At 32.4% G+C, this 125,015-nt stretch overlaps 5 protein-coding genes and 2 long non-coding RNA genes across 12 annotated transcripts; 4 read left to right on the forward strand and 3 right to left on the reverse strand.

Annotated features, from left to right (window-relative positions):
* Positions 1-3,983: 3,983 nt before the first annotated feature.
* Positions 3,984-5,915, forward strand: LOC139513369 (uncharacterized). Its single transcript, XR_011662437.1, has 3 exons — positions 3,984-4,044; positions 4,701-4,818; positions 5,341-5,915. It is a non-coding gene; the product is annotated as an uncharacterized lncRNA (long non-coding RNA).
* A 2,559-nt stretch (positions 5,916-8,474) lies between these two features.
* Positions 8,475-25,785, forward strand: LOC139513371 (citrate synthase, mitochondrial-like). The gene is made up of 9 exons (XM_071301784.1): positions 8,475-8,622; positions 15,313-15,363; positions 17,791-17,898; positions 18,432-18,653; positions 19,128-19,298; positions 20,336-20,535; positions 22,416-22,545; positions 23,148-23,459; positions 24,890-25,785. The coding sequence occupies exons 1-9, from the start codon at positions 8,575-8,577 to the stop codon at positions 25,055-25,057; spliced, it is 1,410 nt and encodes a 469-aa protein (XP_071157885.1). The 5' UTR covers positions 8,475-8,574; the 3' UTR covers positions 25,058-25,785.
* A 3,963-nt stretch (positions 25,786-29,748) lies between these two features.
* LOC139513372 (kinetochore protein Spc25-like) lies at positions 29,749-39,958 on the reverse strand. Of its 3 annotated transcripts, none has more exons than XM_071301785.1 (7): positions 39,856-39,958; positions 35,336-35,493; positions 34,101-34,166; positions 33,279-33,425; positions 32,647-32,751; positions 30,748-30,849; positions 29,749-30,343 (listed from the first exon to the last, which is right to left on the reverse strand). In XM_071301785.1, the coding sequence occupies exons 2-7, from the start codon at positions 35,481-35,483 to the stop codon at positions 30,216-30,218; spliced, it is 696 nt and encodes a 231-aa protein (XP_071157886.1). In that variant the 5' UTR covers positions 35,484-35,493; positions 39,856-39,958; the 3' UTR covers positions 29,749-30,215. The 3 variants fall into 3 exon arrangements, with proteins under 3 accessions (XP_071157886.1, XP_071157887.1, XP_071157888.1); XM_071301786.1 differs by lacking the exon at positions 39,856-39,958 and adding an exon at positions 39,745-39,840 and having other exon boundaries at positions 30,192-30,343; XM_071301787.1 differs by lacking the exon at positions 39,856-39,958 and adding an exon at positions 39,777-39,838 and having other exon boundaries at positions 30,192-30,343.
* Positions 35,214-54,671, forward strand: LOC139513373 (ras-related protein Rab-18A-like). Of its 2 annotated transcripts, none has more exons than XM_071301789.1 (7): positions 35,214-35,951; positions 44,338-44,432; positions 45,719-45,780; positions 46,559-46,631; positions 46,869-46,987; positions 51,024-51,149; positions 51,939-54,671. In XM_071301789.1, exons 2-7 carry the CDS (start codon positions 44,357-44,359, stop codon positions 52,044-52,046), a joined length of 564 nt encoding a protein of 187 aa, XP_071157890.1. In that variant the 5' UTR covers positions 35,214-35,951; positions 44,338-44,356; the 3' UTR covers positions 52,047-54,671. The 2 variants fall into 2 exon arrangements, with proteins under 2 accessions (XP_071157890.1, XP_071157889.1); XM_071301788.1 differs by lacking the exon at positions 35,214-35,951 and adding an exon at positions 42,501-42,712 and having other exon boundaries at positions 44,377-44,432.
* A 4,035-nt stretch (positions 54,672-58,706) lies between these two features.
* LOC139513375 (ORM1-like protein 1) lies at positions 58,707-94,376 on the reverse strand. Of its 3 annotated transcripts, none has more exons than XM_071301794.1 (4): positions 94,309-94,376; positions 66,528-66,711; positions 63,380-63,531; positions 58,707-62,346 (listed from the first exon to the last, which is right to left on the reverse strand). In XM_071301794.1, the coding sequence occupies exons 2-4, from the start codon at positions 66,699-66,701 to the stop codon at positions 62,211-62,213; spliced, it is 462 nt and encodes a 153-aa protein (XP_071157895.1). In that variant the 5' UTR covers positions 66,702-66,711; positions 94,309-94,376; the 3' UTR covers positions 58,707-62,210. The 3 variants fall into 3 exon arrangements, with proteins under 3 accessions (XP_071157895.1, XP_071157893.1, XP_071157894.1); XM_071301792.1 differs by lacking the exon at positions 94,309-94,376 and adding an exon at positions 85,174-85,291; XM_071301793.1 differs by lacking the exon at positions 94,309-94,376 and adding an exon at positions 68,511-68,623.
* LOC139513374 (PMS1 protein homolog 1-like) lies at positions 85,407-116,754 on the forward strand. The gene is made up of 16 exons (XM_071301790.1): positions 85,407-85,547; positions 88,600-88,759; positions 89,815-89,940; positions 94,322-94,602; positions 95,020-95,142; positions 98,611-98,751; positions 99,472-100,677; positions 102,448-102,537; positions 105,387-105,486; positions 106,894-107,017; positions 108,462-108,543; positions 112,435-112,559; positions 112,889-113,083; positions 113,291-113,418; positions 113,902-114,056; positions 116,554-116,754. The coding sequence occupies exons 1-16, from the start codon at positions 85,407-85,409 to the stop codon at positions 116,737-116,739; spliced, it is 3,363 nt and encodes a 1,120-aa protein (XP_071157891.1). The 3' UTR covers positions 116,740-116,754.
* On the reverse strand, positions 109,302-111,119 carry LOC139513376 (uncharacterized). Its single transcript, XR_011662438.1, has 3 exons — positions 110,979-111,119; positions 110,159-110,227; positions 109,302-109,395 (listed from the first exon to the last, which is right to left on the reverse strand). It is a non-coding gene; the product is annotated as an uncharacterized lncRNA (long non-coding RNA).
* Positions 116,755-125,015: the final 8,261 nt, after the last annotated feature.

Here is a 125,015-nt window from a genome sequence, read left to right on the forward strand (position 1 = left end):
ATTTTTTGTTTTGTTTTATACGAACATAAATATACTACACTAGAACACACCCGTGATATCACGGGTCCGTGACTAAATTAAAGTATATAACTATGCGCAAGCCTTATTTTAGTATTAGTATTGTCATCTGATAAAGTCATGCCGATTATAAGATACACAGTTTTTCTCTGCTTTCAAGTCTTTCTGTTTGAACCCGTCGAACTGAAACAATAATATTAATTATTTGGAAAAAAAAGGTCCTGAATTGGAGTATTTTTTAATCAACAGCATTGTCCTATATAAGTTATAAATAAAGTTGAATTCTTTGCTTCGCTGTTTTACGTCATGCCCACTAACAAATTGAAAACTGTACCTATACGCCTTATTTTTAGTCCAGATTTTTAGTATTCGTATTGTTATCTTAGAAAGTCTTACTGATTAAAATACTACAATAGGTAACAATTTGACAATTTAGTAGTGTCAACCCTGTGGTTATGACCCGTGTATACATATAGCATATTAATCCTGAATACAACGTTTGGTGGTGCGCCTGTCAGATGCGGAACGTACAGATAAGGTAATAGGTAACAGGTGAATATACTATTGGTATCGGTAGCGGACTCGACCCGGAAGTTCTTAATTATTGGCAATATTAATTACGTGGAAAACAAAAGGGCCTGGAGTGGTGTAATTTTTAATCTACACCTTTGTACTATATTAGTTATATATAAAGTTGAATTCTGTGATTCGTCGTTTTTACGTGATGACGGCTGACAAATTGGACCTCGTAATTTTAGTATTATAGATATAACTCGTATATAGTTTACTATTACCTATCAGATCCAAGCTGATATAGATTCCTGTAAGTTCCAGATTCTTTAATATGCAATTTTTGCTTCAGTTCTTCCGAAACAGATGTGGGCAGCTAGGATTTTGTGAAAATAAACTCCAGCGTTTTGGTGCAATCAGTAAAAAAAATGTTTCATATTGTTGCTTTGAGCAATTTGTTCGCGTACCAATGTTTCAATTACTTCGCACACAATTGAAGTTAGGCTCACATGTTTATAGGTACCAGCAATACTAGTTTGCCCTTTTTAAAAATAGCGCCAATCTGTGCTTCTTTCCAACTACATGTAAGTACTAGTTTTAATTGATTGGTTGAAAATTAGGCATAATGGTGCTGATATTCAGAGTATTCTGGGATGTATCCTATCTGCTCCCGAAGATTTATCCACCTTCAGTCCCTTGAGTATCTTAACTTTTTCTTCTTCTATATATTCATTTGTATAGCATTTTTTTTTTAGTTTCTCTTATTGGTAAGGTGGGAACTTCTCCTTCTGGTTCTTTTGCAGAAACACTGTTAAAAGAACGTGGTTAAAATTTCAGTCTTCTTTTCAGTGTATTTGTCATCGCCTTTACATGATGACTTACTATATTGTATTAAAATCTTATACTTTAAATCTTTAGTTGTTATATTGATTACCTACAGAGAGATACGTTTTGTCTCATTTTTTCTAAAAAAAATCATATAAAATTCACTCTTTCTTTTAGTTGAAGATTTTATTTTCTCTACAGGGATATAAAGCTTATTCATCTCTTATATATAGAATATCACCAAAATTGTTACACTATGTTGAACATGAAGTTACGAAACCATCTTATCTAGTAAATTTGTCATTGTCTACCTCATGCAGTCTTTTCAGACTCACTTAAAATAACCCAGGTGACACCGATTCATTAAAAAAACAGTACATGTACTTGAAAAGGGTAATTACAGACCAGCAAGTTTGTTTCCTTCAATGACCTAAATGTTAAAGACAGCCATCGAGACGCAACTTTCGGAACATTTCAAAAATAGTTTTAATTCATGTCTTGCCGCATTTAGAGCAGGTTTGGGCTGTCGGTCCTCTTTAATACGGATACTTGAGGACTGGAAGAAAGCCTTAAACAATGAAAATTGCCTAGCAGCAATTTTAATGGACCTTTGTATTAATAATTTAAGTGTTCGACTGATTATCTCATGACTGGTTACTCATTAAGTTGAAACACTACGGTCTAAATGAATCTGCCCTCAATTTACTAGATAGTTACCCGACTCGTAGAAAACAATGTGTCAAAGTATTAGTCAAATGCTTAATTCACATCATATATAAAGGTGTACCACAGGGCTCTATACTAGGCCCAGTTAATATTTTTATAAACGATATTTTTCTCTTTGGAAAAAAAATGTAACTTGTTTAATTATGCAGATGACAATATCCTTTTTAATCGATTATCTGATTCTTCTTTGGCATTAGTTATTTAATCCTGGGAGGAAAGACAGTGGTTCACTAATTTCATGGTTCTCACAAAATAAAATACAGGCTAATCCAGATTTTTTAGCCATAGCGATTGGTAGTGAAACACATAAAAACAACATAGTATTCAAATTAAATGGTAACAACATCAAATGCGATTATCGGATAATAAAAAAAAAATACTTTGAGTTACCATTGATTTTAAGCTCGACTTTAACTAACACATATATAACATCTGCATAAGCAGTCAGGCAGTTATATGTTCTGAAAAGAAATTGGATCACACTTGAACAAACTGGGAAAATGACAATTTACCATTCTTTCATCATGTCAAACCTAAGTTACTGTCAACTCACATGGCATTTTTGTAGCGAGCGCAACACAAACAATTTTTGAAAAACTGCAAGAACGATATACAATGACTACAATAACTCAAATGAACAACAACTCGAACAATCTTACCTACCAACACTTATTTGTTACGTTCATAGGCTGACGAGTTTTTCAACAGACTGTCGACATTCCAATTGGAACCAATTGTGCCTCTCTTTTTGTCGACTTGTTTCTTTATTATTATGAGGCTGACTTCATACAGGAACTTCTTAGGAAGAAAGATACGAAGTTAGCAATATCCTTTAACTGTACTTTCCGCTATATAGATGACGTTTTTTTACTAAATAATTCAAAATTTGGTGACTATGTTGAACGCATCTATCCCATCGAACAAGGGATAAAAGGATACAACAAATACAGTTAAGTCGGCCTCATATCTTGACTTACATCAAGAAATTGACAATGAGGGTCAGTTGAAAACTAAACTTTACGACAAAAGAGATTAGTTCAGCTTTCCAATTGTGATCTTTCCATTTCTAAGTAGCAACATTCCAGCCGCACCTGCATACGGGGTATATATCTCCTAATTGATACGATTTTCCCGTGCTTTCATTTCCTATCATGATTTTCTTGATAGAGGGTTGCTGCTCACAAGGAAGCTATTATACCTAGAGTTCCAAATGGTGAATTTGAAATCATCCCTTCGTAAATGTTACGGACGCCGTGACACGAGTTGGTTGACCGTTATCATGGTTATAGAATAACCCTTACACAAATGATACACTGCAAATATTGCAGACGCCTGACGCGTCTGGACGCGTTCCAATTTTAAACACAATATGTTCAGTTATTAACATTAGTGTTCCACATTGAACGCCAGCGTTAAAGAATATAACACATTGTGTTCAGTCTTTTAACGCACATATTCAAGACAAGTGTTCTAAATTGAACACTAAAAATGTTCTTAAATTGTAATGGGGAGTGAAATTTTTTTTCATCATTTCAGAGTCAAACAGACGATGAATAAGGGTGATTCGTACTATGATTTGACGATAAATGTATTTTAGCTGTATCGGCATATAAGCAAATTATAGTTTGGTAAAAAAAAAAATGAAACATTTTAAAAGAGCGTATTTATAAGCGTGCAAATGATTGATTTTTAATATGAATCTTTTTCTAAACGACTTAAGTTCTTGAGGTATTTTTTTTAACAATGTAAATGCGTAAATGCTCATGAAAACGTTGCTCTTGTAAAAGCGTTCTGGTGTCGAACATGATGTGTTCAAATTTACCATTTTTCCTGAACGCCATGTGTTCCAAACATATCCGCGTACATAACAGCGCGTGACGTATTTATGTACCGGAAGTTTGGTTTTTTTATCGTGATTGAAGAAGCTTCACTGAAGAAAATTAACAACAAAACTTGATATAATAGGTATGTTTATCTATATTCATCTACACATGACGAACATAAAAAATATTTTTTTAGTCATGAAATCAACAAATATCTACTTGGACAGGACACACTGAAGTATAAATGGAAGAACATTTTGTTCGAACATAAAACTGCCCCCTCCACTTCCACTTAACTGTGCTGTCATAATTCGATTAAAAAAGTAGCGGTTCTTTACATTCAAATTATCATGTTTAAAAAAAAAATTAACCTCTGTAAATTTATTCGTAAATGTTAAATGATATCGTTGCTATGCTATTGTAAATGTGTTCTGGTCTCGAACATGATGCGTTCAAGCTAATCGTTTTCTCCGAACGCCATGTATTCCTAACACGACTCAAACATTGTGTATAGAAAGCATTAAGAAGATCAAACGATCATCTACACTTTTGAGGATGTACATTTTTTAATTAAATAAAACCAATGCATAAGGATTTGTTCACAAATGCAAAAACTGTCATGACATTGCAATGTCAAGACAGAAGTTTGTAAACAAAGGCATACTGCAACACTAATTTTAAATTTCTCATGTATATGTTATTTATAATAGCTTTGTAAATAGTAATTCATTTTAGCAAATGTCCACCCTTGTGCACTGCATTCATGTATTGTAATGTATTCCTATGTTACTTTTATAGGGTACAAACCCAACTATACTGTACTTAAGGGTAATTGTTCGTGCATACCTCGAGAATAAAGAGAACATGTTGCAGTTCAAGAGATGACTACTTATCCTGCACCATAAAAGTACTATATGTAAGTTTAAGAATTTTGAATAGGAGTGCATGTCCATTGACTTCTTACAAGTGTTGTTATTGCAGATTTATCAATAAAATGTGCACCATTCACTTGTTTACATTAATCAGAAAGCTATTTGAGCTAAATTTGATGCAATTACATCATCCGTCAATTATCCGTATACAGATCATAAGTGAAAAAAATTACTAAATATCTTTCAAAATAAAGGCAAATGGTAATTAGTTTCTTGATATGTTAGCAGTTAATTTAGTGACAAGTCTAAGTTCACGATAAAGTTTTGCCTAAAAAACATAATAGCACTTGCTGGACACTTTCTATCATTTTTTTTTTTAAAAAGATATAGAACACGAGAGCACATTTGACCACTCAATTACCACTTATTGGCAAATGCATCTTATCTTATAATGCTGACAAGTATAATGGAATTACAAAAACGAAATAAGATTTTCTAATATTCTTAAGGAATGTCGACATGATGAATAATTTGTTTACTCATACACTTCATATTTCACATTTTAGAACTTACGGTTGATGGATAACAAGGTTAAAGAATGATTATAACCCAAGGAGACGAATCCTCTAAAAATGGAAGCTCAAAATCAGTTGTAAACGACTCAAATCATGTTTAAAAGTGTCCAAGGAAGCAGTGTTACATGAACACCGACTCGACTACTAGCATAATATACACAGGGTATTTTATGTTTGATATTGACTATCTGAGTGCTATGCAGCCAGTGGATTATGGAACATTTTGGTGATAAAAGAGTCAGTGGCATCAGTATTTTGTAAAGAAATTCAGAACAGTTCTTGACTTAGGAAGTTGCAAACGATGAGTTAAACATAAGACACTTGACTTTGTTGTAACATAATAATTTTAAATATATGACGAACATTTTGTTTATGAGTAAATATTTGGACACATTTTGCAAATTACAAATGTTATATTTCTAACTTGTCTAACTTGTCATTTTAAAGTTGCTTCAATATTTCACATTTTATTGTACTTTTTTTTTTAAATGTTGCCTTTTTTAATCAATTAAAGACGTTTTTAATCAATTAAAATATTTGTTTTACAAGACCACAATAATGTTTCAGAGAATATAACACTTTTTCTGGAACATGTAAAATTGTGTTCCAGTAATATACACTATGTGTTCTGGATATTAACACATATTTCTGGAACACAGTCCGAGCGTTCCAGAAGTGTTACAAGGCTTAGAACGCGTAACGGCATACAATTTTGCTCACAAGGACATGTTCCAGATTCAAACACTAGGCGTTCAAGAAGTACACGCTATCCGTTCAAGAATAACACATAGCGTTCGAAAGATGCACACATGATGTTAAAAACTGGAACACGAAAGTTAATATCTAGAACACTGTTACGCGTTCCAGATTCAAACACTAGGTGTTCAAGGAGTACACACTATCCGTTCAAAAATAACACACATAGCGTTCGAAAGATGCACACATAATGTTAAAAACTGGAACACCAATGTTAATATTGAGAACACCGTTACGCGTTCCAGAAGTGTTACAAAAGGGCGTTCAAAAAGTGTTCAGATTCTTAACACTTTTATTTACAGTGTATCGGATATGTTCCTTACGTCGTAACTACAATCCCCTTCCCTTCATGAATGTGATCTACTGAATTAGACTATCTACCGGATTTGTTATAACATAAGCAACACGACGGGTGCCACATGTGGTGCAGGATCTGCTTCCCCTTCCGGAGCACCTGAGATCACCCCTAGTTTTTGGTGGGGTTCGTGTTGCATATAATATTCTTTAGTTTTCTATGTTATGTTATGTGTTCTATTGTTTGTCTGTTTGTCTTCTTTCCTTTTTAGCCAGGCTTTGTCAGTTTATTTTCGATTTATGAGTTTGACTATCCCTCTGGTATCTTTCGTCCCTCTTTTAAATTCATACGCATGAGAACCATGGCATTAGAAATTAATAATATTGTGACAAAATCCAGTCCAGAGTTTTCAAGTTTTTAATTTTCTGTTACAATTATATTGAAATTGCATGTATCACAACCTTTGGTGGACAGTACCTCACTAGATGCTTTCAAGCAGGGGGTACTGAGCTGCAGTATCCCTTAATCGCACCATCAGACTGTTTTTAACTTGCACCTGTAAATATTTTCTTGCACCTTTGTTGTCACACCTAGCATGGGCAATAGTGCGATAATACTCAACTAGAGGACTGCACTGTATTGGAAAAAGAAGAAGAAGATCACACAATGATCACGTTTCTCCAGTGGACTGAGGTACTTAATACAGCTTACGGCCATGTTTTCTTCATTTGTAAATATTAATATAATACTATTCTTTTTTTTTAATTCTATTCTACCATATAGTGACCGCCTTCAACAAATTGAAGATTATGTCACAGGAGGAAACTTACAACAAGACATAGATTGAAAAAATGTACAATTTTTAAAAATACGAATAAATTAAAAAATATAAATTGTTTTGTATAATAAAGTAGGATGTTGTAATTGAGTTAATATTGATGCTTTGAAATTGAAGATTTGAAAGAGTCTACTGAAGTGCAATTTACAATGTTATCTGGTAGTTTGTTCCATTCGGTAATAGTTCTTGGAAAATATGATTCTTTTCTGTACTGTGTTTTGCAGGATGGAATTTGGAAACTGTTCGAATTAGAATGTCTTGTTTGTCTTTTTTGTGGAATTAATTTGTTATTTTTAGGAATTGCAACCTTTTCGTGTTCAATTTTGTAAAGCATTACCAATCTGGAGTCTTTTCTTCTGTCAGAGAGACTGCGCCATTCAAGATGTTGTAACATGTTACCAACGCTTGAGGTGTTTCTGTATTTGTTGGTAACAAAACGCGCAGCCCTCCTTTGAACTTTTTCAATGCTATCTATGTCTTGTTGTAAGTATGGATCCCAAACAGAGCAAGCATACTCTAGTGATGGTCTTACTAGGGACTTATATGCTTGCTCTTTAATGGATGTTGAACTTATGTTCAGGTTCCTCCTTAGAAAGCCTAGTGTGCTATTAGCTTTCTTGCATATGTTGTTAATATGCACATCCCATTTAAGGTTGGAACTGATGGTGACTATTTTCTATAGTAAAAGTTTTAAATATATTATACGTCTTTTGGTGAACTCGAATTTTGTAATACTATAGGTTGGAGTAACTGAGGATATTCCGAGTACACGTCAAGTTTCATAAAATTAACTGAAGATTAGTGCACTTATTTTAGCTTCAAAGGTTATCAAATAGCAGGGTTTTTTGAAGGCCTATCAGTTACAAAACTTTAAGTGTCCTTGGTATCTGATATAAGTATTTCATATTTTTGTAACACACGAACACCCATCAAAGATATTCAATATCGTGTATTATGTAACTACCGGGAACATTTTGCTTATTGTTTGCTTTCTTTTCATTTTTTCTTCGATTTTATCAAGGATTTGTACAGTAAATCCAAACAAAAAAATATTTCTTGATATAAAAAAAATTATATTTTAACTTCAAAATTCAAATTTCTAATATCAGAAGTTTATACGACTTTATGATATTAATTTTTTCTTTAGAAAATCATTTTTTGATATCAGAAAATAAGGACTACGTAATAAACGTGATAAACGGCACCTCAAACGGATCGGGCGTACAGGTTATAGTATAACCCTAAATCCATTTCCTATTTGTGACGTCACTCTACTGACCTTGGTTGCCGGTGTGCTTACAACTTTCTTTTTGACGAGGAGACACTTATATTCACTATGTCTATAATAAGAACTGTAGCCTCATCAGCTTTACAACAAAGCAAGGTATGAGGTTATCATGTCACATCAAAATAAAAGGAGAAATTACACTCGGAGGCATGTCATCAAGACAGCGTAGTTAGTTGATAAAATTAAATTATGACCTCCCATATTTGCCTATCGCGTTACGATTACGAAATCGAAATCGTCAGAGTGATATCTGTTTTCTTGAATATTATTCAGAGTAGCATGTACTGATAAAATTTAAAAGACATAGTATAAAACAGTTTGGGACTTGTTTCTCAAAAGGGTTAAATCAATTGATATTTATGACATGTCCTTTTCAGTAGACAAATTTAGGCCATAGACTATGTCCAAATAATTCTTGAAAGGCTATTTTAAATTTTTGCTTTGACGCCATCCTGTCGATGTAAAAGGTCAAAGAAAAAAAATATATTACCCTTTCAAGATGTTATAATTATTTGGATACACCTTATCGCTATTTGTCCGCCATTACTGGACATCACACAAGTTCCCGTAAAATTTTGACGTCATAAAAGAAAATATCTGACGCCACAATGGAAAAGAGATTGTTGTATGACGTCAAAAGTTCAAGCGGGACAGATTCTCGGGTCAAGCGGGAATAGCGATAAGGTGTATTATAGGCCATTCAGACATTTTGTTAGTCCAAATAATTATGACGTCTTGAAAGGCTATTATAATTTTTTTCTTTGACGCCTTACTTCGACGTCATAATGCTGAAGCCGCCATTTTCGGTTGGACTTTGAGAGCATATTTTGCTCTCAACTTTAAGACCCAATTTAGCCATCAAATTTTCAATGAAGGCTAAAACAAAATGCATATATAAAAATTCTTACCTTTTATGTGTTTGTTTGTGCAAAATATTTCCAATTAATCCCTACAGAAATAATAATATAAGTAACAATTCCATCCGAGGCGGGAACATGTCGACTGCATTTTTTAAAACGTTTGTTTGATTTCTTTTTAGGAGATTATAAAATAATTTTTACACCAAACTCGGTCAAACCCGAATTTCCGGAACCATTGTTTTACATTATCCGGAAATTCAGGTTGGTCAAAATGTACCGAGTTTGGTTCAAAAATATATTTTATACACCTAAAATGAAGCATCTTGAGGAGAAATCAGCTAAACGTTTTTATAAAGCAGTAAATTCCCTCTCAAAGTCCAATTGAATATATGAGTTTGGCGTTATGACGTCGAAGTAAGGCGTCAAAGAAAAAAATTATAATAGCCTTTCAAGACGTCAATTATTTGGACTAACATTTTGTCAGAAGAACTTGAAAAAAAGGATGACAATTGTATGTTGAACTGTTATTGGAAATTTGTATCTTTTTTTGCATATTTCTGCTTTTTACCGTTTGTTTTAAACTGATCCAAAAGTATTTTGTCCGATCAAAAGTGGATCTGGAGTAAAACATGTAATATCGATGAAGCAATCTGGTTTCACGTAATGTTTAACAAATAAATGTAGACAAATCTAGACATAGATTAATTTTGGCATTTATAGCAGTGTCTTTGTGACCACCCATGAAGTGAACTATTCTGGTTACTTCATATGTATATACTAAATGAGAGTCAACATCTTCCTAGGTTTATAGCTTTAATAATAAGGATGACTGATACAGTACCTGAAATGAATACACAGTATATTAGTAAATGATTAGTTATCTCCTCCCCCGGGGACAAGTTTTTTTTGTATACGAAAAAAAAAAACTTAAACAATTAAAGTCAAGTCTATTAGAAAATAGATCTTCAGGAATGTTCTGTTAAAGTCATCTGGAAGCGAACAAGATTAAACGTATGGTGTCCTCTCACAATTTGAAACATATGGTGTCCTTTCACAATTTTAAATGTATGGTGTCCTTTCACAATTTTAAACTCAAAGTCTCTAGATTCACTTATCAATGTCTTTGCATATATATTTCATTAATCAGTTCCTGATTCATCAACGTTATGTTCTGTTGTGTTGCGGCGGCTCGGTCTTCGTGGTGTCAATAGTTCCTTTTCTCCAGCTTTATTATGTGGCTGAAGACGGGATAGAGCACGTGGTATTCTAGACGTTGAAGGTACATCTGGTTCAGGGGTCTGGTGAAATGACTGGTCCAAATCTATTTGTGAAGGCTGTTGAATTGTCTGAGTCTGCGTCGCCTGTTTTTGAGTGGGGACTATAATTGGTGTCTCATTCAATGCAGCTGGTTGACTTAAGATTCTTGTTGGTGATAAAGACACTGGAATCTTGTGCACTTGTGGCTGTGTCGTCTTTGCTGTAGATGGAGAGCTCAAGATCACTTCTTGATGTTGAACTGCAGTAGGTGCCATCAAAGTACCTTGTGTTTGGTTGGTTTGAAAAGGAGTGAACTTTCGAAGGTGTTGGCGGTTGCGGATAGTTACTCGGCCTGTGCCATCTACACGTATAACATACTGGTGGTATTGGCGTACTTCAACAACTGTTCCTGTATGTTCCCATCTCCTGGGATGGTTGCCTACCAAGTTTTGTATGTATACATGATCTCCAACCTGTAGTGTTGGCAGGTGATGAGTGTGTTCATTCCACCGTTCATGTTCCCTTGAATGACGTTTGGCAAGAGCCATCTCTCGATGAGACATTAACTCAGTCCATGTTTCATGTGGAGAATATCTACCCATCAGTATGGGAATGGCATCACGAATGGGTCATCCAAACAGAATCAATGTGAATTTCTGTACATTAGTAAGGCTCTCTGGAATTTGTCAACATCAAGAGATCCAACAGCAGTAATGTTGTCCACCAGCATGCGTTTTACTGTTTTTACCGCTATCTCAGCCCTGCAGTTAGCGTGTGGGTTTGCAACTGATGAAAGTCTATGACGAACTCCCCAGGCCTTTAAAAACTCTTGAGTCTTCCCTGCTGTGAACTGTGGACCTCCATCAGACGTCAACTCTTCTGGGATTCCAAATGTCACGAACGTCTCACGAAGTCTCTTGACAAGTCCTTCTGCACCTGATTCAGACTTGTATACCATTGGCCAGTTTGAATACCTGTCAACAATAACTACAGTGAAACCTGTCCAAACCGAACACCCACGGGACTTCGCGTTTTGTTCGGTTTTCACAGGTGTTCGGATTGTAGAGGTAGACGGAAGTCGACACCAAAATAATTTTGGCAGGAATAATAGGTGACACAACAGCCAACAGTTTATTTTTGTGTTGATTTTATAGATGTAAATGTAAAAATAAAGGAAGATAAAAGATAGACGTTTTGCTACATTTTTGTTTATAAATCAAACGCCACTCCGTCAATCACGCACGCGTTGGTAGATGTCCGACGTGGAGCGATTTTGCTTTTTATAATTATTTTCTCATCCGTTTCCCAATTCAGATTCACAGTCACTGTCATATGACGATTCCATAGTTGAATCGGGAATGTCATTGTACACACGAGTTCTCAGACTAAACTGGTCACCCGCTGATTGATACTTCGGCACACGATAACAGTGAAACAACAGCAGGGGTCCAGTTTCTTCTCGGACTTTATCGTTGCTAAATAGCTAACGGAAGTCTTCGGGAACATTCGAATCAAATATATAGGGCCTCTAATGGGAATCCAGCAATCGAAATCCATTGACCTTGTTGTGTTGCACGACTTCTTAATCCGGTGAAAGACTTTAAAACTATTATTTAATTAAACAGTTTAGCTACAGAATGGCAGTTTCGATTTTGTGGCCGTAATTATTTGAGTAAGGTGCATTTAATTGATCTGAGGGAAAGTTCCTTTCTTGTCATTATCGGCGATGGGGGTACTGACCAGTTTAACGTTTTTTTACAAAAAAATCACTTTATACATGCACACAGACATGCTAATTAGTTTGAAATAACAACTCACAAGTTCATTAAACCTCAAATACCTTCGGGGATACTCTGCCATCCTGTGTTTGTTTAATTAAATCATGCAAATAATTAATTAAATTTTATTGTTTTGATTGGTATTGATCGATTTTGACAGGTAATTTTTAGATACAAATTTACTAACGAGCCTTCAAAAAGCGTTCGGAATTCGGTGTTGACAGGGTTCGGTTTTTTCAGGTTAGATTAACGTTAATTGATAGGTAAATTTTGTGGGACTTTGAAAATTGTTCGGTTTAAACTGAAATTCGGTTTTATCAGGGTTCGGTTTACCCAGGTTTCACTGTACATAGTCATTACTGTTATATGTGAAGTAGTCACTGCAAATCATCTGGAATGGATAATCTGGAGGTGTTATGTCAGATGGTGGCTGCATAGGGTTTGACTTAGCCATCTGATGGCAGTGAACACACTCGTCTCTCACCCGGGCAATATCTACTGTGATCTCAGGCCAATATACAGAGTCCATGGCCCTCGCACGCATAGCGCTGACTCCTTGGTGGGCTGCGTGTAAAGCATTGAGTACTGGTTTGCGAAGAGCTGGAGGTATAACAATTCGTTGGCCCATAAGAACTACACCATCCACGGTGCATAAACTGGATGCAAAGCGATGGTAAGGACGCAAGTCTGTTGGTAGCTCCTTGTAGTCCTCTGGGAACCCTGCTTCCAGCTGCCTGATTAGATTTACAAATGTAGGGTCTGATGCAGTGGCCTCACGAACCATGTTCCAAGTAACAACTGTGATAACAGCATTCAAGGCACAAGTGGCAGCAGCGACTGTGGAGGCGTCATTAGCTGTATCATTATCCTCTGTATGTAGACATAGACTGGTAAGTGTATCATGATAATGAGCAGTCATGTTAACTAGGGAATCAAGCTCAGGTGCTTCACCAGGTAAGTTCAGACGATCTGGTGGTCCAACAGGATACCGTGACGCTGCATCTGGCCCAAGGTTCTTTCTGCCTGGTACATGAAGAATTGTGAATCTGTACCCTAAAGTTTTCTCTTTGAGGTTGAGAAGTCGTCTGTTGTCGATGTCTGTGAGTGATCGATCGTTCAGAATCTGTAGTAGTGGCTTGTGGTCAGTTGCAACAAGAAGGTCTTTGCAACCAAGAACATAGTAGCGTGTTTGGTGAAGTGCATACACAACAGCCAAGGCCTCACCTTCAATAGGAGCATATCTACTTTCTGCTGGATGTGTGAATCTGCTGCCAACTAGACATAGTTTCCAACCGTCATTACAGCAGGTAGGGGTTTTACTTGAGCACTGACAGTACTTCTGCATCAAAAAGAATCCAATTCCGTCAACAGACCAGTCGGTAGCTAGGCATGTCATACGAGCAGGGTCAAAAAGACGAACACCTTCCTTCATCTCCTGAATAATGATCTCTTTTGACTTGTGAAATACTTCATCTAATTCATTTGTCCAGCAGAATGTGGTGGATGGTTTCAATACAGCACGAAAAGGTTTCATTTGTCTTGCCATGGCAAATGCATATGCTCCTTGGTTTATTAGCCCAAACCAAGTTTGGCTTCAATTCTTCCATATTCTTTCAAAAAAAATGTTCCCTCATTTCAAATTCTCGTAAATTCCGTAAATTTCGTCTGATTTTGACACGGTTTTCAACAAACGGAAGCGACATGTTTACACTTTCATCCGGGTATTCATCAAAGAAAGATAACTCATGTTTGCACTGTTTTGAGCGGGAAACATAAAAGATGTATTCCAATCCCGGTAAAACGGGACTCATCGTCAGCTGTCTGAAGCGTGAATCCCGGTAAACCGGGACTCATCGGCGAAAGGGTTAATAATATTTGTAATATTTTTTTTTGTATTAGCATGGCATATCTCATATACACAAAGATTACTTGGCTCTGCATTATGAGTCGTGGTTCATTGACTTTGAACATTTTACACATTAAAGTATCACCATTTTCATTTTACAATTGACTGTCAAAATGACATGTACATAATTGTGTGTAAGCAGTTTATTTTTATCAGTAAGACATGTAAGATGTAAAACTAAGCATTTCTGTATTGCATGAAAATTGAATCTGATTACAAAATCGGGATTTACAAATATATACATGTACTAGACTTAGACAATATACGTATAGTGTCTTGAAATATGAAATTTATTTGTATGAGGCTTAGAAACGGGAAAATGCGAGGTTGTACCAAGCATTTTCCTGTTTCGTGCCGAATACAAATAAATTTCATATTTCAAGACACTATACGTATATTGTCTTTATACTGAAATCGATAAAAAAATAAAAAAAAAAAAAAAAAATATGTAACAAATATTGTTAAAAAAAAGTGTTTGGAATTTCCCTCATGGGGTACCATTTTGGGTTATTTCCCTATGAACGTAGTCCAGACGATAAGACATTGACATTTTAAGGAATAAGACGGGGAAAATGAACTTAATTAATAACATTTGATAAACATGGTATATAAATTACCAATTTGAAGACATAACAAGTTTAAATTCATAAAAGTTTGACTACACGTTGTCATGGTTGTGACGTGACGTTGTAAGTAGGCGGGGCATATAGGTGAGTTGAGGTCATTGATGTATAAAGCTAACGTTTATACGTATAGCTTTATCTGTATAGTAAAATAGCTGATTGCAGTATAATTAGATTTATAATGCCTGTTCCAGCAACTTTTCCTTTTCATTCATGTGTGGTGTCATTTGTTTTAAGGATGAAATATTTGCCACAAGACCTTAAACAGACACTCTTATAATATAAAGAAAGCAAAAGTAAGATTTGTACAAAAATCATTGTATTATTTGGGGTGTTTTAATAAAGATTTTCTATTTCACTAGGTGCTGTTTCCAGCTGCCTCAATAGGTGTACGAAATTCATCTTCCAGTACAGTAAGTAACTTTCCTTTTTCATGAGTGCCAACAGTCTATAAACAGAATTTTAAAATGAAGGATAACTTTTTATTTACCAAAAGGCTGGGGAAGCATAAATTGAAAGTGAAAATAAAACAAAAATGGTTGAAGACAGAAAATAATGATTTGTTAGTTTACACAGTGTTCCAGCTAAGATTCTTAAAGGGCAGAGCGCATATCATGAAAAGGGCACTTTAGCATGATGAATGATAATTCAAAAAAGGCATGTCAAACATTGTCTTATTATGTACATGTAAATACTGTAATGTAGAAACTGTAAACAGCAAAATTTGACAGGTGCATTTGATGGGCTCTAGCTGGTGTCTGCATATAATATATGAATTGTTTTCTAAACGATTTTACAAGATGACTAGAATAAAGCACTGAGAAAATTATACTAAATTTTTTTTCAATTGCAATGTGTAGTTTATTTTTTAAAGTCGTAATAAACGCGTGACCGGTGAAAAATAATGTTATTCCAATTCTTGAACCAATGCATACAAACATCATAAACTTAGTCTTCTGTGCACGATTTTATCATTTTTTACGCATAAATTTCATATAATCGTCAATTTTTTTTCAATCGTTCAGTGTTGTGAAAATATGGCAGGTAATTAAAGTTCGTGTTTTGAAGTCGAAGTTTAACGATTGTCACCTGTTTGTCCACAATCTTCAAAAAGCATGGTTTGACATGTACAATCAGATAATAGTTTATTTTAAGGACATCCATGCGTATTGCGATCAGCAGATTTTTACGAGATGGGTCACACGGAGGTCACTTTGCATACAGAAAATATGTCGGGGGAATTGCTTACTGGAAGGAAGCAATTGAAATATAGTAAACTTCTTCTTAATATGAACAAATTTGGCAGAAAAAAGTATATGTACATAAGTTTTTAATGAAAACTTTCCATTGAGTTATAAAAAACATATGCATTATTTTTTTTAATTTGAGGTTTATTATGACTTTAACTTGATAAGAATATTCACTAGGTAATTTATTGTAAACTATCCATCGAATTGTTATCAGATAAATCTTTCAGGCTCCATGAAGCATACAATTGATAACTAGTCAAATGGGGGAGACAAATGCTTTTAAAAAAAACACCACTTTTTCATAGAATCAAAATATCATTTTGCAATAAAAAAAGATTTCTCTTTTCTTCAATTATTCCTCATTTAATTTGTGAAGATCCATTATTATGAATGAACATTAACATGAAAAATAAGTTAAAAAAAATGCCCAAATTTAAATGAAAACTTAATGTTCCAAGAAGTTAAATTATGTCAGGTATAAAACACAGTTTATAAATAGCATGTTCAGGCTTGAATGATCAGCCTGGCGAGAATTTTTATACATACTGAGGAAGAATTTAAATCTTATTATTAATTTGATAAAGAATATATTATCTGCTATCCTGTTTTAATTGAAAACATTTATTCAGCGTTTGATCAGAAAACATTTTCATACACATGATTATTGTGTTATTAGGAAAAGGGATAAAAATACAAAGCTATTTTCTTTAATATTACTTTGATATGTGGTTATTTTCTATTAAAGCTACACTAATGAGATGGGGATTTCTCAGTTGATTATGACACTGTAAGGGACGACATCAAAAGTTCAATGAAGGATAAAAAACTTAATTCATATAGTTTTTTCACTGACCCTCCAACCCCCTCTTAACTTAATTTTGGGAAAAATTGATTGACCAATAAGGATATATTTGTAAAATCATTATCAATTTAAACAAAACTTGCAGCATATTGACCCCCCACCCCCAAACTATTTGAATTAAGCTTTTTATCCTTCATTGATTTTTTTATGTCGTCCCTAAGCCTTGGAAAATAAAAATGTGGCATCAAGCAGTTTATTTGTGGTGTTTTAGTTTTAAACTTTAGAAACCGTCTGGCTACATCAAATCTTAGCCTAGGGATATCATCCAATGAGATTATAGCAGAAAGTCTCCCATTTATTAAAAAAGTTAAGAACCATAGATAATCTATAAGTAGTATCAGAAATTCTAGAAGGGAAGATAAATAACAAAAAACTCAATTGTGCCCCACTAAGGGGCATTATGGGGCATTATGTTTTTCTTCTGTCATCAGGTTAATGTTTTTGGTTAAGGTAGTTTTGATGAAGTTGAAGTCTAATCAATTTGATACAAAAGTTCCTATGATATAATCTTTCTAATTTGAATGCCAAATTAGAGTTTTGACCCCAATTTCATGGTCCACTGAACATAGAAAATGATAGCACAAGTGGAGCATCCGTGTACCATGGACACATTCTTGTTTTAACAAGTTATTAAAATTCCTAGTCTTCCTAACTAGTATGAATTTGAAGAAGATCATTGTAAAAGATACATGTATCAGTAGATGACAAATATTCTTTCGATCTTTCAGAACTTGAAAGATGTTTTAGCAGACTTGATACCAGAAAAACAGAAGGAAGTTGTAGCCTTAAGAAAGGAGCATGGAAACACGAAAGTTGGTGAAGTAACACTGGATATGGTAATATAATCATAACAAAACCATTTATTTAGGAACTAAGAAGTGATACAGTAAAAAATTGCACCACACCAGTATAAATGCAATCATGTCGGCTTCTATTTAAACTTTAAGAATTGGAATGGTGAAACTTGGAGCAAATAATGTGATTGCTTTTTATAGTCTTTATGAAAACAGAGTTATGGTTTAAATGAATTATTTCTTTACATATACAAACTTGAGGAAAAAAAGACCGTCATTGTACTATTACCTTGCATTGGAATGTAGCAAACCTGATTTAACTTTCTTTTCAAAAGTGTTAAAACTGACTTTGGCAATCTAAGGCCTAAACATTAACTTAGGGTCCAATATCTACTTTTTCATTATATTTGATTTCAAGATGAGAAATTTTAGTAAGGATATCTAGCAACAAGAGAAATATATATACGGAAGACAACTAAAATGTTTCCTTTATAGTTTTTAGTTCTTTACATATATTTTTAAACATGTGATATGTACATTTTACCAAATAATGATTTGATTGGGCATGTTTTCAGATCTATGGTGGTATGAGAGGAATAAAAGGCTTAGTAACAGAAACTTCAGTCTTAGATCCAGATGAAGGCATCAGATTTAGAGGGTACAGCATTCCTGAGTGTCAGAAAATTTTGCCAAGGGGCAATGCAGGAAAGGGAGAGGAACCACTTCCAGAGGGACTCTTCTGGTTATTATGTACAGGTCAAGTGCCATCACAAGAACAAGCAGATGCTATATCTGAGGTAAGTTATACCAACTCTTCTTATCAACACTCCCATATCTGTCACAGAAGGATGAAGTCATATTGGGCTTAGATCATCTATCATAACACTTTATGTTCAAATTTTGATTTGTTTGTTTCTGTTCCACATGGAAGCCACTAAAAAAAATTCCTGTTTTCATAAGATTTGAATGAAAATTAAATGATTTCCACTCATTTTTGACAATAAAGTCTATTTCTCATCTATTTATTGTGATAAATTATAGAAATATTTATTTATGATACATGTAGAATCTTCTAGTCACTACTTCTTTTTTTTTTACAGTGTTATGAGTTTGTGCACATTGTTTCATTACTTAGATATGTCTATAATGACCAGGTATCATAGCAGGAATGTTTGTAATATATTCATTAACCCCAGAAGTAGAATAAGTATGCATTTAAGATTAGAACTTTATTATTTTAATATATTTTGTGTAATGTGTTTATTTTGTAGGAATGGAACAAACGAGCCGCATTACCTAACCATGTGATAACCATGTTAAACAATTTCCCATCAAACCTTCACCCAATGTCTCAGTTTAGTGCAGGAATTACAGCTCTCAACAGTGAAAGTAAATTTGCTAAAGCTTATTCTGATGGTGTACATAAGGCATCATATTGGGAGGTAAATTATTTATTATTGAAGTCAGTAAATTTTCTTGTAATGTTGGTTTTATTAGAAACAATGTTTTGTCATCCATTTACATTTAAACCTTGACAAATCACTTATGTCTAGTTTCATTGAAAATTTGGGACAAAAATTATAAAAAATCTTATGGTAATCCTGACTATGAACTTTGAGAAATGCCTTTTTGTGATAGGATTGTTAATTTTTTAAATCACATTTCAAACTTCCTCCACTTGGTTTTTACAAGCTTCATGAGATTGAGAATATTTTATTTTTTGAGGTCAATAGGTCAAACATAAAGGTCACAGTAGCTGTTGATAGACTTGATATTTCGCATAACTTGTTTTGGGGGATTGTCTTTTGAATCCTATGTTCAAATTTTACTTAAATTAATTTGGTAATGTGATAAAGATCTGAATTGATTTTTAGCCACTAGGTCAATATTAAAGGATACAACAGAGTTTTGTAGAATGCAGTGGGGCAAAGATATGGTTGATGAGTGATTTCTTTTAAAGCATATGTTCAACCATCACAAAACTTAGCTGGATAATACCCTTTTAAAGTACAAGACAAATACTGATTTTTGGACCAGTAGGAGAAAGGTCAAGGTCACAATAGTTGTAAATAAACTGGTCAAAGGTCAATATTATCCCCCCTCCCAGATGCAGCAAATTATCTCCCTTTCAAGGAAAATGAAATAGAAATCTAAATTTAAAATTATAGCTAAATTATATAGGTCAACATTTGAATCTGGAAATGACTCTTTATCCTTATTGTCATAATAATCGATGCAAGATGAGCTATTTTCTAACTTCAAAAGTGATTCTTTGAAAGCCTATTAACTTAACAAAAAGATACATTGATGAATGTAAAGTCAAGTTGTGTGAAAAAACACTAGTACAAATAAAACAGTAGGGAATGATACTATTTTGAATGATTGCTTGCATTTACTGAAAACAAGTTCAAAGTACTTAACCTGCTAATATAAAAGAAAACAGTTTAATGTATACTTGATATGTGTCATATTGTTACAGTATGTGTATGAAGATTCTATGGATATGATTGCAAAGTTACCAACAGTGGCATCTATAATCTACAGAAATTTATACCGTGATGGTACAGCTGTAACAGCTATTGACAATAAAAAAGACTGGAGTTGGAACTTCTGTTCTATGTTAGGTTACGACAATGCTGATTTCATAGAACTGATGAGAATGTATCTTACAATTCATAGGTATGAATAACTTAAATCACCTATCAAGGATGGGATTATTAGGGCCCCGCCGACGGCGGGTCGCCCTATAGTGATCAGTCTGTCCGTCCGTCCGTCCGTCCGTCTGTCCGTCCGTCCGTCCGTCCGTAACACTTTCGTGTCCGCTCCATATCTAGAGAACCGTTATGATTTCATACTTAATACTTAACATGATTATTAACCAACACCAGAGGGTGTGTCATGTTGTATTTACAACTTCCTAGGTCAAAGGTCAAGGTCAAAAACTTTGGTTTCAGTTGACAACCCCGTGTCCTGTGGTGAAGATCGTGTCCGCTCCATATCTAGATAACCATTATGATTTCAAAGTTTATACTTGACATCCATTTTAACAACCACCAGAGGGTGTGTCATGATGTATGTACAACTTCCTAGGTCAAAGGTCAAGGTCAAAAACTTTGGTTTCGAGTTGACAATCCTGTGTCCTGTGGTGAAGATCGTGTCCGCTCCATATCTAGATAATCGTTATGATTTCAAAGTATATACTTGTCATACATTTTAACCACCACCAGAGGGCGTGTCATGATGTATGTACAATTTCCTAGGTCAAAGGTCAACGTCAAAAAAACTTTGGTTTCAGTTGACAACCCTGTGTCCTGTGGTGAAGATTGTGTCCGCTCTATATCTTGAGAACCGTTATGATTTCAAATATTATACTTGACATCCATTTTAACCAACACCAGAGGGTGTGTCATGATGTATGTACCACTTCCTAGGTCAAAGGTCTGTCTGTCTGTTGGTCTGTCCATCGCTAACAAATTTGATCCACATTATATTTTGAGAGGACAGCTGTTATTATTTCATACTTTATACCTGACAAACATTTTCAACTTAACATATATATTAACCAACACAAGAGAATGTGTCATAATGTATGCATCCTAGGTCTAAGATCAGTCTGTCGGTCTGTCCATCCGTTCGTTGTTCTTAACAAATTGTGTCCGCTCTACCTCTCGAGAACCATTAATATTTCATACTTTATACTTGGTGGGTCATAATATATTGAAGGCATAATTCTAAAAATATGTGACAAATATCAATTGGGCAGCACCTTTAAACATATTGTTCAAACATCAATCCATATATCCAGAAGTCACCTTAGAGTAGTAAACAATGAGTTCACATCATGCAGTCATATCACTATTATACTATGAAAGTAAGATGAGAATATTTATCAGTTTTAACTTAAAATCTTAGATCAAAATCACACATGAGACTATGTAATAACTTCAAATAATGCTTCATATCAGATTATCCATACAACTTATTTACCCCACGTTATTGACAGCAGGGCCCACAGAGATGGCTCCCATCTCAATGATATCTAGTTGTTTATGTATACAAAGGAAAACTTGCATTACTTGCAGGTCAAAAAAACACATTGCTTGGTTATTTTGACTTTGTACTTTTTACTTTCCTTTGTGCTAGGTAGGAGAGCAGTTTTAATACATATCAAATAGCATTTTTCATGAAATTTTAATCCTATCCGTTGTAACAACTTGAAAAGTTTAAATTCCACATATATTTATAGAAAGTTCTTCTAGAAAGTCATGGTTTCATTTAGAGAACAAACAAAACATGACTAATTTTGTTTTTGAATTTTTTCAAATTTTTCTTGCAAAATGTATTACACAGTTTTTCATTTATTTTTTCTGCAGTTATGCATCTCAAACATAAATTTTGTCGAAATGTTTCTTCAGTTGTTCCATTTTGGAAACTTATCAGATTTCTTCATCATGGAACCAAATATAGCAGTCATTTGTATAGATGGAAATTTAAAAATATTTGAAAAAGTCTACAATTTAGTAGTGGAAATAGTAAATGTTATTTGATCTCTTTTTCAGTGACCATGAAGGAGGAAATGTCAGTGCTCATACCACACATTTAGTAGGAAGTGCTTTATCTGACCCGTATCTTAGTTTTGCAGCTGGTATGAATGGCTTAGCTGGACCACTCCATGGACTGGCAAATCAGGTAATTTTTATTGTTATAAATAGACCTAGTGTTTTTCATTGAAAAGAGTTGTTCTTTTTTTTTTTTTGCCATTTTCTCACTCTTAACTTTAGTTTGCTCTAACCAAATGTCATAAAAACTTATTCACATACTTATTACAACCAAACATGGATCAAGTTGGAATATGGGTTACATCATTTTCCCCTTTCTTGTGGTATGCCTTTTATAAATGGAAAAACTGTAAAATTTTCAGTTTCCACACACCAATTTTGGTTAGGGCTATTCCAGAAAAAAATGTATGGGGGGGTTGGAAGGCAGTTTTTGTCAGCACCCACCACCCAGACAATTGTAATTGAGAATTTAAGTGCATCATAGTGTGAAAAGTTGCTCTGATACCCATCACCCATGTATTATTAATATAATGTGCCTTCCAACCTCCCCATACATTTTTTTCTGGAATAGCCCTTAGCCATATCCAAATGTTGTAAATTTGATTTTTTTTACGACTCATTAGTAGCCTATGACTGTTTTCTGCTCTTCGGTTTGGTTCAATATACCCAGTGAAATATGCATGCAAATTATTGTGTCCACTCTTCTTTTAGATAAATTCATATTTTTTTTAGGAAGTACTTGTATGGTTAACAAAAGTGCAAGAGGATGTAGGAAAAGATTTTTCAGAGGAGAAAATGAGAGACTGGGTTTGGAATACCCTTAAATCTGGACAGGTTATACCAGGATATGGTCATGCTGTATTGAGGAAGACAGATCCACGATATACATGTCAGAGAGAGTTTGCTTTGAGAAAACTCCCTAATGATCCATTGTTTAAATTGGTATCAGCTCTCTACAAGGTCACACCAGATGTTTTGATGGAACAGGGTAAAGCCAAGAATCCATGGCCTAATGTAGATGCACATAGTGGAGTTTTATTACAGGTATGACTAACCATGAACATTTCTGATTTAAGACTAATTTTTAAAAGTTTTTCATAAAAGTATTGTTCAAAGATATGCAGGGTTTCCGCTGGCGGTCGCCATTTTCGCAATTTGCGAAAAAATAATAATTGTGGCGATAAAAATTCGTCATTTGCGAAAGAATTTGGCGAAAGAAATTATATATAAACCGATTTATTTTCCTCCATCTTGTTTATTTACTTTTTTCGAGTTTCTCGGACTTTACCTGATCAGACAATACTCGGAATTCACCTTGACCTTATTAAGATTTAGACAGAAAATCAATAATCAGCTGATTGCATTTTATAGCTATCGACAACAAAGGACTAATTAATAAAGGTGTTGATTGAATTGTTTCACAAAATGATATGATCAAATGGCTTCCGCTATAAATGTCACATACAGAATTTATTTACATCTTTGCGACGCACGTGTTTGAAGCAAACTTTTGACATCTCTGCCTTTAAAAATAGTTTTGAAAAGAAAGCTGTTGTTGTGACGAAAATTGTTCAAAAGCAAGAAAAATCTCTGATTTAGAACTTTAATTCTTTTATCCTTTGACTTTAATAAAGTCGTTTGAGTGACACATGCACGTGTTTCAAGCATAGTTGTACGTCTCAACTTTTTCATTTACGATGGTCAAGAAAAGAAAACTGTCGTTATGAAAAAATCTATCCAAAAGGCTGGGAACAACCCCTCGAATGAGAGTAACCCTTCAATGTAATGACTACACATATAAAGCTTTTGTTTTGTTGTAAAAATTGCTTCTTAGTACAAAAGGGCACAACAGGAAAAATATATTTATGTTACTTGGCAAAAAAAATAATAAAGTGGCGAAAAATATATTGTTTTGGCGAAAGAGGTGGCGAAAAAAATAATTGACCCAGGGGAAACCCTGGATATGCAAACTACTCTAGTCGTTCTGTTAGTCTTTTGGTTTCTGGATGCTAAATAAAACACTATTCGAATCTACCAACATTTTTTAAGGAAAGTGGCTTCTGAATACTTAATCAAATCATCTTTTTCTTCTGGAATTGGAACTAAAATGGATAAATGTTGGCATTGAGATTGGGGTCACTAGGTCAAGGTCATAGTTAAAAAAAAAAAATACTGGAATTAATGCAAAAAAGAGGTTTCTGGATGTGCATCAATTTTTTATGCTCCTGCTTTTATGGATATGTTTGAGGAATTTTCTCCCAATTTTGCAGACATGGAACTTAGCCATCTTATGAATTTTATACCTTGTAAAAATAAAAACTACACATTACATCGTAACCTATATAAACTTGATTTTAAATATATAACAAAATAATGAGGAATAACTTACCTACCCAGCCATGTTTGTATTACCAGTGAGAATTGTTTTTGCAAGGCCTAAAAGATAATAATGTTTATTATTTGTTATTTTCCAGTACTATGGTATGACAGAGATGAACTACTACACAGTCATGTTTGGAGTGTCCCGTGCACTAGGATGCATGTCTTCACTTATTTGGGATCGGGCTATGGGACTACCTTTGGAAAGACCAAAATCTTTTGACACACCATCATACAGAAAATTAGCAGAAAGTGCTAAATAAGTTGTTTGAAATAATTTATATAAACTTGCATATATTAAGTTTCCTTATTGTAATTAGCATCAAGTTACAATTAAGGTCAGACACTGTTAGTTACTGGTATTTATTTTAAGTTACATTTTGTAATTAGTTCTTGTGTAAACTTTCTCTGTTTACTATTTTTATAAATGACTATATATGTGATATTGTCTTCAGATCAAATGATTTATATTATTTAGCAGCACTAATTTTAATATAAGGAACAATTTGGGCATACTTTGCAAGTGGAAACTGCAGGAAAGTTCATCCATAGAATGTAGATCAACTCCCCTTATATTTGGATTCTCTTAAAATGAGTATCAGGCAGTTACATACAAGATTAATCTTGGGGAAAATATTTGCATTTATTGATCAAAAAGCTTATTTACATGATTTTAATTTAGCCAAGTTATATGAAAGGGAATGTCATAGAATCTTCCCATTGATCTATACATCAGAATATGTAAATATCATCAAAAACTAATCACTGAAACAATGCAAGAATAGGAATAGTTTTCTTAACAATAATGTATTGTAGAATGTTCTTGAATACTAAGTGCAAAGTGTGGTTTGAGTGTACATTTGTTAAAATGGTATATTAAAATATCATTCATTTGTTGTATATTTATAGATTGTTTACCAGAACTATCAAGTATGAATTATAAAAAACCCATTTGTAAAAAAAAATATGTAAAAATATATAAATATGCAGATATGAGTGTTTCAGTTTTTCATGGCCAGTATTACAGCCATCATTTATTGTCGAGCCTGCGACTTTTGTGGCAGAAAGCTCCACATAGGTATAGTGATCCGGCGGGGGCCAGGGCAGCGGCGGCAGTGTTAGCTAACTTCTTAAAAGCTTTATTATTTAGAAGATGGCAGATCTGGATGCTTCATACTTTTTATATGGATGCCTCATGTTACGAAGTTTCCATCAGTCAAATGTCCTTGATCTCATTTTCATGGTTCAGTGATTACTTAAAAAAAAAGTCAAGATTTTTTGTAATGTTAAATTCTCTCTTATTATAAGTAATAGGATAACTATATTTGGTATGTGTGTACCTTGCAAGGTCCTCATGCCTGTCAGACAGTTTTCACTTGACCTCGACCTCATTTCATGGATCAGTGAACAAGGTTAAGTTTTGGTGGTCAAGTTCATATCTCAGATACTATAAGCAAAAGGTCTAGTATATTTGGTGTATGAAAGGCATGTAAGGTGTGCATGTCCAACTGGTAGGTGTCATCTAATCTTGGCCTCATTTTCATGGTTCAGTGGTTATAGTTCAGTTTTTGTGTTGTGACATGTTTTTCTTATACTGTATGCAACAGGTCTACTATATTTGGTGTATGGAATAATTGTAATGTGTACATGTCTAGCTGGCAGGTGTCATCTGACCCTGACCTCATTTTCCTGGTTCAGTGGTCAAAGTTTAAGGTCAAGTTTTTCAGTTTTGGTCTTTTTTTTCTAATACTATATGCAATAGGTCAACTATATTTGCTGTTGGAAATATTTTATGATCTATATGTCAGTTGCGCAGATTTTATTTGACTTTGATCTCATTTTCATGTTGCATAAAGCTCGACATATGGATAGTGATGCGGCGGTGGCGTTGGCTAACTTCTTAAAAGCTTTATATTTTAGATGGTGGAAGACCTGGATGCTTCATACTTTGTATATAGATGCCTCATGTTACGAACTTTCTGTAAGTCACATGTCCAACGTCCTTGACCTCATTTTCATGGTTCATTGACTACTTGAAAAAAAAGTTAAGATTTTTTGTAATGTTAAATTCTCTCTTATTAAAAGTAATAGGATAACTATATTTAGTACGTGCGTACCTTGCAAGGTCCTCATGCCCGTCAGACAGTTTTCACTTGACCTCGACCTCATTTCATGGATCAGTGAACAAGGTTAAGTTTTGGTGGTCAAGTCCAGATCTCAGATACTACAATCAATAGGTCTAGTATATTTTCATGGTTCAGTGGTCAAAGTTAAGTTTTTGAGTTTTGATCAATTTTTCTAATACTATATGCAATAGGTCAACTATATTTGGTTTAGTGTATGGAAATATTTTATGATCTATATGTCAGTCGTGCAGGTTTTATTTGATCTTGACCTCATTTTCACGGTTCATCGCTAAGTGTTAAGTATTTGTGTTTTGGTCTGTTTTTTTAATTTATAAACAAAAGGTCAACTAAATCTGTTGTATGGAAGAATTGTTAGCTGTACATGTCTGTCTGGTATGGTTAATCTGACCTTCACCTCATTTTTATGGTTCATTGATCAATGTTGAGTTTTCTTGGTTAATGTAGAGTTTATGTGATAGTTGTTATAAAGCTTTATATTTAGGACTATCAACATAATATCAATGATTAGTAAAGGCGAGACATTTCAGTGTGTGCGCTCTTGTCTTGGTTAATGTTAAGTTTATGTGACAGTTGTAATAAAGCTTTATATTTAGGATTATCAATATAATATCAATGATTAGTAAAGAAGGTGAAACATTTCATCGTGTGCACTCTTATTTTTTTTGGGTAAAATTTTCGTGGATTGTCATGGAAACTTGATTTCATGTTTTTTTCTTATTTCTGTAAACAAGCCTATATAAATAATTTATTTGTGGAAAATTCATATTTATGGTTCACCTGTACCTTTGAAAATTGGTAAGCAACAAATGATAATGAATCCGCAGTATATTTACCCTTGCCAGGTAAAACCAGACTGAAAATTGGTTATTTCTGCAACACACAGAATTTGGAGCAAGAGTAGAGACAGGTAAGCTTTAGGTCTAAATGTGTATGGGAAGTGTGGCATGTGTTCCTGCAGACTGTTTCTGGTCATGAGAGGATTGAATATTCAAAAACATGTTTTAAACCACCATTGTTTAATGTGGCTGTTCCAAACCAGGAAATCAATAAAGGGATGCAAACCACATTGCTATTTTTCAAAATAACCTGGTGAATATGTATCCCATCTATAAATTAACACTATATACTCTTTGTTGAAACAATAATGTATGTGTCATCATGCTGAACACATCCCTACTTGTTTCTTAAAGTCTCATTTATAAGAGGTAGATATCTTACAGATCTGAAAAAGCCTTCACCATATAACTTATCTTTGTCCAGCTGCCGACTAGGTTTAATGTCATTCTATTAAATAGTTCCTAAGAAAACAGTTACAGAAATATTTGTTGAACAGACAAAACAAGGTGAATGCAATTATGTACAATTATACCTGACAAAACTTGCTATTGATCCCTGCTATAGCACAATACCTGAAAATAACACTAGTTGAAGGGCAGCAACTATTCAACTGATTCAAGGTTCAAGTCACAAAGTGTTATGCATTACTTCCTATTACAAGAGTGCACCTGCTGAAATGTCTTGCTTACTTTTCTAATCATTGACTATGTCCTAAATATAAAGCTTTATTACAACTATCACTTAAACTTAACATGATCCAAGAAAATAAGGCCACAGCCAGATAAACCAAACGAGAAATATGTGTACACCTTACATTCATTCAATACACCAAATATAGTTGACCTATTGCGAAACATTGCTTTAAGTTTCTGAGAAACAGACTTAACCAAGAAAACTGAATATTGACTAATGATCCATGAAAATGAGGTCAAGGTCAGATGAACAACGCCAGACAGACATGTACACCTTACAATCAATATATGCATTTAATATAGTTGACTTATTGCTTATAGTATCTAAGAAACAAACTTAACCATGAAAACTCAAATTTAACCAATGGACCATAAAATGAGGTCAGATGATACCTTCCGGACAGACATATACACCATACAATCATTCTATACTCCAAATATAGTTGACCCATTGCATATAGTATAGTCTTTAAAAAAAGACTAAAATTCTAAAACTTAACTTTTACCACTGAAGCATGAAAATAAGGTCAAGGTCAGATGACACCGGTCAGTTGGACATGTACACCTTACAGTCCTTTCATACATCAAATACAAAAGACCTATTGCTTGTAGTATTTGATATATGGACTTTACCACCAAAACTTAACCTTGTTCACTGATTCATAAAATGAGCTGAGGTCGAATGAAAACCCTCTAGTGGGCATGAGTATATTGCAAGGTATGCACATACTTAAAAAAGTTATCCTATTAATCATACTGTGAATTCAGAAATTATCATGTGTATTTATTATTGTGATTTTGTCATTTTAGACAAAAACATGATCTTTATTTTTGCGATATTGAGAAAAGTTGTGTTTAATTCAGACAATTTTTTTAAAAATTATTGAGATTATAACCCTGTCACATTTTTCGCAATAATAAAAACATCGCAATAATTTCTGAATTGACATTAAAATAAGAAAGAAATAAACATTGCAAAAAATCTGAACTTTTTCTTCAAGTGGTCACTTAACCATAAAAATGAAAACAAGGGCCATGGACATATGACAGACGGGAACTTTGTAACATAAGGCATCTATATACTAAGTATGAAGCATCAAGGTTTTCCGCCTTCTAAATTATAAATTTTTAAAAAGTGAACCAACGCAGCTGCTGGATCACTATCCCTATGTTGAGCTTTCTGGGGCAGAAGTTGCAGGCTTGACAAAAATGCTCCTTGTATTGTTCAACCTGGTATCTTTAGGTTAAAAATGTGTTGTAAATTCTAAACCATCTGAACTGATTACAAAAAACAGATTTATTTCATAAAAACAAGAGTACATATCTAATGTTTACAAATGTCAATACAGTCATGAAAGTATGAAAGGGAAAAAAGTTTCAAGTAGAGGATTGTATTCAACTTTCACATTCATTGCCTACTGATCAAGTTCTCTCTGAATCTTTCAGAACTTCAAACATTTCTTCAAATGGTTTCGTTCCTTCCATCTTTTTTTACAACAATACATAAGGGTTAATTAATTTACATTTTTTATCAAGGACTTCAAAATATTCATTAGTAAATCATGATTGCAAATCAACCCAATTTTACTTTCATAATTAAAAAATGCATTTAAAAAATAAAAATTGATTGCGACTGACATAATACCCCAATCTCATCGAAGTTTGATACAAGGTTTGTCTGTTATCAACACTACTATTGTATGCAGGCCATAAAACATGTAGATTTTAGTAAAATTAAATATTTATTATCTCGATGCAAGTCTTTGCTTAAATCTTTTTCTCATTGCAACAACAAAGGATCGTAAGTTATTTGTCTGGTTTAATTTGTCCACAAGTTGATCTAAATCTGGCACTGATGGTTCACAATCTGAAACTATAAAAAATAAATCAGTTAGTAATGCATCTTGTCAATGATAGAAAACATATTTAGTAGTAAGGAACATAATAACATACAAGAACTGAATTAAGTATTTTGTCCCTAACTATAACTAAAAATGATGACATGAAAATGAAATATTAATATGTGTCCTTTTGGGTGCCTTGAAGTTGAAAATGTTAAAATTGCTCTCCCATTCCGATGTTCATGTATTATGATTTAATTTATATGGAAGTTTTAAATCAACTTTATCATATCTAGATCAAGTTCAAAATCCAGTGTTAATAAAAAATTTAGGCTGAACTAAATGCTGCTGACGATGATAAAATCTAGAATTGATATGTCTTGATTTAACATTACAACATAAATCTTGCAGGCTGACAAAAACATTAACTACTTACCTATATATTTCCTGTCTTCCTGAGACAGTTTTGTGAAGAAGTAACAAGTTAAGTCAGGATTTTTTCTGTCAAGTGAGCTAAATATAAACTGTATTCTTCCACCTATAAAAAAATATACTGATGTATTTTCCTTAAAGAATTAAACACAATCTAACGGTTATTACGGCGTTTTGCATTTGCGCCGATCTGCATTTCATTTGCGCCGATTTTTTCTTTCATTTGCGCCGATTTTTTTTTTCATTTGCGCCGATTTTTTTTACAGGTAAATTACAGGTGAATATGTATAAGAAGATGTGGTATGAGTGCCAATAAGAGAACTCTCCATCCAAGTCATGTTATTTTTCATTTGTCATTATAGACCTCTTCCGTTAGCCACTTGTACAAATTTAATGAATTATCAATCATAACATGTATATAACTGTTGTCCCCTGCTCACCACGGGGAAGTGGAATGAGGCCTACCAGACTTTTTCCTTGCCCGTACCCGTAGTTCTTTAGCCTCTGTCTTTCGGACATCTGCCACACGGTTATGCTCGTTCTGTGTTTTGACAATAGAATCCGTGGTGACTCTGGTTTAACATGATTTTATGGTACATTAGTAAGATATGTTTTTTATGTTTCACCTTCTGATATGTATGGCCCTCGATGATTAAAGAATTGACTCCTCGGCTCGTTTCAGTGTGCAATATGTCCATCAAAGTTCCAGAACAATATGAATCAAAATTAACACATAAATGAACAAAATTTATAACCAGATTTTACCAATGGTATAGTACAGTACATGTACAATTATTAACTTACCTGTAAATCTAATTAGGAGCAAATATAAAATCGGCGCAAATGAAAAAATGAAATCGGCGCAAATGAAAGAATGAATATTTTCAAAATCGGCGCAAATGTCATACGCCCGGTTATTATGTACACATTCATATAATATATCAAAATATATGGCTATTAATTTATTAGTTCCTTTTTGACATTTATACATACATGGCTTTCAAAATTCAGGTTTCAGCATTCCTGATAAAGGTAAACATAGCAATATGCTTTGGAAGCACAAAATTTATGAAAATGACAAAATAATTCATGCAATGCATTCCTAGTGTTATTTTTATACAGTTATAGTTGTTCTTGGAAATTGCTTTTGAAATTTTGGAATCCTCTGGTTTTATAAATGTAGTGCTACTAAAAATTTTGCCTATCAACCCTTAATTTAATTATATACAGCATAAGAGGCAATTTTTAAAAATTTTATCAAATCCTTATTATTTCTATATAGTTATGGAAGCCATGTTAAATGTATGAAATATTTAGAGGACAACATTTCAAATTCTGGACAACTCATCAATGGCTTAAATCTCACAAAACAGGAATTCAGACATTTTTTTTTTTTGTCTACTCAGTTCTGTTATTAATGTAATTTCAATTTATAGCAGTATTTTAAACCGAGCAGCCAACATGCTTAATAAGTTATAATAGATTATTTTCATATTACCAACTTTTGTCTAAGTAGTATGTACTTTTCGAGAGCTTACCTACTCTATGGTTAACATTCTGGTGATCAAGATCAAGTAAGAGCAAAATTAAACTGTTTTATGATGATTTTGTTGTGTATAGAAAACATTAATCAGTTTATTTTTTACCTCCAAATTGCACCGATTGTAAACAAGATATAATTTATTTTACTTGCTCTTGCTTGACTGAGTACCAGAATGTCATACCCAGTGAGAAGGTGACATGTTGAAAAATTATATAAGCCAGAGTCAAAAGCTGGTTATATGAAAAAAGCCTATTGCAAGCTCTCTACATGCTTATCCAGCCATATTGATTTTTCTTGTGTTCCTTGATACATGTGATATGTATATTTTTTTTAAAATATAAAGTTTCTTATGAAACCAACCTGGTGTCTTTTTCATCTGCATATCTAGGCTTTCTGTATAAATATCAGCCTGTGACTGTAAATCTGCATGTTCTTGGTCCAAGTCTGTTGATGTAGTTTTCAGAGCTGCAATACACATACATAGACATATTAGCAGAACACCAATGTAAGGTACTTATCTGTTACATTGTAGCTACATTTAACATTTTAGCAGTGTCCTCCCCAGATATTTTATATAGCATCCTGGTAAAAAAGGAAATTTGAGATATCATCTTGTTTCTTAAAAATTATAGCATCACATCCATAACACAATCTATAAGAAAGTCAATTCAGATATATATATATAGCATCATATCACCATGATGCTAAAAAAAGCCGTCGAGAACACTGTTTAGAGTGAACCTTAGTCAGAAATTTTAGCTTTCTAGTTTCAGTGAGATGTAATATGATGATCAATTTTGAAACAGTCCTTAGTTTGGCCTTAACAAAAAGGAACAAGTCTGCTATAAAAGGGGTGCAATTGGTTCTCAAAAGAATACCTACAACATGTAGATAAAATTTATTGCCGAAACTAGCAAAGATGTTGTCTAAAGAAAATTTACAGCTTAAATCCTTTATATCATTTGGCAAATTATTCCAAATGGCATCTCTACCTTCTTGGTTGTAATGAATGGTTTGTTGTGCTTGTTGTATTTCCATAGAAACTGTTTCGTTGTAATTTTCAACTTTAGCATTTTCTTTGCATAACTGTTCTAATTCTTGTTTAAGGAAGGCTAGCTTAACAGTTTTCTCTTGTAGTGCTGAAATAAAAATCATCTTAAAATAACTATTGTGTATTGTCAATCAAAAACAAGACAAGAAAATATGATATGTTAGGTTCATATTAACACTCATTTAAGGTACTACTTTTTACAAATTGTGACATGGTACATGCATATGGGATCCTGATTACAAGTTCAACCAGCCACATTCTGTATGTATGTGCCTGTCCCAAGTCAGGAGCCTGTAATTAAGTGGTTGTCGTTTGTTGATGTGCTACATATTTGTTTTTTGTTAATTTGTTTTACATAAATTAGGCCATTAGAATTCTCGCTTGAATTGTTTTACATTTGTAATTTTTGGCCTTTTAAAGATGACTATGTAGTATGGGCTTTGCTCATTGTTGAAGGCTGTACGGTGACCTATAGTTTTTAATTTTTGTGTCATTTGGTCTCTTGTGGAGAGTTGTCTCATTGGCAATCATACCTCATCTTCTTTTTTTATATTGACTAATTAGCACTCATTCCACATCCTATATTTATATAAACATTATGATTATCTAAAACTCAACCATCTGAAGTAATAGGAACACAGTAGCTTATCTCTGTCTACAACTTTTTGACACAAGCAAGACAAAAAGCTGTTTTTTACATATTATAAAATGCTGTTAATTTTTTAAATATTTATCCATATATAAAAATCATGAGATAACTTACCTTTTTCATTTAAACAAGTGTTTTTTCTCAGGTTTTCTATACTTTCTTGATGCTGTAGTAAAGTATCTAAAATTATATAATATTAATTGATATACGTACATGTACATAAGTAAAATGTATATATGATATAAAAGGTGGTGACCGCAAATTCATCTCTTTAGAACCATATGCATTCTGAAAGGATAGAATTGTAAAATACTTTTGCGAGATTTAAAAGTTTTATTTGGCAGGGAAAATACCAGAGCCTTATATATTATATTTTATTTTGACATTAAAAAAGCAAAATAAGTAACTAAACCAATTTGGTGTGGCCACTTGGTGTGGCCTAATCATGCTAATTGATGAATCATTTTAGAAAATAAAATATGAAAAAAATAAACAAAATTCAATATTTCAAAAATACTAAACCTTGCATAAAGTTCTGTTTGCTTCAATATCTTAACCCTTTCACCGATTGCTGCCCAGACAGAAGCTACTCTGAGACGATGGCGTCCCTGGCTACTATTACTCTAGTTGGAAATATTCATAATAAATGTCAATAAAAACTTGTTTATAGTTATTTGTGTATTTATTTTATTCACTAAGACCCTGTTCACAGTTTTGTTCATGTTTTGACAATTTTTTCTTCATAAAATATCAAAATTTTCAAATTTTCGTCATTATCAAGGTGAAATTCTCAAAATTCGACTCTTTCACCCCAAATCGTAATTTTTTAACCCAAAACGGCAAAATTTTGAAAAATTTTATGAGGCTGTACAAATTCCTCACACTGATCGATGTCCATTCCAACTGTTTTGTACATAAAACGACATTTTATGTCAAAAAAGTATACTAGTTTGGCTTCAATTCTTCCATATTCTTTCAAAAAAAATGTTCCCTCATTTCAAATTCTCGCAAATTCCGTAAATTTCCTCTGATTTTGACACGGTTTTCAACAAACGGAACCGGCATGTTTACACTTTCATCCGGGTTATCCATCAAAGAAAGATAACCCACGTTTGCACTGTTTGAGCGGGAAACATAAAAGAGGTATTCCGATCCCGGTAAAACGGGACTCATCGTCAGCTGTCTGAAGCGTGAATCCCGGTAAACCGGGACTCGTCGGCGAAAGGGTTAATGAGTTGACTATCATGTCTATCAAATATAAAAATAAGATTTGCATGGAATGATTGCCAATGGCAATGAGACAACATTCCACTAAAACCAAAGGACAAAGATGTTAATATAAGTTTAACCACTATATTTTGTGCAGTTTGCTCTGTGAAGTTTTGCCTGTCGGCTCCTCAACTGCTCATAATGATCTATTGTCCAGTCTTTGACAAACTTCTCCCTAGTCTGAGCCAAATTTGTCTTCAAAGAATTCAGTTCTTCTGCAAGTGACATTGTTCAAGTTCTGAAAAAGTAGATCGAATTGTTGAAATAAAAAAAGATAGAAGCAAACTATAATATTAAATTACTGAAATCATGTTTTGTGTGCCTGATAGTGATATAAATGTACATATACTTTGAGTATTTACAAATACTACTGATGCAGTTAACTTAAAACGTGCACTTTTGTAATTTCATGCCATAAATTGAAATAGAAAACTGGGATTTTCCTGAACACAGGGACTATACCAAACTTTTCCTGACTTGTGTCAACCTGTTGACGTTAAATAGTTATCATGATTGTATTATTTTATGCAAGTAGCGTCTGTATATGGAATATATAATTCACAATTGATACCATATTCCTGGGCTTGTATACACCTTATCGCTATTTGTCCGCCATTACTGGATATCACACAGGTTACCTAAAATTTTGACGTCATAAAACAAAATATCTGACGCCACAATGTAAAAGTGATTGTTGTATGACGTCAAATGGCTGGGTCATGATTTCCTTGATAGAGGGTTGCTGCTATAAACTAGGAAGTTTTAAAACCAAGAGTTTCAAATGGTGAAGTTGAAATCATCCTGAAGAAAATTTTACGGACACCATCACTAGTAGGTTGACTGTTATAAATGGAATAACCGTTTAACAGGTGTCTGAGTAGTCCAAATAATTATGACGTCTGGCAACGGTACCTCGAATGAACGAATAACACTGTTATTATCCGAATAACACATGTAATGACCGAATAACTCTTCAAATATCAATATTAACACATTTGAGTGACTTTTAAAGATATATTATTGAATAAAATTATAAAAGAAGTGTATTTTATAACCTAAAAATGATTTAAAAGTTGCAGGTAAGTTAATATTGATCATTATAAATTTATGGATATCGGTGTGTACTTCCAAGATGGCGACCAAGGAAATCGTATTGAATGAATAAAAGAAAGATAGCATATGCCTTCAAAGGAAAACGCTATGAAAATATAGTATTAAATAATTTACTGTATATACAGAGAATTGTCTAAGAGAGGGAAGAAAGATACCAAAGGGACAGTCAAACTCATAAATCTAATAATTGTTTTTCAGAAAGGATTTGAAACTTTAATCAGTACATCAAAGCAATGCAATTACTCCAATCACTAATTACTTTTCATAACAATTTACTCAACATTAAATAAAATGTAATTAAGAATTTTCACGTTGAATGCACCATTCAATGCAGTTGTTGTGATCGTTGGGTTCACAGTGCTTGTGAACCAATGGATGATGCATTGTTATTGGCCTGGTCAGATGTGTCTCTAAAGTTCCTGTGTAAGGACTGCTGCTTTACAGACAACAAGTATGACCTGGCCAAGGCCCTAGAAAGGTAAGTATTTTTTTAAGTATATTTCAGACATACCGTTTATTATAAGGTATACAAATGTGAAATTGGGTTTTTATATTATTAATAGAGAACAAAACATGGTACTAGAAGAATAAAATAAAATATTTAATTTCAAAGAAGACAATCTTTCACTTAGTTTATAATATTTCATGTAATACTAAAAAATCAGAAATAAAAGTAATAAAAGGAAACTCAATTAATATTCTTCTAAAATTAGTATTTACGTTTTTTTTATTGCTACTTTCCTTTATTTTCATACATTGAATAAGTTCCAATAGTGAAATGTTCAGTACGAATTATATAATTTAAAAGTGATAATGAGTTAATTAGTCCCAATAAACAAAATAATCATTACCTAACACTTCTGTTATATTGTTAATTTGATTGTTGTTTACTGACACGTGCCCATTACATAATTAACCATTAAGAGATAATGAAATGTTTTCAGGTTGAACTGGATGAATATATGTTTTATATATATACATAGTTATATAGACTTGATGACTAGATTCTGTAATTTAAGCGAAGTTGAAACCGAAAAACATTTTCTAATGACATGTGACTTGTACAATGATTTAAGATTTGAAATTTTTTATGAAGCTTCAAAACATATTGCTAACTTTCAAAATATTAGTATGGACGAAAAATTTATTGAAATTATGAATTGTGATACGATCCAACAACTATTATGCAAACAACTGCATAAATTTTTCACTCGAAGAAAACTGTATCTAGATAGTTGATCTAAAACTTTTGTAAACAACCTTTTATCAAAGAATTAATATTTAAAAGTAAACAGCATATTTTTATTAACTAATTTATCTTGTTTAGTATTTTAAATGACAAGTCTATAAATTTAATTATGGAAATGCTCTGTCAATCACATGATTTTTAATATTTCTTTTCTTTTTTTCTTTTTTTTTTTAAACCTGCAAATTTGCTTTTGTTAGCCAGTATTTTAAAAAGAATATTAATGAAACATTTCAATGCAATTTTTAAATGGTTATTTGCATACATGTTTATAACTTTGTAATATATTTTTACAGTGTCTCATAAGTCAATTTGTTTGGCTGGGTGTTGATTATTTTAAATATTGTATATGTTTTACTGTATATTGTTCAGCTGTTAATCGATACGTGACACTTTAATAAAAAATTAATTTATTATTATATTTTTTAACAATTCTAAATAAAGTATTTTCGCGGACTATGACAGATAAGCCCGTGCCTTGTGCAGGATATTTTAATAGTTATAAATTTGTTACAATAAATTCTAAATAAAGTATTTTCGCGGACTATGACAGATAAGCCCATGCCTTGTGCAGGATATCTTAATAGTTATAATTTGTTTACAATAAATTCTAAATAAAGTATTTTCGCGGACTATGACAGATAAGCCCGTGCCTTGTGCAGGATATCTTAGTAGTTGTAATTTTATAGTTTTAAAGGGGCTTGGTTAACATCCATTTCTAAATTAAAAATATAATAATGTGATAAAGATAATATTTTTTTTAATAACTAAAATTAAAACAAAAATTAATTTAAACAGTTTACTATTCCATATTTTATTTTAAAAAAGGCCCACCCTCACATTGTTCATTGCCATGAATTGGCGTGAGGGCTCCACTTTGGTGGTCTAAGATGAACACGTTGAGGGATTGTATGCTATCTTTCTTTTATTCATTCAATACGATTTCCTTGGTCGCCATCTTGGAAGTACACTCCGATATCCATAAATTTATAATGCTCAATATTAACTTACCTGCAACTTTTAAATCATTTTTAGGTTATAAAATACATTTCTATTAAAATTTTATTCAATAATATATCTTTAAAAGTCACTCAAATGTGTTAATATTGATATTTGAAGAGTTATTCGGTCATTACATGTGTTATTCGGATAATAACACTGTTATTCGGTCATTCGTGTTACCCCGTCTGGCAAGGCTATTTTAATTTTTTTTCTGGGACGCCTTCCTACGACCGATCTTAAAATTTTATATTCTCTGGAAGTACATTTCTTTAGTAATTGTGGGAAAACATCTTGAAACAAAATAAATGTTTGCCCACCTCAAAGGGAATCGTACCTTATTTTATCTTTTCTTTTGGATATTTCTGGATATATTTTAGATCAATAAGCACAAAAAAGGTAGGACTTTATAACTACATAAAAATTTCTAACCGGCCATGAAAATTTCATGTCAAAATTAGGTGTCAAAGTTCCCCCCAAAATTTGCTCTCAAAACTCCAGACGTAAAAAATGGCTTCAGCGTTATGACGTCGTAGGAAGGCGTCCCAGAAAAAAATTAAAATAGCCTTGCCAGACGTCATAATTATTTGGACTAGTGTCTGAGGTGATATTGGATATGTTTGTTATGTCTTGACTGCAATTCCATTCCCTTTTAATGAATACGACCTATGGATAAAGACTATAACAGTGTTTGTAATAATACACCTTATCGCTATTCCCGGCTGACCCGTCCGCTTGAACTTTTGACGTCAACAACAATCACTTTTCCATTGTGGCGTCAGACATTTTGTTTTATGACGTCAAAATTTTACGGGAACCTGTGTGATTTCCAGCAATGGCGGACAAATAGCGATAAGGTGTATATGAGCAACATGATTTGGTGCCACATGTGGAACGTGATATCACCCCAGTTTTGGTGTGGTTCGTGTTGCTCAGTCTTTTGTTTTCTATGTTGTGTCGTTGGTACTATTATTTGTCTGTTTATCTTTTTTTATTTTTCGGCCATGGCTTTGACAGTTTATTTATTAACTGTGAGTTTGAATGTCTTTGGCAAATGTCTGGTATCTTTCGCCCCTCTTTTATACTGTTTTCGTGGACAATAGGGGGTAAAACCAAGTCGGACGTCAGTACCCTCGTTTGTATTTTATGGACCCCGTGATTACTATGTAATTGAACAGTTGAAGTATATCGAAATAATCAAATAGTGTTCATATTGTTTGCTTTTGACTACCAGGCTGATACCTTTAATACTTTGTTTATTTTGAAAGTCCCGCAATACCATTGACCAATTAAAATTCTCGTAACAAGCTTTACTTTCAACGTCGGATAATACTAAAACCCGATAAGTCAATATTTAACATAGGACAATAACGTAAACGCGTATCTAGCTATTACCTTCTTCTTCTCTGGATCTTTACACCTTTTATAGGGTAACCATACTTTGTATGTCGGACAGTTCCACCACCAAAAAAATAATTGAAGAATAAATTAACAATCGTAACACAACAACATTATATACACTGTATACATTTTTTAAGTCTTTATGTGTTTTTATAAAGGAGGTTTACATGTTTTATTTTGACTTTTACATAGGAAGTTTACAGTTTAAGTCTTTTAACATACAATTAAAGGAAAAATTATGATTTTTACTTTTAGCAGTTATTTTTCATATATTTTTTTATTTTTGGTTTACTGATCAATATTTGATATAATATTTACAGATTAGGTCACATATTCACTTTTTAGATAATTCACTTTTTAGATAATTTACAAAATGAAAAAAGACAAGATTTTGGTCTTTGATCTTTAGGAATTCGCCTTTATATCTTTAAAGATAATTTGACATTAATTTATTCACTGTGTATTATGAGAACAATTAGAAAGATGATGTTTTTACAACTATTTACAGTTAATTCACAGAATATTTATGAACTGAAACTCTTAAGATTTAATGAGAATGATTATACTGTTAAAAATAGTATTAAGTAGACTAAATTTTCAAAATGTTTTGTTTAAATTTTACATTGCTGTCCTCCCATCCTTGCCCCCACTCTTAGGCAGCCTTTTTCTTTGCTTGTAATTAAATAAGTAAACAGCTAAAATTACAATATTTGAGACACATATAATCGTTTAAAAACATTTATCAGTCAAAAGTATAAATAACTAAAAGGACATTTAGAATGATATAGGATAAAAACGATAAAAAAAATAAAAATATTGAGCATCCATTTGAAATGAAATCATATTTAAACATGTAGTTGTAATTATTTCTAAAATCTGTCAGTGACAGTCTAATGGTATGTATGCATTAGAGTAAAATCTCATATTTTTTTTAACTGTGTGTTTTAAAGAAAACTAAAAGTTAAAAATCTCATTGCATCATAAATTTGATAAAATATTATACAATATAACAACATGAACAAAGTCGTCAACCACATAGCTTCAAAAATCATAAATAATTCAATTAAACTTGCTTTTGAAATAATAGTCACTCAGTTATTTGAATTGCATCTGTGTAAACAAAATAGTTTTTTACTTGGATTCCGCTTACCTAACGCCACCAAAATAACATATATTTTCTAGTTTTCCAATCTAATTAAAATATAGATCTCTGATTACGTTACACTAGAATCATACTACATAGGAAATTTATAACGTAATCAGAGATCTATAGTTTATATGTAGCATAACGTAATCAGAGATCTATAGTTTATATGTAGCATAACGTAATCAGAGATGCATGATGACTTGTTTAATTAAATCATTTGTCTATAATTGGTTTGTTTATTCAACAATTGTCTGATGATTATGAACTAATTAAGGTACCGTAATGCCACTCGTAATCATTTAATTCAATCAATCTTTTTTGAAGTTGACAAACTTGAATAGTTGTGTTTAAATAAAGAAAACTTTCCAATTGCCTCCCTAAACACCTATACATTTCATGACTGCAACACCATCGACATTTTCAAATTTTTAATCTTTATCTTCGAGGAAATTACCAATAGGCATGCTCGGTCATTATACGAAGTTTTTGCAAGACTTGCAATACTCTTGCACCCTTTTTGTACGCTCGAGCCTCCTTATATATAAAGGTAGATCATAGGTATATATTTCTTGAGATAGAATTTTCTTATACTTTGCCAAAATGAAGATTTATAACTTTTTTTTCTTCTTCAAATATATAATAAAAAGTATGGGTCACCGTGCTATTTTTTAAGTTATGAGTCGTTGAAAATGACCTGAATTTGTATTCTTCAGTATTGAAGCCTTGTTGACCTTAAAGAAGAAGAAGATGAGAGACATATATATTGTTCATGAAAAAAACACATAATATAATTATGTGTGCATAAAAAAATCTATGAGATAAAATTTGGAAATAAATTGAGAAGATAGGTTTTATAATATGTTTTACAAAAATAAAAAGGAAAAAATGGTGTCACCGAACTTGTTTTCTACAAGTAAAAATTAAAAATTTCCATATCAGTCCGGTAAGAAGTCCATTAATTACTAGTCTTGTAATGGACTTCTGGTCCAGTATAATTTTTTTACTTTATAAATGCCTTATTTGAAAAAAAATGTTCTAAAACCACAAAGTTTTATATTTGTTTTAATATTTTGTATTATGCAATAAATCACCAAAGATTTCTTCACATAAAGAAATAGTCTAACCAATAAATTGAAAATCTGTCTCCAAATTTGCAGATTTAGGCAAATAACTAAACCGATTTTGTACTGGGATTGTACAATCCAAGATGACGGTATCATCTACCATCTACACGAATAAGATGAGACTATTAGACTATGGCTATAAAATGTATCTACGAAATAAATAGACCTTCGAAGTTAAAATCCGTTGTCTTACTATAGTTTGATGTTATGATACAGTGGTTTTTAGATACATCTTATAACCCCATAACTGGTGACGAATTATACAAAACAAAGAAATTGTGTCATTGCCTGGAATAGCGAGCCAAGAATAGCTAGACATAAACACGAAAAACTGGCACTTAAGGTTCAATAATCTGATAATGGAACAAGACGTTTTGACTACATTGAAGATCTTAATCATTGGAGAAAGTGGAGTGGGAAAATCAAGGTCTGATATCGACAGTCATAGTGATTTTTTAAAACTGTTTACATATCAGTCATATGGTCATTAAGACATTATTGATATCGAAAGTTTTCTCTTTCTCTCTCAAAATGTTTATTTTCAATACCAGAAGGTTGGCAATAAATCCAGCTTTTTAGAGTACTGCCTACTCCAGTGTGAATACTAGGGAAAAACCTTGTTTTATCAATTCTACTAAGTACTTGGCAATAGTCCATATATATATATATATCTTCGCTAGCCAAAAGTATGTTCTGCTCCTCTTCTCTCCACCCTTGGTGGATTGGGATAGAATATTGGAGATGCAAAGTAATGATTTTCATAACCATTGGTTCAAGTGGTAACTGGCTTTAGCCAATCAAAAAGCGCCTATAACATGATTACATGAAAATGAAGGTAAACAATTGCCACATACTAATTAGCTGCAAGAAATCTTTACCACTCGAAACATACAACAATATTAAGTGACAATTTAAATGTTCTTACTCATCTTATAGAAGTTCCTGTGTATTTTTCTGTTCCAATGTTGGAATGTTATATCATATATTTTTCATTTGTAAACTCTAGACACTACCGTGTTTCACCTCCACATTGAAAAGAGTTCAAGTGCTACCATTGGTCAAGAATAATACATTCAGAATGGGTGTGACTTTAATCAACCAATAGATAGTGTAACATTGTTATCATAAATGTTGGCTTAATCTGCCAAGGGTGGAGAGAAGGGGAGTGAATCGTAATCCTTGGCTAGCAAAGATGGTCCATACAGGCCATTAAGAAAAAAATCTGGCCTGAATCTTTTAACCTTAAGGTTTACTAGAAGAAAAAAATATGGATGTATTTATATTTACATTTTGTATACCACAAAACTATTATTAAAGGCCGGTAAAAAATCATGAAAAGCACAAACAAATATTTAATAGGTCAGTGTTTAAATATTATTTACACTTAATGTTGATTTGACATTGGTTTGACAACATTGCAACAATTAATGTTTTTGATGATTTAATGTGCTTTAGATATACAAATGTTCACCTGTTTGAACATGTTGAAGAAATTTTATTTAAACATCTACATGTATAAGCAAAAGGACACAAGTATAAGTATTATATATACCATGCTATTTACGAGTTAACATATGTAAACGACGAATCAGCAGGATGAGTTTGTTTTTTTAAAATATGTTAATGAGTAAGGTGTGGTGTATAGGTCTTGTAACATCATTCAAAAGTGCCTGGTGATTTTTTTCCAAATATAAATACAGTGGGAGTGTCGTTCTAGCCCGCTGCTTAGCATGCGCACGAGAAAAACGATCCAGTTTGGAATACTGCACATCAGATATGACAAAAAGTTATTTTTCTGAATAGAGTGACTCAGGTTCCTCTAAGGCACATACCATTTGATTTTTTGGGGGCCTGTTAATTTTTAGAACAGATTATTTCGGCTCTAATTTGTCATAAAAAAATTCTTTAAAAAAAGATTTTCCAAACAAAATTGTATTGCAACAAAATTAAAATAAAAATATTCTGGCTCAGGTATAAACAGCCCTTTTCCTATATAAATGTACCTACATGTATATAATAATATGTATACATTTATTCACTCAGAAAAGGTAGTGCTTTATGATACTGATCAATGATTACCTCTATTTTCAGTTTGTTGTTGCGTTTTACAGATGATACATTTGACCCTGAACAAGCAGCAACTATTGGTAAGAATAAAGTTGGCAATAGACAATACAACAAATTTCACATCTTAAAGTATGATTTTTTTATAGCCCTGAAATAAAAAATGTGTTTATCATATATAATAAAATAAGTTCATGAAGTTAGTTAATGTTTTAATTTTCCATTTATGTTTTATTCTTTTTCTAAACTAAAACGTTTGTTGTGTATAAACATAAATTTGTAATAAAAGTACCAATCAAAATGTTATGAAAGTTATGAGCCTTGGATAATGAATTACATTACATATATTTGAAAATTACCTTAGATGTACATCATGCAGTATATATGATCTAGTAAGTACTCTCTGATCAACCCTTGTAAAGTACTCATCACAGCCATAGATTTAGAATTTCTAAAATCAAGTATTTAAACTAGCTGTGCTTTTATAATACAGATGTTATCACTGTTATGCCATAGCAACATGATGAAATGTAAACCTTACATTTATTGATGAATTCTGATGATTAAATAAATATGCAAGGTTTATAATAACAATATCTAATAGGAATTAAGTGTTTGTAGATAAAAAAAAGAATTAAACCTGTGTGAGGAGGGTAAGGAAATCCTGCTCCACATGTTCAATTGTGTTGCTCAAGGTTAATCGAAGTTGTACAAACTCATGCTAACAATATGATTGTTTCCTTGATAGTTGGTGTTTAATGAGAAAATTGATAAATTTGTATAAATAAACCAATTTTTCAAGACGTTTCGGCCATTGGCCTTCTTCAGTTCTTTATTTTTCCTCTCAACTACATGGCTGACATTGCATTTGTATTTCCTTTTCAATCATTGAAAAGATGTTATAGATAAATGTCCTTGGAAACGTCATGACGTCAATGTCACGTCATAATACTTTAACGTCACAATACTTTTGTATGAATTAAAGTTAAATTATATAAGTTTTAATCAATTAAAGTCATTCCTTTTTAACGTTAACTCCAAATGGTCTAATTGTATTTAGTTTTTGCATCCATTGTGTCTCAATATATCTCCTGTAATTTGCGTATTTATCATAAATTTGTTGCAGAACCTGAACTGTGATGTCCTCTTTACAATGATCCTCTTGGTTAAAATGTTCCGCCACAGCTGTATCTCTATCATGTCCGATATCTGCAAGATGCTCTTTTATTCTTTCGTTGAGTGATCTTAAAATTGATAAACTTAAAACACTAAAGATTACCACTGCTATCATGCTGGAACATCTGACAGCTTAAGCAGTTTTAACAACAAGAAAAAAAAAATGCATCTGAAATCTTATCTTTTATCATAGGTGTTGATTTTAAAGTGAAGACACTGCAGGTTGAAGGAAACAGAGCTAAACTTGCCATCTGGGTAAATAAAAACTTATATTTCTGTTTTATTTGCCTTTCCTCTGCCTTTAATGATTGTCGGTAAAGTTGTAGGTACATTATTTATGATCAAATTACAAAGAAGAAGATATACTCAGTTTTATATGTATAAATAGGACATTGTGTACAGTACAAATGTTATTGTTTTATATACAATGTCTTTTTTCTGAATATTGTTTAAAATGAATGCAAATTATATTTAGTTGATTCTATTATACTTTTTGTTATGTATAACTGGATTCAACACAATTGCACAAATAGGCTGTAAATCAATATTATACAGTTTAACAAAAATTAATCTGTTTCGCTGTTGTATGATGTAGGAAAGAAAAAGGTTTTATCCTGCTAATTCCAATTGGTTCTATTAGTTGTGTCATGATGAGCAAGATGATTAATAGACACATATTTACTACTTTAAATTCAGAAATAATAGCGATATTTTTATCATAGCGAAAAATGCAACAGGGGTATGATCGCAATAATCTTAACTCGCATTTTGATTTTTTTTAATGATTTAAACAGGATTTTTCTTAATATCGCAAAAATATAAATCACACTTTGTAAGTCTAAAATGACAAAATTGCAATAATACATGCACACAATAATTTCTGAATTTACAGTATCTAGTTTAGTAAACAGACCTCCACTAAATGAATAGAGGAAGTTCTAATCAAAGGTATTGTAACTATTGTTTGTATGGGACTTTTATTTTAATAGTTATAATTATCATTATTAAAACTTTTTATTAATTCCTAATTTAGGATACAGCAGGACAAGAAAGATTCAGGACTCTCACACCAAGTTACTACAGAGGAGCCCAAGGGGTAATTCTTGGTAAGTACACTAAGATGCAATGTACTGATGAGTTTCCATAGAAACATAGATGTAGTTCACATTGCATTTTGGAAAACCTATACTTTTACAGAATTATTTTTTTGATATAAATTTTTCTATCAGGATTGTACTCATCTATACTTTTTTGTTAACATGAAACCTATACTTTCAACAATGAGGCATCATCCAGAGTCCATTATTGTTTATCCAATAAATCTATTTCTATTTCTGTTTTAGTTTATGATGTAAGCAGTCGACAGTCCTTTAGTAAACTTGAAACCTGGTTAAGTGAATTGGAAACATTTTCTACTAAACATGACATCATAAAAATGCTGGTTGGAAATAAGATTGATATGGTAAGTCATTTGATCTCTGGAACGTTTGAGCCTGTTTTTGCCCCTATTTTTGCCCTAATTCCTGTATGTTTGGGGCAATTACCCCGAAACTCAATCATAGCTTTCCCTTTGTGATATGGAACCTTGTGGAACAATTTCAGAGAGATTCATACACTTTCACACAAGTTATTGTCTGGAAACTACCAAAATGCTTGTTTTTTACCCCTCTTTGGCCCTTAATTCCTAAACTGTTGGCCCTATTACCCCCTCAAATAAATCCCAAATGTCTACTTGTAGTATTAAACATTGTGGTACAATTTCAGAGCAATCGAAATACTAAAAAACACAAGTTATTATCCTGAAACTAGAAAAATGCTTGTTTTGGGCCCATAATTCCTTAATCAGTTGGAACCATCATCCCCAAAATTAATCATAACCTTCCTTTTGTGGTTTGGAACCGTCCAAAAATAAATTCATAGAGATCCATTCACTTAAACTTAATTTATTGTCTGGAAACCAAATGTGTCTTTGGATGACGACGCAGACGAGGACACCATAGCATTATACGAACCCAAACATTTGTTTGCAGTGCCAGTGGTATAAAAACTGGAGTTATCTTCCTTTGTCTAGAATAGCTGTTGAATTAACAACAACCAACGCAATATTTAATTTTACTTCCCACTGATAAATTGAAGCAATCTTTACCATTCAGTGCTTTCAAGCACTTTGATTAAAATGCCTTCCCTGGGTGCCATGTATGTTTTGATGGAACAGCCCTTATGAGTCTATGTTCTTAATATTAATATAGAAACTCATACTGAATAGTATTCTTCATATCATCACATATCATCACACATTTCTCCAATACTACTTAACATAGAATGGTTTTATTTTTGGTAAGCAGCTCAATAGTGATTTATAATGAGTTATAAAGGGTATGCCTATTTTGCTTTCTTGTTATTTTACAATATTAGGTGAGTTAGTTGTATAAGATAAATAAAATAAAAGCTAAGATATTTAGTACTTAGTACAATACAATAATTGTAAAATAAAATTACATTAGAGTACGCCATTTCAGAATCTTTTAATGCATTGTGGATGAAAAGTACACCAAAATATTTTAATTGGTTAAGGAACAATATAATGTAAGGTCGTCAGTCCAAAATCCCTTGTACGTACACAAAAATGTCAAGAATAATCATTTTACGCATAGGCCTTTAGTTTCTGAAACAGCAAATTGTAAGATAAAATTTTTAACCGGATTTTTGTGACAAAAATGTCGGTTATTGATTTGGGGATGTACGGCGGGCGGGCGGGCGGTCGGGCGGGCGGCCGGGCGGGCGGCAATCAAATGTTGTCCGTGCATTAACTCATGAACCGTTCAACCAAAGCTTTTAAAATTTTAATATGTTATTCCTGACAACTATACGAAGGTCAAGTTCAATAATGGCGATTTTGACTTTTACCGTTCAGGAGTTATGGTTCTTGAAAGATTGAAAAATGGAGTTGTCCGTGCATTTACGCATGAACTGTTCTACCAAAGCTTCCCAAATTTTAATATGTTGTTACTAATGAAAGAATGGAGGTCAAGTTCAATAATGACGAATTTGACTTTTACCGTTTAGGAGTTATGGTTCTTGAAAGATTGAAAAATGGTTTTTCCCGTCGTGTCTGTGCATTTTCTCATGAACCATTCAACCAAAGCTTTTGAAATTTTAATATGTTGTTACTGATGACAAAATAGAGGTCAAGTTCAATAATGACGATTTTGACTTTTACCGTTCAGGAGTTATGGTTCTTGAAAGATCGTAAAATAGCGTTTCCATTCAGGTTGCATTTACTCATGAACCATTCAATCTAAGCTTTTCAAATTTTAATATGTTGATACTGATGACAAAATGGAGGTCAAATTTGAAATTGACGATTTTCACTTTCACCATTCATCAGTAATGGTTCTTGTGATATTGCCAGGACACAAATAAATGTTAATAAATCCGGTTTGCTGTCGTTGTGACAGCCTCTTGTTGTTAATGATACTGTAAACCGGGAAATTTTCGCGGTAGTTTTATTTTCGCTTTTTTCACGGTAGCAGTTGGTACGCGAAAATAAAACTACTGCGAATATTTAACTGGAAAAATTTTGTTTCCTACCTATATCAAAGTATAGTCATGAACAAAATCTACTCAAAGCACATGGTCTGAAAATAGTATATGTCTACGACATATGTATACCAACAACTTTTTAATGGACACTACTTTACCTTTGATTCTAAAAGTTTATATACAAAGACATTTGGTAATAAAATATTTATTAATAATAATAACAAATGGATTAAAAATTATCTCAAGTCTAATTCGGACACTGATAGAATTGTTATAAAAACAACACACATTACAGTTAGGTAAAGTACACCTGTAAATCGTTAAATACCTATTAACACATTGTAGCTGTCACATAGATCAAAGGATTTATTGATTAACTTTTATCCCTGCGGCTTCGAAAGCGCTACGAATAAGGTCATTCTTCGTTTCTAATTGTTTTTGTGTTTTCACTAGCCAGCGGGCGTGCAGTGGTTTAATAACGCTTAATCTCATGTCAATTTCAAATTTGTGTAGAGCATCTAAAACGGATGCATGTCTATGAGCACTAATCACATCAAATATCGCTAAAGCAGGCTGTTTTAAGGGTAAATCAAATTCATCACGTTTATCCGTTACATACGGCAAAAGCAAATGTTCTATGTAATGCAACATAGTGTCAGTATTGCTCCAATGATTTTCCAAATGGTAAATATTCCATGACTTAGGAAACCCATATTTTGGATGACATTGTTCAGTTGTCCTGGCATAAATAATCTTTGGAGGAAGAAGAACACCAGACTTAGATATTGTTAACAACGCAGTGATTTGACGTTTATCATTTATGCCAACAATATTAACCTGCTTACTGCCTTTAGCGTCTATTGTCCAGTCACCACTGGGAATAAGATTTACCACAGTTTGGTCCCAATTGAAAATTAAATTATCTGGAATATTATTTTCCTCAACATATTTTTCAATTCTATCAATTTAATCCTGTTTTGTTTTTTCAAAGTCTTCTGGTTGGAACCTTGCTGCCTTCGTTCCCTTACGTTTTGTATATCCCAAACGATGTAACACAGATTCAGCCCATGTCTTCATTAAATCTAAGATTTCTAAAAGTTCAGAATCATGATATTTGAGTATTCCATTAGCAGACAAAATAACTATTTGATTATTAACTATCCCTCCGAAATCTTGTATGCTTTTTATGTAATCCAACAATTCTGCATCATACTTCCCAAGAAGAAGAGGTCTACCACGATCTTTTTTAGGAAGTTCGGCTGCATTTTCAAATTGTTTATGTAATCCACGTCTCATTTATGAAGACTTTATGCTCCAAATAGTTGATTCATTCACAGGACATCCAAGATTAGTTGTAAATTTCCTTGCAGTATTTTGCACACCATTTTCAATAGCATATTTTGCCATTTTAGCACGAACCTCTGGTGAATAATTATTGTAATTTCCCCGTTTACGTTTTGTGACACCTTCACCAACAGGTGAATTGTCTACCAAGATATTTTCAACTTCTGTATTTGCACTTTAAAATGCTGGATTGTCCGTTTTCGGAAGTAAAGGAGGCCTCCGTGATGAAGTTTTAATCAGAAATTTATACATCTTTCCACTACGATAGCTTAAGAAACAACTAATGAATTTAGATTTTATTTTTATTTACAAATGAAAACTATTCACTCATCCAAACAAGTTATTGATTGATATCAGATTAAGTTACTACCGACATACAATATAATATAGTTCACTTATTAATGGTACACAAACAAGTATGCAGTTTTAAAATTTAAAGATATTTTTTCGGGACATCGGAAAACCGCGAATTTAAAACGACGCGAATCTAGATTGACTTGGCAAATCACGAAATAAAGACGGCGCGAAAATTTCCCAGTTTACAGTAGTTGATAAGATATTTATCTACCATATTTGATTTTTCATGGATATCAGTTATAATTAAATTTCAGGATAAAAGAGAAGTAAGTAAAGAGGATGGATTAAAGTTTGCCAGAAAACACCATATGTTGTTCATCGAGGCCAGTGCCAAAACTAAAGAAGGTGTACAATGTGCATTCGAAGAATTGGTAGAAAAGGTGAGAATAAGTATTATTGTCTTTGTGATGATAAGTACATATTTATGAAATTTTTAATTTTATGGGAAAAACTGAGGTTTCTAAAATGTTACATAAAATAATAGTTTATAGATGGTGTTTTTGGTTTAAAAAGGTGCCTTTGATACTTTGGAGTTTTCAATACTGGTATGATGAATGAACTTAAAAAAATGTTGTCATTCTGTTCCCAAGTTCCGTACTACTGAACAGGTCAGAATGACATCATATTTAGTCAGTAGCATGACAAGTTCCGTACTACTGAACAGAATGACATCATATTTAGTCAGTAGCATGACAGTGGTGAGCTTTAAATTTTGTGCACGTAAAGGATCTATTTCCTTTTACAGATACTTTGAAGTTTGAATATGTGTTTTAACTGTTCTTAACATTTTGTTTTAAGTGTTCTTAATATTTTGTTTTAATGTTCTTGACATTTTGTTTTAAATGTTCTTAACATTTTTGAAAACTTTTCTTAAGTACAATAACAGAATGTCAGCAGCTTGGCAGTAATGAGTTGAAACATGAGATCTTTTTCAGAATTTTCAGACAACTACATCCTGTTTGCCAATATTTTTATAAGAGTTGGTGTATGTTTAACACTTCAATGCATGAATGCATTATTGTTGATATCAGCTTGTCCATCTAGTACACAGCAGAATACGTTCATGTGACAATAGTACATTATAAAAAATGCATATAGTACCGGTATTTGCTGTTTGACATTAAGCAGCTTTCAGTGTAGCATGTAACAGATATGCCTTTTCCTTTCAGATTATACAGACGCCAGGACTTTGGGAATCAGATAGAAGAGGTTTGACATTAGAACGAGATGGAAACACACAACCAGCAGCATGTGGAGGTTACTGCTCTGTCATATGAACTTAAACATTATACATTGAAACCTTTGGTTGTTATGATTAATATTTTATAAAAAAATCTCAAGGTGCTTTCATATTTATAAAAGATCGATTAAGTTTGGTTGACGTTGAAGTATTACAATGTTTTTGTTGTTGTATTTAGATCTATAGAAGATCATGTATTAAACCTGAAGTAAATTATAAGCATCTGTTAATTTTGAGTGTTAAAAATGGGATGCATAACAAATCACAGTTTTAGTTACTTGGAGTGAAAATTTTAGATATCAATTTTGAAATTTGTTCTACAAGTGTAGTTAATAAAAACTGGTACTAGTATATGACTAGTAAAAAATATCATACGTGTAGGTGTCTTAAAATATTCTAAACAATAAATCTTTTATGAATTATTATACATTTTGTATAACACAATGATCAGTGGTGTTTCAAAACTAAAAGTGAAGAGAGAAAAAGTCATGACAAATCATTTGAATAAAATAATATAGTTCTTCATATACTTAAATTACTTTTAAAAGTGAATGATCTACAGTCATTTAATTTTGTATAAAGATGCACATTACAAAAGACAGTCATTTTGAAATTCGTTTCATATTTGATGTATTTCAAAAGCCATTATAAGATACTAAATGACCTACAATAATTTAATAATTTTCATTAGTAATGACTAAAAACAAATTGTTTTAATTCAGTATACTTGTATATAGAAATAAGGTAATACATATCCATGGTATATGCATGAAATATTTGCCACTGAATATCAATAAATCATAGCTGTGTATTTAAATTTATTAGGGGGTGAAGTAATAACAGTCAGGTTCTACCTTCAGGAAGAAATATAAATGAATTTAAGACCAAAGTGATATGTATTTCAGATATTAAACCCCCATCCCCTTTTCTATATGATTTTAACTGGATTACACTTTCTATATTGAAAAATGGGTTTTAATTAATTTTTGTTATGCTGAATTATAATTTATTTGTTGATTTTTGAATATAATATTTTATATACAAGCATAGCATAATATTTATGCACATTATATATACTGATAGTTTTGTAGTTCTTTGATTTTTAGTCCTCTTGTTAGTGATGGGTTTTATTATGCATTTAAAATACTATAAGTTCAGAAATCATTGCCAGGTTTTTATCTATGTGAATAATGTTGTGACTGGGTGGGTATTGCAGTAGTAAGAACTGGCATTCTGATATTGGATACTTATATTTGTATGCAGATTTTCATGAAAAATCACGGTTATTAGTCTCTTCTTCAAAAATCACAATAAAAATGCATGCAATATTTTCTGAATTTATATTAACAATTATCATTGTTTTTAATTTGTTGATTGTGTATATTATTGTACATGTATATATTTTATTTCAAATGTTATGGGCATACATATATATGAACCAATAATGTCATTGTAAAGTTGATTGCTGTATTTGAACCTTATGTTAGACTGCATATTTTAAAACCCCCTAGAGTGAACCCTTAACCATTAACTGAGTTTCAGAAATAAATACATGTATTGAAATTCATGAAAATGCAATACATTTGTTTTTATTGACCACAAGAAGACAGAACATCCAAATAGGTGATCTAATAATAACTTATCACTTAAAAATTCTTTGCAGCACTGGCAAATTTAACATGCACACTAATACATTTGTTATGTTGATAGATAATAAACCTGTTTGATAATTTCAAAGCCAATTGGCTCAGTAATACATTTTGTCATTTTATTGATCATATCATGAAAGCAACGAGAGAAGAAACACTGGCTTTTTAATGCACTCTACTCTTGTAGATCTGTTTCTTGGAGTATATTTGGGGATATTTTCTCCTCACATTACATTGTACTAGGAATAGCATTCAAAAGTTACCTAGACACATTGTCAAAATTTTGATGATATTATTTAAGATTGATATAGACATTGTTATAGGCACTTAAATTTTCCAACAAATTACTGGAATAGTTATAAGCAACTGATGGTGTTCTTGGTTACAAAGCAGTGGCAAAATTAGTGACAAAAATAATGATAGCAAGAGCCAAGTCTTGATAGCCAATTTAAAAAAGTCTCTGATAGTATACTTAAGGTGAAACGATTTGAAACTTAGGGGCATCAATCACGGCTTTTAAACCAACTTCAATGCTCCTTTATCTAAAAATATCTTTTGAGCAAGGAGGGGATTTGCCAAGTTAAACTCCTACGATCCTTTAGTTGATAAGAAAAGGAAAGAATTAATGAAAGGTTGGACTTCAAAGCCTGAATATTCTTTCACATTGTATAAGATTATGGTTCAGTGTTTATGTTATGTAAAGCAACAGAAAAATAGGTATTTTCAGAACTTATTTAAGGTTTTTATTTTCATGAAAAAAACGACTGGGTGAGAATTGCAAAAATATTAACTCTGCATTCTGTATGAAATCGCAATTGTTAATGCACACAATAATTTCTGAATTTGCAGTACACTTTGTACTGAAGATATGCTGTAGTAAGAAATTTTTTATTTGTATGATAATGCATTTTTTGTAAATTTATTTAAAAATCTCATGAGTGGTGAAAAATTGCTTTATCTATAATGTATGTAAACAGAATCATGAGAAGGTATAATTAAAATTTGGAAACTGCTGTGTGTGTGTTGTCTTTCATTTTTTCCCAGTAGAAGACAATATTTTTTATCATCATAGTTAATTTTATAACAAGGGAAGAAACAAACTGATTGGACAATTTTTATCACAACTTAAGGATTTTGTATTAAAATATGCATAATGAGCAATAAATTGAATTCTGGAACAAAGAAAGTAAAAAAAAAAACTGAGAATAGAAAGGGAAAATGTGACAAAGATACAACTAATGACAAAAGTAGCAGAAATAGCTCATAGCCACCAATGAGTCTTCAACACAGCAAGAAAATTCAGAACCCAGGAGCGGGCTTTAACTGGCCCCTCAACAAATGTGTGTACTGTATCAGAGAAAATGGATGTCAACCTAAACTCCAAAACAAATGAATCAACCAAAACTTAAAAAAAAAAAAAAAAAACAAGACCAGAGGTTCCTGACTTGGGACAAGTGAATAAATTTGGGGAGGTTAAACATGTTCTGTGACTGTGAGATCTCAACCCTCCCCCTTTACCTCTAGCCAATGTAGAAATTAATTGCTTCGCTGAGCGCAGCCTGATACAACTACAGAGGTCGAACCCTGAACAGTTGGGGAAAATTTTGACACAATATTCAAGCTTGTTACTGTCTGAATTTGGATTGTGATCAAATTTATGATATAATATAGGTTACTGACACACAAAAGAATGTGGTCAAAGATATTATAAATCTATTGTGCAATACTTTGCAATTGAAGGTTTTTTCTTTCTTCTTGAAACTTTTCAAATATTTGAAATTTGAAAAATTTTGGAAAAAAAATATGAACCCTTAAAAAAATTGAAACCCCCACCCCAATTTGTTAATCCTGGGAGCAATTAGCTCAAAACTCAATCCAAGCCTTTTTAGTATGTAACCTTGTTGTACAATTTCAAAGAGATCCATTCACTTACACTATAGTTATTGTCTAGAAACTAGAAAAATGCCTTTTTGACCTTTTTTGGGACCCTTATTCCTGCATTTTTGGGGCAATTGCCCTCAAACTCAATCCCAGACTTCCCTTTGTGATATGGAACCTTGGTGTACCATGTCAGAGAGATCTATGCACACACACACAAGTTATTGCCCAGAAACTAAAAAAAAAATTGTTTTTGACCCTAAACTGTTGGCACCATAACCCTCAAAATGAATTCCAACCTTCTACCTGTGGTATTAAACATTGTGGTACAATTTCAGAGCAATCAACAGTTGAGACCATCATCCACAAAATCAATCCCAACCTTCCTTTTGTGGTATTGAACCTTCTTAAAAAATTTCATAGAAATCCATTCATTTAAACTAAAGTTATTGTCTGGAAACCAAATGTGTCTTCGGAAGACAATGACATCAAACAATCCCAAAAATGTGTTTGCAGTCATATAAAAACAGACATACATCAATACACACAGTACAATTCAGTTAAAAGAAGTCTGAGTCAGATGTAAGAACAGTAAAAGAAGAAATTAAGCAAAATGACAATGATCGACATAAATAAAGGACTGCTAGCAGTTACTAACCTGCCAGCTCCAGCCCTCAATTAAACTGAACGAAAGATTATGTCTTCATCATATGAAATCAAGCAAAATTCCAACCCACTAGGGGTTTAGTATCATACAATCATATAATATATAAGAATTTAAGTGACCTCACTTTATTATAGTATTTTTCTGATTTTGAGATCTGTTGAAGAGCATGATTATTTCTTTAAAAATAACCTATAAAACATAACCATGTGTCTTGTGTTTCAAAAGGTAAAAGACCTGAATGCTTCTTACATTGTATACAAGTGCTTTATGTAACCATGTTTCTGTGAGTCCATTGTCAGATACCCTGTTTTCAGGCTTGAGCAGCTTTATAATAAACAGCTGCGCTATGTGCGCATGATACGCCTGACGTCTTGTGTGGAAGTTTTATGCAATAATCATAAATAGTTTCTGAGAAAGTTTTAAGCAATTACCATTTATTGCTTTTGAGACACGGCGGGACATGTGAAACCCCCCCACCCTGTTTTTTTTTTTTACAAATATCACTAAAATAAAATTTTGAATCAAACCAAAAAGTATACAGATCTTTAGATTAATATAACTAAGAAGTGTGTACAGTTTCAAGCAATAATCATAAATTGTTTTTGAGATACGGCGTGACATGTAAAAAAAACCCTCCCCTTTTTTACAAATACTCAATAACTCAAAAATAAAATTTTGAGTCATCACCAAAAAGTATACAGATCTTTAGATTAATATAAAAAAGAAGTGTGTAAAGTTTTAAGCAATAATCATAAATCGTTTTTGAGATACAGCACGACATGTAAAAACCCCCTCCCCCTTTTTTACAAAATACTCAATAACTCAAAAATGAAATTTTGAATCATCACCAAAAAGTATACAGATCTTTAGATTAATATAACTAAGAAGTGTGTAAAGTTTTAAGCAATAATCAAGAATCGTTTTTGAGATACGGTGCGACATGTGAAAAAAAAACACACCCCTGTTATAGTTACTAAGTGCCGTAACTCAAAAAGTTTAAATCTTATTTTCACCAAAAAGTATACAGATCATTTGACCATCATAAAGAACAACTATATTAAGTTTCATGAAATTTAGATAAGTCGTTCTCAAGTTACGGTGCAACATGTTGACGCCGGACACTGGACATTTGTATACCATAATACGTTCCGTCAAAATTTTGACGGGCGTATAAAAACTAGTTTTTGGTCACCAGAATTTCTCCTAAGCTAATGAGTAATAGGCACTATATTTGGTACATGGGATCCATGCAAAGCCTACATGTCTGTCAGACAGGTTTCACCTGACCTTGACCTCATTTCATGGATAGGCAATGAAGGTAGAAGTTTGTATGGTTAAGAACATAGATATTTGATTCTAAAAGACCTTTCTGACATTTGTCTACACCTACTGTTGACAGGGTTCATCTGACCTTGACATCATTTACATAATGCATTGCTCAATGTCAAGTTTTCAAGGTTGGGTCAGCTGTATTTGATGCATGAAATGTTTACATGGTGTACACTTGCACGATTATTCTGACCCCGACTTCATTTTTATGGTTCATTGTTTAAGTTTATTTTATTTTGTAGCATAGGTTGTTTCTAAGACACTTTATATTCAATAGGCCAACTATGTGTGGTGTATGCAATGATTATAATGTGTACAATTCTGTATAGCATGTTTCTTTTGACCTTGATCACATTTTCATGTTGCATTGGTTAAGTTTAGCATTGTTTGTAGTAAGTGTTTCTTAGACACTATAAGCAACAGGTCATCTATATTTTATGTATGTAATGATTATAAGGTAAACATGAAGGTATGACAGGGCTTAACCATGTCATCATTTGTATGGTTCATTATTAATCTGTATTTCTAAAGTTGCAAAATAAAATCACGGTATAACTGTTCAAACAAAATGAGAAGTTTGTTGTAATAAACGGAAAATATGTCTATGGACTACAGATGCACCTGTCTAAATCAGAAGCCTGTTGATCATTTTTTGTTGTTTGTTAGGTTTGGTTCCTAAGTATTTCTCCTTTTTTTATATAGATTAGACTATTTTTTTCCTGTTTGAACTGTTTTTTTACTAGTCATTTAGGGCCATTTATAGCTTGCTGTTTGATGTGAGCCAAGGCTCTGTGTTGAAGGCTGTACTTTGACCTATAATTGCACCTTTTATAGATTATGACATGGACGTAGAGGTGTCTCATTGGCACTTATACCCAAATTTTTTTTTGGTATTGTATTTCAGTTTTATAACATTTGGTTGTTGCAATATTAGAGAATGGAAACCAATTTGGAGATGTACATGACAGATTAGAAGAGGACAGGACTTACAAGGGAAACACTTAATGCCCTTCACCTAGAGGTGGGGGCATAAAACACCATCAAGATTATATGTGGATTGATGTGCAGACAGATAGATGGACTTGCAAGGGTTAACTAATATGTCACTCTGTTGCAGGGGCATTGTTTGTTTGGTTCTTGTATATATTTTGTATGGCATTAAAAATATGACAAGTTACCTCATTTATATTTACTATAAACAAACTTCACATGATTTCTACGACAATTTCAAGATGATTCCACATCTAATTAGCACAATACTATTCTTACAATATATACAAATATTATGGTCAGTTCTTAAACGTTTGAAAACAAGTTGCATTGCAGTGCTTCAACAGTCCTAGTTTATATATTCTAGATATTATCTACTTTTAAAAAGTGTATCCCAACTGGTGTAAACAGATCTTTTTGAGCCATACTCATTCTAGAATATATCTAGATTTAAAGCATTATTATTTATATCTTTAAAAGCATCAGATGCTAGTTACAAAGTTGAGCAAAGGAAAAATAAAACTTAAACATTTGTCCAAATTCATTAATAACAAATTTAAAACAAATCCCAGACCAAGTTATTAATTTTAAAAGTATTTTATATTCTCTAATTTCTATACCTTCTTGTTATCAAAATGCATACCAGTATCTCTTTACCTTAACTAGTACACAAACTGGTAAATGACATCACAAAGGTAAAAGCAATTTATTAATTATTCCTTTTAAGGAACAGCTCAGTGAATCTTTATATTTGTAAATAATTATATTTAATAAAAAAAATATCAGAGTTGTAACATTATATATTTATTCGTGTTTATTTATTAAGGAAAAAACATTCTATTGGTATGGAAAAAGTTAACAATTGCTGAAAAATACATTAAGTCAGGTCATTGGATGTAAATTTTGTAAAAATAAAAAACAGCAAAGAGTTAAATCTATATTTTATATTTTTTTAATTTTTCACCCCATTTATCAGAACTTCTATCTATTGTTATAGAAGCCATGTTGATATGATGGTAATGGATAATCTCCAAACAATATTTGGTTGTACAATTTATGACTGCATGACAGATTTTTGTGGAAACTATATAATGGTTAAAGCTCAAAAATTCGTTAACGGAGTTAGCTTAAAACTTAAAGCTATTTCACAATATTTGAGGAACACATGAAAATGAGATACTAATTGCTAATCAACAGTGTTTTAAGTGGAGTGATGTCCAATAACCTACAAAACACACTGTCTCGTATGTAAATAATCTTATTTGTGATAGTTGCTATAGCAATAGTTGACATTGCTGATAATAATATGTGAGAACTAATCCCTGCACTTGCTAAAAGTCAAATGCAGACAACTGTGAAATTGGTTAATTGAAATTCATAAAAAACATATCAAAATGGTGATAGATTTTTTCAATAAAATGTCAGAAATTTTCTAATACCTCAAATATAAGAAAAATAAGCATGGTGTTTTTATATATTTCGTGTATTTACATTTATAACTACATTCTAATACAAAACCAACCTAATAACAATAAGATAAAGCTTCATTATACCATTTATAGATGTATAAATATAATATCTGGTTAAAATGCTAGATGTTAAATTCATTTTCACTTTCATGATGATATTAAAGACTATAACGATCTGATTTACATTCATGTTTTGTCATTAAAAATAAAACCAATTCAACAACATTGTTATATATTAATGAGACAGCATTTTTCGAACAGGGTAAAATAATGCTTTAGGTTATTACAGCCCTGAATATTTCTATTGAACTAGAAGTAACCAGCAAAGTTTCAGTTGAACATTAAATATAACATTAAATATTCTCATGAATCAAACTACCATCATTAATATTTTACAGAGACCTCTGATTGAATTTCATGCAAATTAGATTTTCTCATCAGTCTACATTAACATTTGTAAAATACAAAGGGAGACAACTGTAAATAATATAAAAGAGGTAGGCATTTATCCCAAAACTAATGGTGATGACAGAGAGGACCTCAAAGATTCATTTGGTTTCACTAGTTATTCCCCAACTAAGCCAAATTAAATATCTTAGGAAAGATACCAAACAACAATTTGTATACATTTTTAGGGTAGAGACCCATATATGGATTCATTTGATCTGGAAGACAGAGAATTGACACATAAAAACAGGTGCCCTCATTAAATGTTTTCATATCTAACTGTAAAGGACTTTTAGTTGTCTATCATAAATGTTGTACTACATAGTTTAGGTACTTCTTTTTAAACTAATCTTAATTGAAAACATTCCTTTTAACTTAATTGAGATTCAAAAAGGACAGTTGAGATAAAAAAAAATAATTGATAAACCCATAAGATATTCATGTGCCTATCTTATCAGTATGATAAAAATACAGAGATTTGGTGTTGATGAGACAAATATCTATTAAAGATCAAAGATATAAAAAACGTATCACTGTATTATGTTCAACAATAAGAGGAAAACAACTGAACAACAGAAACACTGAAGTGCAACAAAAACAAACGCCAACATACATAGAAACAGACTATTAGATAACAACTGCTAATTAGACAGTAAATGTAGTTTTCACTAACCTAAAAATGTAATTGTCATCTTTTTTATCATGAAAAAGAGTTCATTCATATTAGTACATGTTTTGGTACCGTAAGAGCATGCAGAGCAGTGTCCTAGCTAGCCCAAATTAATGGACACAGGTCACCTCTGTCCTTAATACTCCTCATAGTCCTGTCATAGGCATTATTGTTTTTTGAATAATATATAAATATGTTCAATGCAAAAAATATCTTTGAATTACCAATACTAAAAAAGCTTTTTACAATCCCATAATATATGTACCGGTACTAAAAATTGAGAAAACAAATTAAACCTGATTTTATTCTTCCAATATTTTATCTCAAAATGTGATCTAGTTGTCCCTTTTTAGACAACAAACCCAAACAAACGCACCCATTTCCAAACTGGGGACCTCTACGATTATTTCCTAGCTAGAACACTGTTATTTGCATGAGAAATAGTCCATTGAAAGTGTCCCTTGATGGTTATATGGGTCAGTACTACAAGTACCCATAAATATTAAATATTTACATTGAAGCACCTACATCTAAATCATTTCTATAAATATAACAATACACAGTTCATGACTGATAAAATTAATACATGTTCAACAGTTGTATTAAATTAACCAATCAACAATAGGATTTGGACATATACATTTTATCTGTACCAATTCTGATATGAAGCTAGAGATCTGGCATTTCCTTCTAATAAATACCATAATACTAATATCATCCAAAGAAATTGAAAAGTTTATCACAAATGGAAAATATTTCACAAATCCCTCAAGCTTTTTCCCTTTACAATGCATTTCTGCTACATTATACAACAAAATATCCTTCTGGTCTATGAAACATTTATAATTTTCAACATCACATTTTCATACAAAAACAATCATTCCTATAAACTTACATTCATAAAATACCAAATATGATCTATACAAATACAAAGATCAATTAATTTAAAAGGTCTTAAAAGTTTAACATTTCTAAAGACGACCAAAGCACTATCAAATAAACATTCAAAACTTGTTTTACAAATTGATAACAGCAAACATCAGAAGTATGTCTCGCTCAATTGAAATGTCCACCACTTGTTATAAGCATTCTGATTGGGTGTTTACCACTTGTTAATTCCAAATATTCTCACACCATGTAACTGTGGCAGTTTTGGTATAACTCCAAATCCAAGGGCTCCAAGATTGAAGATAAAATGTACTGTGTCATACTTGGTATAGAAGCTTGCAAGAAAAAATCTGAAAAGATCATTTGAATAAAAATATTATAATTTCTGCAAAATAGTAAACTTACCAATTACATATATATACTTAATGATCATAAACAGCTTTATATCATTCTATCTGAAAAAGAAGTCCACATTGACTTAATACATTTAAAACTTTTCTTTTCTTTTCTTATAAATATAAATTCTACAACTGCATTGAGTGTGATATGATATTATCCACTGGAGACAGTTCAATTTTTTAATTTAAAATGCAAGGCTGGCTGAGCGTCTAAAATATTTAAAATTTAATTGTTGAGAGTGGATAAATATCGTATTACACAAGATTTTGTGGTGGAATCTGTTGTTCTGACTTTTAGCCGATATACAGACAATCTTAATCCTTCTTTTCGAATGACCTGCAAAAAGATGTGTTCTTTCTTATCTATGTGACGTCATTTGGCATGACCACCTTGTTTAGTGATGTGCCAAAATCAGAGGAAAGTAAGAAAATTAGACTTCATAATTGAATTTTGACCAATGAAGAACTGAGATCAAACGAACCACTTGTTGTTAAATAAAAATAATCAACAGGTAAGGAAAAGGAAAAAGCGAATAAGAATTAGAGAAATGGGTATACGTCACAGTAAAATAAATATCTAAATATGATGGGATACATGCTCTTACTTAACAACTTCTATTGACTGTAAGGAGATAGGTAATACTTTGAAACTTTACTTATTGAAACCCCAATGGGACAAAATATTTTGTGTAGGTTACTTCAAGTAATAAATTAAACTGTTTTGTAACTAAAGAGAACTCATCCTATGACCTCAGCAGTCTTCACAAAACACTTTTTGACCGAAGAGCCTAAATAAAGTTTTTGTAATTGATACAACTCTGACAATAATTTTACTGGCCTGTAACTTAGGTCTTCAGCCACTTGTGGTTAATCGTTTAGATTTGTCAATGCACAAGACTTCATTTTAAACGTGTTTCTGCTTCATACAACTGTATCTAATCTGATCAAAAACCTAATTATAACTGTCACTAACATCAATACTTACAAAACTATAGGCACAATAGTCAAAAATTTTCTTGTTGGTGTAAACTGTTGTCCACAATCAATCTGTTCCCAGGTTGTCTGTGATCTTGCTTTCCCCTGTTCTGGGGTGCCAAATGGGGTTCCTTTTGTGTTGTGCAACATTATATAAGTAAACTGAAAAGATATGGTAAAATTCTTTGACAACAACTGTGATCATGAAACTTCAGATCAACTATATTTTCTGTAAGAGAGCTACTACCCCAAATCTTGATAAACAAGAATGTGTCCTCAGTACACGAATGCCCCACTCGCACTATCATTTTCCATGTTCAGTGGACCGTGAAATTGGGGTAAAAACTCTAATTTGGCATTAAAATTAGAAAGATCATATCATAGGGGACATGTGTACTAAGTTTGAAGTCGATTGGACTTAAACTTCATCAAAAACTACCTTGACCAAAAACTTTAACCTGAAGCGGGACAGACGGACGGACGAACGCACAGACCAGAAAACATAATGCCCCTCTACTATCGTAGGTGGGGCATAAAAATAAGAACATATGGTATGAGTGCCAATGATACAACTCTCCATCCAAGTCAAAGTTTGTAAATGTAAACTATTATAGGTCAAAGTACAGCTTCAACACAGAGTCTTGGCTCACACTGAACATTATGGATGTTCGCTAGTAATGTTTTGGAATTTTTGTCACATTTTTTGGAATCCTCTGGTTTTATCCATTTGAATGCCTTAAAAAATTGCTCATTGACTCCCATTTTTCTTTTATAAATCATTTGCATGTATAGTTATAAGCCATTGTAAAAGTCTTACAAAATCTTTGTTATTTTTTAATAGTTTTTGAGAACTTAAACTTGTCAATGATAAAGCTAAGAAAAGTCAAGAGAGAATATTTTTCTCACCAAAATTTCAATGGCTATTATCTTGAAAACAAGCACATTGACCTATATTTTTTTTTTGCTCTGTTGGTTCCTTTAATAATCCCCTAGCAATATATACTAGTGTTATGAAAAGCTTGTTATCTTGAAACTGAGTAGCGAACCACCTTAAGGGGGCTCACGGGTATAAATCTTTTTTTTTTAATATAGGATTTCACTATATTTTTCTATAAATGTAATTTATCATATACTTAATAGAAAAATAAAATAAAAAATTGGGATCCCCATTCATTTAAGCTCATAATCTGCCTTCGAAAGAAGCATACATTTTAGAAAAAAGTTCTTTTTTTCAGTTGAACTAATAGGAGAAATAGAGATATCGAAATAAAAAAGAAATAAATTACAGAATTCGCTCAAATTTTACAATAGCTAAGTGTACAGCGTATTTGAAAAAAATAATAAAAAATATAGGTCACTTGAGTGAAAAAGATATTTCAAAATTGATGCAAAAAAATGACATTTTTGCACCAAAGGGAGATAATTTGGAACTTTTTCAATGATACATGTATACATGGTATATACATTTTAAGTCATTTGAGGCCAATACAAATTACTTTTTTTTTGATAATTTTTGTACCATATGATACAGTAACAACAAATAAAATAATAAAAAAAATTTGTAATGAAAAAAAAATGTAATTTTATACCCTCCAGCCTCCTAAAGCGCATTTGTTTTAGAACAACAAATCTAGATTTCACTGTGAAGAGATTTGTCATACTATTAGGTAGAATGAAGATTTTTCTTGTTTAACTATCTACTTATATATATAACAGCTTTCAAGATAAAAACCAATAACTGAGAAATTTTTATTTCAGTGGATATACTGGTAAGTCCAAGTTGGAGAGTCTGATTTGTCTGAAAATTATCTAGCTACCTTAATAAATCGTGACCTTTTGACCGTTGTATCCCAGTCAGTTTTGCTCTAATGGATTTAATTGTTGCTACCGTACATAATCCAGTAACTGAATATTACCCCTTTCTTCTATTTTGTACACATGAGAGCGCTAACAAGGCCGGACAGTATTTCTATGTCCCCTTTAAGGTGTTGCATGTGGGACAAAACCTCATTCAAGGGTAATAACTCCATTAAATTGCAAATTTCCATATATCCAAGTTATTTGTAGATTTTATTTTGCTGATCATTTCTTATTCTTCTACTTGAAGATTTTATCTGTCTGCTATAATTTATGCAAAATATCATTTTGGTAACTTGACTTTTTTGTAGATTTTGTATTTGCATAGATCTTCTTTAAAAATTCTCTCTCTCTCTGCTATACTTAGTGTCAAATATCAAAAAAGGGTCAAAATCATCGTTCACAAGCAATAAATGCTATTTATTAGTAAACTAGGTCAATTGAAAGAACCTCGGATAGATGAAACACTTTAGACATAAGAATGTAGTTCAGACATCTTTTGAACTTTTTTTATTTTAGTTTAAAGGGGGTATTGATTATACATATGTTTGCTCATTGTTATCTGAATGTTTGTATACTAGTAATTATAAAAGTTTGTTTATTTTTTGCTGTGCAATAGGATTATAAATCTGTCAATTGGTACACTGTACACAGACCATCAAATGTTAATTCATCAAAGAAGACTTCTATTTACACAATGCATTTCATTCACAGAACATAATAAAAGAATTCTACTTCTGATTGATAAACTTGTTTGCTTACTCTTATATTTCTCATTACCATATGTAATCATCAGTGTTGGAGGGTATTTAGCATTTAAAATAGTTTCCCACAGCAAAAACTGTGTGACTATTCTTTCGTATAAGAATACATAGAGTGGATAAAAGTATGTAGGCTTGTTATCTGGTATAATTGTCTACTTATTTTAAAATAACTGGCTCAATGAATTCAACAGTTGAATTCACTGTGCCAGTTCTTTCAACACCACAACATTTTTGTTTGAGCCAATTAAATGGTTGATCAGTGGATAATTGGTTGATAGTTGTACCCATCTTTAAATTGAATATATATTGAAACATTTTCATTTTTTCTTAAAACATTGAAATTATCATTGGAACACTGACTTAGGACAGGCACTTTGAACGCAAACAAGGTTTTTGAAGGAGCTAGACTTGTGTGACAGTAAATTCAGTTCCAGTTGAAGTTCTAACTACATTGTATAATATTGAATAATTTACAAAATAAATAAAAAAAGGGTGATAAATTGAAGTAGTCTGTAGATAATATTTGTCATAACTTACCGCACTGTGAAAAACACATGTGACTGTCCATGCCAGAGCCGTTGAGAAGAATGGCATACTCAATAATAAGAAATGACAGAACAACACGATTATAGTGTATGTTATCCAGAACCCACGAGTACCAAAGTACACATGTGTGGGATTTTCTTCACTTGTTGCTGTTCCTATATTCATGATTGTTTATCTGAAATAAAAAAATAAAAAATTTATTTGAAACAAATATATTTACATAGAAAAAACATCAATTTAAGATGTACAAGTACTCTTACCTACTGTACCAGTATAAATTGTGTTACAAAACAAAACAGGAACTGAGGAAGTGTCATCATTACATAATTAAAACCTCTGTAAAACATATATGACATTTACAAAATTAATGCTACAAATTACATACCATGAAATTGACATTGATAGAATTAGCAATATACATCAAAAACAAAGCTCAATATATTTACAATTTCTACTGATGCATATAATGCCGATTTGGAATACAAAGTTAATAAATAAATCAAAATTTTACATTAATTCTTAATGCCAACTTACAATACAAAGAAAAGAAGGATCACAATTTCTATTAATTCTTAATGCCAACTTACAAGACAAAGTAAAAATAATGCATTTCTACTACTATAATAAAAATTATAGTTTTCCTATAATAAAAATTACAATTCTCCTTCGATATCAAGTTTATAACCTGACTTAAACATTATTTATTGGGAAATTAGACCAAATTTTAAAGACAATTTCACAGGTATCTATACTAAGTGTATACATGTGAATAAGTTTTATGGTCAATGACACAGCAAGGTGGTATTAAAAGGAATCATCAATATCTTCACAACAGCATGGAATTATCTCTTTATCTAAACTTAGAAACATAAATAAAATTATCAGCAAAAACGATTTTCAATAAAATTGACAACTTGAGTATGCAAGATTCAATATAAAGGTGGTTTTGATTGCTAATCATTTTCTTTACTGCAACCTAGCCTAATATACCTAGAATCAATAAGTTGTAATATTAAACCAATATTTCAGAACTATTGATCATTAATAAAAATTCTTCACAAGTATCCTTTGACAACGATTTTTTAAATAATTTTCTTTTCATTAACTTGATCAACTGATAGTAATTTGTACTTACATAACTTAGTAATTTTATTCAAAATATCCTGTCAGGAAAGGCTACAGGAGTATACAGCTATTATAAATAACCCCTTATTTTCCTTTGTTATTTTTTTTATTTCTTCAAAGTATTATTTGAAAAACATGATATGTATTTGCATGATCAAAGATAAACATCAATCTTTTCTGATCTTTGTAGAATAACTATGGATTTTATTTGACTTCAATAATCCTATTTTGATTGACTGATCCTTACTTTTTATCACCTTGACACACAAATGGATTTTATTTGACTTTATTAATCCTATTTTGATTGATTGACATACACTGTTTCCAACCTAAGCACAAAAAGGCTGTATATGGCATTAAAATTATTTTGAAAAATTATTAGCAATAAGCATATAATCATGATAATTATATGATCTGCTTGTTCTCCTTACTTCAAAAACCTCTATGAATTTTAGTGTACTTATAGTCCTTCAAGTCTTCTAGAAGTCTCAGCATTCCAAGGAAATCCATATATCAAGGAAATTTTTTAACATCTATGTTGAACTAGGACATTATAAGTCACTGTAGCTGACTCAATTACAGTAAACATGTTAAAAGTTCATTAATAAAACTAGTACTGGAAAATCATACTCAATAATGCCTGGAATCTGCTGCCCATAAATTTTTATTGACTGTAAATTCATGCAAATGAATATACATTGTAAATACTACATACAAGCATTGTTACTCTTAAGAACTTTGGATGAGACTAATTATTATAGGTATGTTCCAGACCATATGAGTATTTGGACCATACGCATACCTATTGATAACTTATAATGTAAAATGTAAACATGGTAAAATACAAACCAAATCTGATGTTATTTGCCTGAGGACTTCCTTGTATGGAAGTACACATACTTCAATAATACCTCCTGTACACTACATAAACACTTGGATGGGTCATATGATTGATATCCCTATTTATAAAGTTAACAACAGTTGTTTATATGACTTCTATTATAGATAGATATACTTAAGAAGACCTTGGTAGTACTAATTATATGACTTCTCTATACAACATGTATTTATTTCCTTTAATACTGACTGTCGACAAAGCTATAACATCACTGGAGACATAAATACACATGCATGATACTGGTACATGCTTTATTAACAATGATCAAGAGTTGATTTATTTCCCCATTCCAAAAACATAACATTGACAAGACTTTGTGTTGATCATTTTACAATGTTTTAACTGGCAGTGAACAGGGAAAAAGATTGCAATTGCACATGTATTGTTTTTGCCTATTTAAGATTACAATATTATCAAATTATATTCTTTTTATTTTAAGAAATATTTTAAGGAAGTCAAATCAGGAAATAATTTAATTGAAACAAAAAACATTACTAACAAGTGAAACTGCGAGCTACTGCTCACGGATGATACCCCCGCCGCAAGTGGATAATATTAATAGTGTAAAAATATGCAAGTGTTCGGTAAACAGGAAGTTGTCGAGTGATGAATCTGAAAACGCATCACACGGTATAGCTGACTTATATAAATCCTGAAACCAAATTTCAGAAATCCTTGTATTGTAGTTCCTGAGAAAAATGTGACGGAAATTTTCAACTTGGCTATCATGTGTAAAATCAGACAAGTGTTCGGTAAACAGGAAGTTGTCAAGTGATGAATCTGAAAAGGCATCACACGGTATGCCTGACATATATAAATGTTGATACCAAATTACAGAAAGGGTGGATGTGTAGTTCCTGAGAAAAATGTGACGAAAGTTTCATGGGACGGACTGACTGACGGACTGATGGAACGACGGACTGACGGACGGACGGACAGACAGAGGTAAAACAGTATAACCCCCCTTTTTTAAAGCGGGGGTATAATAATAATTTCTTTATGAGTTCTGAGTTGTAAAGTCAGAACTGTCCACTGAATTAAAAGTACTATAAAAAATCTATTATACATAAAATACAAAAAACAAGAATGTGTCCATAGTACACGGATGCCCCACTCGCACAATAATTTTCTATGTTTAGTGGCCCTTGAAATTGGTGTAAAAACTCTAATTTGGCTTTAAATTTAGAAAGATCATATCATAGAGAACATGTGTACTAAGTTACAAGTTGATTGGACTTCAACTTCATCAAAAACTATCTTGTCCAAAAACTTTAACCTGAAGCGGGACAGACGAATGAACGAACGGATGAACAGACGGACGCACAGACCAAAAAACATAATGCCCCTCTAATATCGTAGGTGGGGCATAAAAATTACACTCCAAAAGTAGTTAGTTTCAATGATTTCATATCCTTTATTACAAAAGCTAATGTTCTTCTTCCGTTTACACCCATATAACACAACCACTGATAATAATCACACTAATAAATAAATAACAACTAGAGGCTCTAAAGAGCCTGTGTCGCTCACCTGTATTTACTGATGCTTTGGAAATCATGTAAAACAAGTGAAACTACTGCTCACTGATGATACCCTTGCCGCAAGTGGATAATATTAATTGTGTAAAAATATGCAAGTGTTCAGTAAACAGGAAGTTGTTGAGTGATGAATCTGAAAACGCATCACATGGTATAGCTGACTTATATTAACCCTTAAACCAAATTTCAGAAATCCTTGTATTGTAGTTACTGAGAAAAATGTGACGAAAAATTTTCAACTTGGCTATCATGTGTAAAATCTAACAAGTGTTCGGTAAACAGGAAGATGTTGAGTGATGAATCTGAAAACGCATCACACGGTATAGCTGACTTATATCAAGCCTGAAACCAAACTTCAGAAATCCTGGTAGTGTAGTTCCTGAGAAAAATGTGACGAAAAATATTCATGGGACGGACGGACTGACTGATGGACTGACGGAAGGACAGACAGAGGTAAAACAGTATAGACCCCTTTTTTCAAAGCGGGGGTATAATAAAGTTAAAATCATCATTTATAGTAAAAGATATCATTTAGATACTATAATAATATCTAAGATAATAGCAAAAAGCTGCAAAATTTCCATAAAATTACTAACTCAGGGGCAGCAACCCAACAACTGGTTGTCGGATATGTCTGAAAATTTCAGGGCAGATATATCTAAATCTGATGAACATTTTTGCCACCAGACAGATTTGCTCTGAATGCTTCAGTTTCAGAGATATAAACCAAAAAATACATTTTACCCTATGTACTATTTTTAGCCATGTCTGCCATCTTGGTTCGTGGGCAGGGTCATTGGACACATTTTTTAAACTACATACTCTTATGATGATTGTGGACAAGTTTGGTTACATTTTGTCTTAGTAGTTTCAGAGGAGAAGATTTTTGTATAAGATTACAAAAATTTAAGAAAAATTGGTAAAATTGACTATAAAGGGCAATTACTCCTGAAGGGGTCAATCATAAATTGACCATTTTGGCCATTTGATTTATTTGTAGATCTTACTTTGCTGAACATTATTGCTGTTTACAGTTTATCTCTATCTATAATAATATTCAAGATAACAACCAAAAATGGCAAAATGTCCTTAAAATTACCAATTAAGGGGTAGCAACCCAACAATGTGATTTCCAATTCATCTGAAAATTTCAGGGCAGATAGATCTTGACTGGATAAACAATTTTAACCAGGTCAGATTTGCTCTAAATGCTTTGGTTTCAGATTTATAAGCCAAAATCTATATTTTACCCCTATGTTCTATTTTTAGCAATGGCAGCCATCTTGGCTGGCTGGCGGGGTCAAGAGACACATTTTTTAAACTACATACCCTATTGATGATTGTGGACAAGTTTGTTTAAATTTGCCTTAATAGTTTCAGGAGAAGATTTTTGTAAACTATTATAAAAATTTACGACAAATTGTTAAAAATTGACAAAGGGCAATAACTCCTTAAAGGGTCAATTGACCATTTTGATCATGTTGACTTATTTGTAGATCTTACTTTGCTGAACATTATTGCTGTTCACAGTTTACCTCTTTCTATAATATTATTCAAGATAATAAACAAAACCAGATGCTCCGCAGGGCGTAGCTTTATACGACCGCAGAGGTTGAACCCTGAACGGTTAGGGCAAGTATGGACACAACATTCAAGCTGGATTCAGCTCTAAATTTGGATTGTGATTAAATAGTTGACACAGCATAGGTTTCTGACACAGAATGAATGTGTTCTAATGAACTTAAAATTTTTGTTTCTCTTAAGAGCAATTCACTATGCTGTTGAATATTAATCCTCTCAAAAAAATGTTTGAAGAAATTTTCTTTTTTATTTATGAAATTTCAAATGAGAAAAATTGAACCCAATTTTTTTAATCACATCCCCCTTTCCCTTATTCCAAAACTAATCTCAATTAAAATTTCTAATGGAGTTTGCAACAATAACTACTCATTTAAATACATCATAAAATATTAAGATGTAAACTAGAGGCTCTAAAGAGCCTGTGTCGCTCACCTTGGTCTATGTGCATATTAAACAAAGGACACAGATGGATTCATGACAAAATTGTGTTTTGCTGATAGTGATGTGTTTGTAGATCTTACTTTACTGAACATTCTTGGTACTTAGAATTTTCTCTGTCTATAATAAACTTGGACCTTTAGATACAGTGAAAAATATTTTGTAAAAATTTACAAAAATTTACCAAATTAGTGAAAATTGTTAAAAATTGAATAAAATGGGCAACAACTCCTTAAGGGGTCAACTGACGATTTTTGTCATTTGACTTATTTCTAGATCTTATTTAGCTGAACATTATTGCTGTTTAAAAGTTATCTCTACCTATAACAATATTCAAGATAATAACCAAAAACAGCAAAATTTCCTTAAAATTACTAATTCAGGGGCAGCAACCCAACAACAGGTTATCTGATTTATCTGAAAATTTCAAGGCAGATAGATCTTGACCTGTTACACAATTTTACCCCTGTCAGATTTGCTCTAAATGCTTTGGTTTTTGAGTTATAAGCCCAAAACTGCATTTTACCCCTATGTTCTATTTTTAGCCATGGCGGCCATCTTGGATGGTTGGCCGGGTCACCGGACACATTTTTTAAACAAGATACCCCAATGATGATTTTGGCCAAGTTTGGTGTAATTTGGCCAAGTATTTTCAGAGGAGAAGATGTAAAAGATTACTAAGATTTACGAAAAATGGTTAAAAATTGACTATTAAGGGCAATAACTCCTAAAGGGGTCAACTGACCATTTCGGTCATGTTGACTTATTTGTAAATCTTTTTTTGCTGAACATTATTGCTGTTTACAGTTTATCTCTATCTATAATAATATTCAAGATAATAACCAAAAACAGCAAAATTTCATTAAAATTACTTATTCTGGGGCAGCAACCCAAAACCGGCTTGTCCAATTCATCTGAAAATTTCAGGGCAGGTAGATCTTGACCTGATAAACAAATTTACCTGATGTCAGATTTACTCTAAATGCTTTGGTTTTTGAGTTATAAGCCAAAAACTGCATTTTACCCAAGGTTCTATTTTTAGCCATGGCGGCCATCTTGATTGGATGGCTGGGTCACTGGACACATTTTTCAAACTACATACCCCAAAGATGGTTGTGGCCAAGTTTGGATTGATTTGGCCCAGTAGTTTCAGAGGAGAAGATTTTAGTAAAAGATTACTAAGATTTACGAAAAATGGTTAAAAATTGACTATAAAGGGCAATAACTCCTAAAGGGGTCAACTGACCATTTCGGTCATGTTGACTTATTTGTAAATATTACTTTGCTGAACATTATTGCTGTTTACAGTTTATTTCTATCTATAATAATATTCAAGATAATAACCAAAAACAGCAAAATTTCCTTAAAATTACTAATTCAGGGGCAGCAACCCAACAACAGGTTATCCGATTTATCTGAAAATGTCAGGGCAGATAGATCTTGACCTGTTACACAAGTTTACCCCTTGTCAAATTTGCTCTAAATGCTTTGGTTTTTGAGTTATAAGCCCAAAACTGCATTTTACCCCTATGTTCTATTTTTAGCCATGGCGGCCATCTTGGATGGTTGGCCGGGTCACCGGACACATTTTTTAAACTAGATACCCCAATGATGATTTTGGCCAAGTTTGGTGTAATTTGGCCTAGTAGTTTCAGAGGAGAAGATTTTTGTAAAAGTTAACGACGCCGGACGACGGACGACAGACGACGGACGACGGACGACGGACGCCAAGTGATGGGAAAAGCTCACTTGGCCCTTTGGGCCAGGTGAGCTAAAAAACTGCTTGTTATCACTGAATGGTAAAGATTATTTTAATTTATCAGTTGGTAGTAAAAAGTGAATATACATTGTATATTGTATATAACAAAGATTTAAGTTGATTCTGGACAAAGAAAGATAACTCCAATTAAAAAAAAATCTTGCTATTGCACAATATTTTGCAATTAGATATTTCTTGCTTACTATTCTGGACAAAGAAAGATAACTCTAATTAAAAAAAATTTTGATATTTCACAATATTGTGCAATTAGATATTTCTTGCCATTGCGCAATACTGTGCAATTGAAAAGACTTGCTATTGCACAATACTTAATATAATAATTTTAGATCCTGATTTGGACCAACTTGAAAACTGGGCCCATAATAAAAAATCTAAGTACATTTTTGGATTCAGCATATCAAAGAACTTCAAGATTTCAATTTTTGTTAAAATCAGACTAAGTTTAATTTTGGACCCTTTGGACTTTAGTGTAGACCAATTTGAAAACAGGACCAAAAATGAAGAATCTACATACACAGTTAGATTTGGTATATCAAAGAACCCCATTTATTCAATTTTTGATGAAATCAAACAAAGTTTAATTTTGGACCCCGATTTGGACCAACTTGAAAACTGGGCCAATAATCAAGAATCTAAGTACATTTTTAGATTCAGCATATCAAAGAACCTAACTGATTCATTTTTTGTCAAAATCAAACTAAGTTTAATTTTGGACCCTTTGGACCTTAATGTAGACCAATTTGAAAACGGGACCAAAAGTTAAGAATCTACATACACAGTCATGACAGTTAGATTCAGCATATCAAAGAACCCCAATTATTCAATTTTGCTGAAATCAAACAAAAGTTTAATTTTGGACCCTTTGGGCCCCTTATTATGTTGGGACCAAAACTCCCAAAATCAAACCCAACCTTTCTTTTATGGTCATAAACCTTGTGTTTAAATTTCATAGATTTCTATTTACTTATACTAACGTTATGGTGCGAAAACCAAGAAAAATGCTTATTTGGGTTCCTTTTTGGCCCCTAATTCCTAAACTGTTGGGACCTAAACTCCCAAAATCAATACCAACCTTCCTTTTGTAGTCATTAACATTGTGTTTAAATTTCATTGATTTCTATTTACTTAAACTAATGTTATTGTGCGAAAACCAAGAATAATGCTTATTTGGGCCCTTTTTTGGCCCCTAATTCCTAAACTGTTGAGACCAAAACTCCCAAAATCAATCCCAACCGTTCTTTTGTGGTCATAAACCTTGTGTCAAAATTTCATAGATTTCTATTAACTTAAACTAAAGTTATAGTGCGAAAACCAAGAAAATGCTTATTTGGGCCCTTTTTGGCCCCTAATTCCTAAAATGTTGGGACCAAAACTCCCAAAATCAATACCAACCTTCCTTTTGTGTTCATAAACCTTGTGTTAAAATTTCATAGATTTCCATTCACTTTTACTAAAGTTAGAGTGCGAAAACTAAAAGTATTCGGAAGCCGGACGACGACGACGACGCCGACGCCAACGTGATAGCAATATACGACGAAAATTTTTTCAAAGGGTCTACGGGTTCTCTGATTCATCTGATAATTTGAGGGCAGATAGATCTTGGCTGGATAAACAATTATAACCCTGTCAGATTTGCTCTAAATGCTTTGGTTTTTGAGTTATAAGCCAAAAACTGCATTTTACCACCACGTTCTATATTTAGCCGTGGCAGCCATCTTGGTTGGATGGCAGGGTCACCGGACACATTTTTTAAACTAGATACCCCAATGATGATTGTGACCAAGTTTGGTTAAATTTGGCCCAGTAGTTTTAGAGGAGAAGATTTTTGTAAAAGTTAATGACGACGGACGACGCCAGACGCCAAGTGATGGGAATAGCTCACTTGGCCCTTTTGGGCCAGGTGAGCTAAAAAGGGGTGAAAATCAAATGTTTACAGAATAACAGACCCCCCCCCCCCCCCCCCCCATCCAGACCCTCAGTTATGCTTGAAATGTCTTTGCTATTGATAATGATTATCATATTTGAAATTAAAAACATCATAGGCTGGCATCAAATACTTTATTAAAAACTCTATATTCAACCATATGGTCCGAGACCACCATTGTCGTCCCTTGATTTTCGTTGTTCACAAATATAGTCCCTAGTGTTGACAGTGGGTTACTTGCCATTAATTTTTATACCCCTTCCAAATTTATTTCTCCATGTTCACTGCCTCAAATTGCAAGAAGGGGGTTGAAATTACACTGTAAAAAAATTTGGGTCCAGAATTTTAAAGGAAAGTAGTGATTTGGTCCAGCTGAAAAAGGTTGAAAATGAGCACTTCGGAAGCTGTCAAAAGATTTCAAGACGCCCTAAACATAAAATTGGCCATATTTTGAGTTAGAGGCGATGAAGTTTTCTATAAATTTGATATAATTTGTCCCAAAAGTAGTACAACACACTGTAAAAGTTTCTTTGAGAAAGCGCAGGTGGGATTTTTTTTATTTTCATTTATGTTCTAAAAGAAATGCACTACGAATTAATTGTGTTCTCGGACCTAAGAGGTGAAATCTGTAAATATAGAATTTGTACTCTGGCAACTTCCCTAAATGATTTGATGGTGTCAACTTGTCAAATAGCATGAAACTAAAGGATTTAAACTTTTATTTTATAGAATTTCTGCCAAAACGACCAATTTTGACATTTTATGGTCAAAATAGGCATTTTATAACTTTTTCAATATTGATGCATAAATGGCATCCTGACTTTCTATCTGACAGGTTTTTATGTGTCAATATTTGTGTTTCTATGCCTTTACCTGCTTCTTTTACTTATTTATGAACTCTGAATCTACAGAAAAGAAGTTTATCTCAGATAAAATGTGCAAAATGTGTTGTATGAATGACCCTTGTCTAACGCCTTGTTTGGATGAAGGCAATAGTGGGGAGCTTGGTATATAAAATTTGATGTCCATATTAGAGACTTCACTAAATTTGTATCAAATGCACTTTACAATGTCTATTGTACCTGTTCCATTTCACATACTATATTTCTTTTCTTCTGTAGGATAGCAAGTGGTTTAAATATAAGCCTGTTGAGAATAAATTGCATGAAAGTTTTTCCCTAAAAAGGCAAAAATCTTTGTTTCAGCCCATACTGCTTGTAAGAAAAGTTATTTGCAAGAGTCTTTTTGTGCTCAGATTTGTTGTATCATGTCACATGAGAATAGAAATGATAAAAAAGACACACATTTTTATTTTTTATAGCCTCAATATGCATTTTTAAATGTAAATATGTGGCACGGCCTTAATTGACCCTAAATTTTTTCCAGTCTTACTTGGCCTAAGACCCTTTTAAACTAATATGATATGTTATTTGTAACTTTTCTTTCCATTTAAAGTACTTTAAATACATATGTAAGGATTATTTATAACCAAAAAGCTTCACAAATTTAAAATTGCTGGAAAATATTACATCTTCATGTAAGGCTCCACTTCATTGAAAAACCTGAATTTTTAGGCGCAGGCTCATATAAATTTGACTTATGAATAATTATGCCAAGTCTGATAAATCAAATGAGTACTCTATTGCTTTTAGTACATGATAAGTTATATATTAAGGCATTTAACAAGTATTTTTTTGCAATATTTAAATTTTTAAAGCCCCAAATGTTGATAGTTGAAATTTTTCAATTTTAACGTCAAAATTTTACACGCAAAGATGAGTATAGAACTAAACTTAATGTCTATAATATACATCCTATTGTCATGAAACTTTGTAAGTGGTGTTATAATACATTAAGCTTTGTTCATACCAAGTTTTTTTAAGATTTGTCTACTCTTTCTACCCTATTAGGTCCGAGACCACCATTGTCGTCCCTTGATTTTCGTTGTTCACAAATATAGTCCCTAGTGTTGACAGTGGGTTACTTGCCATTAATTTTTATACCCCTTCCAAATTTATTTCTCCATGTTCACTGCCTCAAATTGCAAGAAGGGGGTTGAAATTACACTGTAAAAAAATTTGGGTCCAGAATTTTAAAGGAAAGTAGTGATTTGGTCCAGCTGAAAAAGGTTGAAAATGAGCACTTCGGAAGCTGTCAAAAGATTTCAAGACGCCCTAAACATAAAATTGGCCATATTTTGAGTTAGAGGCGATGAAGTTTTCTATAAATTTGATATAATTTGTCCCAAAAGTAGTACAACACACTGTAAAAGTTTCTTTGAGAAAGCGCAGGTGGGATTTTTTTTATTTTCATTTATGTTCTAAAAGAAATGCACTACGAATTAATTGTGTTCTCGGACCATATGGTGATTTAAAAATCACTCATTTAAGTAAGTCCCCTGACTGGTGGTCAAGAAATAATTTCAGGTTGCCTACATTTTCTTTCTAGCTAAAAAAAACTCTTGCGAAATAAATGTAGTAATTTTTTGTTCTGTGTTTTTATGCTGTCAAGGGTAAAAAATAGTTTGTATAAATCAACTGTAAAATAACCACATGATTATTTAATTTTATTGCATTGTACATGTTTTAAAACAATTGCTATGTTAAGCGGTAGTCTGAAGCCCCAGTCTAGTATAATTCTCATCTTGTGCAGAAGCAATGGTGATTACCCATCGGTCAAGTGAACACCTGAAATTATTTGCGAAATAGTAGCTGGTATTTAATTGAAACAATGAGAACAAGTTACAAAATTGTTTCCAACTTTGTTTCATCTGTTTATTGACAAAGTCCAAATGAGGCTCGACCATGTGCTTTCAATAAACACAAGCTATAAATGCCAATCAGGTTTTCTTCGTTACAGTCAAAGTTGTGACTGAGGCTATGCTAAAATACGGCAACAGGACAAAATTTCAGAAAAATTACAGGAGCCAGGTCTTCAATTTCTATAGCCCAAATGGCGACCAGTTATGAATGTTTAGTCCACGATCAGCTTTTAAAGTCGCCTAGGCGAACATTTCAGTAAATTAAATTGAGGGCTGTTGTGACATCACAAATTCCATTGAAAAAATGTGTATAATACAATTTCATAGACATACATTTTGTATGACGTACAAAACATAGTCCTATAATCAGGTAACACTTGCTTCATATTAGTATGTCTATGACTAAATGAAGATTTGGGTTACTAAATTATATGTCCTTATGACAGCAACCTAAATTTGAAGAGACAGTAATTATTTAGTACAAGGATTTGTATAGACTAGTGACAAAATACAAATCCTTGTTCAGTTTTAAAAAACAGGGGCGTAGCTGCCGTTAGGCACTTTAGGCACGTGCCTACACATAATTTTTTCACAAATATTTTTTTTTTGTTAAAAAAAAAAAACCACAACGTTATGTGTACATGAACTCCAGTGAAGTTGTCACAACTCTAATTATCGAATGTCATGTGTACACTAGTCTCTCGTCCTTAGTGAATGGAATATTGGATAGAATTGAATGTTTTTTATGTGTGTACCTTATATATAGAAACTATAAACTAGAACTTTGGTTCAGATCATTTCAATTCTATCAACAAAAACTTGAATGAACCTCAACTTAGACACATGAATTTTTAGTAAGTCAAGTTGTTGTTAGTTTTCAACTAGCTTTCCACTTTGTCTTCACCCGACTTGCCAATGTTGGTTGTCCGTTTGGCTGTGCAGGATGTATAAATACGTAGTCACGTCTGGTCAAAATGGGGAAATTTAATATTATGCCTAGTTGTAGAGAGAATGCCACTCTTTGAGGAATTCGTAGTTGGTCTACTGAAAGCAGACTTGGGGTCAATTACATTGGAATGTAATTAATTAAATTACACATTACATTGCAAAAATGGTCAATTACACTAATTACACATTACACAGTTTTTGAAATGTAATTAATTAAATTACAATTACTTTACTAAAGTAATTAATTAAATTACACATTACATTTCATCATGATATTTTTTAGCAATAATTTACATGTTTATATAATGCATGTGTAAAATTTTCATGTAAGCAGAGTTTAAGCGTTGCATTTGATAATCATTTAATATAGTTATTTTAATGTTTTGTCAATTATTCTGAATCTCTCTGGTCTGAAAACAGCAATTGTACATAGTCTATTTTAATGTTTTGTCAATTATTCTGAATCTCTCTGGTCTGAAAACAGCAATTGTACATAGTCTTTCGACAGGAGCTAATATGGTAAAAGATATTGTTTGATCAGGACATGGAAGTTTTTCGATTAGAAGATCATTATATTGATAGGAGAGGGAATTTGTTCCTATTAACTTGTTAATACATCAAGGGGTATTTTGACATCTCAGAAATGAACTCATTTGAATTAAACATAATATGAATAAGGAAATTATAAATGAATTTAAAATATTTTTTTATTTTACTTTAAAAATATAAAAAAGTGCTTGTCACAATATTGAAAATAATTTTTAGTACAAACAATGTATATAATGTCTCAATATTAGCAATATTTTGCTAATTAGATAAAATATCTGTAATAGTGGCATTGCCTCTGGACATTTTAATCTGATTAATTGCTGTTTGTTTTTACAGCTGTTAATTTTTATTTCTATAATCCTTTTGTGTATACTAATTTGACAAAATGATTGTAGACAAGACAAGACAAGACAATATTTTATTTAAGTCTCACCTCTTCATTATATAAAACATACAAACAGTTGATAAAACAACATCATAAAACATACAAGAGCCACTCTAAAAAGAGTTATGAGAGACTATCTAAAATGTATATACAATATTTACACTAAAATTAGCTATATAAAATACATTTTCTTTTCAATAAAATGTCATTGCAGATTTTGGCAGTATAAAAGTACATATTTTCATTTGTGAATAAAAATATAAATTTATCGTCATCAGACAATTGCATAAAATTAACATTAAATAGAGATGCTTGATAAAATAAATAACAACGCAAATCTTCATACACAGGACAATTCATTAAAACATGTTTTTCATCTTCAATTAAAAGATTTTCATTACAAATACTGTTATAACAAATTCTATTTTCAACTAAAAGACCTTCATACCTTCCGGTCTCAATTTTCAAAGGAGCCGTACCACTTCTAAATTTGGCATAGGCACTCCTATATTTACCAGGTATAATATTTAATAAATAATTTTCTTCACCAAATTCATTTTTGAACAGTCTGTAAGTACGTAGTTTACTACGCTCGTTTGACATTAAATCAATATACCATTGCTCTTTAAATCTATTGAAACAGATATTCTCAATATTTTTTATAACATGTTTATCAATAATCAAATTAGTATTACAAAAATGTTCCATATCAAGTTCTTTAAACTTTGTGTGTACTCTGAAATTCCAATTTTTCAGTCTATTATTGCATATATTATTTGCCCATATAAAAACTTTTTTGTTTATTCTATTATCACACATTTTTGTAAATCTACTATAAGTTCTAAAAATACATGTCCATTGTTTTACAATACATGGCATCCAGCCCATATCACCATATAGGGCTAAATTAGGTGTGTACTTTCCAACACCCATGAAAAAACGCATTGCCCTATTTTTTACAGCATTTATACAAGAGTATTCTTTACTTCCCCATATCGCAGCACCATATTCAATTACAGACATAACAAGAGTGTCAAAAAGCTTAGTAAAAGTAGAATATTCAAACCCACCATTTGCTTTGCATTTAGCAATTAGTAAACCTAACGATCTGCTGGCTGATTTTGCTACAATTTTCGCCATCTCGTTATAATCCAAAAACTCATTTAATAATAAACCAAGATACATATATTTTGATACAATATCTAACTGGTTTCCGTTCAACATAAATTCAAAATTTGTTTGTGTCACAGATTGTGTTCTAAAATGAACAATTTTTGACTTGTCCATATTTACAATTAAGTCATTTACATTACACCATATACTTAAAACATCTAATATTCTTTGAAGGTCATTTTCATTTTCGGCTAATAAAACTACATCGTCTGCATATAACAATATACAAATCTTTTCACCATTTACATTTATACCAATATCTAAGCTCTTGATGTCATCAACTAAGTTATTTATGAAAATATTAAATAATAACGGCGATAATATGCAGCCTTGTTTTAGGCCAGAATTTACTCCAAACCAATCAGTCAAATTGCCATTTATCTTGACACAAGATTGAACATTAAAATATAAAGAATGTAAAGCATTTAACATTTTGGTACTTAAACCTAAGGATTCTAATTTACTAAACAACAAATTACGATTAACCCAGTCATATGCTTTTTTAAAATCTACAAATGCACAAAATGTTGAAAGTTTACACAGTTTTCTTGTTTCAATGATAGTTGTTAAAGTTGATAGATGGTCTATGGTACTGCGACTCTTTCTGAAACCATTCTGTTCGTCATTGATCACTTCAAGTTCGGTAAGTTTTCCGGTCAGACGTGCACTTAGGACGCCACAGTATAGTTTATACGCCACTGGTGCTAGACTTATTCCTCTATAGGACATCGGATCTCTGGGATCTGCCGTGGATGACTTGGGGATCGGTGTAATGATACATTTATTCCACATAGCTGGCACTTTACCGGAATTATAACATATATTAAAAACACGGATAAGCGCATTCAATGCTGTAGGATTTTTATATAATTCAACTGGAATATCATCAACGCCAGGAGATTTACCACATTTTGATATTTTCACTACATTATACACTTCGCTACTGGTAATTTCACCATCTAAAATTTCATCACAAATTATATCACTATTACAATTTTCTATTTCATTACTAATACTAGTATCGCTATTTTTATTTAACATTTCTTTAAAATCATATTTCCATTTATTTATAACTATATCCTTATCACCACATATTGATCCATCATTTAATTTTATCTCCATTGGAATAGTATTTTGACGCTCGCTCCCTACTCCGATCCTGCCAATTTTCCGCCAAAATTCTTTTGGGTTTCCTTGCGAATTAATTAATTCCTCTTGCATTGAATGCCAATATTGACGTTTTGATCTTTGGACACCTCGATCAAATAGTTTTCGTTTTTGGACAAAGATATTGCAGTGATTTTAAATTCTAAATGAACTGTCTCAGAAAGATGTTTCACAGTGACACATTTTATTGTTTTTGTTTAACAAGGTGTTTATTACTTATTAATCTATTTAGTTAAAGATCTTTCTTAAAAACTGAACAACCCTAATATATATGATTATCACATTTTTTAAATTATAAGACTATTAAAAAAAAATCTGTAGGTCAAATAAAATATATAAAAACTTAAGAAAAAATTATAGACTTCATATATTAAAAAAGCATTGATATTAATATTTGAAAAATATATATAATTTTACAAATTATATTATAAAACATAAATCATTAACTGTAACACCATAAAAGTACATGTAATTGAAATGTAATTCAAAAGTAATTGAGCATTACATGCTTTTTTCAATGTAATTAATTAAATTACCATTACATGTAATTAAAAAAATGCTCAATTACACATTACATTCAATTACATGGAAAATTGTAATGCATTACACTTAATTACCATTACATTTTTAATTACCCCATCCCTGACTGAAAGGCAAAGTTTCTGCTCCTATCCAATAATCCGGCCTCGTTTTCCAATGCATGGCATTTTCAAATTTCCAGACATTCGTCATATATAACACATATTAATTTACAGGACTAAGCTCCCTGTTGTGTTTATTGTAAATAATCAATTTTTTTTTGTTCTAAACTTGCATAAATATTTTACACTGGATGTTAAAAAACCAATCTATCAAATAGCTTCCAGTAGTTTTGAGTACTCTCAGATCTACGTGTAATGACCACAATTATTCAAATTCCTAAGCAGGTAGGAAATTTACAGTAGAGCGGGATATATATAAAGAAATACGAATTTCTTGAATTTTTTAAAGTTAGTATAGGGCTGCTTCATTTGTTCTAGGTCGGGCTATGCCCGGTTCGCCCTATCACGTGACCGGGTAAAATATGGCTGAAAATAAAACGAGTGGAACCGGCTGATTTAAAGATGGCGACAGAAGTTCAAATTTATACTTTTTTGCTTACTAAGCTAGGGAATATAAAAAAATAAATTTAGCATGGCAATTATCATCGTCATAGTGGACCAATGCAGTATCATATATACTAGTCTGATTGAAAAAAAAATCAATCTGCACCTTTCAAATTCCGACAATTTATCTAAAATTGCGCTTCCCGCCATACTTTTATGACCGGCTGATTGCTTGTCGGTGAGTGAAGACCGGCGAGGGCGGTGTATGCCTATTTGCGCCGGCGGCTGATTTTACAGCCAATGAAGCTACTGTGCCTATACCGGAAACGTCGACCGGGCTAACCCGGGTTAAGCCGCTGTGGCAAATGAAGTACAACCACTAGTGTTTACGTGCACGTGCCTATCTTTTGAATGAAGGATCGTCAATATGTACTATCAATTAAGTTAAACGTAGTATATATCGATTATAACGATATAGATTTGAAAATACCAAACAGGGTGTACTGCAGTGGCGGATTAGGCCATTTTAAAAAGGGGGGTCCCAACACAGAATAAAAGGGGGGGGGTTCCAACTATATGCTCCCATTCAAATGCATTGATCGGCCAAAAAAAGGGGGTCCCCCCCCCTTGGATCCGCCACTGTACTGCTTAATTAAAGGGATACGCGGATCTATGCTGAGCAGTACATATTGTAAATACATTTTTTTAATATTTCATTTTCCAATTGTATTAAATTATTTAATTCACCATTCAGATGCTATGGTAAATTATTCTTAATTCCTCAAACTTTAATTTTCATCATGTATGTTATAATTATCATGATTAAATAACCAGAAAATTTAATATTTTGTGTATAAAATGTTGCAGCCAAAACGCTGAAATCCGTTTTCCGTCGGGGGCTTCGCCCCCCTGAACCCCCTACCAGGGCAGAGCCCTGGACTTGATGGGGGCCTTGCGCGGCCTCCAGACCCCTTGCCGATTTGTGCCTACAGTTGAATGAATACCTAGCTACGCCCCTGAAAAATATATATGTATTTTCATAACAAGCTTTTTTTCTTCTATCATGCAGAAAACAAATGAAAGGATTCAGTTTTCAGTTGTAATTTAAAAATATCAAAAGAAGAACAAAAGGCATTGTGTTCCTCTTTGATTTTCTGCCCTCAGGATTCTGCCATGAGTCAAAAAATATGAGTGGTCCAACACATGAATAATGATTCAGTATTGATTTCATTTAAAAAAGAAACACTAAAAATTAAAGCCTTTAAAAATAGATTGGGTGACTTACTCAATTAACCATGGCAAACATAAACCAAATCCTTAGAAGCTGAAAATTATTGTTTTATGCCACCTTGTTGCTTGTATACTAAGTCTAATGACAATATTGTTACCGGAAATACATGTACAATATATCAATCAACGCATGCGGAAAGAATTGACCTAAGCCTCGGAATTTATCGTTGTGTCAGACGAAAAGTCTTTAAGACCGAAATTGTTTCCTATAAGAAGAATCCGCGGGAAATGTCGACTTTAGCAGCTCTTAATCCTTCCACAATTCGGTTGTTAGGGGGCACGCAAGTGATCACTTCAGTATTTAGTGTTGTAAAAGAGTTGATTGAAAATGCACTGGATGCTGGTGCATCAACTATTGATATTAGACTGGTTAGTGCTCTGTGACTAAAGTTTTACTTCAGGCCAAATCCTTAAGACATAAATTAGTCATAAAAGTCACAAATAAAATAAGTATTCCCCCTGAGATTACTATAACTCAAATTCCCACCATAACGTCATGTAACATTATCTAAAATACTTGTTTATCAAGACTGAATAGGGGTCTTTTCCAATGATTCACGTTCAAACTGCTAACTTTACCCGCCTAATAGTTGATGGTAGTAAGTGTTTGCCGTGGGTGCTCTCCCTACTGTATGTTAACCCTTATTAAATGGTAATGTCCACAGGCACTTAATATTGTCTCTGAAAAAAATGACTCGGGTACAGTATTCAACAATAGATTAAAAGACATTAAAGAAAATGTTAAATATATTGGCGGTTTATGCAACCCAGCATGGGGGGACGAGAAGTCAAATTGGCATTTGTAGGCTACGGGTCCCTTCACTTGGTTTTATACAGAAATGTCATAAGATCTGGAATAAAACGTAAAATATTCAGGGATTTATCGGTAATGTGGGGATTTTGTGAATTCAGTGAAAAGAAGGGCAAATAATATTTTTAAATTGTATTTACCGGTATTGGATAATAATACATTATAAACATTTAGATGCACACTGAAGAAATAAAACTGTAGTTGGGCCGTTTAAAAGAAAATATGATAAAATTTAGAAACTATATGATTAAATGTAAATGCTCATTAAAAGAATAAAAATTTGATATATTTGAATAAAAGCTCTATGCAAACTAGTCTGAAAATATCTATAAAAAAAAAATGCAAAACAGAAAAAGAAAATTAAAAATATCCAAAACCCCTGAAAATAAAGCTTGAGTGAATACATAAATTAAAGAAGCAATTAATAAGTATTATATCTTTATATCATGAATGATTTACACTAGAAAGAAAAAGTATTCAACAGAAGTTACATAAAAAAACAATTGACTAAGGAATGAATCGTGGCAAATTTGATTTAAAACTATAACTTTAAAAAATTGTTTTGTTAAGATACCTTGTATAAGGCCTTTTTCTTGTCAAATTTGTTTGAAATTATCCGCCTACAGGAAAAATTCAGTCTTTCAAACTTTAATTCTTCTTTAATTTTTCTGTTTCAAGGTCTTTTTTTCTCTATTTAAAGCTGCAATTGATTCAGAGTTTCTCATACATGTATACAATTATATGTAGATATTTGACTGGTATAAGATTTGAACAAATTAGTTATAAGTTTTAAATGTCTTCCCACACATAAATCACAATCTCCCATTTTAAGAATATTTATCAACACTGTGAGAAGAACTGTTCAGTTACTATATATTTACTTTATCTATAACGTCTTCATAACAACCTCTATTATTATATAACTTTCGGCGAACCACACAACCGCAAAATTTGTACTTTACTGTTTGATTTCTGACATGTATAATATTGTCCTGAAGACGCCACCCTTGTTGGCGAAACATGTCGACCAGAAAAAACTCTTACCATGTGGTAATTGATGGGTGTTGTTGTCTTTATTGTTTTATTTTATATATTTATTTATAAAACTTCTGAGTTTGGGTTCTGAGTATTAATCAATTTGTGATAATTTCCATGTATATTTCATGTTTCATTCCTGATCTTATGGCATTTGGATGCGGGGATGGGTAGCCTACAAATGTCAATTTGACTACTTGTCCCCACATGCGGGGTAGGCAGACAAAGCCTTTTATATTCTACAGGTTATCCTTGTCAATCCAGTAAATTAGGACTAATTGATAACTGTAGGGTATTTGCTACCATTTCAATTTGTATTCAACTTCTTTAATCATTTCATTAATTCCAATAGTTACACATTGTTATCAATTCTATTACAATTTACTATGAGCATGATTAATTGTATCAATGGTATTCAATCAAATAATCTCATCAATCTAGGAACTACTGAATTTTACTCCTACTAGACTTTTATTTCAGAAATAATTAGATCCTTCTTGTACGGGACTCTACTTTTGATATTTATCTCATTATAGACATAGAAAAAAGTGTTGCATGGAATCTCTCTAAAGAAAAAATTCAATAAAATTATTCACAACATGGCTTAGATAGCTTTTTATGGTGCATTTTTGTTCAAGGAAAAATAAGTATGTAATAGTTCAGAAATATGACTGCAAAACTTGTAACCACCATACTCAAACTCTCATATTAGATTTATAACAAGGTTAAACATTGATTTTATCTGAAATATAAAAAGTCTAAAATAAACAATTTACAGAGCATGGGCTCGATAATGTGTGGCTTCGTTTTGTATGTATTTTAGTCAACCGCCATCTAATTAACTATCGAGTTGACCCTGAAAACAACCGCTGGTCACATAACACAATATAAACATAAACATAAATATAAAGAGATATACACATGGACCTCGTGCAAATGGATTTTTCTATGTCTGTTTGATATCAATTTTAAGGTGAAAAAAAGTACTTAATTTTTGATTTGTCCTTTAGAAGATAATTTTTTGTGGATAAATTCATTCAATCAAATAATTTACCTTTGTTTCACTTTCAATTTTGACATACTTTTTTTTTTTAGCCTAACACGCATCAATCATGCATATTTCATCTCTACAAATGTAGCTAAAGCGTTAAATTGAAGTTCACATGAATACCAATTCAATGAGGTAGACATTATTCACTCATCACTGATGTTTCTGTTATTTTGACAAAATTGAACCAAACTGGCTTCAAAAAGTGAAATATTATTTCACTATTTCACTTTCATTAAAAATTGAACAAAAAAAAATCATAATTTAAATTTTGTATGTATCTTGTAGCTAGTGCCCCTTTATTATTTGGTCCAAAATGACATACTTTTACAAAATTAGGAAAGCATTCTATAAGTTTATAGCTGGTGTTTTCATCATTGTTGATGAGAAATTTACATGTTTTGAATTTAACATTTTACAATTTAAAACTGCATTTTTATTGCTGTAAAAAAAGCCTGATTTACCACATATATATATGTGTGTGGTAAATCAGGCCTTATATCATGTATACTGTTTCTTTTCTTCAGGAAAATTATGGATTGGATAAAGTTGAAGTGAGGGATAATGGAATTGGTATACCCAACCAGAATGTTCCGTTTGTCGCAAAGAGATACCATACATCAAAAATAGAATCTTTCAGTGACATTCAACATTTAGAAACATATGGGTTCAGAGGAGAGGCTTTGGGTAAATGCTTTTTGAATTTTAAGTTCATTTGACACTTTGTTGTCAACATCATCTGTTTACTCTGTGCCACAATTAAGATTTGAGTATCTAGTAACTAAAAATTGTCAGAATATCCAACCAAAAAGGTCCACATTGAATAGAGGGGCGATATGCAAGTTTTCTCCACTACCTTGAAAACTTATATGCCCGTTTACGGATGTATTATGGTATACCATTGTCCGTCCGTCTGATTTTAAATTTTAGAGTTTTGGTTTTTTTTTCATTAAAAAAAGGTGATTTTCAAGTTTTCGGACATAAACTTAAATACACTTTCACCAATTTGCAAGAAACTTTGGTGAATTGTTTATATTATATTGCCATGAGCTCCCTTTCGATTTTTATACATTTTAGATTGTAAGTTTCCGAGTTATGGGGTTTTATTCATTAAAAAAGTTTTTTTTCCAGTTTTTGGACAAAAACTTCAATATCCTGACAGCAGTTTTCATGAAACTTTGGTGAATTTTTTATGTCTAATGACGTAAGCTCCCTTTCGATTTTTATAAATTTTAGATTTTAAGTTTCAGAGTTTTGTGATTGTATTCATAAAAAAGGAGGTATTTTTCAGTTCTCAGTCAGTGCTTTGAGCAGTTGTCATGAAACTTTGGTGACTGGTTTATATCTATTAAGATAACCTCCCTTTAGTTTTTCATGAATTTCTGATACGACATTGAGAAGTTATTGAACTTTACTCTATGAAAAGGTGACTGGTATTTACATAGACAGCCTCTAGGTGTCATTTGATCCTTTACTCCAATATTAATCGCCCAAAACAAATGATACATTTTCCATTAGACATGCACAAAAAAAATCTAATAGGAAAAATACTGAATTTTATTTGAGCATAATAATGTGAGAGAATAAAAAAGCAACATGTATTGATCAATACAACTATGCATTTAAAATCATACTAAAGGATGCTCACAATTATTGAATGCAGACCCAAAGTATGTATATAACCTTCTATTAAGTCTATATGAAGACTTAAATAATACGTTAATTTGTTGTTCCTTTTTTAGGTTCATTGTGTACAGTATCAACATTGTCTATTACAACCAAGACTGGTGAAGACGAGGTCAGTTTATCATACGCCTTCAACAATCAGGGGCAGATAACATCATCACATCCTTCTCATTTAACACAAGGTAATGAACAATGAAGCCTTCAACAATCAGGGGAAGATAACATCATCACATCCTTCTCATTTGACACAAGGTAATGAACAATGAAGCCTTCAACAATCAGGGGCAGATAACATCATCACATCCTTCTCATTTGACACAAGGTAATGACTGAACAATGAAGCCTTCAACAATCAGGGGCAGATAACATCATCACATCCTTCTCATTTAACACAAGGTAATGAATGAACAATGAAGCCTTCAACAATCAGGGGCAGATAACATCATCACATCCTTCTCATTTGACACAAGGTAATGACTGAACAATGAAGCCTTCAACAATCAGGGGCAGATAACATCATCACATCCTTCTCATTTAACACAAGGTAATGAACAATGAAGCCTTCAACAATCAGGGGCAGATAACATCATCACATCCTTCTCATTTAACACAAGGTAATGAACAATGAAGCCTTCAACAATCAGGGGCAGATAACATCATCACATCCTTCTCATTTGACACAAGGTAATGAACAATGAAGCCTTCAACAATCAGGGGCAGATAACATCATCACATCCTTCTCATTTGACACAAGGTAATGAACAATGAAGCCTTCAACAATCAGGGGCAGATAACATCATCACATCCTTCTCATTTGACACAAGGTAATGAACAATGAAGCCTTCAACAATCAGGGGCAGATAACATCATCACATCCTTCTCATTTGACACAAGGTAATGAACAATGAAGCCTTCAACAATCAGGGGAAGATAACATCATCACATCCTTCTCATTTGACACAAGGTAATGAACAATGAAGCCTTCAACAATCAGGGGAAGATAACATCATCACATCCTTCTCATTTGACACAAGGTAATGAACAATGAAGCCTTCAACAATCAGGGGCAGATAACATCATCACATCCTTCTCATTTGACACAAGGTAATGACTGAACAATGAAGCCTTCAACAATCAGGGGCAGATAACATCATCACATCCTTCTCATTTAACACAAGGTAATGAATGAACAATGAAGCCTTCAACAATCAGGGGCAGATAACATCATCACATCCTTCTCATTTAACACAAGGTAATGAATGAACAATGAAGCCTTCAACAATCAGGGGCAGATAATATCATCACATCCTTCTCATTTGACACAAGGTAAAGAACAATGAAGCCTTCAACAATCAGGGGCAGATAATATCATCACATCCTTCTCATTTGACACAAGGTAATGAACAATGAAGCCTTCAACAATCAGGGGCAGATAATATCATCACATCCTTCTCATTTAACACAAGGTAATGAACAATGAAGCCTTCAACAATCAGGGGCAGATAACATCATCACATCCTTCTCATTTGACACAAGGTAATGACTGAACAATGAAGCCTTCAACAATCAGGGGCAGATAACATCATCACATCCTTCTCATTTAACACAAGGTAATGAACAATGAAGCCTTCAACAATCAGGGGCAGATAACATCATCACATCCTTCTCATTTGACACAAGGTAATGACTGAACAATGAAGCCTTCAACAATCAGGGGCAGATAATATCCTCACATCCTTCTCATTTAACACAAGGTAATGAACAATGAAGCCTTCAACAATCAGGGGCAGATAACATCATCACATCCTTCTCATTTGACACAAGGTAATGAACAATGAAGCCTTCAACAATCAGGGGCAGATAACATCATCACATCCTTCTCATTTGACACAAGGTAATGAACAATGAAGCCTTCAACAATCAGGGGCAGATAACATCATCACATCCTTCTCATTTGACACAAGGTAATGAACAATGAAGCCTTCAACAATCAGGGGCAGATAACATCATCACATCCTTCTCATTTAACACAAGGTAATGAACAATGAAGCCTTCAACAATCAGGGGCAGATAACATCATCACATCCTTCTCATTTGACACAAGGTAATGAACAATGAAGCCTTCAACAATCAGGGGCAGATAACATCATCACATCCTTCTCATTTGACACAAGGTAATGAACAATGAAGCCTTCAACAATCAGGGGCAGATAACATCATCACATCCTTCTCATTTGACACAAGGTAATGAACAATGAAGCCTTCAACAATCAGGGGCAGATAACATCATCACATCCTTCTCATTTGACACAAGGTAATGACTGAACAATGAAGCCTTCAACAATCAGGGGCAGATAACATCATCACATCCTTCTCATTTAACACAAGGTAATGAATGAACAATGAAGCCTTCAACAATCAGGGGCAGATAACATCATCACATCCTTCTCATTTAACACAAGGTAATGAACAATGAAGCCTTCAACAATCAGGGGCAGATAACATCATCACATCCTTCTCATTTAACACAAGGTAATGAACAATGAAGCCTTCAACAATCAGGGGAAGATAACATCATCACATCCTTCTCATTTGACACAAGGTAATGAACAATGAAGCCTTCAACAATCAGGGGCAGATAACATCATCACATCCTTCTCATTTGACACAAGGTAATGACTGAACAATGAAGCCTTCAACAATCAGGGGCAGATAATATCCTCACATCCTTCTCATTTGACACAAGGTAATGAACAATGAAGCCTTCAACAATCAGGGGCAGATAACATCATCACATCCTTCTCATTTGACACAAGGTAATGACTGAACAATGAAGCCTTCAACAATCAGGGGCAGATAACATCATCACATCCTTCTCATTTAACACAAGGTAATGAATGAACAATGAAGCCTTCAACAATCAGGGGCAGATAACATCATCACATCCTTCTCATTTAACACAAGGTAATGAACAATGAAGCCTTCAACAATCAGGGGCAGATAACATCATCACATCCTTCTCATTTGACACAAGGTAATGACTGAACAATGAAGCCTTCAACAATCAGGGGCAGATAACATCATCACATCCTTCTCATTTAACACAAGGTAATGAACGATGAAGCCTTCAACAATCAGGGGCAGATAATATCATCACATCCTTCTCATTTGACACAAGGTAATGAACAATGAAGCCTTCAACAATCAGGGGCAGATAACATCATCACATCCTTCTCATTTGACACAAGGTAATGAACAATGAAGCCTTCAACAATCAGGGGCAGATAATATCATCACATCCTTCTCATTTAACACAAGGTAATGAACAATGAAGCCTTCAACAATCAGGGGCAGATAATATCATCACATCCTTCTCATTTGACACAAGGTAATGAACAATGAAGCCTTCAACAATCAGGGGCAGATAACATCATCACATCCTTCTCATTTGACACAAGGTAATGAACAATGAAGCCTTCAACAATCAGGGGCAGATAACATCATCACATCCTTCTCATTTGACACAAGGTAATGAACAATGAAGCCTTCAACAATCAGGGGCAGATAACATCATCACATCCTTCTCATTTGACACAAGGTAATGAACAATGAAGCCTTCAACAATCAGGGGCAGATAACATCATCACATCCTTCTCATTTGACACAAGGTAATGACTGAACAATGAAGCCTTCAACAATCAGGGGCAGATAACATCATCACATCCTTCTCATTTAACACAAGGTAATGAACAATGAAGCCTTCAACAATCAGGGGCAGATAACATCATCACATCCTTCTCATTTAACACAAGGTAATGAACAATGAAGCCTTCAACAATCAGGGGCAGATAACATCATCACATCCTTCTCATTTGACACAAGGTAATGAACAATGAAGCCTTCAACAATCAGGGGAAGATAACATCATCACATCCTTCTCATTTGACACAAGGTAATGAACAATGAAGCCTTCAACAATCAGGGGCAGATAACATCATCACATCCTTCTCATTTGACACAAGGTAATGACTGAACAATGAAGCCTTCAACAATCAGGGGCAGATAATATCATCACATCCTTCTCATTTAACACAAGGTAATGAATAACCCGAATAATCCAGTTGTTATATTACGATCACTTCGATCACTTCATTAACCGCGAGAAAAGTAGTGGATAGAGGGCGCTGAATCATTCGAGTTAGGTAATGAACAATTAAACCTTCAACAATCAGGGGCAGATAATATCATCACATTCTTCTCATTTGACACAAGGTAATTAACAATGAAACATTGTAAAGGCATTGCCTTATCCTCCCAATAGATTTTCTTGCAATATGCAAATATAATTCATATTATTTCTTTACTAAATTTTGCTCATTGTTGAAGATGAAGTGTGTTGTTTACATCCTTGTACTTTGTCTCTGTTAGATATTTGTCTTATTGGAATCGCACGAATTGCTTTATTTGATGTTACTTCAGATTTTTTTTCAAGCTCATAATTTAGTTTTCCATACATATATGAATGTTGATTGATACATTGTATGTTTTACCTGTATTTTTTAGGAACCACAGTAACAGCAACTGGTCTCTTCAAAAACATTCCAGTGAGGCGACAGTTCTATAATACAAATAAAAAGAAGAAAGAAGAAATTAAAAAAATTGAAGATTTGCTTATAGCTTTCAGTATAATACTTCCTAAAGTGCGCTTCACTTTGAACCATGACAAAGAAAGAATATTTCAAAAAAATGGATGCCCTGATGTACGAACAGCAATGCTTAGCATTCTAGGTAGAAATGTTCTGAATTGCTTAGTTCAAAAGACAGTACAGTTAGAAGACTTGAAGGTGATTCCTTATTATTATAACATCCCTTTATGGTTTATGAATCATTCCATATTGATAATACAGTATTTTTCCCTTGCAATAAATCATTGGAATCATGTACAGGTAAGTATTATGTTGAAAGATCTATGATAATAAAACTTAAAACATTTCAACTATGCTGTTGCTTGCCTTTTAATAACCTGCTGATTAACTGGAAATCTGCCGCTACAGTGTGTGATAAACTAAATTTTTCACCTCTTGGTTGACTCAGTGTATAGATAAATAAAACAAGAAACCTGAAGCTGTTATAAAATCTAGTGAACTGGAATGCCACAGGTTTATTTTTACAGATGAAATCTTCTTTTTTTACAAATGCAATATATTTGCTCACAAGATTAAACTTTTCTTTCTTTCTATGTTTTTTTTTTTCATTTTCAGATAACTATAGACCTGTTTTTACCTAATCCAGCAAGTGATGTATTGACTACGAGTAAGTCTGATAACTCCAGATGTATTTGTGCAATCAATAGAAGACCAGTTCATTTGAAAGATATGGAAAAGGTAAAAAATGATACTAATACAGTTTATCCTGAAAAGCAGGTATACTTTATAATCAACTTTTGATTAGTTGAGACTATGGTTTTCTTTGTTAAAATTCTTGCAAAGAGCTGAGTAAATGTAATCTTTTAGTAAACATTATGAATAAACAGAATTAATTATTTCAATATGTAATGAGGAGATACGATTAGTTTTCACCTAATTTACCTTCATTTATACAATCATATAACGCATGACAAGTACATGTATGACAGCTTTCCAGCATAAGTATACTCTTTGTAAAATACATTTGACGCTTCAACTAGTTTCAGACAAAATTGTACACAGATAACAGGTATCCTGTCTTTGTTCTGAGTTTTATCCCTGTCAAGTTCACATCACGTAGTACTAGTAGAAAACTTGTGCTAGTAACTTTCTCATCAGAGTCATTCCTGTCAACTGACCCATATTCTGAGGGTGTGACCCGAGATTTTCACAACTCTGAGGGGTCACCCAGGATACCCGCCTGGTTGTTAAATAACCCGGGAATTCCAAAAATGCACTATTTCACCTGGATTCCTAAGCCTTTAAACTAATTTTATAAGTGATTTTCCTTTGAAAAACCAGCAAATTCGTAATTCTTCCACGAACAGGAAGTTCAACTAGCTGTGAAAAACTGTCAAATTAACTGACAGCACATGTCTGACATATAATAATGTGTACAGGTGGTAACGTGTTCCCTAGTGCATCAAAATTTTGACTCAGTGTCTGGGTCTAGCACTGGACTTCTGAAGACCTGTACAGTACGCCCAGAGAGTTTGTAATCGCGAACTTTTATCACCGATTTCCGAGTGTAGCGGTGTGACACCGCGAATCACGGATTCTACTCCCAATTTCCTCCAAAGATTCTCTCCCAACACCGCGTGGCTGTTAATTGGTTTATTGCCCATCGGATGAACTGAAAATTAATGACGTGTGACAACATAATCGGATTAGCCAGATTTATTACCTTTGTACATTTAATCGATCTTGATTGCACCTGTGTGCTTTAAAATACGTTATTTAAATGTCCATTCATTGTCAGATAAAAGTGTGACATTTTTATTTAAAATAAGATAATTATTCTTGTATGTATATGCCCATGTCATTGTCATATTAAATAAAACGTAGAAACGTATAAAAATACAAATAAAACACTTATTTAGTATTTTCATTATAGTCCGATCAGGTCATAATTTTTGTTTTTTCAACAAAGTTTCAACAAAGATGATTTTACCACAATTAGAACCTTTTATGACCTACTCAGTGAATATCCGGTTCATTAATAGTTCAATATTATATAATTAATATCAACTGGCTTAAAACAAAATGTTGTTTTTACGGTAATTTGTCCAATCTAAATCAAACCCTAGAGTTAATTTATCGGACCAACAAGTGAACTCTGTTACTTTCAATTTATTTTGAAATGTAAAATATTATGTTTCACTACCTCGGTAGATTACCGACTTGAAATATTTGAATTTAAAAAAGAAACTGTAAAGTGACAAATAGTTTTGTATGCAATGTGGCAGCCCTATATTCATAAATACTGAGATAATTCCCCGCCCAGACACAACACAATAATCACAACCTTATTTAATTATATGAAGAAATAAAATCATGTGTTTTTTATCTGTTATGATCTGTTATTGATCTTTTATTATTTAAAATAAAATTGGATTGGCGCAATCCGTATTTTACTACTGTTAAAAGTCCTCGGCGAAATATAAAAAGAAGTATTTCAACAATTTATACTATAGAATATTAAAATGAAATTATATCGTACAAGAAAGAAATATGTAAAAAAAAATGTGGATCGGATTTTTACGATCGACACATTTTCAGAGGATCTCTACCAACGCCCATCAGGAACTGAACGACATGCATCCTGTTTTCATCTACCATTAATGTATAGTGTTGACTATGGAAGTATAAATAATGTCCAGGTTTATGTCCTCTGTTGACTGAGAAACGTATAAATAAAAGGCTGATGTTCGTTTATTCAGAAAAGGAATAAAATTTAGAATCCGGTTAATCGATTGTAAAAGGACCTTCTAGAGCCTCAATCTTAACACATACAAATGTCAATCATTACATGAATTTTCCCACGGTTATCCAGAAAGGTCACCTGAGTTTACTGTTACATGATACTATTTCCCGCCAAATAAAAATCTCGTGGACAAAATTGATGTCACTATTTTTAGCATTCAATATTGTGAGCGAAGTCAAGTTCAAGTTCAACCACGCACTGTTGATCACTGAGATGCGTGTCGTCTTCCCACGGCAATTAATTGTTTTAAAAATATTTAAAGATAACTGTTTTAAATACAACACAAAGGTTTACATTCATTGTGCGTAAATGAATATTATGCAACGACGAGTTGATGCAGCTATAGAAGTATTCCTGTTGTAGCCGAAATGTATTATATCCTCGTGAAGAGAAAATGCCGTAGACTTATTAAGCATAACGAATGGTGAATAGTATTTTCTTTTTTACTTGCATATACAAGTTTTAAGACACGTAATTTTCTTTAAACTCACTGCTCACATTTTATACCTTCAGCGTTAGTTTCCGTTTATTTTCACGCAAGTATGTCTCTTCTCGTAAGTTATATCAATTACCGATAAATAAAAACGAGGTCATAATCAAGTATAAATTTTTTTTATAAAACTTTAATGCAATTGAAAGCATTAACAACAACGTTTTGGATTTTAAAACTTTTATTTTGTAATCGTAAAATGGAAATGGCGTAGAATTATTAGCATAACAGATAAGGAATAATATTTTCTTTTTTACTTGTAGTATAAAAAACTTTGAGACGTGTAATTTTTCTTTAAACTGCCCTCATTTATTCAGCGTTAGTTTCCGTTTATTGTTGCACAATTATATCTCTTTTAGTAAATTAAATATTTATTTACTGATAAAAAAGCGGAAGTCAAAATCAAATATAGTTGTTTAAAAACTTGATTAAAATGTACAGAGTAATTGAAAGAATTAACAACAACGTTTTGCTTTTTATTTTAATCTTTCATTTGTTTCAAGCAATCAGATATAACCTGATAATCAATAGACAGGAAATACAATTGTTTAATTACATTAGAAATCTCTCATACCTTGACTGTCGCGTGCCGGCATAGATCAGACGGATTAGGGCAATTAATTACCTGGTGTCACACCGCGTCACACCAGACTGGGAGAGATGTCGCTAATACAATAAACAAAAGGTAGCGGATTTACGCGGAAGTCGGAGGGAATACTCCCAAATTTCTCCGAGAATTTTGGGAGGGATGTCGGAGTTTCCTGGTGTTACACCAGGAAAAATATCGGAGTATGGAGTTTGGGATTACAAACTCCTTGGGCGTACTGTACATGCATATGATTTACAACAGGGTGCTAAGAAACCAACCATCCATCCATCCTTGAATGAATTGTATTTAACTTTCTGATTTCAGCTGATCAGGCAGCACTATGTTTCACACAAGAAGACAGACGGCCACCGTCATCCTATTTACTACTTATCTGTTACCCTGGCAACTGATCAAATTGATGTTAATGTTGATCCTAACAAGACAATTGTCTTACTTCACCAAAAGGTATAATAATTATGATTATTTGCATATTTTTGGTATTTTTTCACTTTATTTATCATGTTTATACTGACATATAAACACTGATATGCTTTTTTAGAAAGCAGTTGTAAACCTTAGTTATTGTAACTTTGTTTTTCACTTGGTAATTCATGCTGGTAGAGTAAACTTATCTTCCTAACAAGAAGACAGATTTGTGTTGCCAGCTTATTAATTTTTTAAATTTTCATGCTTGTGTCAGATTCTTTGTTTCAAGCTTAAGTAATAGGTAAAGTATATTTGGTGTATAGGATAATGGGAATAAATTTCAGCAAACGCACTGTTTATAAATCATATACATATATACTGAAGGTAAATAAAATAGCATATATATTAAGGTTTAATTTTTTCAGCTACATCATTAAGCTTCACACCAACCAGCAGTGTTCATCTGTGCTGTTTTTGAACTAAATAATTTTCTCTAAACCTCAGTTCTAAAACCTCAAAATATATTTCAGAAAGAAAAAAAAATACCATATCAACAAATCAAATTTTTTTGCTGCATTACTGTGGATTTCTTCATTTTCATAAGTGCCAATTTTCATGGATATTTGGTTTTTCAAAAAGTCTGTATAAAGCCTATAGACATGTTGAATAACTTTGAACATTTTGAATTCCTGTTCACCTATTACATACTCGCAAAACCTTGTTTCCCATTGATAATGATAGGTTTCGTGTATTTTACAGGCGGAAATAACAAAAGGGTTGATATCTGTATTGGAAGAACTGTATGGTAGCATATCTAAATCAAATGATGACACAGTAACAAACCATGACAATTCTTATACTGACAGTAACAAAGGAGATATGTCGTCAGATTTTGATGATTCACTTGTTGTTATTCCAGTCACTAGTAACCAACCAAATATTCCTGTTGTCAAAATTTCTACAAATAATAAAAATATTGTATTAACAAAACATTACCAACCAGAAACCATTTCTGAAAAACTTGAGGAAAGGATAGAAAATATTGTTTCGAACAAAATTTATAATGATGATTTGGAAAAAGAGGAAAATATTTCATTAACACAATTAGGCAAGCCAGTTTTCCAGGTAGTTGAGGAGTCTTTAGACGACTGGATAAATGAAAAGAATGACAATATCAGCTCAACAGTATCAAAACAAATTGAAAGAGATGTAGCCAACATTGAAAAAACACCAAACAATATTATTCAGAATATTGAGAAAGGCCAGGACCGTTGTACCTCAGATAAACATTTACTAGATAATTTAAGTGTCAATCAGATTACATGTAACATTCACTTTGAGTCTAATCCTAAGCTATGTGATATATATAGTGATATAGTATCAACATGGAAAGATTCCCCTTCAGAAGATGGACCAGAAATACCAGTTCAACTTCCTGAAGTTCAAAGTGAATCAACATGCCTATTGGAGAACCAAAACTGTTCTGAAAAAGGTCAGAATAAAGGTATGGAAGTTGATGCTAATACTGATGAAATTAATCAGGAAAATGTTTGTCAAACAAAAAGAAATGAGACAGCATCAGGTAATGCTGACATGTGTAGTAAAGAAAAGTCATTAACCAATGATACAAAGTCAGCATTAGCTCGTGCTGACATGTGGAGTAGCGGAAAATCATTAACCAATGGGACAACATCAGGCAGTGCTGATATGTGGAATAGTGGAAAGTCATTAACCAATGAGACGTCAGGTAGTGCTGACATGTGGAGTAATGGAAAGTCATTAACCAATGGGACAACATCAGGCAGTGCTGATATGTGGAATAGTGGAAAGTCATTAACCAATGAGACGTCAGGTAGTGCTGAAATGTGGAGTAATGGAAAGTCATTAACCAATGAGACAACATCAGCTAGTGCTGATATGTGGAGTAGAGGAAAATCATTAACCAATGATACAACCGACATTCAGGTATACTTAAAGATGCCGTTTATTATGATATGGGGTAATTTATTTTAGGTATGCTGTAATAATTTCATATCTTCAATTCCTCTGCCCCCTAGTTTTTCACTTGGATATGTATGTAAGCAAATTTGTAAACTCAGGCATTTTTCACATTCATGACATGTGATTAAATTTTTGGGGTACATAAGTGAGTTTTTCCAAAATTTGGCATTATTATAAAGTCCTTTGTGTTTCTAAACTGAGGTAAAAAGTTCTTATTTTCACACAAAAAAGTATTTGGAAATTCCAGTTTTCATTTTTTGGTTTTTATAGGTTTATTATTATATAGTCCTTAATTTGCTCTTCGTTTTCTATGAACCTAATTTAGATTGTGTTATCAATATTATAGACATATCTTCTTTTCTACCTAATTGCAAACCTAAAGTCATGTTTCATTGGTCAGTGGTAAATTATAAGCTCACCTCTCTGAAGGAAGTGTGAGCTTTTGCCATCATTTGGCATCCGTTGTTGTCTGTCCTGTGTTCACTATTTCAAATCTCCTCTGAAACTACTGAACCAATTAATATTCCAACCATTTCCAATAAAGCTAAATAATCCTTAGGGTATCTAGAATAAAGTTTCTGTTTCTTAAAAAAGACAATGGATGCCATGGGTAAAAATAGAATGTAGGGGTAAATGCTGTTTTGGGGTCATATTGGTCAAATAAGTTTATATGACAAAAATTGTCAATTGACCCCTCAAATTGTTAATCATGCTTTCTAATTTAAAAAAAAATCTTTTCCTATGAAACTACTGAACCAAATTAAACCAAATTTAAGCTAAATGATTCTAAGGTTATCTAGAACGAAGTGCTTGTTTTACTTTTTGTTCCTAAAAACAGATGGTTGCCATGGCAAAAAATAGAACATAGGGTAAAAGGCAGTTTTTGACTTATTTTTCAAAAACTAACAAATTTCATTAGAGGAAATCGAATAAGCAGCTTAAGTATTTTATCTGCTCTAAAATTATCAGCCAAAGTTTAAGGTTTCTGCAGTTTTCAGTTATTAACATGATTATCTTGAATATTATTATAGATAAAAAGATAAACTGTTAACAGCAAAAATATTCAGTAAAGTAAGATTTATGACCAAAATTAGGAGTTATTGCATTTAAAGACAATTTTTCACAATTTGTTCGTCTAATTTGCTAACTTTAAATATTCTTTTATTTGAAACTGCTGAATCAGTTTCAGCCAAATTTGGGTTGATAAGTTTCAGAGTATCGAGCATAAATTTTGTATTTTATTGCCTAGTACATTTAGCATGTTTAGAAATAGAGCCACTATGACTAAAAATTGAGCAAAGGGGTTAAATGCATTTTTTTAAGCTTTTGAAGAAAATATGACAGTTACAAAGAACATTTAAATGGCATTTTTAAGCCACTCATTAATATATATTGAAAAGCAAAAAATATCATTGACGAAAGATTTAAGCAAAAAATTACAGGTGAGAGGGCCCTGTTATTATACTTGTTATAAATATGACTATGTTTTCAAAGACTTTCAGCATATTTTTCGGTCATAATCAGTTAAGCTGATCAACTTGTTATTATTGTTCAATAGCAATTTGTAATCAGATTTATTGCAGCTCTAATAGCTGCACTAATTAAAGTGACTAGAAATCTCACTTTGACATAATAAATGATATTAATTTTTTTTTTTAAATTTCACTGTGTTCACACTTACATTGAAGAATATCACTTTATATAAAAGTAACAATTGTTATTATTTATTTACAGCCAGTTACCATTTTACAAGGAAAAAGATTAATGTCTTTGTCAGTTTGTGATGAGGGTCCTCCTTTGAAGAAAAGACTAGTGATACCACAGGTTAGAATTTAGAAAGCAGGAATATATCCTTTTTAGCTCACCTGGCCCGAAGGGCCAAGTGAGCTTTTCCCATCACTTTGCGTCCGGCGTCCGGCGTCCGTCGTCGTCGTCCGTCGTCGTTAACTTTTACAAAAATCTTCTCCTCTGAAACTACTAGGCCAAATTAAACCAAACTTGGCCACAATCATCATTGGGGTATCTAGTTTAAAAAATGTGTGGCGTGACCCGGCCAACCAACCAAGATGGCCGCCATGGCTAAAAATAGAACATAGGGGTAAAATGCAGTTTTTGGCTTATAACTCAAAAACCAAAGCATTTAGAGCAAATCTGACTTGGGGTAAAATTGTTTATCAGGTCAAGATCAATCTGCCCTGCAATTTTCAGATAAATCGGACAACCCGTTGTTGGGTTGCTGCCCCTGAATTGGTAATTTTAAGGAAATTTTGCTGTTTTTGGTTATTATCTTGAATATTATTATAGATAGAGATAAACTGTAAACAGCAATAATGTTCAGCAAAGTAAGATTTACAAATAAGTCAACATGACCGAAATGGTCAGTTGACCCCTTTAGGAGTTATTGCCCTTTATAGTCAATTTTTAACCATTTTTCGTAAATCTTAGTAATCTTTTACAAAAATCTTCTTCTCTGAAACTACTGGCCCAAATTAAACCAAACTTGGCCACAATCACAATTGGGGTATCTAGTTTAAAAAATGTGTGGCGTGACCCGGCCAACCAACCAAGATGGCCGCCACAGCTAAAAATAGAACATAGGGGTAAAATTCAGTTTTTGGCTTATAACTCAAAAACCAAAGCATTTAGAGCAAATCTGACATGAAGTAAAATTGATAATCAGGTCAAGATCTATCTGCCCTGAAATTTACAGATGAATGGGACAACCTGTTGTTGGGTTGCTGCCCCTGAATTGGTAGTTTTAAGGAAATTTTGCTGTTTTTGGTTATTTATCTTGAATATTATTATAGATAGAGATAAACTGTAAACAGCAATAATGTTCAGCAAAGTAAGATTTACAGATAAGTCAACATGACTGAAATGGTCAGTTGACCCCTTTAGGAGTTATTGCCCTTTATAGTCAATTTTTAACCATTTTTCGTAAATCTTAGTAATCTATTACAAAAATCTTCTCCTCTGAAAACACTGGGCCAAATTAAACCAAACTTGGCCACAATCATCATTGGGGTATCTAGTTTAAAAAATGTGTGGCGTGTCCTGGTCAACCAACCAAGATGGCCACCACGGCTAAAAATAGAACATAGGGGTAAAATTCAGTTTTTGGCTTATAACTCAAAAACCAAAGCATTTAGAGCAAATCTGACATTAGTAAAATTGATTATCAGGTCAAGATCTATCTGCCCTGAAATTTTCAGATGAATCCGACGACCTGTTGTTGGGTTGCTGCCCCTGAATTGGTAATTTTAAGGAAATTTTGCTGTTTTTGGTTATTGTCTTGAATATTATTATAGATAGAGATAAACTGTAAACAGCAATAATGTTCAGCAAAGTAAGATTTACAAATAAGTCAACATGACTGAAATGGTCAGTTGACCCCTTTAGGAGTTATTGCCCTTTATAGTCAATTTTGAACCATTTTTCGTAAATCTTAGTTATCTTTTACAAAAATCTTCTCCTCTGAAACTACTGGGCCAAGTTCATTATAGATAGAGATAATTGTAAGCAGCAAGATTGTTCAGTAAAATAAGATTTACAAACACATCACCATCACCAAAACACAATTTTGTCATGAATCCATCTGCGTCCTTTGTTTAATATTCACATAGACCAAGGTGAGCGACACAGGCTCTTTAGAGCCTCTAGTTTATGTACTTTCCAAGTATAAGCTGTGTAAATAACTTCTAGTAGAAACTTGATTAAGAATTGGTTATTTTCGGATGCTCTGGTATTTTTTTTGCATATTAATGATGTTTTGCTTGCAATACTCAGTTAACAGTGAAAATACATTTTCTGGTCACTGGTATAGGGAAAATTTACAAAAAAAGAATGAAAATTGATTTTATGTTTCTTTTTGATAAATAGACATAAATGCAATCATATTAAGGTTTTGCTTTGCTGAATAAGTGAGCAAAGTTGATTTTTAATATGACAACAGATCCAACCATTCAGCATTTTATGACATCTTGGACATTTTGATAATCATATGATACTGGTATCTTATAATATTACCACAAAATCTCTAAATAGCATAACATAAATTTGGTCATCAATCAATATCCTTATTTAGAAACATGTTTATTAAAGATATGATTTGGTGAAATAATTGAAAAGGAAGTTATAAAGGTTTTTTAAAAGCGAAAAATCATCAGTTTATTTGGTAGGTTGTTTATTGAACATATAGTTCCAAATGCCTAATGCATACTTGGAAAAAAACCAAATTTGACCATAAATGGATTAGCTAAGTTAGGCAGAGCTGGTTGACATGGATTAAGAGATAGATATTTAACTGCCAATGTTTAAACATAAAGGGACATTTTGCCTTACAATGAATCACCAATGGATTACTCTACTGTTATTTGCTAGCATTTACTCCATATTTTTTTTTACAGATTTAAAATTCCTATATTTTCATCTGACATTGCTTCTTATTAAACTTTTTGCACATGTAAGTGGATGGCTCTGAGCATTAGTTTTACTGAGGGACTTGAAAATTGTAGTTCATCATATGAATTATTTCTATTACAAATGTGCCTTTTCAATTCTTGCGGAGATTCTAAAATTTCGTTGATCTGAAATTCAATTGCAATAAACTCAGATCAGCTTGAAAATGACTACATTTTCATTCAGAATAATATTGCATATATCTATTTTAACAGGAGGAAGGTCAAAGAAGATTATCAGACATAGTATCTAGTCAGCCTGTTAAGCATCCCCAAACAGCATTTATACTGTATTGTAAAGACAACAGAAGTCGAGGTAAGGATTGTTTCAGTTTTCTTACCTTAACATTAAAGCCATAGGATGTAAAGAGAGGACTATTCTAAAATCTACTGTGAAATACTTACCTATTTTGATGAATGAAGCATTATTATATTTCTACTTTTAAAAAGTGGTTATACCCCGCTTTTAAAAAGTGGGGGTGGGTAAACTTTTTTACCTCTGGCTGTCCATCCATCTGTAGGTCCATCACATGAATATTTTTGGTCGCATCTTTCTTAGGAACTACATCATAAGGATTTCTGAAGTTTGGTGTTCAGGGTCCATATGAGTTAGCTATACCTTGTGATGAGTTTTCAGATTCATCACTCAATAACTTCTTGTTTACCGAACACTTGTATCATTTTACCCATGATAGCCAATTTGAAATTTTTATGCCCCACCTACGATAGTAGAGGGGCATTATGTTTTCTGGTCTGTGTGTCCGTTCATCCGTCCGTCCGTCCGTCTGTCCCGCTCCAGGTTAGTTTTTGGTCAAGGTAGTTTTTGATGAAGTTGAAGTCCAATCGACTTCAAACTTTGTACACATGTTCCCTATGATATGATCTTTCTAATTTTAATGCCAAATTAGAGTTTTTACCCCAATTTCACGGTCCACTGAACATGGAAAATGATAGTGCGAGTGGGGCATTCGTGTACTGAGGACACATTCTTGTTTGTCATATTTTTCTCGGGAACTACAATACAAGAATTTCTGAAATTTGTTTCAGGGTTTATATAAGTCAGCTGTATCCTGCTGTGCGTTTTTAGATTCATCCCTTAACAACTTCCTGTTAAGCTTGTAGTTTTATCGGTCTGGGTATCATTAGTGAGCAGTAGCTTGCAAATTCAATTGTTCTTTTGTTCTTCTCATACTGCATGTCTGGGCCAGAACTTTATTATCTTTTGGCATCAACTCTACACTCTCCCAAGGACGATATGATGCTGTGGCCCTCAAGAGCCCTCATAAAAAATTTGTCCTGTCCACAGCATTTACATTCGCCAGTTTTCATGGTTTTGTCTTCAGCAACGGTGTAAACTTTGTTTAAAGCTTTGTATTTTAGAAAGCAGAATACCAGGATGCTTCATACCTTGCAAAATTATATGCAAATACCTTATGTCACAAAGTTTTAATATGTCAAGTCCATTGTCCTGGACAATCCTAGACAATTAACGTTGGAGTCAAGTGCACCTGCATGAGCGGGGCTTGAACTTACAACCTCAGTGTTGACTGGCTAGTGATTACAACAGTAGAACTACTTAGACCACTTAGCCATCGAGACCCCAGATAAGTTTATGTGATATTTGTATTATAAAAATTCATGTTACAGACTTTCAACTTAAATTCAAACATAAGCAGAGCAAGCATGACATTTCAGCATGTGCACTCCTATATTGTTATTTCAGTCATTGCTGAGAATCCTTTAGCAGATTATGACAAGGTTACCAGGATACTGGAAAACAGATGGGAAGATTTACCTGATGAAGACAAGGATAAATACTTCCAAAAAACATCACCTGTTAAAACAACGTAAGTAGTTGAAACTATTAAACTAGAGGAATGTAATAAGTAGAAAAGTGGTTCAAACGCCCAGTCTTCTAATAAAAGTCCTATTATTTAACATCATTTAAGTCACCATGCTTTAATGAAAGGTGAAGTGTTGTGTTTCCATTTCTCGGAAATGCAATATTGTCCAAAGATTTCTTCCAACAGGACTAATATGACCTTGACCTTATTTTCATGGTTCATTGGTCAGTGATAAATTTTTGTTAACTTGGCCTTGATCTCATTCATAATTACCTTTAGTTAAAAGTTGATTTTAAAGATTTACATAGTAAAATTCAACCTTTGATCAGTAAAGCAGACAAGACTTTTCAGTGTGTACAGGGACTTTCTATACCAACAAGACTCGTCTCTTGATTTTAGCTGATTACTAAGCCGCCTCTTTAAAGCTACCACCCAACAATAAACTTAGTTTAGTATCTCTGATATACGATGCTAGGTATAGGAAGATGTGGCATTAGTGCCAATGAGACAACTCTCCATCCAAATAACAATTTATAAAAGTAAATAATTATAGGTCAAGGTACGGCCTTCAACACAGAGCCTTGGCTCACACTGAACAAAAAGCTATAGAGGGCCCCAAAATAACAAGTGTAAAACCATTCAAATGGGAAAACCAACGGTCTAATCTATATAAAAAATCAAGAAACATGTATAAATTACATAAACAAACGACAACTACTGTACATCAGATTCCTGACTTAGGACAGGTGTAAACATTTGCAGCGGGATCTAACGTTTTATAGGTACCAAACATTCCCCCTTTTACTGAGACAATGGTATAACATCACAACATAGAAAAACACACAATAAAATATCGATTGGAAGGCTTAACTCAATTTATTTGCACATTTCACAGTACATTGTAATTATATAATTATTATTAGTTGTTAATATAAAATCTGATTAATAGCCATTTACGATAACAAAAAATATAAGATTTTGAAAGAATGATGAATTATTAAACTTAGACGTATCGTTTTGAAGAACATCCCAGTTGTGTAAAATGGTTTACATATCAAACAAGATGGCGGCTACTGAAAATTCAAAGAACAAATACCTCAGTTCAAAGATCAATATTTAAAAAAAAGGATCCGAGAATTTTTTTGAAAAACAGCATTTTGTAATGACAAAATGTATAAAATTTCATAAAAATGATTTTTTGTTAAACTTGAACTTGTAGTTATGAAAAACAATTTGTAAATGTGAAATGATTTGCTATAAAGTCATGTGACATCAGCTACAGCCGAGATCAGTCTAATAATTTGTATAGACATCGTTATAAGTGACCAGTCCCGTTAGTATAGAAAGTCCCTGGTGTGTACACTCTTGTAACATTTTTAATGGAAACCAGATTAGGGATACAGGCTGTAGTGCGGTTAGTAATAACTGAAAACATTTCCAATTATAGGATTAAAAGAACCAGTATTGGATCTGAGAAGAAGGAAAGAAATTTTTGTAGTAAAATGAAGCAACAAAATAAGTCATCAAAGGTAAACAAAACAAATAAAACTAGTAAGTTGAATAAAATAGGTGTGATGTGGTTTATATTTTGAATATTAGATTTGGAAACGAGAGTGTCTAGGGACTAGAATATCCCCGGAACTGTCATGTTTGTTTGTGCATTATATGATCCTAGAATAGACTTATACAAAAAATACAACAAAAAAAGTTTTTTTTCAATTTACATATTTTAAATATTTAATTAATTACTTTTTAGTGTTTTAACTGTTCTGACATATTGCATTGAACCTCCCCAAGTGTATTTAGCTTCTAAAATAGGATATCTATGGACTTGGCTCAATATCTTTAATTGTTTTTCCATAGGCGATAATGGTAACGTTTTTTCCTGTAGCTCAGTCCATATCGTAAACTTGGATATGTATGGTAGCTCGTTTCGAAGCTGTGACATTTTCACATATGTGGTTAAATTTTCGGGGTACGAAGTGAGATTACTTTTTCCGTAAATTAGCAAACCCCGAACATCCTTTTGTGATGCGGCTCCTTGTGGTAAAATATCCCCTTTTTAACACAATAAGTTCTTTGAAAATTTAATACTTTGAACACATTCAATAGCTCCATAGTTTTTACACATTTATTCTATGTTCCTCTACTTTCCTAATCACCACAAATAATTAAGTTCAGTCATTTGTTAAAAATAGAAACATGTCCAATATCACTACACAGAGATTTTTTCTTTACACGTGACTTTTGAGTTCCTCATTTCAAGGCGCATTAGGGATGTTGTCCCATATTGCAATCCATAGTTCTGATTTTTCCAAATATTTTTATGTGATCTTCATCGGTATGACATTCTGAATAAATCTGTGTATTTTTGTCCATTTCTGAAAAAAAATAAAGTTGTTTCAGCACTATAAGGCAATGACACTTTTATCGCTATATTTATTTATTTTGAATACAAAGTGTATGCATAATTAATTTCTTACAGTATACCTTCACTAGTCAAAAGAAGGACAAAACATCTGAATGTAACCTTAAATTACAACACACAGACCCTGTTAAAGCATTCAATAAAATTTTCTGGTGCCTAAAAGTGCATTTTGACAGAGAAATTATGCAAAAATGAAGATTTCATAAAAAAAACACCAAAATACTTCATTATTCTAGCCAGTGGAAACCTGGTATTTTATACAGTAGAAACCACTATAAACTACTGTAAAAGTCATTTGAATCATATAATTAGAGTGCAATGAAGTGCAAATTTTCAAAACTTGTTCTTTCACATAATTGTATTTGAGAAAAAATGTTTTTTACATGTATTTCAGTGAAAATCTTTTATCAGTGAGATATCGGCATGAGGTTTTAAAGGAAACATTGTGACATCACACGTAATATGGCGTCATTAAATAACAACATATCAAAATAATGCTAATTATAGTTTGCAGTGTTACATGAGGAACAGTTGCTTCAAGGTTTAACTTGAAATATGGAGTCGAAAAGATCAGTAACCAAGCATTTTCATTTAATGCCAAGACCATAGCAACAGTTTTCATATCAGTATATTTTTAACATACCGACTGTAATTTGAATTGCATAAATACCATAAATAAACAATTTAGAGCTTGCCAAATAAAACAAAATGCTTACCAGTTATTCAGGACCTTTTAAAACCTCTAGTTTGTCATCTCAGGTTAAAAAGTAATGATATGTCTGGAACTGAAATAAGACAAAAAAATTACTCAGGCTGTGTTATTATTTGGTTTAAATACATAAGTATTATTGAGAGAGCAAAAATCAAATTCTTGAACGTTTTATCGCAAAGAAAGAAAAATGCTTCTCCCTTGTGGCTTATCAACCTTCATTTAAATCTTTTATATTAGAAGCAACGAGTGGTAGCTAACTAGCTTAATAGTTGAAAAGGTGCAGCAATATTGTTTTCCAAAGGTTTGTTGACCCTCCCCCTTTTTCACTGAGAAAAGACAATATCTTGTGATTTGCTAGTGTGCATTACAAATAATAATTCATGATTTCTTTAATACATGTACATGTTTGTCTGTTTATTAACTGCATATGATATCTACTGACTGACCATGGGTCAAATTATTGGATAAAAGCACATGATGATGATGTATTTCACTTTACTCGTATGGAGTGTGTTATCTCCCTTGATTAACAGTTATTCCTGTAAACCGGAGTGATAATTACATAACAAAGACTGTATTGTGTCATGTTTACTTACAGATAAAACTATTATGTTAGTTCATGCCTTTGTCAATTCATAAACAAATTCCTTTCGGATCTCTCGGGGGTGTAAACAAAGTTAGAATTGTGCCTAAAAAAAGTGTTCAGCCCCGTGCCTGTAATGCTTTCTAAAAGCGAAAATTTCATTGAGTATCTGCTGGTATTTATCTATAATGGTTATCTGAAATCATCTGGGATATCTAGGTATAAATAAAAAAATACTTACCATCATTTTCACAATTTTCCCGGGTGTACAAGGTGAAATCATCCATAGATCACTCTGGAAACTTCTGATTTATCTTTTGTAAATTGGCTCAATATCTTTAATTGTTTTTCCATAGGCGATAATGGTAACGTTTTTTCCTGTAGCTCAGTCCATATCGTAAACTTGGATATGTATGGTAGCTCGTTTCGAAGCTGTGACATTTTCACATATGTGGTTAAATTTTCGGGGTACGAAGTGAGATTACTTTTTCCGTAAATTAGCAAACCCCGAACATCCTTTTGTGATGCGGCTCCTTGTGGTAAAATATCCCCTTTTTAACACAATAAGTTCTTTGAAAATTTAATACTTTGAACACATTCAATAGCTCCATAGTTTTTACACATTTATTCTATGTTCCTCTACTTTCCTAATCACCACAAATAATTAAGTTCAGTCATTTGTTAAAAATAGAAACATGTCCAATATCACTACACAGAGATTTTTTCTTTACACGTGACTTTTGAGTTCCTCATTTCAAGGCGCATTAGGGATGTTGTCCCACTTGCAACATAGCTATGTAAATATAGATATGAAAATTACCCCATAAACAACAGAACTTATTTATTGAATTGTCCTATGGTGAAGTTCCCACAAGTCATGTCGGCCACATTTACCTTAAATGCTTTACACTGAAATGTAACGGAAACTTCCAACAAGGTTTGGCAGCAGAATTTTTGTGAAATACAAAAGTTTATGATGGATAAACAGGCTACTTGGAGCCACAACTGCTGTTTAAATATAAAAATGAAAAAAGAAAAAAAATAGAATAGCTTGTGTCAACTTATTGATGGAAACAAATTGATTTTTAACTTTGCAAGGGAAGATTTTGATCTGAATGCAATATATATATTAATTGTATAGCAATATAATATTTCCCACAGAAAGTAACCAAAAGTAAGTGTGCAATAAATTCCAATATTGCACTAGTGCAATAAATCTTCAAAATTCATGACGTCATCAACGACAAAATGTTAGTTTAAACCAATTTTTACTTTCAAATATTATATTGCTATACAATAAAAGGGTTATTGCATGAATATTGGGGAATATTGTCCCTCGTAGAACATATATTGCACTCGCAAGCTCGTGCAATATAAAATTCTACTCGGGACAATATTCTCCAATATTCATGCAATAACCCTATAATACTGTTAATTCAGAAATTATTGCGAAAAATGTGACAGGGTTGTAATTGCAATAACTTAAACTAGCATTTAGAAATTTAGCATATGATTTAAACTGAATTTTCCTCAATATCGCAAATATTAAAATCGCATAATAGTATTAAATGACAAAATTGCAACAATAAATGCGCACAATAGTTTCTGAATTTACAGTACATGTATATATATATATATGTCTTAACACTTTTGATAACTTTGACGCGATAAACCCTAATTGTTATTGTCTTATTCAGTCATGGACAACTATTAAGGATCAGTTAATGAAACAGAAGTTATCATCAGCTTTACAGAAAACAAAGAATGTTTCATTTAGTCTACCAGATCTCAAGACAGTCTTCTCACACAAAATGTTTGCAAGGTTGATTTTTAGTTTTAATATTTACATGAAACATGACCAATAGCTTTACTTCAGCATAGAGTGCAAGTCAGATATATGATACCACACTGAAATATTTTGATAGTCTTTGCTCATTCATGATCAATGTAGTTGGTAAATAAAAAATCATTACTGAAAATTGTTCCATTAATCTATACAAATAAAGTGTCAGATTATAAAATGTTTTTTGATAATGAAAGTTTGTGTTGTTAAAATGTAATATGTATGGAAAAAGTTTCAAAAATGGTGATTTATATATTTCTCAAGAAATTAATTAAATCAGCATGACATTGCTTTTACTCTTATTTTAGCCAGTCACAGAATTCATCACATGTTAATCTGATTGGACCGTTAAAGACTTGTGGTGTCTGGATTGGTTGCCATAGCAATTGTCTCAAGATCATCAATCCACATCGTATACAGGAGACAGTCCTGTATCACAATTTGATGGCAAACCATATAGTACAGAGTGAAAAAATAGAACCACCAATGCAGCTCACAAAAAGGTAGGGATATATGAAATTATATAATTTAATTACTTAATAATTATTAATAGTTTGTTCCAAAAAAGAAAATAAACTCAGTCTAGTCTCAAAATCATTTTAATTGTCTTGAGACAAAAATCATTGACTTCCCCCTTTAAGTCTGTTCATGATTATCTACATTGAAATTTAATACATAGTCATACTGAAATGTAGTTTACTTCTTTGTAGTCATTTAGGAGAGACATTATGGACAACTTTAACATCACTTGCAGATCAGACGTGTAGCAGTGGTATATATAATGTTATACAGGATAAACGGTTAACAGCAAATGGCATTGGAGTCACTTTCCACAAAGGTAAAGTTGTCTAACACAATTTTAAAAAGTGTAAGGTGACATATAAAACAAGCAAACATACATTGAAACAATTGAATAAGGTACATAGAAAGTATATTTGGTTGAAATATTCATAGTTCAAAAATGGAGATAATTTGTTTTCCTGTCAGATATTGGGTCCAGCATGAGGTCCAGCATGTTAAAAGCCAGTCCAACGAAATTGTTGTTTGCCAGGCTGACTTTTTAGAGGCATTTGGTCATGGTCAAGTGACTGAACTAATCTGCAATTTTCAATGTTAAGCTTTCTGTGTCAATCTTTTTGATAGGAATTATTTCTGCTAAATCAATGATATTTTCTATACAGTTGTGTTCTTTTAAGACTCAAAAATGTGCAAGAAGAGAAAAAAAAAAGCTTTGAAAATGAAACTAACATGTTAAAAGTAAGTATAAGCATCTGAGTACTTCTTTATTCATGAAAATATAAAAAGTTGTTATCTTTTCAAGAGTTGAGAGAATTTACAGCTAAAATAACAGAACTGTGTAGATGTATTCCAGTGTATGGTTTAGCTGACGTGAAAGAAGTATTACAGCTTATATCTACAACAAAAGCAATCACTGTTGCTGAAGCAAGACCTCTAAAAGTGCTTAACTACTTACAGGTAAAATTACATTTCTGTAAAGGCTTATTTTATAAATTACACAAAAAACTTTCAGTAATGAGTATCAATACTAGAAATAGAAAATGTGTGGTAAACATCAATTCAATGAGACAGCAACCAAATAGTACAAGTCCAAACAATTATTTTATATGTTGTATGTTCCAAAGTTTAATACTATAGGGTTATTGCATGAATATTGGGGAATATTGTCCCGAGTAGAATTTTATATTGCACGAGCTTGCGAGTGCAATATATATTCTACGAGGGACAATATTTCCCAATATTCATGCAATAACCCTTTCATTGTATAACAATATAATATTTGGAAGTAAAAATTGGTTTATACAGTCGATTCCACTTAATTGCATACCGCTTAATAGCATAATTCGGTTAATTGCATAGTTTTCTCCTGCACAAAACCATTTCCCATTCATCTAATGTTAAATTGTCCGGTTATATGCATAGCTCTACAAGTGGCCTTTCGGTTTATTGCATAGAAAATTATTGCCGTCTAGATATGCTTAGTTAAACTGACGAGATTTTTGACCGGAAACGGTCATTTGGTAAGTATATTTTTCTTGAATGCATCCTTATTTTCGTTATTATTTCATATTTACTTTTGTGTTATTGAAATAAAGTTTTAAAACAATTTCTTTTGTGTTTATATTATGAAATTTGATTTAAAAATAAACCTCTATGTCTACACAGGTAAAGTTTCCCATGTTCTATTTTAAGCCTCGAGGTCATAAAAATGTAAAACAGATAATTGTTGTAAAAACACTGACCATTCTACTTCAAAGGGTGTTAATAATTGATTGGATTTAAACAATTGTCCATAGATTACATTTGGGGTTAATTTTTAAAACAAAAACTCCTGCTAATTATCGATCATAACTAATGTGAACTCTATTGGGCTTGGGGTGATCTGTATTAATGTTAATATTATAGGGCATTTACATATGGTTAAAGAATTTTATACATCAATCATTTGTTTTTAATATTTTATGAAAAGAGCATTTACTTTTAATTATTATATTTTCTCACTTTCAACACTTGTGTCAAGCAATTAACCCGTACAGGGCCCCACCATTACTGCTTTGCATATACGAAACTAACAAGTTGTTACTTCAGTGCCCAACTGCATATCAACAGCAATTCATTACACATCTATTGTTAAAATAATTATAAACTGTGAAGTATTGTTTAAAAGTTTATTTTAATCAAAGCCTAACAATGTACATTGTACATATGGGTCATAGAAACAAATCTATTTTTAGAACAGTTTATTTTCGGTAAACGGACAGAAAGTCACAGGACAAAAAGTCACAGGACATAAAGTCACAAATTTGATAGGACAAAAAGTCACAGGACAAAAAGTCACAATTAATTTTTTGACAATTGTTTAAATATATAAGAAAAAAGATCTTGGTATCCCAGGTAAAGGAAAGTCTGAATGCAAATAAACTAAAACTAAATGTGTTTATAATCTTTATTTAAAGAAACAAAATAAAATAACACATATGACACTAGAGTAGACATAAAAATTTTATTAGAATAAATCAACATTCAGTATATTGTATGTGGATTACAGACGTTCATCTTTCTTCAGGGATTTCTTTTACTGATCTGTTCTATCGATGTTATTTGACTCTGTCATTTGGCATTTCGGATATAAGCATACTCCGCTTTATTGCATAATTTTGTCTGACAAATAGGCTATGCAAATAACCGGAATCTACTGTACTAAGATTTTGACGTTGATGACTTCATGAATTTGAAGATTTATTGCACTAGTGCAATATTGGAATTTATTGCACTCTAACTTTTGGTTACTTTCTGTTGGAAAATATTATACTGCTATACAATAAAACTTTTTATACTGCAGCATTTCTATTTCACATGTCAAAAGGCATTTTTCATATTTAACAGTTGTTGTAGTATAAATATCTCAAAGCTTATTGTGTATTCATACTTGGTTCAAAAAGAAAAATAGAAATGCTCAACACAGCTCACAAAAGGTCAAGTAAGCTATTCTCATCACTTTGCATTAGTCGTCCTTTTACTTTTAGAAAAATCTTTTCTTTATATTACTAGGGCAATTGCAACCTATCTTTATCACAATCCTCACTGGAGTATCTAGTGAGTAAATTTTCAAACTTTCTATCAAAGAATTTCAAATTGTTGTTTTCAAAGTAAAACTTAGCATTTTAGACATTGAAAGTGTCATGGCACTTGAATATGTGTTAAAACAGGTTATTTGATGACCGGGATAGGTATTGAAAAATCAATTCACTGGTCACAACCACAAAATACGGGTCAGTTGACAGGTATAAAGTTGCATTTATAGATGTAATGAACAGAACAACATTATTGATTAGTGCAATAATTCCGGAGCCAAAATTAGTGTGTAAAACTAATTCATTTACAGTATTGCCAAGGAATAAATAACACATTTAATCACAGTTGAACATATTAATATCTATAATTTAATTTTTAGGGAGAAGCTGTTCGAATGGCAAGACAATTACCACGACAACAATCCAGAGACGATATGGTTGATATACTTATTCAGAAAGAGACTATGTTACCATTAAAATGTGAAAACTGTTTGCATAACAAACCATTTTATCATACTGTGTATTCACTAGATGATATACCTCTGACACAATCTCAGGCACAATAAAACAAATTTAATCTCTATGTTTTGTATTTTAAACCCCTTTATAAACATTTTACTATACATGTGGGCTAAAATTACTGTCAACTTTCAAGATATAATTCTGAACTACATGATATTCAAACTCATGAGTTTATAACATGTTAACAATGCCATTGTAGAAAAATAAAACAAAAAACAAAGATAACAGCACTAAGCATTCTTTTATCCAACCTGTTTATGAAAATTTTAAGAAATTTATCAATGAAAAATGTGCTCAAATATTCTCTGCAGGACAAGTTCTTTAAATGAGCTAAATGGATGATATTGTCAGTCAACCCTTTGTTGGAGTTTTTGCCCTGGCATTAATGGTAATTTATACCTAATTGGGGTTTGTGTTGTTTATTCTTTAGTTTTCTATGTTGTGTCATGTGTACTATTGTTTTTCTGTTTGTCTTTTTCATTTTTAGCCATGGCGTTGTCAGTTTGTTTTAGATTTATGAGTTTGACTGTCCCTTTGGTATCTTTCGTCCCTCTTTGCTGAAAACTGGATAAAAGAAAAACGAAAATAGCGAGACAAGATCTACAAAAATAAGTGAACACAGCCAGTCAAATCTTACATGTCTTAATAGGAGAAAAATTTATTGCCCTTAGACGATGATTTTTACTTTTTTCCATTTTGGCCAAAAAATACAGAAGAAAGTAAAAATGGTTATCAAGACATGATCAACAATTTTTCTTTTAATCCTGAATAATATTCAGTGCTGAAGAGTAGCCAATGTTGAAGATGCACACAGAGCCAGATGAGGAACATAAAAAAAAGTCACATAGTTTAATATCTTGCAAACTATAATACTATAAAAAGATGCACAGTTACGTACTTAAAGAGAGGACATCTTTTTCTAATGAACACAGTGATCTATTAATAAATGTAATGAAAAAAACAGGTACACGTTTATACTTAAAACAGTAATGAAAAATTCCCTACAGATACAGTACTGATTTTATTAGTGTTATAATGAAACAGTACTGACGAAATCAGCACTGACACAGTACTGTCAAAATCAGTACTGAAACAGTACTGTCAAAATCAGTATTGAAATAGTACTGTTAAAATCAGTACTGAAACAGTACTGTCAAAATCAGTACTGAAACAGTACTGAATAAACAGAAAGTATAACATTTCAAGTTTTCTGTCTTGCCGAACAGTACTGATATATACAAGGGTAGAAATGTACCAAAAAAACTTGAGTAAATTCTTGGTAGTGTATACACCTATTGACTGGGTGTGAGGGTAATAGCAAGTTTGTTGTCCCTGAGATACCAACTTTTGTAACTTGCTGTTACCAACACAACCATTCATTATGTGGTTTATTATACTGAACAACACAGTCTTTACGTGTTTTTATATATCAAATTAACTAATTTTCTAAAAGTGTACATATATCATATTAAAGAAAAGAAAAAAATGTCACATATCTTGACATGCACAGTCAAGATGAACTACAAGTTTTTTTTTATAGTTCTTTTTGTATTTGTAAATATTTCATTAATTGCAATCAAGACTAGAAATACTTGTGTTAAATTTTCCGTGCATATGATAAATTTAAGCTAAAGTACACCAAACGCAAATTCACTTTTAGAATACGACGACCGAATAAGGTACTATATTTTAGATCTTTAAAAAATGAGCGAAGATTTTCTCTCTTTTATTATTACTTCTTGTAAGTGAAATTTCAATCGACACAAACAGATTACACCGTTTACAATATTAGAGTTTGACGTTCATGACATTGCCAAGCAAAAAGTCAGTGACATCATTATTGTCCAATAAAAAATAAGCATAAAATAGTACGAGAAAGATGATTATGAAACTATTAACCGGGGTAATAGTCTTTGAAACTATTGACTGGCAAATAGTCTGTGGAATGAAATAGCACAACTATTTCATTATTTTTTATATAGAAAAAACATACTGAGGTATAATAAACAGATATTCTGACAGGAAAATAAGCTTATAATGTTAACATTCTCCTATTTTCCTATTTCTACATAATTATCATATTTTGTACCAAACTTTGAAGAGGGTGGTAAAGGGTTATTTTCGTGCAACGTGATCGCCGTTTTTTATTTGACGTTCAACGTGTTTTTACTTTTTTATTTGACGTTCAGTCGTGCAAGACGGGTGTCTCGTTCAACGTGTTCTGCTTATTTAATTTTACGTGCATCATGATTTTCAAAGTCTTATTTTGCGTGCTCGGTATTTTTCAAATAAAATTCAAACACTAGGCAGGGATCGTCAAGAAATCCTTTTTTAAAAGCCGTAAACCAATTATATCATAAATGTGTATACTAAATCGGGAATATCAAGTAAAACAAAGAGTTAATATATACAAGAAGGCAGTGACTCAGTCACAAAAGGTTCAAATTAAAGTATTTATTTTTCGTGCAACGTTCATTACAGAAATTATTTCACGTTCAACGTGAAATTATGTCTTATTTCACGTTTTTTTCGTGCAAGCAACCCCCCTTTACCACCCTCTTTGAATTTTTGGCAGTTATCTTTAAAACTATACTTGAGGAATAGTAAATATGATTAACAAAGAAAAATATTGATCTTTTAAACACTTTCCTTAATACCTGTCACAAGTGAGAAGTCTATAATTCTGAGGTTGTTTGTTGCTGTCTATCTTGTTTGTTTAATGTGCATTTTTATGGCCCATTTATGGGCATTATGTTTTTTGGTCTGTGCGTCTGTCTGCATGTTTGTCCGTCCATCTGTCCTGTTTCAGGTTAAAATTTTTGTTCAAGGTAGTTTTTGATGAAGTTGAAGTCCAATCAACTTGAAACTTAAAAAAACTAAAAGACAAATTGAAAGGGTTGGTATTGCTTTGTTTCATAAAAAAGAATGGCCAATGTAGATGCAAGTATCTTGTGTTAGGGAGGGATACATCCTACTTTGTAAAAGATCTCTCTAATTCAAATAAAAAAAAATTCTGAAACTGACATTATCAAGATGCTTGATTTCTTGATTGACAACATATTTGTTAAGTTTGTAGGACATGTTTTTCAACAGACTATCGGCATTCCAATGAGAACCAATTGGGGCACTCTTCTTGCAGACTTGTTTCTTTATTATTATGAGGCTGATTTCATACAGGAACTTCTTAGGAAGAAAGATAAGAAGTTAGCAATATCCTTTAACTTTACTTTCTGCTATATAGATGATGTTCTCTCACTAAATATTTCAAAGTTTGGTGACTATGTTGAATGTATCTATCCCATCGAACTAGAGGTAAAGGATACAACAGATACAGCTTAACTGTATCTGTTGTATCCTTTACCTCATATCTTGACTTACATCTAGAAATTGACAATGAGAGTCGGTTGAAAACAAAACCTTATGACAAAAGAGATGGTTTCAGCTTTCCAATTGTGAACTTTCCATTTCTAAGTAGCAACATTGCAAAAGTACCTGCATATTATGGGGTATATATCTCCCAATTGATACGATATTCCCGTGCTTGTATTTCCTATCATGATTTTCTTGATAAAGAGTTGCTGCTCACAAGCAAGCTATTAAACAAAGAGTTCCAAATGGTGAAGTTGAAATCATCCCTTCGTAAAATTTACGGACGCCATCATGAGTTGGTTGACCATTGTGGAATAACCATTTCACAGATGATATCGAATATGTTCCTTACGTCGTAACTACAATCCCATATCCTTTCATGAATGTGACCTACCGAATTAGACTATTTATCGGATTTGTTTTAACATGAGCAACAAGACGGAAGACACATGTGGAGCAAGACCTGCTTACCCTTCTGGAGCACCTGAGATCACCCCTAGTTTTTGGTGGGGTTCGTGCTGCTTATTCGATAGCTTTCTATGTTGTGTCATGTGTACTATTGTTTGTCTGTTTGTCTTTTTTATTTTAAGCCATGGCGTTGTCAGTTTATTTTCGATTTATGAGTTTGACTGACCCTCTGGTATCTTTCGTCCCTCTTTTAATATACATGTTCCCCATGATATGATCTTTCCTATTTTGAAATGGCAAAATATTCAAAAAAGGATACACACTGGAAACCGAGAATTCAATCCAATGGGAGTCATTGCCCTTGAATTGGGAATTTTACATTTATGTTAAATGCTATATTATCTTGACAATTTTGAACTATGAACACGAAAAGAATGATTAGCAAAATAAAAATCTACACATAAGTAAAACTAATTTTCCATCAGATCTTTTTTTATTGGATCTTTGTTTTTGTCTTGAAGGTTGAACATAGAACTTGAGAAATAGGGATGCAGTATCAATTTTATGTTCATTTGTTTTCCCTACTGAGAAAATTGATATTAATTGTTCATAAGTAAATGTAGAGGTTCTGTGGTTTGGTCTGTTTCTCAGATACTATAAGCAAAAATGAGGTGTCGGACAGGGTAAAGGGAGACAGGGAGAGTGGGGGCGGGAGAAAAGGGAGACAAAAATGTTTATAAAATTTATCAAAATTTAGTTATTTAATAAAAAGCTTCAACAGAGGAAAATTAACAACAGAAAGTCAAATGGCAAAATCAAAAGCTCCTACACATCAAACGAATGGATAACAACTGTCATATTACAGACATATTTTTTTATGTAGAAAATGGTGGATTAAACTTGTTTTTATAGTTATCCAAACCTCCCACTTGTATGACAGTCCCATAAAGTTCCATTAAATATTAAATTAACCGAAAACAACCTAACATCACTAATTCATAACGATCTCTTATATTATAACAAGAAAGTCTTATTACTAGCAATTTCCAGGATTTTATTGTGAGTTCGTGCATGTATAGAAACACATGCCATAATCCTTGGTTTTAGCTCATCTGAGCTTTTCTCATCACTTTGCGTCTGTCGTCCGTCGTTGTTAACTTTTACAAAAATCTTCTCCTCTGAAACTACTGGGCCAAATTTTACCAAACTTGGCCACAATCATCATTGGGGTATGTAATTTGAAAAATGTGTCCGGTGACCCGGCAAACCAACCAAGATGGTTGCCATGGCTAAAAATAGAACATAGGGGTAAAATGTAGATTTTGGCTTATATCTCTGAAACCAAAGCATTTAGGGCAAATCTGACATATGGTAAAATTGTTCATTAGGTCAAGATTTATCTGCCCTGCAATTTTCAGACCAATCTGGCAATTTGTTGTTGGGCTGCTGCCCCTGAATTTGTAATTTTGCAGCTTTGGTTATTATCTTGAATATTATTATAGAAAGAGATAAACTGTAAATAGCAATAACGTACAGCAAAGTAAGAGCTACAAATAAGTCCACTTTACCAAAGTGGTCAATTGACCCCTTAAGGAGTTATTGTCCTTTATAGTCAATTTTTAACAATGTTCATCAATTTTGTAAATTTTTAACAATTTTTATACGACCGCAAAAATTAAAAAAAATTTGGTCGTATATTGGTATCACGTTGGCGTCGTCGTCGTCGTCGTCGTCCGAATACTTTTAGTTTTCGCACTCTAACTTTAGTAAAAGTGAATAGAAATCTATGAAATTTTAACACAAGGTTTATGACCACAAAAGGAAGGTTGGGATTGATTTTGGGAGTTTTGGTCCCAACATTTTAGGAATTAGGGGCCAAAAAAGGGCCCAAATAAGCATTATACTTGGTTTTCGCACAATAACTTTAGTATAAGTAAATAGAAATCAATGAAATTTAAACACAAGGTTTATGACCACAAAAGGAAGGTTGGGTTTGATTTTGGGAGTTTTGGTCCCAACAGTTTAGGGAAAAGGGGCCCAAAGGTCCCCAACATTGAACTTTGTTTGATTTCATCAAAAATTGAATAATTGGGGTTCTTTGATATGCCGAATCTAACTGTGTATATAGATTCTTAATTTTTGGTCCCGTTTTCAAATTGGTCTACATTAAGGTCCAAAGGGTCCAAAATTATACTTAGTTTGATTTTAACAAAAATTGAATCCTTGGGGTTCTTTGATATACTGAATCTAAAAATGTACTTAGATTTTTTTATTATTGGCCAAGTTTTCAAGTTGGTTCAAATGGGGGTCCAAAATTAAACTTTGTTTGATTTCATCAAAAATTGAATAATTGGGGTTCTTTGATATGCCAAATCTTACTGTGTATGTAGATTCTTAATTTTTAGTCCCGTTTTCAAATTGGTCTACATTAAAGTCCAAAGGATCCAAAATTAAACTAAGTTTGATTTTAACAAAAATTGAATTCTTGGGCTTTTTTGATATGCTGAATCTAAACATGTACTTAGATTTTTGATCATGGGCCCAGTTTTCAAGTTGGTTCAAATCAGGATCCAAAATTATTATATTAAGTATTGTGCAATAGCAAGAAATTTTCAATTGCACAGTATTCAGCAATAGCAAGAAATCTTCAATTGCACAGTATTGCGCAATAGCAAGAAATCTTCAAATGCACAGTATTGTGCAATAGCAAATATTTTCAATTGCACAGTATTGCGCAATAGCAAGAAATATCTAATTGCACAATATTTTGCAATAGCAAGAAATTTTCAATTGATTGGAGTTATCTTTCTTTGTCAAGAATAGTAGTTGAATCAACTTAAATCATTGTTTTATACAATATACAATGTATATTCACTTTTACTACCAACTGATAAATTAAAACAATCTTTACCATTCAGTGATAACAAGCACCTTTTGTTACATTTTAATATTTTATGATGTATTTAAATGAGTAGTTATTGTTGCAAACTCCATTTGAAATTTGAATTGAGATCAGTTTTGGAAAAAGGGAAAGGGGGATGTGAAAAAAAATGGAGGAGGGGGGGGGGGGGGGGTAAATTTTTCTCATTTCAGATTTCATAAATAAAAAGAAAATTTCTTTAAACATTTTTTTGAGAGGATTAATATTCAACAGCATAGTGAATTGCTCAAAGGCAAAACAAGTATTTTAAGTTCATAAGACCACATTCATTCTGTGTCCGAAACCTATGCTGTGTCAACTATTTAATCACAATCCAAATTTAGAGCTGAATCCAGCTTGAATGTTGTGTCCATGCTTGCCCCAACCGTTCAGGGTTCAACCTCTGCGGTCGTATAAAGCTTCGCCCTGCGGAGCATCTGGTTACAAAATGATTTTCCACTGTCACTTCTGGGCCAATTTCATTATAGATAGAGATAATTGTAAGCAGCAAGATTGTTTAATAAAGTAAGATCTACAAAAACATCACTGGCCAACACCAAAACCCAATTTTGTCATGAATCCATCTGTGTCCTTTGTTTAATATGCTCATAGATGAGCGACACAGGGTCTTTAGAACCTCTAGTTTTTAAGATACATTGCCTCAAAATTTACCGATATGCATAGAATTTGGCAGAAAAAGATGACTTTTCTGAATATTTTTACTCGGAGTTATTGTATTGAAAAAATATGTTACGGGATATGTAAATAAATTTCCTTTATATTCTACAAGGATAAAAAAAAACAACATATCCACATCTTAATACTCAGTACCAAACTAGACAAAGGTAATGCCACCACTACTTCCATGCATGGATAAAGTGCTTCAAAAACTTGATTTGTAAACAGTGATTTTCAAGTTCAATTTGAAATGATTGATTTGAAGCCTCAAAATGTCCGGTGGCAAATATTTCAGGCATGTTCAGAACGATACAATACAATATGAAATAGAGTTGTGTCTAAAAGACACATTTGTAATGCAGCCATAAAAAAAACCATTCCGTTAGTTATAAAAGCCATAGATAAAATAATGCGAATTTTTAATATAGTATATACTTTGTATGAGATAAAGGTTTGGGTTGTGTGCATAGTTGCGGACAAACCTTACAAACTATATTCAAAATTACATTTGAAAAGACAAAGTTTAACACTCTGTCATTTGTGAAAAATTGTACAATAAAAACAATGGAGAATATATATATATATACTCGACAAACCACTATAGTCGCATTATAAAAGTGCCACCTTGAAATTATACACTATAGAAGGAGTAAACAGACTAAGTGCTCTACGTGCCTTTATATAATAATTTCAAAATGCCAAATTTAGCAACATGTCGTTTACAAAAAAAAGACAATATGCGCACTTTTGGTATATATATAGTAACACCAGGTACATAATGTAAAGTTGAAGCTAAAAAAGATATATAACAATAAGAAACAATGGACACGGGTAAATCAGTACATGCATGCTCCCGACATTTTGTTGAGGGACCAAAGTATATAGTTAAGCGTATATGATTATGTTCTATTTTACAAAGCATTTGGTGAACAATTTATTTTTGAA

The sequence above is a fragment of the Mytilus edulis genome, chromosome 2, assembly GCF_963676685.1.
Source record: "Mytilus edulis chromosome 2, xbMytEdul2.2, whole genome shotgun sequence".
Lineage (NCBI taxonomy): Eukaryota > Metazoa > Mollusca > Bivalvia > Mytilida > Mytilidae > Mytilus > Mytilus edulis.

Bases quoted from the DNA above. Each gene is read 5' to 3' on its own strand.
- LOC139513374 (XM_071301790.1), top strand. From the start codon at position 85,407: ATGTCGACTTTAGCAGCTCTTAATCCTTCCACAATTCGGTTGTTAGGG. The intron at 94,603-95,019 runs GTGATTCCTTAT...TTTCATTTTCAG, and splicing joins TACAGTTAGAAGACTTGAAG to ATAACTATAGACCTGTTTTT. The intron at 113,084-113,290 runs GTAGGGATATAT...ACTTCTTTGTAG, and splicing joins CCAATGCAGCTCACAAAAAG to TCATTTAGGAGAGACATTAT.
- LOC139513373 (XM_071301788.1), top strand. From the start codon at position 42,645: ATGGAACAAGACGTTTTGACTACATTGAAGATCTTAATCATTGGAGAA. The intron at 42,713-44,376 runs GTCTGATATCGA...CTCTATTTTCAG, and splicing joins AGTGGAGTGGGAAAATCAAG to TTTGTTGTTGCGTTTTACAG. The intron at 44,433-45,718 runs GTAAGAATAAAG...CTTTTATCATAG, and splicing joins TGAACAAGCAGCAACTATTG to GTGTTGATTTTAAAGTGAAG.
- LOC139513371 (XM_071301784.1), top strand. From the start codon at position 8,575: ATGTCTATAATAAGAACTGTAGCCTCATCAGCTTTACAACAAAGCAAG. The intron at 19,299-20,335 runs GTAAATTATTTA...ATATTGTTACAG, and splicing joins ATAAGGCATCATATTGGGAG to TATGTGTATGAAGATTCTAT. The intron at 23,460-24,889 runs GTATGACTAACC...GTTATTTTCCAG, and splicing joins ATAGTGGAGTTTTATTACAG to TACTATGGTATGACAGAGAT.
- LOC139513375 (XM_071301794.1), bottom strand. From the start codon at position 66,701: ATGAATATAGGAACAGCAACAAGTGAAGAAAATCCCACACATGTGTAC. The intron at 63,532-66,527 runs GTAAGTTATGAC...ATATCTTTTCAG, and splicing joins CATGTGTTTTTCACAGTGCG to TTTACTTATATAATGTTGCA. The intron at 62,347-63,379 runs GTAAGTATTGAT...TGATCTTTTCAG, and splicing joins ACTATTGTGCCTATAGTTTT to ATTTTTTCTTGCAAGCTTCT.
- LOC139513372 (XM_071301785.1), bottom strand. From the start codon at position 35,483: ATGTCACTTGCAGAAGAACTGAATTCTTTGAAGACAAATTTGGCTCAG. The intron at 33,426-34,100 runs GTAAGTTATCTC...TTTTTATTTCAG, and splicing joins CACTTGTTTAAATGAAAAAG to CACTACAAGAGAAAACTGTT. The intron at 32,752-33,278 runs GTAGAGATGCCA...TGTGTATTGCAG, and splicing joins CATTCATTACAACCAAGAAG to CTCTGAAAACTACATCAACA.